Raw genomic sequence first — 132,253 nt, 5'->3', positions numbered from 1 at the left:
AACTAATGCAGTAGGATACCTTGCTTCTAATCCTACCATAGTGGACTGCGAATCCAATCCAATAAAAATCTAGAATTAAACTTCTAACAATGACCATAGGGTGGCACGGTGGCTCAGTGGTTAGCACTGCTGCCTCACAGCACCAGGGTCCCAGGTTCGATTCAGGCCTTGGTTTGTGTGGAGTTTGCACATTCTCCCCGTGTCTGTGTGGGTGTGCTCTGGTTTCCTCCCACAGTCCAAAAGATGTGCAGGTCATGTGAATTGGCCATGCTAAATTACCCATTGTATTAGGTGCATCAGTCAGAGGGAAAGGGATCTGGGTGGATTACTCTTCGGAGGGTCGGTGTGAATTGGTTGGGCCGAAGGGTCTGTTTCCACACTATAGGGAACCTAATTATAAAATAATTATCAGGAAAAGCCAATCTGGTTCACTCATAGAAGTGCACAGTACAACAAAGGTCTTTTGGCCTATACCAACAACTATATGCAACTATCTGCTCTAGACCCATAGCCTGAATATTATGACACTTCAAATGCTCGTCCAAATACTTTTTAAAGTTTGTGAGGTTTCCAGATATTCCCCCAAACTTTGAGTGAAAACATTTTTCCTCAAATCCCTTTAAACGGCAACTTTTCACTTTAAAAGTTTGCCCCTTGTTATTGACCTTTTGACCAACGGGAACAGCTTGTTTCTAGTGTCTCTGTCCTTGCCCCTCATAATCTAATACACCTCCATTAAGTAACATTTGCCCCACACAAGTACCAGGCAATGACCGTCTCAGAAAAAAACATAATCCATCCACCGTCCCTTAAAATTCCAAGGTGTTACCATCACTGAATCACCCACTACCAACATCCTGAGGGTAACCATTGACCAGAAAGTCAACTGGACTCACCACATTAACACAGTGGCTATAAACTTCAGGTCAGTAGTGAGTGGTGAGCAATTCACTTCCTGACTCCCCAGAGTCTGTCATCATGTCTCATAAAGTTGATTGAGTTTTTTGAGGTCCAACCAAAAAGATTAATGAGGACAGGCAGTAGACGTAGTCTTCATGGGCCTTAGACATGGTTCTGTATAGTAGAGTGATTAGTATAGATAGACTGCATGGAATTCAGGGAGATCTTGTCAATTGGATACAAAATTGGCTTGACGGTAGGTAACAAAACTGGTGGTGGAGAGTTGTTTGTCGGACTGGAAGCCTGTGACCAGTGGTCTTCCACAGGGATCGATGCAGAGTCCACTTTTGTTTGTTATTTTTTGAAACAAATTCGGAGGCATGGTTAGTAAATTTGCAGATGACCCCATAATTGTTGGTCATACAGTCAACAATGAAGAAGGTTATCTAAGATTACAGCGATCTTGATCAATTGGCCAATGGGCTGACTAGTGGTATGTAGAGTTTAATTTGGATAAAAGTGAGATATTGCATTTTGGTAAAACGAACAAGGGCAGGACTTATGTAGTTAATGGTAGGGCCCTGTGTAGTGTAGTAGAACATAGAAACTCAGTGGTTCAGGTACATAATACTTTGAAAGTTGTATCACAGGTAGCCAGGGTGGTTGAGAAGGCTTTAAGCACTTACCTTCAGAGCACGAAGTATAGGAGATGGGATGTCATATTGAGGCTAGGAGAAAGTGAGGAAGGCAGATGCTGGAGATTAGAGTCGAGAGTGTGGCACTGGAAAAGCACAGCAGGTCAGGCAGCATCCGAGAAGCAGGAGAATCGAATTAAAGTTTATGAGCAAATGCTGGAACATGGGATTTGATGTATTTAGGATATCCAATTGACATGGACGATTTGGTCTGAAGGGTCTGTTTCTGTGCAGTATGACTCTATGACTCTATCCACAAGGCACAAGTCAGGAGTGTGATGGAATACTCCCCACTTGCCTGAATGGGTGCAGCTCCAACAACACTCAAGAAGTTTAAAACCATCCAGGACAAAGTAACCCACTTCCTTGGCACTAAATCTACATGCATCCATTCTCTCCACTGCTCAGTAGTACCAGTGTGTACAATCTACAAGATGCACTGCACTCACCCAAGATTCTTAGATAGCACCTCCCAAACTCACAGCCACTTCCATCTAGAAGGCTAGGATAGCAGATACATGGAAATATCACCAGCTACAAGTTCCCCTCCAAGCCACTCACCTTGGAAATATATCACCATTATAGAGAATAGCAGTCTATGTGCATATCACAGGGGACAGTAGCCCTTCTGTACATTATAAAGTATAGACGTCCCTGTGTATATTGTAGAGAATAACAGTCCCAGTGTATATTATTGAGACTAACAGCCCTGTGTACATTATAGAGAATAGTAGTTGTTTGTATTTTATAGAGAATATCAGCTTTTTTGTACATTATGCAGAACAGCAATACTTATGTATATTGTAGAAAGTAGCAGTCCATGCGTGTACTATAGGGAATAGTAACTCTTATGTAAATTATGGAGAATAGGCATTCTGGTGTATATTGTAGAGGATAGCAATTCCTGTGTATATTATACAGAATAATAGTCCCTGTGTATATTATACTAACTAGCAGTCCCTGTGCATAATATAGGGAATAGTAATACTTGTGTATATTGTAGAGAATAGCAGTCTATGTGTATATCATGGAGAACAGTAGCCCTGTGAATATTATTATAAAGAGTAGTCCCTGTATATATTATTGGGAACAGCAGCCCTGTGTATAGTATAGAGAACAGTAACCACAATCTGTAAGACAATGAACAGCAGCCATTGAATATATTGATTTTTAACCTTTGTTCACAACAGAGAGGGAAACTGAAGGTGTGGATGCGCAGCATGATGACTCATTTTTCACTGTATTTTGTAACAAAATACACATGACAACAAGTAAATCAAGCAAAGAATTTGAATTTGCAATAACCAGGATATACACCAATTTTTAGAACAGCCACCTTGAGAGAGATTGCTGACCAAAGTACTCTCAATCTTGCTGATCGAGAGCTCTAGGAAATGGTGAGAGTTTCAACAGGAAGGAAATGAGACACCAAGTGTGGGGTCAGGCACGGAGTAAGGCTTGCTTACAGCTGTTGTTAGTTCCTGTAAGAGATGATCTAACAACACATCATTCATTTTGTGACTGTTGTTCTGTCATCTTAGTCTGAAGACAATGTCAAAAGCTGTCTGGAGATCACACAACACCAGGTTATAGTCAAACAGGTTTATTTGGGAGCACTAGATTTCAGAGCACTGCTTCTTCATTAAGTGGTTGTGGAGTTTAAGATCGTAAGACGTAGAATTTATAGCAAAAGTTTACAGTGTGATATAACTGAAATTATACATTGAAAAAGACCTGGATTGTTTGTTAACTCTCTCATCTTTTAGAACGATGATGTTGGTTTCAGTTCCTTCATATTGTAAATCCAAGAACCTTTTAAAAAGTTACATTCTCAAGTGAACTTTAACAATTGATGTCATGTCGGCCCAGATAATGCATTGAAGGTGTGAGCTGCCCTGTATGAGGCTGTCTGTACTCCAAATGTTCAGACTGATTCTGACCTAAAAAAGAGATTTACAGAATCTTACATGGATTCATGCAGTTTTTGAGCAAAATAAAATGCAATTCTGCAAGTACAAATGCACCCCATAAACTTATATGTGTGTGTGCACGCGTGCATGTGGGTGCGTGTGTACGGGGTTGTCGGGTAGGTGGTATGTGTGTCTGTGAGAGAGTGCACATTATGTGTATGTATGTGAGTGTAAAGCATTATAAGTCTGTGAGAGGGTGGGTGTGTGGGTGTGAGTTTGCGAGTGTATGTGTGAGCGTATTAGATTAGACTTACAGTGTGGAAACAGGCCCTTCGGCCCAACAAGTCCACACCGACCCGCCGAAGCGCAACCCACCCATACCCCTACATTTACCCCTTACCTAACACTACGGGCAATTTAGCTTGGCCAATTCACCTGACCCGCACATCTTTGGACTGTGGGAGGAAACCGGAGCACCCGGAGGAAACCCACGCAGACACGGGGAGAACGTGCAAACTCCACACAGTCAGTCGCCTGAGTCGGGAATTGAACCCGGGTCTACAGGCGCTGTGAGGCAGCAGTGCTAACCACTGTGCCACCGTGCCGCCCACAAATGAGAGAGCTTGTGTATGAAAGAGGGTCTGCGTGAGTGTATGGGTCTGTAGGAGTGTTTGTGTGTGTGTCTGTGTATGTGCGTGTGTCTGTCTGTTTGTCTGACTGTCTGTGTGTATCTGTGTATTGTTTTGCCTGAGTGTGTAATGCAGTGGGGTCACCTGTAGTGTGACATGAACCCAAAGTCCTGTTTGAGTCCATCCCCATGGGTATTGAAGTTGGCTTCTGCTCGGCCACTTTGCATCATTGCCTATTCCAAAGTCCGCCTTGGAAGATGGTCATCCAAAGGTCCGAAGGTGAATGTCCCGGACCGCTGAAGTGTTCTCCGATGGGGAAGGGACACTCCTGTCTGTCGATAGTTGTGTGGTATCCACTCATCTGTTGCCATAGCTTCTGCTCGGTCTCACTTATGTACCACGCCTCAGGGTACCCTTGCCTGAGTATGAGATAAACAACGTTGGCCGAGTCACATGAGTACCTGCCGTGTACATGGTGGGTGGTGTACCCCCGTGTAATGGTGGTAACCATGTCAACCCTCTGACATGTCTTGCTGCGTCTACCGTGACAAGATTGTATGGTGTTGTGCTGAAAGCTGGGCAGTTCGCTGCAAACAATTATCTGAGGTTTGGTGATTGTTTAAATGCCGAGAAGTGGGAGCATAGTGGAGGTCTTGGCGAGGTGCTCATCCTCATTGATAATGTGTTGCAGGCTGCAAAAAACATGGCAAATTGGAACCTTGGATTCATGTCACACTACAGGTGACCCCACTGCACTACATACAGACACACACACACACACACACACACACACACACACAGACATACGCACACAGACACTCCTAGAGTCACACACAGACGCAGGTATTCACATACACAGCACACACATAGACAGACACACACACACAGACACTCCTAGAGACACACACACACACTCCTACAGACCCATACACTCACTCAGATCCTCTCTCATACACAAGCTCTCTCTCATAGGCTCACACATACACTTGCACACTCACACCCACACACACACTCTCTCATAGGCTTACACCCCTTTACACTCACACACACACACACACTCTCTCACAGACATTCATACCCCTACCCCTGGCACCCTGTACACACACACCTACATGCACACACACACACACACACGCACATATATAAGTTGTGGGGCGAATTTGTACTTGCAGAATTACATTTTAGTTTGCTCAAAAATTACACAAATCTATGTAAGATTCTGTAAATCCCTTTTTTAGGAATAGAATCAGTCTGAACATGGGCACACAGACAGTCTCACACAGGGCACCTCACACCTTCAATGTATTACCTGGGCCGACATGGCACCTGGTGTTAAAGTTCACTTGAGAACACAACTTTTACAAAAGTTCTTGGATTTACCTATGAAAGAAGTGAAAGCAACCTGGTCATTCTAAAAGATGAGAGACTTAACAAACAATCCAGTTCTTTTTCAATATAAAGTTTCATTTACAACACACCTTACACCTTTGCTATAAATTCTGTGTCTTAAGATCTTAAACTCCACAACCACCCGATGAAGGAGCAGCGCTCCGAAAGCTAGTGCTTCCAAATAAACCTGTTGGACTATAACTTGGTGTTGTGTGATTTTTAACTTTGTACATCTCAGTCCAACACCGGCATCTCCAAATCATATCTGGAGATTGAATTTATCTAGCACCTTACATGCCTTCAGAATGTTGCAAAGTTCCTAGCAGCTAATGGAGTATTGTTAGCAACATAGTCACTAATTAATGCAGGAAACTAGGCTGTCAATTTGAGCACAGCAAGCTTCTACAAACAAAAAACAAGCTAATGATCAGATAACCTGTTTCATTTGGAGGCATAAATACTGGTTAGGATATCAGGGAGATTCCATCTGCAACTCTTTGAAATAGTGATATAGGATCTCTTACATTGTCAAATGGTACTCATGATTTGGAAATGCCGGTGTTGGACTGGGGTGTGCAAAGTTAAAAATCACACAAGACCAAGTTATAGTCCAACAGGTTTAATTGGAAGCACTAGCTTTCGGAGCGCTGCTCCTTCATCAGGTAGTTGTGGAAGACACAATTGTAATACACAGAATTTATTGTAAGAGTTTACAGTGTGATGTAACTGAAAATATACATTGAAAACTACCCTCATTGTTTGTTAAGTCTCTCATCTGTTAGAATGACCATGTTAGTTTCACTTCTTGCATATGTAAATCACAAAACATTTTTTAAAAGTTACGTTCTCAGGTTAACTTTTACAATTGGTGTCAGCCCAGATAATATGTTGGAGGTGTTAGCCCCCTGTGTACTGTTGTCTGTACCATAATGTTTAGACTGATTCTAACCAAAAAAAAATGGGTTAACAGAGTCTTACATGGATTCATGCAGTTTTTGAGCAAAGTACAATGTAACTCTGCAAGTACAAATTCACCCCACAATTGTGTGTGTGTGTGTGTGTGTGTGTGTGTGTGTGTGTGTGTGTGTGTAAAGGGGTCTAAGTCTGTGAGAGGATGCATGTGTATTATCGCTATACTATTAATCTAGAAGCACAACTACTGTTCCGAGAATCTGTGTTTGAATCTTGCAATGGCAGATGGTGGAACTTAGAACATAGAACATAGAACATAGAACAATACAGCACACAGAACAGGCCCTTCGGCCCACGATGTTGTGCCGAACATCTATCCTAGATTAAGCACCCATCCATGTACTTATCCAATTGCCGCTTAAAGGTCGCCAATGATTCTGACTCTATCCACTCCCACGGGCAGCGCATTCCATGCCCCCACCACTCTCTGGGTAAAGAACCCACCCCTGACATCTCCCCTATACCTTCCACCCTTCACCTTAAATTTATGTCCCCTTGTAACACTCTGTTGTACCCGGGGAAAATGTTTCTGACTGTCTACTCTATCTATTCCTCTGATCATCTTATAAACCTCTATCAAGTCACCCCTCATCCTTCGCAGTTCCAACGAGAAAAGGCCGAGAACTCTCAACCTATCCTCGTACGACCTATTCTCCATTCCAGGCAACATCCTGGTAAATCTTCTCTACACCCTCTCCAAAGCTTCCACATCTTTCCTAAAGTGAGGCGACCAGAACTGCACACAGTACTCCAAATGTGGCCTAACCAAAGTCCTGTACAGCTGCAACATCACTTCACGGCTCTTGAATTCAATCCCTCTGCTAATGAACGCTAATACACCAGAGGCCTTCTTACAAGCTCTATCCACCTGAGTGGCAACTTTCAAAGATCTATGTACATTAACCCCAAGATCCCTCTGTTCCTCCACCTGACTAAGAACCCTACCGTTAACCCTGTATTCCGCATTAAATTCAATAAAACTTAAATTCAATAAAATTTTGGAATTAAGAGTCTAGCGATGACCATAAAGCCATTGTCCTAAATATCAATCTGGTTCACTGATGTCCTTTAGGGAAGGAAATCCGTCATCCTTACCTGGTTTGGCCTTCATGAATCCAGATCCACAGCAATGTGGTTGACTCTCAACTGCCCTCTGAAATGGCCATGCGAGCCACTTGGTTGTGTCAGTCATTATGAAGTCACAACAAAGGAATGAAACCAGACGGACCACCTGGTACCAACCTAGGCACCGCTAAAGGCAACGGCAGAAACAGCCCTGTCGACCCGCAAAGTCCTCCTCATAACATCTGAGGCCTAGTGCCAACATTGGGAGAGCTGTCTCACAGAGTGGTCTCAACCACACTCATGGAATAACACCTTACAGACAATGTCCCAGACCCCCCCCCATCACCATCCCTGGATATGTCCTGTCCCACTGGCAGGACAGACCTAGCAGAGGTGGCAGCACAGTGGGATATAGTCAGGAGGGAGTTGGCCTGGGAGTCCTCAACATTGACTCTGGACTCCATGATGTTGCATGTGCAAGGAAACCTCCTGCTGATTGCCAAGTACCATCCTCCCGCAGCTGATGAATCAGTATTCCTCCTTGTTGAACAGCACTTGGAGGAAGCACTGAGAGTGACAAGGACACAAAATGTTCTCTGGGTGAGGGATTTCAATGTCCACCACCAAGAGTAGTTCAGCAGCAGAACTACGGGTCAGTCCTAAAGGACATAGCTGCTAGACTGGGTCTGGGGCAGGTGGTGAGGGAACCAATAAGAGGGAAAAACATATCTGACCTCACCCTTACCAGTCTGTCAGCTGCAGATGCACATGACCATGAAAATATTGGTAAGTGTGTGCTGAATGCCCAGTTGGATTTATTCATATTTAAGGGGTCCAATTTTGGTCTCGCAGCCCAGTGGAAATATTCTGTCCCTGTTGATTCAACTGAACAGCTTCAGAATATTAAAGACCTCGATTATGTCGGCACACAATCTGCACTTTTCTTAGAGAATCACAATAAGTGGTGTGGTCTGATCATGGTTTGTTGCAAACTGACCATGAGCATTCTTCTTCACTTGTTAATTTATTTTCTGTTACAGGATAAGGGCGTCACTGTTAGGGGCAGCATTGTTGCTCCACCCCTCATTGTCCATGAACTGAGTAGCTTTCACAGGCCATTTCACAAGCCAGTTAAGAGTCACCCATATTGCTTTGGGTCTGGAGTCCCACTTAAGCCAGGCCAGGAGAGGGTGGCAATTTCTTCCACTTAAAAGGATTAGTGAACCAGATGGGTTTTTACGAGTGCCAGCACTGAGACTAGTGTTCGGTTCCAGACTTATTTTCTCAGCTGAATTAGAATTCCACCAGCTGCCACAGCAGGATTTGAACCGACCGTCAACAAGACATCTTCCTCCTCAGGCGGCTAAGGAAATTCAGCATGTCCAGAGGACTCTCGACAACTTTACAGATGCACCATTGAAAGCATTCTATTTGGATACATCACGGCTTGGTACAGTAAAAAAAACTACAGAGAGTTGTGAACACAACCCAGTCCATCACATAAACCAACCTTCCATCCATTAACTCCATCTATACATCTTGCTGCCTCAGAAAGGCAGTCAACATCATCAAAGAACCACCCCCCGCACCCCCCTCCCTCACCGCAACCCCCGCCCCCCCCCCCCATCCCGGTTATAATCTCTTCCAACTCTTCCATCAGGCAGGAGGTACAGAAACTTAACCAAATGTACCAACAGATTCAAGACCAGCTTCTTCCCTACTGTTATTCGACTGCTGAATGGACCTCTCAAATTTCAAATCTAATCTTGATCTTGCTTGTTGTGCACCTTCTCTGTAGCAGTAACATTGTATTCCTTGCTCTGTTCTATCACCCTAAAGCACTTTGTATGGTAAAATCTGCCTGTACTGCACATAAAACAAAACCTTTCACTGTACTTAGGTATATGTGACAATAAAAAATCAAATCAAATCAAAAGGGCATTAGTCTAGGCAACTGGATTACTAGCCCAGGGATATTACCACTATGCCATAGCTGTCCCATCTGCTACTTCAATCACTACCCTTTCAGAATTGCCATTCTTTGGATATACTGGCCAGAGGGAGCAGCTGACTTGATTAGTGGTAGATCCACTGGCCTTCTAGCTAAGGGTTAATTGTCATTTTCAGATTCCAGGAGGAGATGGGTTCTCTTGCAGACTCTAAAAATCATCTTCATCTCTTCACAATCTCACTCGATCAGAGAGAGCACCCCGTCTCCAACATTGCACCCCCTCGCACTCCCCTCCCCAGTGCCGACCCTCCCACTGTCATCCCCACATTAAATTCCATGGGAAGTGGGGACAAATGTAAAACTGACCACTTGCCGCCTCTCTCCAGCTTTACACCATCAGCAACAACTAAGACCTTCCTCCCACACTTGCTCCAATATGTCCTCACAGCCAACAAAACTGGGATAGTCAGGGACATATGAGAGAGTGAGGACTGCAGATTGTGGAGATCAGAGTCGAGAATGTGGTGCTGGAAAAGCACAGCCAGTCAGGCAACACCTGAGGAGCAGAAGAGTTGACGTTTTGGGCATAAGCCCTTCATCAGGAATATTCAGGGACATGATGGGCTGAATGTCCATTTCCTATTCTATCAACGTACTTCAAGCCAGGAATTGGTCAATAAAAGGAAGGCAGAAAGTTATGAAGTGGCTTAACAGGTGGTAGCTAACTTTCCTCTGAATCAAAAGTGGATTCTACTCCAAATGTACAAGCACAAAATTCTAATTGAGACACAAACAGGATAGTACCGATGGAGTGCCACACTGTTGGGGTACCATCTCCCAGCATGACATGATCATCTGCTGAGGTCAAAAGAACCTGTGTCAGTTCACTGAGGTGCAAGGCATTCTCATTGCTGTCCTGACCAATATATTTCTCAATGACCCTTCAGTGAGTAATCTAACATCACATTGCTGCTTCTGAGAGCTTGCTGGGCACAAATGAGATACCCCATTATTCTAACATGACAACAGTGACCACATTTGATAAACAGTTGATTGTAAGCATTTTGAGGAAGCCAGCAAGTCTTTGCCCTACGGTTGTGGAAGACGTTATGTTAATGTGGGTCCTCTTTCTAAATAAAACAACAAACTGCTTTCAAGTGGCTCAGGTGGTTAACACTGCTGCCGCACAGCACCAGGGACCCAGGTTCGATCCCAACCTCGGGGCAACTGTCTGTGTGGAGTTTGCACATTCTCCACATGTCTGACTTCCCAAAGTGCAAAGATTGCAGGTTAGGGTGGATTGGCCATGCTAAATTGCCTATAGTGTCCAGGGATATGCAGGCAAGGTGGCTTAGCCATGGGTGATGCAGGGATAGGATGGGTTGGGTCTGGGGAGGATGCTCTGCAGAGGTTCAGTGTGGACTTTCTACATAGTGGGGATTCTATGAACCAGAAACAAAAACTAGAAATGACAGGAGAAACTGTAACAGTGAAGGAAGCCTCCAATTTCCAGCCAAACATAAATCTACCCACTCCTGCCTCAAAAATGTTCAGTGATCCCACCTTCATGGTTGCATCTGCAGAGAGAGAAACAGAGTTAACATTTTGAGTACAGTGTACTCTTCTTCTTCAAAAGAAGAGTCACTGGTCTTGAAACATTAGGTCTGCTTTGTCTCTCCACAGATGCGGCCAGATCTGCTGTGTTTCTCTAGCAATTTCTGTTTCAAGTCCTTTCTATGTTTGTTTTTCTTAGAATCAGGCAGGAAACTGTCCCAGAGCTTCTGAAGGTCACAGATAAAAGCACAACCAAAAAAGAAAGTACTCCAAAAACTTTGTGCAATATTTCCTTGTAACGTCTATTGAACAACAAGCAGTGAGTGATATTAAAACTGCTGAGATATTTGTTTAGGAAGCTTACATTTCAAAGCAGAGCACAAATATTGGGAAAGTTTGAAAGTAATTTACGGAAATGTGCTCTGGACACATGCCAGAGTGGTAACAGATGGAAAGTGTAACATTCAAGGTCGAGAGCACATCATCAAGCATTGGAGAAATAAATCTGCAAAGGAAGCACAATTTCAGGCCAATAGGGTAAGAAATGGGGTGAGGGACGGGGGAGGCAGGGAGTATTAGGGGATATCAGCCAGTGCTAAAGTAGAAATAATTTCATTGGGAAATTCTCGCGTGTGAGAGCAAGGTACCTTGAAGTGTTATTTGTCTATTTCTGAAACAAACGTCCATTATTCTGCAGCTTTTTATCTTATAATTATCAGGACACTTTGCAAGAATGTCAAAGTAAGCAGGGAACAGTATTTTCTCCTGTATGGATGGTAGGCAAGCTGAATCTTGTTGGTAAGCACATTACTATGGATAATGCACCAGTTAGATGACGGGTGATTGTTAATTGCCTTGCTTTGTTTAAATTTATAGATTAGATTCCCTACAGTGTGGAAACAGGCTCTTTGGTCCAACAAGTCCACACCAACCCTCCGAAGAGTAACCCACCCAGTCCCATTTCCCTCATGTACCTAACACTAAAGGCAATGGCTAGTTCGCCTGACCTGCATATCTTTGGACTGTGGGCAGAAACCCATGCAGACACAGAGAGAATGTCACCCAAGGCTGGAATCGAACCTGGGACTCTGGTGTTGTGAGGCAGCAGTGCTAACCACTGAGCCACCTGCAGGAAAATTGACTCTGATTGATCTCTGAGGAATGAACCAATGAATGGCTTTCATCCACATTGTTCACTTGAAAAGGGAAGAGTGCGCGTTCATGTTTTCTTGTGAGTGCAAATGATAAGCTTTAATATAATACATCGTATTTCAGCAATACTCAAGTTCCATATGACCAAAACAAGTATCTGTCAATTTCCAGAATTTGGAAGTAGGCATGTTTGAGCTGGAATTTTTAAAATTCACTCACATTTTGTGACCGTCACTGTCTGGACCAACATTTATTGCCTTTCCCTAGTTGCCCCTTGAGAAGGTGGTGGTGAGCTGCCTTCTTGAACCGCTGCTCTAGACCGAGTGCTGTAGGCAGACCCCAATACCCTTAGGCAGGGAGCTCCAGGATTTTTATACTGAAGGAAACTCTCAATAACCCTCAATTCCCAGCCAAACATGAATCTACCCACCATGCATCAAAAATATTCAATGACCCCCCCCGCCCACCCCCCACCACCCCACCACCACCACCACCCCACCACCACCACCACCCACCACCACCCCACCACCACCACCCCCCAAGGCAGAGAGTTCCAAAGTCACTCAACTGTCTGAGAGAAAAACAAATCTCATTGTCTCTGTCCTGGGAGGGTGACCCTTAATTACAAAACAGCACCCCCTGGTTCTCGGCTGACCCTCAAGAGGACCCATCCTTTCCACATCCACCTTGCAAAAATAATTCACCATCTTATACAATTCAATCAAGTCATATCACACTCTCAACTCCAATGGAAACAGCCCAATCTGTCCAAACTTTCCTCAACAGACAGCCCGTTAATTCCAAGTATCAATGCAGTAAACCTCCTCTGAACCAGCTCCAACATACTTACAACCTCCTTAAATAAGACCATAAGACATAGGAGTGGAAGTAAGGCCATTCGGCCCATCGAGTCCACTCTGCCATTCAATAATGGCTGATGGGCATTTCAACTCCACTTACCAGCGTTCTCCCCATAGCCCTTAATTCCTTGTGACATCAAGAATCTATCAATCTCTGCTTTGGAGATATTCAGCGTCCTGGCCTCCACTGCACTCTGCGGCAATGAATTCCACTATTCATTGTTCAGTATAAGGAGACTGAACTGCACACCGTATTTGAGATGTGGTCTCACCAATGTCGTGTATAACTAAAGGATAACAACCTCACCATCATGTTCAATTCCTCTTGTAATAAAGGACAAGGTTCCATTAATCTTATTAATCATTAGCTGAACTTGCAATCTATCTACTTGTCATTCATACAATGGAACATCAAGATCCCTCTACACAATCCCTCTACAAGATCCCTCATGGGCGGCACGGTGGCACAGTGGTTAGCACTGCTGCCTCACAGTGCCTGAGACCCGGGTTCATTTCCTGACTCAGTCGACAGACTGTGTGGAGTTTGCACGTTCTCCCCGCGTCTGCGTGGGTTTCCTCCGGGTGCTCCAGTTTCCTCCCACAGTCCAAAGATGTGCGGGTCAGGTGAATTGGCGATGCTAAATTGTCCATAGTGTTAGGTAAGGGGTAAATATAGGGGTATGGGTGGGTTTCGCTTCGGCGGGTCGGTGTGGACTTGTTGGGCCGAAGGGCCTGTTTCCACACTGTAAGTAATCTAATATAACAAATACAAAATATCATACATGCTGGAAATCTGAAACAAACAGAGAATGCTGAAGAAACACCGCAGGTCTAGCAACATGTGCGGAGAAAGGAACACAGAGATGTAGCTTTTTGTTTAATACATTTGTAGGATGAGGTCATCACTGGCTAGGCCAGCATTTATTGCCCAGAGGGCAGTTAAGAGACAACCACATGGCTGTGGGTCAGAACTAACATGTAGGCCAGACCTGGTAAGGATGGCAGTTTCCTTCCCCTGAAGGATATTAGTGAATCTGATGGGTTTGTTCAACAATCAGCAATGTTTTTATAGTTTTAATTAGCTTTTTAATGGATTCAAATTGCATCATTTGCTGCAGCAGGATTAGAACCTCAGTCCCCAGGTAAGCTGAGTGATAATACCACTAGGCCATCACCTACTCTGATGGTCGTAACAGCTTCAGGGCTGGGAACTAAACGTTAATAAGATACGAAATTAAATAGATGGCAAGATGTGATATAGGGTTGGAAGGCATAGAATCTGTGTGGGTCTGGTTGAGGTACTGCAAAGACAAAAAAAGAGACTGAAGAAAGCTCTGTTCAGCTCCTTGGAATAGTAGCCAGTATGTGGGACAGAAAATAAATCAAGTGATAGAACTGGCATGTAAGAAAGACAGTACTACAATAATCATGGGAGACTGGGAAATTTAGGTTCCAAGAAAAGGAATTCGTGGAATGTCGACAAGATGTTTTTTTTTGGAGCAGTTTATGTCATAGCCCACAAGGGAACAGGCAAATCTGGATTTGGTGACGTGTAATGAGGCTAGCTTGATTAAGGAGCTTAAGGTGAAGGAGTTCCTTGGGGCAGTGACTATAGAATTCACCCTACAGTTTCAGAGGGAGAAGCTGGAATCAGATGTAACTCAGTATTACAATTGAGTAAAAGTAACTACAAAGACATGAGGAAGTAACTGGCTGGAGTTGATCGGAAGGAAAGGCAGTGGAGCAGCAATGGCTGGAGTTTCTGGTGTTAATTTGGGAGACATAGCAGAAACTCATCCCAAGGAAGCAGAAACATGCTAAAGGGAAGATGAGACAATTATGACCGACAAGTGAAGTCAGGGACAACATAAAAGCAAAAAGAAAATATATGCATTGTGGTGAAGGAAGCCAGAGGACTGGGAAGCCTTTGAAGACCAGAAAAGACAACTAAAAATGCAATAAGGGAGGAGAAGATAAAATGTGAGAGTAAGCTAGATAGAAATAGAAAAGAAGATTGCAAGCTTTTTTTTTAGATATGGTCAGTTCTTCTATAACACAATGGTTGCATTCTTAGGCAACTCCGTGTTATCGAAATATCACACGTTAGGAACAGCGCTTAAAGTGTTAGCGATGTAATAGCATTGTAGTCAACATACGTTTTAAAAGTTCATGATGTAGAAATGGTCTCCCCAATTCGCCAATGGTGTTACAGTGGATTTGCACTGAAAGAATGTGTGTTATAGCCAAACAACACGTATTTAAAAGGTAAGAGGGAGACAAAAGTGGACATTGGACTGCTGGAAAATGATGCTGGTGAAGTAGTAATGGGGAATAAAGGAATGGCAGAGGAAATGAATAGGTACTTTGCATCAGTTTTCACAATGGAAGATACTAATAGCATACCAGACCTCCAAGGGAATAGGGACCAAAGATGGGTTTAGTAGAAATCACAAAATCACGCTGGGGAAGATGAAAGGTCTGACGGTTGATAAAATCAACAAGACTGAATAGATAACACCCCAGAGGTCTGAAGGAGAGTGTGGAGGAGATTGTGGAGGCAATGATGGTGATCTTCCTGAAATCATTGAAGTCTCAGAGGATGAGAAAATGGTTAACATAATACCCCTGCTTAAGAAGGAAGGGAGGTAGAAGACAGGAAACCATAGGCTGGTTAGCCTGGTTTCAGTCATTAGTAAGATTTTAGAGCTTATTATTAATGTTGAGATTGTAGAGTATTTAGAAGTGCATAGTAACATAGGGCAGAGTCAGCACAGCTTCATCAAGGGGAGGTCATGCCTGACAGATCTGTTAGAATTCTTTGAGGAGGTAACAAGCAAGTTAGACAAAGGAGAGCCAGTGGATGTGATCTATTTGGATTTCCAGAAGGCCTTTGACAAGGTGCCACACAGGAGGCTGCAAAATAAGGAAGAGCCCAATGTGTTAGGGGTAAGGTACTGGCATGTATACAGGATTGGCCGACTGGCAGAAGGCAGACAGTGAGGATAAAGGGGTCTGTTTCAGAATGGCAGCCAGTGACTGGTGGAGTTTCACTGGGGTCTGTGTTGACACCACAATTATTCATATTATCCATTAATGATCTGGGTGAAGGAGCTGAGGGTATTGTTGCTAGGTTTGCAGATGACACAAAGATAGGTGGGGGAATGGTAGTATTGAGGAAAGGAGGAGGATGCTGAAGAACTACAGCAGTGGTCAAAGAAGTGGTACATGAAATATAACGTGGGAATGTGCGAGTTATGCACTTTGATAGGAGGAATAGAGTCGTAGACTATTTTCTAAATGGGGAATGGCTTTGGAATCAGAAACACAGTGACTTATGAGTTTTAGCAGGATTCTCTTAATGTTGACGTGCAGATTCAATTGTCAGTTAGGAAGGCAAATGCAATGTTAGCACTCATTTCAAGAGGGCTAGAATAAAAGAACAGGGATGTGCTGCTGAGGTAATTTATAACTCTGGTCAGCTGTCATTTGTAATACTGTGAATGGATTTGTTCCTTCTGTCTAAGGAAGGATGTGTTGCGATTGAAGTGTTTTTGAGGATGTTTGTAAAAATGATCCTGGGGATGTAGGGCTTGTCATATGAAGCGCAGTTGAAGACTCTGCATCTGCACTCGATGGAATTTGGAAGGATATAGGGGGGACTTCACTGAAACTTACAGAATACCAAGATGCCTGGATAGAGTGGACATGGAGAAGGTGTTTCCATCAGTCAGAGAGATTAGCACCCGAGGGCACAGTCTCAGAGTGAAGGGATGACCCTTTAGAACTGAGATAAGGAGCAATTTCTTCAGCCAGAGGGTGATAAATATGTGCACCTCATTACCACAGGAGACTGTGGAGGTCAAGTTATTGAATGTCTTTAAGATAGAGATTGATAGGTTCTTTATTAGGAAGGGATTAAGAGTTAGGGAGAGGCTGAATAGACTGGGACTGCTATCCCTGGAGTGTTGGAGGCTGAGGGGTAACCTTATACAGGTTTATAAAATTATGAGCATGGATAGGATAAATAGCTAAAGTCTTTTCCCTGGGGTGGTGGAGTCCAGAAATAGAGGGCAGAGGTTTAGGGTGTGAGGGGAAAGATATAAAAGGGACCTAAAGGGCACCTTTTTCAAACAAAGGGTAGTGTGCATATGGAATGAGCTGATGGAGGAAGTGGTGGAGACTAGTGCAATTAAAACAGTTAAAAGGCATCTGGTGAGTATATGAATAGGAAAGGTTTAGAGGGATATGGGCCAAGTGCAGATAAGTGGGAATGGATTAATTTAGGATATCTAGTCAGCATGGACAAATTGGACTGAAGGGTCTGTTTCTGGACTGTACATCTCTATGACTCTCTGACTCTATTAGACAGGAGAATAGGGCTGAGAAGCATGTTCAAATGGCAGAGGAGAGCAGACTCAATGGGCTGAATGGCCTAATTCAGCTCTTATATCTTAAGGTCATATCGAGATTAGTGTGACTTGTCTTCAGAATATAGATTTCCCTGCAATGTAGTCATTCTCCACCTAACCACTTCACAGAATCACAGAAGTCTGACAGAGCAGCATTCCTGCACCAGCTCATCAAATGAGAATCGTGACTTAGTGCCAATCTCTTGCATTCTGCCCCCCCCCCAATCTCTGCACACCATTTCTATCCAAAGAACCATCCAATGCCCCTCCTGTATGTCTCAGTTAAACCTGCACCCACCACATTTCCAGGCAGTGCATTCCAGACACTAACTACTCGCTGGGTGAGAATTTTTTCACTCATATTGCCCTTGCTTCAATGGCACATCCCTTTAAATCTATGGCCTATCAGTTTTGTTCCTTTTATGAGCGGGAATAGCTTCTCCTTAACTACTCCAGCCAGCCTCCTTAGTGGTCAGCTGTCAGCAGGAGTAGACATTCGTGAATGTGGTGCCACTCAAGCGGGCTGCTTTGTCCTGGGTGGTGTCAAGCTTCTTGATTGTTGTTGGAACTGCTCCCATCCAGGCAAGTGGGGAGTTTTCCATCACACTCCTGACTTAGGCTTTGTAAATGATGGACTGGCTTTGGGGAGTCAGTGGGATGAATTATTTGCAGCTGGATTCCCAGGATATATACTCATAGCCAAACTTTTCACCCTAAGGACATTGACATTTTGGATCTTTGTTTATCAAAAGGATTCAATAAACTTTGTTTTTTTAAAAAATGTAAGGTTTCCCAGTGCTTAAATGAGATTGATCTAGTAAATTTGCAAAATCCAAGAACTATATACAGGACAGAGCTTCATTGAGATTTATGAAAATTCCTTTTGAAAATTCATTCTCAAGATGTGGGCATCACTGAGATTTGATTGCGATAAGTTGATTGAATTAAAAGTAGTGATGTATAATTTCCTAAACAACTTCAATGAATTGCAATTAATTTATTAATCATCTGCCTTGAATTTTCAAACTTCAGAGGGAGCCAGATTTTTCAATGATTAATGTTTGCAAAACATCGAGACACAAATGGACCGGGACCAGAGCCAAGTTTGACAATATAAAATTCTCATCATTATTTTCAAATTATCCATTCTTTCCTCTCTCCCTCTGATACTGTCCCAACTTTGATACAAAGGGGCTGAGGGCACAGCCTCAGAGTGAAGGGTTGATCCGTTAGAACTGAGATGAGGAGGAATTTATTTAGCTAGAGCATGGAGAATCTGTGGAACTCATTACCGCAGAGGGCTGTGGAGGCCAAGTCACAGTGTATTTAAGACAGAGATAGGTAAGTTCTTGATTAGTAAGGGGATCAAGGATTATTGGGAGAAGGCAGGAGAATGGGGTTGAGAAACATATCAGCCATGCTCGAATGGCAGAGCTGACTCATTGGGCTGAATGGCCTAATTCTGCTCCTGTACCTCATTGTCTAGCTGATTGGCCTTAAGGATCAAATACATCGAGCTGTTAAGAAACGGCTGTGTTGGTGTTGGTGTGGGCGGGTATGAGATCATAGATATTCACCACAATAAATAGAGTGTATTCTGCCCATTGCTTCTATACCAAACCTTTGGAAAAGATACATGTCTTCTACATGCCCATTTACCACCTTCCTGGGGGCAACTGAGATGATGGAGTGACAGGATATCAATGCTTCCCTCACTGATAAAGCCCATGAAGGAATAACAAATCCCTACCATGTTTGGTGAGGCACATTGCAGCATTAGTCAGCACAGATAGAAGCGTCATTATGAACCTTGAGAACAATTTGTCCTCAATCAATGAAGGCAGACTGAAGCCTAGAACAGTCTCAAGGCTAAGGGACTTCAGGGGGAGGCTCGAGAAGCTGGCATCATTCTCCTCAGATCAGAGGAAGTTAAAAAGAAATTTAGTGGAGATTTCACAAGGTTTTTAATATCAAATCACAAAGGGTTTGAATAAACCTACAGAAACTATTCCCGGAGGTTGAACGGCCAGTGACAATTAGGTGACTTGGAAAAGGAGCAGAGGGGAAGATGAGAAGACTGTTTTTTTCATTGATGAGATAGGCAAAGTTTTATGTGATGTATTCTCAACCTTCACATCGCAGGCAAGATGGCTACCCACTGTGCAAAAGTGAGGACTGGAGATGCTGGAGATCAGAGTCAAGAGTGGGGAGCTAGAAAAGCTGAGCAGGTCAGGCAGCATCCGAGGAGCAGGAGAATTGATGTTTCGGGCAAGAGTCCTTAATCAGCTACCCACTGTGATCCACTGAGGGCAGTAGGAGTAAGGCAGCGAGAGACAGAGCCCGCAAGAGTGAGGAGTGAGCTCACTGTTTCACTGGTGATAGCTGTGTGTCTCATGCTTTGTGTCTAATTAGTGGACAAACAAACTGTGATTGACCTTGAATTTTCATACTTCAGAGGGAGCCAGATTTTTCAATGATTAATATTTGCAAAACATCAAGACACAAACGGACCTGGACCAGAGTCAAACTCAAGGATCCAATATAAAATGATTTGGGGATGCCATTGTTGGACTGGGGTGTAAAAAGTTAAAAATCACACAACACCAGGTTATAGTCCAACAGGTTTAATTGGAAGCACTAGCTTTCGGAGCACTGCTCTTTCATCAGGTGGTTGTGGAGAATAAGATCGTAAGACACAGAATTTATAGCAAATGTTTACAGTGTGATGGAACTGAAATCATATATTGAAAAAGACCTGGATTGTTTGTTAAGTCTCTCATCTTTTAGAATGACCAGGTTGGTTTCAGTTCTTTCATACGTAAATCACAGAACTTTTTTCAAGTTACATTCTCAAGTGAATTTTAAAAATTTGTGTCATGTCAGCCCACATAACACATTGAAGGTGTGAGCTGCCCTGCGTGAGACTGTCTGTGACACAATGTTCAGACTGATTCTAATCTAAAAAAAGGGATTTACAGAATCTTACATGGATTCATGCAGTTTTTGAGCCAAATAAAATGTAATTCTGCAAGTACAAATTCACCCCAAAAACTTAAGTGTGTGTGTGTGTGCGTGTTCATGTGGGTGTGTGCGCATGGTGGGTGAGGACTTATGAGTGTCTGTGAGTGTGTGTGTGTATGTGATGTGAGTGTAAAAGGAGTATAAGTCTGTGACAGGGTGAGTCTGTGTGAGTATATGTGTGAGTATATGAGAGAGCTTGTATATGAGAAAGGGTCTGCGTGAGTGTATGGGTCTGCAGGAGTGTGCATGTTTCTGTAGGTGTGTGTGTGTGTAGGAGTGTGTTTATGTGTGTGTCTGTGAGTGTGTGTTTGTCTGAGTGTATAGTGCAGTGGGGTCACCTGTAATGTGACATGAACCCAAGGTCCTGGTTGAGGCCATTCCCATGGTTACCCAACTTGGTTATCAGCCTCTGCTCGGCCACTTTGCGTTGTTGCCTGTCCCGAAGTTCACCTTGGAGGACAGTTACCCAAAGGTCACGTGCACACACACATATAAGTTTGTGGGGTGAATTTGTACTTGCAGGATTATTTTGCTCAAAAACTGTATGAATCCATGTAAGATTCTGTTAATCTGTTTTTTAGATTAGCATCGGTCTGAACATTGTGGCACGGTCGGTCTCACACAGGGCACCTCACACCCTCAATGCATTATCTGGGCTGACTTGACACCAATTGTTAAAATTCACTTGAGAATGTAACTTTAAAAAGTTCTGGGATTTACTTATGAAAGAACTGAAACCAGCTTGCTCATTCTAAAAGATGAGAGACTTAACAAACAATCCAGGTCTTTTTCAATATATAATTTCAGTTACATCACACTAAACTTTTGCTATAAATCCTCTGTCTTCCGATTTTATACTCCACAACCATCTGATGGAGAAGCTAGTGCTTCCAAATAAACCTGTTAGACTAGAGCAAGATGAAATGGGTTTGAACCCCAACATGGTGAGTTGCTGTGACCTGGGATGCACTGCTTGAAAGGCCGTTGAAAGCAGATTCAAGAGAAACTTTCAAAAAGGAACTAGATAAAGATTGTATGACCTCAGCAAGTTGAGGGCATGAAGGGGATCTAGTTTGATAACTCATTCAAAGAGCCAGGACAGGCACATGGGCTGAATGGCCTCTTTCTGAGCTGATGTCACAAACAACAAAATAATGTTTTATTTTTCAGCTCCTCCTTCAAAACTTTACCTCCTCCGCACAGGTCAATGATTCAGTCCAACTATTCAATTAATTCCAATCCCTGCTTTAACCCCATAACCTCATTCAAGTTGACTTTTGGAAGTCTGACTGTGTCCTCACTTTGAGAATAAAATGTCAGAAATAAAAGAAAACACACACAAATAGCACATTGTTTAAAACTTATTTATTAAATTGCCTTATAAATGTTGTTGGATATAAGAAGTTAATAGTATTGTTTATACAAAAGATACAATTGGAATTAAATTTCACATTTTAGAAATGTTCACATGGTGATTTTGTTTTGTTCCTTGATCTTGTCTGCATTTAGGTTTGTAAGTCACAGTTTGTTTGCCCACTAGACTGGACACATGGCTAGCCACAACTGTCACCAGTGAAACTGTGAGTTCCCTCCCTCCCTCCCTCCTCACAGCTTCAGGCTCTCTATCTCTCTCCCTCTGGATCACAGAGGGTAGTTCTCTTGCCTATGAGGTGAAGGTCGAGAGTTTGAATCCAAGTCCAGCGTCTTGAGCACAAACTCCAGGTCCACACTCCCAGTGCTGGAGGTGCTGTCTTCTGGGTGAGACATTAGACTGAGCCCTCCCCCCGGTGGATCCCCACAGCCCTTACTTTGGAGTAAAGCAATGGGGTGTTCCCCAGGGTCCAGGCCATTATCAATCCCTCTAGCAACAGCTGATGATCTGGTCATTACAGAATTGCAGTTTATGAGACCTTGTTGCGTGCATATCAACTGTGGGGCTTCCTACATTTCAACAGCGATCTGGTCATTACAGGCATTGATGGGATCTTGCTGTGTGCAGTTTGGCTGCTGGGCTTTGTACATTCCAACAGTGACTGTGTTTTGAAAAGTCATTAATGGACTCTGAAGCATCCTGAGATTGTAAAGGCAGGTCTTTAGATTAGATTCCTTACAATGTGGAAACTGACCATTTGGCCCAACAAGTCCACGCAGTCCCTCCAAAGAGTATCCCACCCAGACCCATTCCCTTCTGGCTAATGCACCTAACACTGTGGGCAATTTAGCATAGCCAGTTCACCTGACCTGAACATCTTTGGACTGTGGGAGGAAACCCACACAGCCACATGGAGAACATGAAAACTCCACACAGACAGTTGCCCGAGGCTGGAATTGAACTGATGTCCATAGCACTATGAGGCAGCAGTGCTAACCATTAAGCCACTGTGTTGTCTTTCTTTCCTTAAGGATTACAAAATCAAGCTTATTCCCATGACTTGATTGCTAGCTTTTTTTTTAATGATTGGAACCCAAATGTTTTCTTATATCCCCAAGCCAGTTGCAGTTAGTATCAGTTCCTCATGAGTGAAAGATCTGTTTTCCATTTAAAATGTGTTTTGTACCAACGTCAGTTCCAGATCTTGCACAATTACCATGGGATATACCTCTCAATTACGAAGACATTAACTGGAACATTTCAATATCCTACACCAGCCATCCTAACTTGATCTCCCTCACAGAGTGTTGTCATTTCTGGAAATCTGCCACATGCCTGGTGTTAGCGCTCAGTATCACAGCTTAGAAGCAAAGAAACATCAAAAATAGGAGCAGGAGGAGGCCATTCGGCCCTTTCAGCCTGCTCTGCCATACAATAGGATCATGGCTGATCATCCAACTCAGTCCCCTGTTCCCACTTTCTCTACATTGCCAATAGCCCCAAGATCTATATCTAACATCTTTAGGAACATTCAATGTTGTAGCCTCAACTGCTTTCTGTGGCAGACAATTCCACAGGCTCCCCACTCTCTAACTCGCTGATGTCACAGCTGTGAAGCATCATGGGATAGTTAACTGGGTTAAAGGCGTTACAGGAATGCACGTTTTTGTTGCTGTAGAATAGTGCCTTAATCAGGCTGGTGCTGGTGAGGATCAGTCAGTATGTGCTTTTGTCTCTGCAAGTGAAGCAGCCTTTCTGCTTTTCAGTTTGAAGTTAAAACCTTTTGCAAAAGACTGACGGGCAAGCCTGAAAGAAGAAAAGACCTGTGTCTCAACCCTCCTTACACATCCTTGAAGAAGGTGTTGCAGCGCAGTGGGTGGTTTCCCTGCCTTTGAGCCAGACACGTGGAGCTCAAGTCCCACTCCAAGAGGCAATGGCCAAGGCAGATGAGTCCGTAACAAAATCAAACAGGTTCATTTTCAGTCTGTATAATGTGTCCAACGGCTGCCAATGGCAGGCTCTGAGAGTGATAGACACCGTGGGTCAGCTGTAATGGGTTTAGAGTGGCTGTGCCCTCTGGTTCCCATTCCCAGAGAAACAAACTACAGAATGTCAGCATGTGCTTCACTCGTGTCCATCCGATGTCGGAAATCTTCGAAGGATGCCTCTTGGTGCTTTGCAACCAATGAAGTACTCTTCATGACTAGTCACTGCCCGGTAGAGGCAGCACGATTTGGGCAGCCAATTTGCACACAGTAAGATCCCAAGAGCAGCAACATGAACAGTGACCAGATCATCAGCTTTCGGCGATGTTGGGTGAGGGACTGATATTGGCCAGGACACCGGCTGTGCTAGCGGGATGGGGGCCAAGGAGGGAGATCTCCTGGGATCTTCCTTCAAGTAGTGCCATAGGATCTCTTACATTCAATGGAGGCACAGGCGGGGCGGAGAGCTGATTAAATGTCTCATCTTAAAGACAGCTCATCTAACAGCAGTCCCTCAGTACTGACCCTGGGAGAAAGTGGGGACTGCAGATGCTGGAAATCAGAGTCTAGATTAGAGTGGTGCTGGAAAAGCAAAGCAGCATTTGTCAGAAACATTGATTTTCCTGCTCCCCGGATGCTGCCTGACCGGCTGTGTTTTTCCAGCACCACTCTAATCTAGACACTGACCCTGGATGTACCAATGTTGTGTTCAAGTCTTTGGATTGGGACTTGACCTCAGGACCATCAGACTCACAATCACGAGTTCTGTTCAGCTCTGTACAAATGTCAGCATTATTCTTTAAGTGAGTTGAAATCATTTTTAATCCACGTCCAGATTCAATCCTTGCTTTAATTATATCAGAGAAAAGAATGGGATATAGCATTTCTAGGAATTCATTTTCAGGGTTGAGCCTGTGATATTGTTCTCAATCTAGCAGTTTCCTGGAATTCCCTCCCTAACAGCACATCCCGTGGACTGTTGTGGTTGCAGAAGGCAGTTTGCCCCACCTTCTCTCAAGGGCAATCAGGAATGGCCATTAAAGGCTGGGCCCAGCCAACAGTACCTGCAACCCATGAAAGAATTTCACAAATCTGTTATGGCTCCAAATTCCTCAATAACAACAGTCTTTTTTTTCTCTCAAATGATTTTCAAGAATCAATTTAGTCTTATTGAGGGGATTGTATGGGGCTGAATTTCCCTGGGGTTGATGGGGGTGAGGTGCTCATTTGCACCCACTCTCTCCTAAAAAAAAGGAAGCCCGTTCCTCAGCTGTAACCCCTTTGCCAGAGGGAAACGGGCAGTGAGAGTGGGACTTCTGTCCCTTGATGGGAGGAAGAAGTCTCAGTCTCCATCAGTCAGTCACACAGAGTCACTCCGTAGCAATGGGCACCAGCAGAACTGCAAAGTCCGTCCTGGGATTTGAAAGGGTGAGGGGAGCAAGTGGGGAACAGGGATTGGGCAATCCGGGGACGGAGGCGGATGAGAGGACAGTGGGGAGGAGGGGGAGGTGGGGAGAGGACAGTGGTGGGGGGGGGGGGGGGTAGTGACATGATAGTGAGGAAGTGGGGGAGTGGTCAGTGGGGAGGTGGGGGAGGTGGTGACATGATAATGGGGAGGTGTGGGAGAGGACAGTGGGGAGTTGGGGCAAGAGGGAGAGGACAGTGGGGAGGTGGGCTAGGTGGTGACCTGATAGTGGGGAGGTGGGGGAGAGGAGAGTGGGGGGGGGTGGGGGAGAGGACAGGGGGAAGATTGAGGGCAGGGGCAGTAGAGGGGGGAATTTGATTTGGACATCAGATGCGCAGCAACAGAGGAGGGGGTTAATATCTCAAGGGTGTGGGATGGTTCAAAGGGCACTTCCTCTCCTCCAAAAAGGTATCTCTAGCACCCTGCCACCCCGATTTCCTTCTTGTACAGTTTGTGCTACAATAACTGTGCCCTGCCGCCCCCCCCCACCCTCCACTTTCAGGATGCATATGGCTAATCACAAATTCTCTGAAACTTAAAAACTGATTTCAACTCAATAAAGATTAAATTCTTGGGTATATTCACAGTTGAAGCATAAATGTGCAAAAATATATTTGTAAATAAATTTTATATGATTTTAAATCACTGTAATATATGAATTGACATTTTGATCAGCTCTAAAAAGCAACACATTCTACTCTACTGGGCCATTGAGATTGAGTCTCTGGCCATGTTCTCTATTTATAAAGTAATACAGGTTTTCAAAATTCTGTTTGAATCACAGTATTGAAACATAATGAAATCAGAGGGAAACATTTTAATGTGATACAATAATAGGAAGTAACAGTTCAGCAGAGCATCTGCTGAAAATGCAACAAGGCTCTTTGAGCATCAATCTCACCTTAATTCACATTTAGCCCAGTGATACCTTGAGTTCAAATTTTTCACCTTTCATTTGAGATCCCTCATTTTGTCCTGACTATCTCTGTGAGCTCATCAGGCTGCACAATCCATGTAAATCTCCATATCCTACCAATTCTGGCCACAGTTCGATTGATTGGCTCCCATGCTTTTCAGCTGCCAAGCCCTTAAAGATCTGGAATTCCCTCTCTATACCTCTCCACCTCTATCTTAAAGCATTCCTCTAAAACCTACGCTTTTGACCAAGCTTAGGATCACCTAACCCTGAGTGGCCCAGATTGAACATTTGTTTGATAATATTTGATTTGACAATATGCAAATCCTTCAGGACATTTCAACAATGCTCAAGGTGCTAAATCAATGCATGTTATTGCTGAAACCTAAGCCACAGCCTACAGAGATGCAGAGGGATCTGGGTGTCTTTGTGCATGCATGACAGAAGGTTAGTATGCAGGTACAGCAAGTAATCAGGAATGCTAACAGAATGCTGAGTCTACAGCTCCATGTTTCCATGGTTGCAGACACTGGTTTATGGGAACATATGAATTATGAACTGAAGCAGGCCATTCAGCCCCTCCAACCCACCCTGCCACTCAATAAGATCATGGCTGATTGGACTGTGGCTTCAACTCCATATCTGAGTCAACCTCGTCTTTCTCTAATCCCAAAAGATCTACTGAGTGCCTTGTAAGGGATAGACTGGTGAGTGGCACAAGGAGGATAAAATGGACAAAATGGGCACCGTTTCATACTGAGCCCTTTCCACTGATGACTGGGCATCCCTGCAACGCATGATGTCAAACAGTTTACAGAGCATTCCCGATATACCTCTGTACACATTGGTCAGTCAGCCAGGCTGATTAATGGAAACCTGAAAGAAACTGGAAGCAGATGAGGTGAGGCCAGAATTGTCGATTTTTCAGCCCAAGAGCAGGAGGGCAAAGCAATTCAGCCCCTTGAGCTTATTCCATCATTCCATTGGCCCCTGGCTCCCTTGAGCAGTTTAATCCACTCACTCAAATATAGAAGCATAAAACACTACTTTTGAGTAACTTTTGTAAAAGTAGAAATACGTAGAATCATAGAGTCATACAGCATGGAAACAGACCCTTTGGTCCAACCAGTCCATGCTAACCACATTCCTAAACTAAATTAGTCCCATTTGCCTGCATTTGGCCCATATCCTTCCAAACCATTCCTAATCATGTACGTAGTAAATGTTGTCACTGTATCAGCATCCATCACTTCCCCTGGCAGCTCATTCCACACACAAACCATTCTCTGTGTAAACAGATGTTACACTCCTGTCCTTTTAAAGGCTTTCTCCTCTCACTTAAAAATATGTCCCCTAGTTTTGAACTCTCCAACCCTAGGGACCACACCCTTGCAGTTCATGTTATCTCTGCCCTTCATGATTTTAAAAGTCTCTAACAGATCACCCCTCAACCTCCTACACTCCATTGAAAAGGTCTCAGCCTATCTAGCCTATTTTAATAATTCAAGCCTTCCATTCCCGGCAACATCACGGGAAACCTTTTCTGAACCCTCTCCAGTTTAATAATATCCTTCCTATAACGGGTGACCAGAACTGCACACTGTACTCCAGAAGAGGTCTCGCCAATGTCCAGTACAACCCCAACATTACGTCCCGTCTCCTATACTCAAAAATCTGAGCAACGAAGGCAAGTGTGCTAACTAACTTCTTAACCACTCGTCTACCATGTGATGCAAATTCCAAAGGATTATTTTCCTGAACCCTTATGTCTCTCTGTTCTACAACACCTGAGCAGATACATGTCACAGAGAGGTAGATCATTAGCAGATGGGTATGACTGAGCATAAGGCTAAGTAAAAACACAGAGAGTTACATGTAATACTCTTGGGGAATACAACTAATTGTTCTGTTCAGTATTGTACTGCATTCCTTCCATTTAAGGTAACGCTATTATCTAAAGGCAATCGTAGCTTATAATGCCATTGAAATAATTCACAGAAGTAGGGAGACACTGACCTAGGCTAACATTGATATCCCTCAGCAAACTGGTGATGAGGTGCCACCTTGAACTGAATGGCTTGCTTGGCTATTTCAGAGGGCAGTTATGAGTCAACCCCATTGCTGTGGGTCTGGACTCACATATAGGCCAGACCGGGTAAGGACGGCAGATTGCCTTCACCTGAAGGACATTAGTGAACCGGGTGGGTTTACACAACAATCGATGGATAATTTCATGGTCACTGTTGCTGAGACTTGCTTCCAATTCCAGAACGTATTCACTGATTTTCTATTTCACCACCTGCCGTAGTGGGATTTGAATCATGTCTCCACTGCATCCGTCTGGGTCTCTGCACCACTAGCCCAGTGACATTGTCATCTCCCCCATATTGAAGGTCCCCGTTCACATGTAAGAAAAGAATTCACTCAAAGGCCAAAAGAGGATTTGCGATAGGGGCATTAGATGATCAAGCAGAGAAAAAAAACTTCAGCTAACTGAACACAGGAACAAGAGGATGCTCCCTCTCCTGAGAGAGAGTACAAAGACATGTAATAGTAAAATAAACACTTCTGTCACAGATTGGTCCACACATCTGATCAACAGTAGGTGACCAAGGGCAGGAAAGATCCAGGAGGCTTCCCAGAGAAAGAGCAGTGTACACAGGAGTGAAAATCGATAAAAAAGGGAAGACCAGCATCAGAGGCAATGCATTGTCTCTCCCTGCGTCCTGTGTCGAGGTCAGACGTGAATGAGAAATAGATAACGCCCTTACCACTTCCCCTCCAGTCCATGTCTCAAGCTTTGGATTCAAGCTGAAATTTGGTTTCACACTCATGTTCCATCAGATTTTTTCTCTCTTCCCCAACTCTCGGATCTGTTGTAGTCATCTTGGCTTGTTGCTCCCTTCTTAAAGACTCTTTCTTTAAGAAGTAATAGGCCATCAGGAAAAGGAGAAAGGCACTGCATTGAAACAGCATTTGCAGCCCGATATACCTGAGCAAAAAGAGAAGGTACAAAGCTGAATATTTTTATCGTTTGATGACCCAGGGTCCTGCTCACAAAGGGAATAGTCATATGACAATACTGACTGTTGTGGCTCTGTTCGCCGAGCTGGAAGTTTTTGTTGCAAACGTTTTGTCTCCTGGCTAGGCGACATCATCAGTGCTTTGGAGCCTCCTGCGAAGCGCTTCTTTGGTGTTTCTTCCGGTATTTATAGTGGTCTGTCCTTGCCGCTTCCGGTTGTCAGTTTCAGCTGTCCGCTGTAGTGGTTGGTATATAGGGTCCAGGTCGATGTGTTTGTTGATGGAGTTTGTGGATGAATGCCATGCCTCCAGGAATTCCCTGGCTGTTCTCTGTCTGGCTTGCCCTATGATAGTGGTGTTGTCCCAGTCGAATTCATGTTGCTTGTTGTCTGTGTGTGTGGCTACTAGGGATAGCTGGTCGTGTCGTTTCGTGGCTAGTTGACGTTCATGTATGCAGATTGTTAGCTGTCTTCCTGTTTGTCCTATCCAAAAGGGCCACAACACACTGCAGTACACCAGAACTGCAAAAAGAAGAAGAGGAACACCTATGCAAGGTATTCGCCAAAAACGGATACCCACGCAACTTCATCAACAGATGCCTAAGAGACAGACCACGGAACGAGGACATGCCACAACCCAAAGGACTAGCCACACTACCATACATCAGGAGCGTTTCTGAACTGAGAGCCAGACCACTGCGTCCCTTAGGACTCATAACGGCACACAAACCAACAGCCACGCTCAGACAACAACTCACTAGAACGAAGGACCCGATACCCAACATGAGCAAAACTAATGTAGTGTACAAAATACCATGCAAGGACTGCACAAAACACTATATAGGACAAACGGGAAGACAGCTAACAATCCGCATACATGAACATCAACTAGCCACGAAACGACACGACCAGCTATCCCTAGTAGCCACACACACAGACAACAAGCAACATGAATTCGACTGGGACAACACCACTATCATAGGGCAAGCCAGACAGAGAACAGCCAGGGAATTCCTGGAGGCATGGCATTCATCCACAAACTCCATCAACAAACACATCGACCTGGACCCAATATACCAACCACTACAGCGGACAGCTGAAACTGACAACTGGAAGCGGCAAGGACAGACCACTATAAATACCGGAAGAAACATCAAAGAAGCGCTTCGCAGGAGGCTCCAAAGCACTGATGATGTCGCCTAGCCAGGGGACGAAACGTTTGCAACAAAAACTTCCAGCTCGGCGAACAGAACCACAACAACGAGCACCCGAGCTACAAATCTTCGCACAAACCTTGAAGACAATACTAAGTTTTGATGGAAAAATGACAAACTTTTCCCAATTTTCATCACTCATTCATCAGGATAATTTGCAAGAATACCAATTCAAAAGGGAAATCAACATTTATACTGCATAAGAGGAGACTGCTGATCCATTTGTAAGCGGACTTGCAAGTGATTAGTAGAGACATTTTTCTGGAGAAGTCACCAGTTAGTGATAACTGACAGCTAACTACAAGGTTTTCCGTTTATTTATATTCTTGTAAGTTGTCCTGAGGGTGCTAAATGAAAAAAATTGACAAAATGTTTATTTTTTTCCAGAAAGTTAAACAAAATTAATTAACCATTCCCTTCATTTTTTCTCTTTTTTTCTGATCCTTATGTATCTGATTATTTTCCCCATTTTCACTTTTTCTGTTTGATTCCAAAATGTAAGGCATTTTTTTCCTTTTATGGAATATATCTGTCACTGGATTGTTCTTTAGGATGTGGGCATCCTTAGAAAAAGCCAAATTTGTTTCCCAACTCTAATTTCCCCTTGAGCTGACTAGCTTGCTCAGCCATTGCAGAGAGCAATTAAGAGTCAACCGCATTGCTGCAGGTCTGGAGTCACATGTAGGTCAGACCAGGTAAGGATGGCAGATTTCCTTCCCTAAAGGGCATTAGAGAACATTACCAACAATGGTTATGTGCTCACCATCAATGAGACCAGTTTTCAAATCCAGGTTTATCAATGGAATTCAATTTTGTATCCGTTATGGTTTGAACCCATGACTCCAGAGCAGTAAGCTGGACCTCTAAATCAATCCAATGACTTTATTACCAAACCACCATCTGTCACTTATCACTGAACACTGGAATGAAAAGTGTTGGAAATAATGAAAATTGCATATTTATTATTTCCATTCTATTATTGAACCCTTGCCCCTACAAAGGAAGGCAATGATGAGCTGCCTTCTTGAAACATGCATTTCAATAGGCAGACTCACAACATTACTGGGAAGGGAGTTCCAGATTTGATGACCCAGCGAAACTGAAGAAACAGGAATATATTTCTGAGTCAGGATAGTGACTGGCTTAGAGGGGAACTTGCACTGATCTCACGTATTGGCTGCTACATTTCCTCTGGGTGACCTGCTGCGCTTTTCCGGCAACACATTTTCAACTCTGATATCAGCCTGACCACAGTCATTGGTAAGGTTTTAGAGTCCACTGTTGAGAGTGAGATTGTGGACTACTTAGAAGTGCATGATAAAATAGGGCTGCGTTAACATGGCTTCATCAAGGGAAGATCTTGTCTGACAAATCTGTTAGACCTTTTTGAAGAGGTAATGTGCAAGTTAGATAAAGGAGAGTCAGTGGATGTGATCTAGTTGGACTTCAAGAAGGCCTTTGACAAGGTGCCGCACAGGAGGCTGTTAAATCAGATAAGAGCCCACGGTGTTAGGAACAAGGTACTGGCATGGATGCAGGATTGGCTGACTGGCAGAAGGCAGAGTGTGGGGATAAAGGGGTCTTCTTCAGGATGGCAGCTGGTGACTAGTGGAGTTTCACAGGGGTCAGTGTTGGGACCATAATTATTCACGTTATACATTAACAATCTGGACAAAGGAACTGAGGGCATTGTTGCTAAGTTTGCAGTTGACAGAAAGATACGTGGAGGGACAGGTAGTGTTCAGGAAGTGAGAAGGCTAGGAGAATGGGCAAGGAAGTGGCAGATGGAATACCATGTGAAAAAGTGCAAGCTTATGCACTACCGTTGGAAGAGTAGAGGCAGAGACTATTTTCTAAATAGAGAAAGACTTTGGAAATCTGTAGCACAAAGGGACTTGGGAGCTCAAGTTCAGGATTCTCTTAAGGTAAATGTGGGGTTCAGTCGTCAGTTAGGAAGGCAAAAGCAATGTTAGCGTTCATTTCAATAGGGCTAGAATACAAGAGCAGAAATATACTACTGAGGCTGTGTAAGGCTCTCGTTAGACTGCATTTGGAACATTGCGAGCAGTTTTGATTCCTGTATTTAAGGAAGAATGTGTTGTCCTTGGAGGGGGGGGTGTGTGTCCAGAGGTGGTTCACCAGAATGATCTCAAGAATGAAGGACTTGTCATTGGAGGATCAATTGAGGACTCTGGGTCTGTACTTGATGGAGTTCAGAAGATTGAGGAGGGAGACTTGTTAAAATGTACAGAATACTGAAAGGCCTGGATAGAGTGGGCTTGGAGAAAGTGTTTCCACCATCAGGAGAGACTAGGACCCAAGGGCCCAACCTCAGGCTGAAGGGATGACTCTTCAGAACTGAGATAAGAAGGAATTTTTTTTCAGCCAAAGAGGGGTGAATCTGTGGAACTCATTTTTCCGTAGATCTATGAAGGCCAAACCGTTGAGTGTATTCAGTGGGGATGAAGGGCAGAAGTGGCATTGAGAATCATATCAGCCATGACTGAATGGCAGAGCAGAATCAAGGGGCTGAATGCCATATTCCTGTTCGTATATCTTATGGTCACATGATGCAGGTCGTGGCTTTAGAAAGTGTAGTCAAACCAGTCTTAATAAATGTCTTGTCAATGGAAAGGTTATGTCACAGCAGTGAGCATACCTGACCCGGAAGAGGTCGAGGTTATAGTATCTGCAGGCTGCCTTTTTGCTGCATTTCGTTTCCCAGTGGATGCAGGTGGTGTCAATTGCACTTCCATACAGGACTGGCCCTGGCAACCAAGCTATGGAAGAAAATCACAATGAGAACATACGTAATGTGGTTCATAATACTCTGAGTGTCCTAGACACATTCAAGCAACATTGACAATGGTGCTACATTCACATTCCTCCAACTGCCCCATGTATACTCTACCCCCATCACCGACTCTACTCACCCATTTAATCCCCATCCCACAGCCCCGTGTACACTCTCCCCATCACTAACCCTACCCACCCATTTAGACACTCATTTCATGTGAAATTCTCTTCCTCAGTGTGTAGTGGGAGTGGGTTTTTAAATTTATTCAGGGCTGAGTTAGATCCATGTTTGACTGTCAAGGGAGTCAAGGGTCGCGGAGGGTGGATAGATAGGAATGTAGAGTTGAAGCCACAAATGATCTGTGATACTATCATGGGGTAGGAATCACTGGTAGGGCTGGATGGCCTACTGCTGATCCAATGTTCCTTTGTTCCATTTAGTCTTCTCTAATGAGCCATTTGAAAAGAAGACTTTTCCACTCAGTGAGTAGTTAGGGTTTGGAATGCACTGCCTAAATGTGGTGGGAGCCAGTTCAATTGAGACATTCAAGAGGGACATTGGATGGTTATTTGGATGGAAATGATAATGTAGGCATATAGGAGCAAGGTAAAAGGTTGGTTCTGGGTAACCAATGCAGATACAATGAGCTGAATGACCTCTCTCTGTGCCATTACAATTCAGTGATCTGTGATATAAAAAATGAACCTTATTGGATATTCACACCAAATTGTGAAGTTGACTTTCATTAAGTTAGACAAGAGAGAAATCAGGAAACACCTCTCAACAGAAAGGGCAAATGGAAATATTCAACCTAATTCGCTATGAGTTTGGTGTCAATTAGTAAACTTCAAGATTGGGATTGATAGACTTTTATTTTTGTTGGGGTAAGGGTTTCAAGGAATGTGCAGCAACAGTGTGAAACTAGAACTGAACCACATATTGCAGAGCAGGATTGAGGGGCTGAATGGCCTCCTCTAGTTGCCATTGAAACATGTAAGATTCTTACAGAGCCTGGCAGGCTAAATACTGAGAGGTCACTTCTTCCAGGGGAGGAATCTCAAACGATGGATCTCTCACTGACCTTTAACATGGAGTTAGATCAAGGTAACTTTGTACTTACCCAGAACTCGGAACAGCATGAATTGAATCCCAATTGCCAAAGATTTATCTTCAGGCTTCACTGACCTGAAATCAACAAATGAAAAAGCATTTACAAAGGACAAGAGAAGGCAGAGGTGTAGTGAGAATCTCACTGGCAATTCAGACCTTCAGGCTAATGTTCTCGGAACTTTTATTTTTCTTTATTCCTTCACAGGATGTGGGCATCACTGACAAACCAACATTCATTGCCCATCCTTAATTGCCCAGAGAGTAGTTAAGAATCAACCACATTGCTGTGGGTCTGGAGTCACATGTTGGCCAGACCAGGTAAGGATGGCAGATTCCTTCCCTAAAGGATATTAGTGATCCAGATGGGTTTTTCATGGCAATCGACCATGGGTTCATGTTTATCATTAGACTCTTAATTCCAGATTTCTATTGAATTCAAATTCCACCATCTGCCACAGTGGGATTCAGACCCAGGTCCCCAGAACATCACTTGGGTCTCTGGACTAAAAGTCCAGCGATAATACCACTAGACCATCATCTCCCATGGGTTTGAATTCATTAAAAATCTGGAAGTGAAAGTTAGTTTAATGACACCCAAGTAAATGTTGTTGATTTTTTTGTTGTAAAAATCCATCTGGTCCATTTTAGGGAAGGAAATCTGCCATCATTTCCTGGTTTGACCTACATGTGACCCCAAACCCATAGCAACCTGTCACTTCTTGACTATTTCTGGGCAATCCAGTGATGGGCAATATATCCAGTGATGCCCACATCCAATGAACAAAACAAAAAGCAGTGTTATTATTCTTTTAAATGCATATAAGAAATGTTTCGGTCCAAGGCTGTGCTGCTGTATATTGAGTTTGTCCAGTCAGATCATTTATAAAATTATATGGACTATGCAGCAAAGAGTGGGTCCATATTGCTCCAACTAAATGATACTAGATCCCACATTAGCCTCCTCCTATTGTACTGGCTGAGCCTTTCAGTTGATCAGAATTCCTAACCTGCTTAGTTCAGTTTGCCAGTTTATCTCATGGCTGAGTGATGCCAATGGCTTGGGTTCAGCTCCCACCACTAGTTGAGGTTACTATGAAGGTCTCTTCTTCTTAACCTCTCCTCATGCCTAACGAGAGAGCAGCCCTATGATCTGGTAGGACTATGGTGACTTCACTGATACTCCCAAAAATCCTATCCTTGGTCTTTGTCTCTTTCACTTCTGCATGGTGAACCTCAACAACATCATCCAAGTTAGCTTGACCTCTCCACCATCGCTTGAAGAAATGTCTTCACCCAGAGAGCTGGTAGAAACCTCTGCCACAGGTAGTGGTTGACATCAAAATGTTGCACATTTTCAAGAAGGAGATAGACATAGTTCTTAGATCTAAAGGGGTCATAGGGTGTGGGGGAGGAAGCAGGAATAGGGGACTGAGTTGGTTGGTTGGCCATGATCACATTGAATGACGGAGATGGCTTGAAGGGCTGAATGGCCTACCCCTGTTGCTATTCTCTATTTTCTCTCACAACTTCATCAGTGTAAATTGCCAGACTGATACCAAGTGGATTGGATAAACAGGAAATTTCTCCTATTAATTATTGGTAGATTAAAGCCACAGTCCTTAGACCCTGCCACAAACTCTTTCTGGAGACAGATGCGGTCTGTATTCCCTAGTATTTAGAAGAGTATGAGGTGATTTGATTGAAACATATAAATCCTGAGGAGGTCTTGACAGGGTTGATTAGAGGCGATGCTTCCCCTTGTGGGAGAATCTAGAATGAGAGGTTACTGTTTCAAACTCAGGGACCTCCTTTTAAGACCGAGAATTTCTTCTCACAGAGGATCATCAGCCTTTCTCTGCAGGAAACGTGGTGGGATGACAGTCTTTTTTAATACAGCGATGTATAGGTTCTTGAGAAGCAAGGCAGTGAAAGGCAGTGAAAGTGGGGTTAGTCTTGAACATGGAGTAGCCAGATCAATTGAAGCAAGCTTGAAGCATTGATTTTCCTCACCTCCTACTCATATGTGAGACAATTCAAACAATCCTGAAAATGTGTTGCTGGAAAAGTGCAGCAGGTCAGGCAGCATCCAAGGAACAGGAGATTCGATGTTTCGGGCATAAGCCCTTCTTCAGGAACGACTTATGCCCGAAATGTCGAATCTCCTGTCCCTTAGATGCTGCCTGACCTGCTGCGCTTTTCCAGCAACACATTTTCAGCTCTGATCTCCAGCATCTGCAGACCTCACTTTCTCCTCCAATTCAAACAATCCCTCTTCCTGGCATATGTCTGAAACTAAATGAGATTGTTTCCCATCTTGGTGTCACATTTGAGATAGGATCATAGAATCCCTACGCTGCAGAAAGAAGCCATTCATCCCATCAAATCTACAAATACTCCAAACAACATCCCACCCAGACCCTGCATTTCCCATGGCTAACCCATCTAACCTGTACATCCCTGGACACAATGGGGAATCTAGTATGGCCAATCCATCTAATCTGTTCATCTTTGGACTATGGGAGGAAAACCACACAAACATGAGTGTAATGGTTAGAATGATGTCAACCAGGTGAGTGCACGGTGGCACAGTGGTTAGCACTGCTGCCTCACAGCGCCAGAGACCTGGGTTCAATTCCCACCTCAGGCGACTGTCTGTGTGGATTTTGCACATTCTCCCTGTGTCTGCGTGGGTTTCCTCCGGGTGCTCCGGTTTCCTCCCACTGTCCAAAGATGTGCAGTTCAGGTGAATTGGCCATGCTAAATTGCCCGTAGTGTTAGGTGAAGGGGCAAATGTAGGGGAATGGGTCTGGGTGGGTGCGCTTCAATGTGGACTTGTTGGGCCAAAGGGCCTGTTGCCACACTGTTAGTAATCTAATCTAATCAGGTGGATCTCATAGAATATGAGTTCCCTGATTGGGACTGTTAACCTGGTCCAATCAGGGAGCCCTGGCTGACAGGTATAAAGAGGAGTGTCCGTTCTCTGTACTGGCTGGCTCTGAGCCAGCTGGATTAGTGCCAGGTACTTACACGTGCAAATAGAGGGTAACTTGGTGATGGATTACCGACATTCATGGAGTTATTTCAATGTGGAGAACATGCTAACTCCATACAGTCACCCAAGATTGGAATCAAACCCAGGCCCTGGCACTGTGAGGCAGCAGAGAGCCACTATTCCATGTTGACATAGCCTATGCCATTGCTAAAACTGCCTATTTATGCCATCAAGAATATCTTCTAACCCAGTCCCTGCCTCAGCAACTTTTGCTGCTGAACCCTTTCTTAATGCCTTCTTTATCCCCAGATCTGGCTCTTCCAATGCATTTTAAGCCAGCCTCCTGCTCTTGATAAGCTCAAACTCATCCTAAACTCTGCTGCTCATGTCCTTTTTCACACCTAGTCCTGTTCCCCTACAGCCCAACCCCACTTACTGATCTAAACTAGCTTCTGGTAGATAGCACCTCAACTTTAAAAGTTTTATCATCCTTTTCAAATCCTTCTGTGGCCTCTTCCCTCCCTGACTCTGCAACCTCTTCCATTTCCATTTAAGGGCGGCACGGTGGCACAGTGGTTAGCACTGCTGCCTCACAGCGCCTGTAGGCCCGGGTTCAATTCCCGACTCAGGCGACTGACTGTGTGGAGTTTGCACGTTCTCCCCGTGTCTGCGTGGGTTTCCTCCGGGTGCTCCGGTTTCCTCCCACAGTCACAAAGATGTGCGGGTCAGGTGAATTGGCCAAGCTAAATTGCCCGTAGTGTTAGGTAAGGGGTAAATGTATGGGTGGGTTGCGCTTCGGCGGGTCAGTGTGGACTTGTTGGGCCGAAGGGCCTGTTTCCACACTGTAAGTCTAATCTAATCTAATTTCCAGAACCCTGCAAGATCTCTGTGTTTCTCTAATTCCTCCCAATGGACACTCAATTCCTGGGCAAAAGTTGAAATACAGTTCAATGAATATGCAGTTAAGTTTTTGGAGAAGCCAAGCACAGAAGATAGGAGGAGATGTAGTCCATTGGCCCCTCGAACCTGCTCCACCATTCAATAAAAACACGTCTCACCTGTTAGTGTTTTGAATCCATATTCCCATCTACTCTCTATAACTCTCTGTTCCAGGATCAATCCATCTCCACCATAAAAGCATTCAATGATCTTCACCCCCATTGCCTTCTAAGGCAGAGAGGTCGAAAGTTGCCTCATGTTGCTGTGCCCTCAGTAATGAGATAAGAGGTACTCTGCTGGAAGTTCGGAACCAAAGCAACCAGATCATCTGTACAATCATCAGTTCTTGTGTTGGTAATGAAACCGGATCCAAAGAAACTCCATGAGGTCTGGTCTGAAATTTTCTGTCAAATAGGTGCACCCACACTGAAACACTTGCCCCCAGAGACACTGCTAACGCGTGCGATGATGCTGTGGCTTTAAGAGGTCATCTTATCCTGTTTCCTTTTAAGAGAGGCTTTAAGGCAGAGGTACTGAGCAGTAAACAGCTTGTGAAGCCTTGGGTTTTTTTCTTAAAGTTGGAACAATAGAAGCAGCCTGGCTGGGTGTGGCCACCTCTCACAGACCAGGATTTCTAGTTTGTTTTAGTTTTTAGGGTTAGATTTAGGCACTAGCTATCATGGGCTTGAAGAAGTAGAAGTTATTTTTCCTTCTCGATTTCAGCCAATGCTGGGTGTTCTCTTCTGAAGTGATGGATCGCCTGTGAGACAAAGCCTGTTTTGCCTTTTTGCCAATGGGTTTGTTTATGGGATGTTACTATATTGGAACAGTTAATTGGTAATGGTTACTGTATCTAGTATTCTGTTAAGTTTTCCAGTGGAGTTAAGCCATTCTAGACTCCTTCCATATCCGCCACAAGTTCACCTGTACCTCCACACACATCATCTATTGCATCCGCTGCACCCGATGTGGCCTCCTCTATATTGGTGAGACAGGCCGCTTACTTGCGGAACGCTTCAGAGAACACCTTAAGGTGGCACGGTGGCACAGTGGTTAGCACTGTTGCCTCACAGCGCCAGAGACCTGGGTTCAATTCCCACCTCAGGTGACTGTCTGTGTGGAGTTTGCACGTTCTCCCCGTGTCTGTGTGGGTTTCCTCCGGGTGCTCCGGTTTCCTCCCACAGTCCAAAGATGTGTGGGTCAGGTGAATTGGCCATGCTAGGTAAGGGGTAAATCTAGGGGTATGGGTGGGTTGTGCTTCGGCGGGTCGGTGTGGACTTGTTGGGCCAAAGGGCCTGTTTCCACACAGTAAGTAATCTAATCTAAACACCTCCGGGCCGCCCGAACCAACCAACCCAATCACCCCGTGGCTCAACACTTTAACTCTCCCTCCCACTCCACCGAGGACATGCAGGTCCTTGGACTCCTCCACCGGCAGAACACAACAACACGACAGCTGGAGGAGGAGCGCCTCATCTTCCGCCTGGGAACCCTCCAACCACAAGGTATGAATTCAGATTTCTCCAGTTTCCTCATTTCCCCTCCCCCCACCTTGTATCAGTCGGTTCCCTCAACTCAGCACCGCCCTCCTAACCTGCAATCCTCTTCCTGACCTCTCCGCCCCCACCCCACTCCGGCCTATCACCCTCACCTTGACCTCCTTCCACCTATCCCACCTCCATCGCCCCTCCCCCTAGTCCCTCCTCCCTACCTTTTATCTTAGCCTGCTTGGCTCTCTCTCTCTTATTCCTGATGAAGGGCTTATGCTCGAAACGTCGAATTCTCTATTCCTGAGATGCTGTCTGGCCTGCTGTGCTTTGACCAGCAACACATTTGCAGCTGTGATCTCCAGCATCTGCAGACCTCATTTTTTACTCCTCTTTCTTCGGTTGCATTTTAACTATAGTGTTTAAATAAATTGCATTTTTGCTTCACGTCGGGTTGTTTGACCAGCCGTATTTCATTTGGAATACGGCATTGTACACTTACTTGTAAAAATAAGAAAAAAGTTGGCATCTCGGCTATTATCTTAAAATATTTTAAAGGGGTCTGATCTCATAGAGTCATAGAGATGTACAACATGGAAGCAGACCCTTCAGTCCATGCCAATCAGATATCCCAACCCAATCTAGTCCCACCTGCCAGCATGTGGCCCATATTCCTCCAAACTCTTCCTATTCATATACCCCTGGTCCATAACACGGGGCAGTGGAGAGGAAAGCAATGGAAAGGAGCTGTTCACTTAGTGAGACAGTGCAGACATGAAGGGCCGAATGGCCTATTTCTATTCCACAACAATTCTGTCGTTCTGAAACTGCAAATGTAAAATCCCCCAACTTCTGCACAAGCTCAAACATAAACGGGCCCAATTAAGTTTGACCAGCTTGGCTTGAAATTCCTAAAATCAAGAACAAAAAGAGCTAAATAATGGAAGTAACTTACCTCAGGACCAAGATGAAAGAAGGTGTTTGGCAAAATGTAGCTACAAAACCAGCCAAGGTCAGGAAGATCATAAAAGGCAGGAGGAGCTTGTAGCACCCATTGCCACAGGAGCCAGGCTTCACCAGGGTTTGAGCCGACACACAGGAACAATTGGCATAATTCTTTGAAGAGAGAAAGACACACAAAGAGGCAAATTAATTTCTCACAGGGGTTCCTTTAGCGAGTTCATTTACAGGATGTGGGTATTACTAAGTGACTGTCTCAGAGGGTAACATTCTCACTCTGAATCACAAGGCTTTGGGTTATTTTATTCGTTCACAGAAATGCGGGTGCTCCGGTTTCCTCCCACAGTCCAAAGATGTGTGGGTCAGGTGAATTGGCCATGCTAAATTGCCCGTAGTGTTAGGTAAGGGGTAAATGTAGGGGTAGGGGTATGGGTGGGTTGCGCTTTGGCGGGTCGGTGTGGACTTGTTGGGCCGAAGGGCCTGTTTCCACACTGTAAGTAATCTCATCTAATCTAATCTAATCTAATTAAATGTGGGCATCATTGCCTAGGCCACAATTGATTGTGTATCCCTAATTACCCATAGGGCAGTTAAGCATCAACCTCGTTGCTGGGGATCTGGGGGTGCGGGGGGCCAAATCAGGTAAGGATGGCAGATTTCTTTCCATAAAAGGCCTGGGTTTTACACCAATTGGCAGTGGTCACCGTTAGATTAGCTTTTTACTCCAGCTTTTCATTGAATTGAAATGTCATCATCTGCCATAAGACCACAAGGCATAGGAGCATAAGTAGGCCATTTGGCCCATCAAGTCTGCTCTGCCATTCAAAGAGATCATGGCTGGTCTGATAATCCTCAACTCCACTTTTCCCCTTAGCCCTTCATTCCCTACCTGATTAAAAACGTGTCTGAATCAGTCTAAGTGATCCAGCCTCGACAGCCCTCTGCAGTAAAGAATTGCTCAGATTCACAATCCTTTGAGAGAAGAAATTCCTCTGCATCTCTGTCTTAATCTAATTCGCCTTTACTCTGAGACTATACCTGCTGGTCCTCAACTCTCCCATGAGGGAAACATCCTGTCATTTCAGTCTAAGATGAAGGGGAATTTCTTCTCTAAGAGAGTGAGAATCTTTGGAACTCTTTGTTACAGAGAGCTGTGGGGACAGAGTCCTTTTGTATATTTAAGGCTGAGTCAGATAGATTCTTGGTCTGTCGTGGAATCAAATGTTAATGCAGGAAAGTGGTCATGAATGTTGGATCTACCATCATCCTATTGAGCGGTGGGTCAGGCTTGAGGGGCCAAATGGCCTCCTTCCATTCCTATTTCCTTTGTATGCCTTGTTTTGAAATTATGTCTCCTGGTCTTCAACACCTTCCTGGTGGGATCTGAAGCTTAGTTCTTACAACATTATTGTGTGCAGTTTTGGTCGCCATACTATAGGAAGGATGTGGAGGCACTGGAATGGGTGCAGAGGAGGTTTACCAGGATGTTGCCTGGCATGGTAGGAAGATCGTATGAGGAAAGGCTGAGGCACTTGGGGCTGTTTTCATTGGAGAAAAGAAGGTTTAGGGTTGACTTGATTGAGGTGTATAAGATAATTAGGGGTTTAGATAGGACAGATGTTAGGGGGAGATTCTTTACTCAGCGAGTCGTGAGTTCATGGAATGCCCTGCCAGTAGCAGTGGTGGACTCTCCCTCTTTATGGGCATTTAAACGGGCATTGGATAGGCATATGGAGGATAGTGGGCTAGTGTTGGTTAGGTGGGCTTGGATCGGCGCAACATCGAGGGCCGAAGGGCCTGTACTGCGCTGTATTTTTCAATGTTCTATGTTTTAACATTAATCTATGTCTCTGCATTACTAGACCAGTGACATTGTCATCTTGCCCCATAATCATTATACCATTCACCTGGGGTTCCTGATTACCACCCAGTGGCATTACCACAGCACCAACATCTTTTCCATCAAGTCCCACTCCAGAATTTGAGCACAGAGATCAAAGCTGACCGAAGGTTTTGGATGTGATATTAAAACAAGGCCACATCTCTCTGCTTAGCTGGATTTTAAGATGTTGTTGCACCATTCGAACAAAATCAGGAGACTTATCCCCTGTGCTCCAGCCAATATTGACCCTTCAATCAATATTTAGGATAAAATCATCGAGTTATTACTACATTGGTATTTGTGGGACAAATTAGCAGCCTTGTTTCCTGGGTTATAACAGTGACTACACAAGGCAATAGTGTAGTGGTATTACTACTGAACTGTTAATTCAGTGATACAAGTAATGATCTGGGAACCTGAGTTCAAGTCCCACCATGGCAGATAGTGGAATTTGAATTTAATTTAAAAGTCTAATGATGAGTTGATAGTGGTTAAAAGCCCATCTTGTTCACTAATGTTCTTTAAGGGGGGAAACCACCATCTTTGCATAATCTGGCCTACATGCGACTCTAGACCCACAGCAATTCGGATGACTCAACTGCCCTCTGGGCAATTAGGGATGGGCAATAAATGCTGGCTTAGCCAGGGATGCCCTCTTCCAGTGAATGAATTAAAAACAATACGCCACTGCTGTAAGTACAAACAATTAGAAGCAGGAGTAGGCCATTCAGCCCCTCGATCCTGCTCTGCCATTCAATATGATCACAGCTGCTCTCTTCTCAGTCTTAACTTCATAACCCTTTAACCCAATACTAAGTAGAAATCTATTTCCTCCTTAAATTTACTCAGTGTCTCAGCATCCACCGCACTCTGCAGCAGTGAATTCCATAGACTCATGACCCTTTGAGAGAAGTAGTTCCTCCTCAGCTTTGCCTTCCCTTATCCAAAAACTAGGAACCGTAAAGGACTTTGAGACTTTCGATGGCCATATGAAAACGCTACATAAATATAAGGTTTTCTTTTCTTTCACTGGCAAGTTCAGCATTTGTAATCCACCCTCATAGAATAGAATCCCCATAGTGTGGAAACAGACCACATGGCCCAACAAGCCCACACCAACCCTCTGAAGAGTAACCCACCCAGACCCATTCCCCTATCCTACTACTGCACATTTCCCCCTGACTAATTCACCCAACCTACATCTCCCTGAACAGTACGGGCAATTCAGCATAGCCAATTAACCTGACCTGTAGATCATTGGACAGTGGGAGGAAACCATGCAGACACAGGGACAATATGCAAACGCCACACAGGCAGTCATCCAAGGCGGGGAGTGAATCTGGGTCCCTGCTGCTGTGAGGCAGCAGTGCTAACCACTGAGACACTGTGCTGCTCGTTACAGCCTACAAGGTTCTTCTTAAACAGTGGCTGACTCAGCTGGAATTATCTGCTCCATCTGCTCTGATTGATGTTCCACTGGCACCCCCAAGCACTGTACTGAGGGAGTGTCGCATGGTCAGAAATGCTGGCCTTCAGATGAAACATTAGGCAAAGTCCACATCCACCTCTAAGGTAATTGTCTAAGATCCCACTGCAGTACAGCAAAGAAGGTCCCATGGGGTTTCCCTGGTGGCCCTGCTTATATTCATTTATTCCTTGGATGGCATGGTGACTCAGTGGTTAAGACTGCTGCCTCACAGCGCCAGGAACCTGACTTCGATCCCATCCTCGGACGACTGTCTATGTGGAGTTTGCCTGTGTTTGGGTGCTCTGGATTCCTTCCACTGTCCAAATATGTGCAGGCTAAGTGGGTTAGCTATGGGAAATGCAAGGTTGCAGGGATACGGTTTGGGCCTGGGTGGGGTGCTTTTTGGAGGGTCAGTGTGAACTGAATGGCCTGCTTCTACACTATAGGGCTTCTATTCTTGATTCTTAGTTAATGTAAAGAACAAAAGAGATTATCTGGTAAGACCACATTACCGTAAGTGGGAGCTTTCTGTCCACCAATTGATTGCTGTGTTTCCTATGTTACCATAGTGACCACATTTCAAAAATACTTCACTGGCTGTAAAGGATTTTGGAACAGCTGAAGTTTTGAAAGGTGCTACAGAAATGCAAATCTTTATGTCATAGAGTCATAGAGATGTACAGCATGGAAATAGACCCTTCGGTCTAACACGTCCATGCCGACCAGATATCCCAACCCAATCTCATCCCACCTGCCAGCACCCGGCCCATATCCCTTCAAACCCTTCCTTTTCATATACCCATCCAAATGCCTCTTAAATGCTGCAATTGTACCAGCCTCCATCACTTCCTCTGGCAGCTCATTCCTTACACGTACCACCCTCTGTATGAAAAAGTTTTAAGGTCACCCCTCAGCCCTTTATCAGCATTGAATCTACCAGTTGCGAACTCAGCACTGGCCAGGGATATTTTCTGTTATAATAAGTTGACTCAGATGATTATTATATTTTGTGTTTGCTGTTGCTGGGCCTCTCTATAATCAAACTGTGCAAGATCTGACAGGTTTGGTGAAACTATGCAAAGGAAAGGTGTGTGGGATAGCTAAACCAGTCCACCCACACTGTGTTACAACACAGAAGGTATGCAGGTATGTTAACCCATTATACTGCTTCTCTTCTAGAAACTAGTAATTAAAAAGAGGCACTTACACGGGATGTGATTATCATAGAATCCCTACAGTATGAAAGCTGGCCATTCAGCCCATTAAGTCCACACTAACCCTCCGAATAATATATCATGCAGACCCACCCCATTACTCTATCCCCATAACTGAGCATTTCCTATGGCTAACCCACCTAGTCTGCACATCGCTGGACACTATGGGCAATTTAGCATGGCCAACCCACCTATCTGCACATCTTTGGACTGTGGAAGGAAACCCATGCAGACACGTGAGGATGTGCATACTCCATACAGTCACTCGAGGATGGAACTAAACCCAGGTCCCTGGCACTTTGAGGCAGTAGTGTTAACCACTGAGCCACTGTGCCACCCCATTACCAATGGCAAAGCCAGAATCTGTCGCCCGTCTTAATTGCTCTTGAATAGACAGGCTTGCTGAGCTATTTCAGAGGGTGATTAAGGGTCAATCATGTTTCTGTGGGTCTGGCTTTGAACATAGCACATTACAGCACAGTATAGGCCCTTCAGTCTTCGATGTTGCGCCAACCTGTGGAACCAATCTGACTATCTAACCTACACTAGGAGAAAGTGAGGACTGCAGATGCTGGAGATCAGAGGTGAAAAATGTGTTGCTGGAAAAGGGCTTTTCCAGCAACACATCTAACCTACAATATTCCATTTTCATCCCAATGTCTATCCAATGACCATTTAAATGCCCTGAAATTTGGCGAGTCTACTACTGTTGCAGGCAGGGCGTTCTACACCCCAACTACACTCTGAGTAAAGAAACTATCTCTGACATCTGTCCTCTTTCTATCACCCCTCAATTTAAAGCTATGTCCCCTCGTGCTAGCCATCACCATCCGAGGAAGGTGCAGGCAAGACCAGGGAAGGGACTGAAGATTCCCTTCCCTCGGGTACAGTTCCAGGAATGAAAAATCTCAGTGCTGAGGAGAGATTGAAGAAGTCAGGAGTGTCCTCCTGGGAGAGAAAATGGTTGGGAGAGATTTGGTAGAGGTTTTCAAACTCATGAGTGAGAGTAGATAGGGAGAAGTTTTTCCCACTTGTAAAAGGATCAAGAATGAGATGGTATATATTTAAATTAATTTGCAAAACAAGCAAAGGTGAGGTGAGAAAAAACATTTTTGCTCAGCGAGTAGTTAGGGTCTGGAATGTGCTGCCTGGAAATGTGGGGGAGGCAGGTTCAACTGAGGCATTCAATAGGGGCGCTGGATGGTTATTTAGATAGAAGTAGTGTGCAAGGGATATGGGGAGAAAGGCAGGAAAATGGCACTGGGTAACAGAACCAATGCAGGCATGATGGGCTGAATGGCCTCCCTTTGTGCATTGGCAATTGTGTGATTTTGAAAAGGGCATTAGCCAGATGGGTTTGTACAACAGATGGCATGGTCACCAATCCTGAGAGGAGCTTTCAATTCCAGATTTATTTATGCGGAATTCAAATCCCCTCAGCTGCTTTGGTGCTGACCCTGTTCCCATGACATTAACCCTGTTCCTGTGACATTAGACCATAAGACATAGGAGCAGAAATTAGGCCATTCAGCCCATCGAGTCTGCTCCAGCAATCAATCATGGCTGATGAATTTCTCAAGCCCATTCTCCTGCTTTCTCCTTGTAACCATTAATCCCCTTGATTCTCAAGAACTTATCTATCTCTGTCTTAAATATCCACAATGATCCGGCCTCCACAGCTTTTTGTGGCAGTGAGTTCCACAGATTCCCCACTCTCTGGCTGAAGAAGTTTCTCCTTATCTCCATTCTAAAAGGTCTTCCCTTTACTCTAAGGCTGTGCCCTCAGGTCCGAGACTCTCCTACCAATGGAATACCTTCCCAACATCTACTCTGTCCAGGCCATTCAGTATCCTTTAAGTTTCAAGGAGATGCCCCCTCATCCTTCTAAACTCTATCGAGTATAGACCCAGGATCCTCAACTGTTCCCCATATGTTAAGCTTTTCGTTCCTGGAATCATTCTCTGAACATACTCCAGGGTCAATACATCCTTCCTGAGAAATGGGCCAATACTGCGCACAATACTCCAAATGTGGTTTGACATTTGAATACCACCACACCAATTTGGTAAGGGACAGTACTCTCATCATTGATAGTGTACCTCCTGATCACTATCTTTGTCAATAATTTCAGGACAATACACAGTGATAATGCCACTGGACTAGAAATGTTTCATGGTTTGGAAGTGCACATTTCAAAATCTATGACTTATTTGCAGTTAATTTGCTAAATTAGTTGCATACGATATTTAAATTGGATTTTTTTGGGCAGCTTTCAACCCTGATCAAATGATGATTGCCGCATCTTTTGGCTCTCTCAAGTTTTATTATCTCCGAACATGTGTTGTTTTTCATTTCAGTGATAAACTGTCAATGAAATATGTAACCCCAGCACAGATTCAGAGAATATTCTGGAGCACTGGCCCTGAATTACTGAGCCAGGGAAAACAGCAAGAATGGCTTTTGAGGATTGATTGCAATGGCAGTAAATGGGGATAGGTGATGGGGAATCTCTTCAATTGACTGCAATTATAGAGGACATTGGTGAGACCACACCTGAAGTAATGAGTGCAGTTTGGTCTCGTTGTCGGAGGAAGCATGTTTTGGCGATAGAGGGAGTGCAACGAAGGTTTACCAGACTGATTCCTGGTGGCAGGACTGATGTCTGAGGAGAGGTTGAATCGGTTAGGATTGTATTCATTGACGTTTAGAAAAATGAGGTGGGGTCCCATGGAAATCTATAAAATTCTGACAGGACTAGACAGGTTAGATAGAGGAAGGATATTTCCGATGGTGGGGACATCCTGACCGGGATCATAGTTCAAGGATAAGGGGTAAACGTTTAGGACTGAGATGAGGAGAAATGTCTTCACTCAGAGAGTGGGAAGCCTGGGGAATTCTCTGCCACAGGATGTAATTGAGAGTGAAACATTGAATGTTTTTAAGAAGGGATTAGATAAAGTTCTTGTGGCTAAAGGGATCAAGGGATACAGGGGGAGGGTGGAATTAGGAAAGTGAGCTTGTTGATCATATTGAATGGTGGAGCAAACTTGAGGGGCTGAGTGGCCTATTGTATTCTATGTTTATATATTTCCACATTTTGGAGAGTCACTGTTCATTTTAGCTCATAGCAGATTGGTTCACTGCAGTTCATGGGCAAGGTACATCAAACTAGCTACCATTTTACAAGACTACTATTATTTTTTCACTCTTGGGATGTTGGCATTGCTGGCTGGGCCAGCATTATTGCCCATCCCTAGTTGCCCTTGAGAAGGTGGGGGTGAGCTGCCTTCTTGAACTGCTGCAGTCCATGTGCTGTAGGTAGACCCAAAATGCCCTGGGGAAGGAATTTCAGAATTTTGACCCAGCCGCAGTGATGGCTTGGCTATATATTTCCAAGGATGGTGTGTGGCTTGGAGGGGAAATTGCAGGGGGTTGTGTTCCTGTGTAACTGCTGCCCTTGTCCTTCTACATGGAGGTGGGTTTGGAAGATGCACTCTCATGGAACTTCACTATCACAAGTCCCTTTCCTATCCTATCTACTGTGATAAGTCCCTCACCCTCTCCCCTATACCAGCCCTGACATCATTGTGACAAATCTCTTCTACTCTGGTTGTCCCTCAACAATCATAGGTACCCTCCCCCATGCTTGCAGGTCAGAGGTCACCAAAAGTTTCAAGCATCTAAAGGGGGTTACTGCTTTTGATTATTTTCCAGACAGTGTTGATAAAACTCTGCTTTCCCCATTTTGCACTTGGTTCTGAAAATGGTCTCACTTTAATTGTGAGAGACTGTGACAGCTGAGCTGCCGAACATGGCAATCTCAACGGACATTGATCAAGCAACAAGTGGGAGGACAGAAAAATGGTGAAGCTCTAAGCGAGGGAATGAAAACAGGAAACCAATCTCCCAAATAAAGCAAAAATCATGCACTTGTCAGTTACTCATTTGTCCACTTTGTTGAGGTTCCGCAAACTCCAAGCATGGATGCCTTTGCTTATCTTCATGTGTTGTTTTAAAATGATTGCATTTATACTTTCATATTGTCAAAGCTTTGCGAATTGCATCACAGCCAATCGATTACTATTATCCATTACTGACTGGATGGCATTGTCATACCTGACTCAAATTCCCTGGATGTGTGCAATTCCAACAGCATTCAAGAAGCACAACATCATCCAGAACAAAGCAGCCAGATTAAGAGACAATCTAACCACCCCTTGAGATTCAATGGTGTTACCATCACTGAATCCCCCACTGTCAAATTTCTGGGTGCTGCCATTGACTAGAAATTTAACTGGACTCACTACATAAACACACTGGCTACAAGAACAGGTCGGAGGCTAGGAATCCTACAGCAAGTAACTCACAACCTAACTCCCTGAAGTCTTTCCACAAGGCACAAGTCAGAAGTGTGATGGAATACTCACCACTTGCCTGCATTGAGTGCAGCTCCAACATCACTTGAGAAGTTTGACACTATCCAAGACAAAGTAGCCGCTTGATTGGCACTACATCCAGTAGTCCCATTCCTTCACCACCAATGCTCAGTAGCAGTCATGTGGACTATCTACAAAATGCACTGAAGAAATTTACCAAAGATCCCCAGACAGCACCTTCTAAACCCACCACCAGTTCCATCTTGAATGACAAGGGCAGCAGATATATGGAAAAACCACCACGTGCAAGTTCCCTCCAAACCACTCAGTATCCTGACTTGGAAATATACCACCGTTCCTTCCGTGTTGCTGGGTCAAAATCCTGGAATTCCCTCCCTGAGGGCATTGTGGGTCTACCTACAGCACATGAGCTGCAGTGGTTCAGGGAGGCAACTTACCCTCACCTTCTCAAGGGGCAACCAGAACAGTCAATAAATGCTGGGCCTAGCCAGGGACACCCATGTCTCAAGAGTGAATAACAAATATGGTAATAGTGAGCGTCACTTTGAGATTTGAACTGATAATCTGGGCTGACAATTCTATGCAGCTCCAGTCACTGAAGCATTAACATGTTACACCTTCGCAACTACAGAAGAAGACAGAACCTGTTTTCTGAGACATCTTTCACAATCTTTAGGTGCCCCAAAGCACAATCCAGCCATTCAATAATTATTTCAAATACAATTGTAGGAAATGAGGAAGTCAATATATATACAGCAAGCTCCCACGAAGAGCAACACACCAATGACCTGTCACGCTAGCGAAGGAATAAATATTGGGGAGAACTCCCCTGCTTTTCTTCTAATCCTATCCTGTAATCTTTCCAAATTCCATAATGGTTTAATATCACATTCAAAAAAAATATACACCTCCAACAGAGCAGACCCCCTCCTCAAAACTACACAACTTTCCTGAGACTATTTTGGGAGCACCATTGATGTCCTTATTTAAGGAAACAAGTAGTTTCAGGAAAGTTCATAAGATTAGATTACTTACAGTGTGGAAACAGGCCCTTCGGCCCAATAAGTCCACACCGACCCACCAAAGCGCAACCCACCCATACCCCTACATTTACCCCTTACCTAACACTGCGGGCAATTTAGCATGGCCAATTCACCTGACCTACACATCTTTGAACTGTGGGAGGAAACCGGAGCACCCGGAGGAAACCCACGCAGACACGGGGAGAACGTGCAAACTCCACACAGTCAGTCGCCTGAATCGGGAATTGAACCCAGGTCTCAGGCGCTGTGAGACAGCAGTGCTAACCACTGTGCCACCGTGCCACCCACAAAGTGATGGCAGAGATTTTGTAATAAAGAAGAGTGACGTAGGATGGGTCTGGATCAAAGATACTAAGAGTGACTCTTGAGGGGGTTTGACAGGGTAGATGTTGAGAATAGATTAGAATGGTGCTGAAAAAGCACAGCAGGTCAGGCAGCATCTGAGGAGCAGCAAAATTGACGTTTTGGGCAAAGCCCTTGTGAGAATATGTTTCCCCATGTGGGAGGCTAGGGGATGAAAACAGAAAACGCTAGAAAAAACTCAGCAGGTCTGGCAGCATCTGTGGAGAGAGAAAAAATTCAAACCTTCCTTTATTTAGTCACAAGAAATGGGCATTGTTGGTTAGGTCAATAGTTAGTGACTTAGTCATAGAGTTGTACAACACAGAAACAGGCCCTTCAGTCCAAATCATCCTTGCCAACCAGATATCCTAAATTAATCTAGTCCCATTTGCCAGCATTTGGTCCATATCTCTCTAAACCTTCCCATTCGTATACCCATCCACATAGGTTTTAAATGTTGTCTCAGCCTTCACCACTTCTTCTAGCAGCTCATTCCAAACATACACCACCTTCTGCATGAAACATTTGCCCTTTAGATCCCTTTAATATCTTCCATCTCTCACCTTATACCTATACCCTTTAGTTTTGGATTCCCCTACCCCATGAAAAAAGATTAGATTTTTTTTTTAGATTAGACTTACAGTGTGGAAACAGGCCCTTCGGCCCAACAAGTCCACACCGACCCGCCGAAGCGCAACCCGCCCATACCCCTACATTTACCCCTTACCTAACACTACGGGCAATTTAGCTTGGCCAATTCACCTGACCTGCACATCTTTGGACTGTGGGAGGAAACCAGAGCACCCGGAGGAAACCCACGCAGACACGGGGAGAACGTGCAAACTCCACACAGTCAGTCACCTGAGTCGGGAATTGAACCCGGGTCTACAGGTGCTGTGAGGCAGCAGTGCTAACCACTGTGCCACCGTGCCGCCCACTGATCTTGGCTATTCAGCCTATCTATACCCCGGATGATTTTATAACCCTCTACAAGGTCACCCCTCAGCCTCTGATATGCAAGGGAAAATAACCCCAGCTTATTCAGCTACTCCCTATAGCTCAAACCTCCCCAACCCTGGCAACATCCTTGTGAGTCTTTTCTGAAACCTTTCAAGTTTAGGAGACTGAATTGATGCAGCATTCCAAAAATGGCCTATTTATTGCTCATCTCAAATCGCTCTTGAGATGGGGCTTATGAGTCTGTAGGATTCTCGATCTCAGACAGAAATGGAGGCATTAAATATTTGTAATGCTGAGGTGGATGGATGAAACCAGAACAGAAATTGCTGGAGAAACTCAGCTGTTTCTGGGCCTGAAACATTAACACTGTTTCTCTCTCCACAGAAGCTGCCAGACCTGCTGAGTTTCTCCAGCAATTTCTTTTCTTTTCAGATTTTGCAGCACTTTGCTTTTGAGGTCAATAAATTCTTGATAAATGAGGGAATCAAAGGGGTCAGACAGGAAAGTGGAGCTCAGGCCACAATCTAATCAGTCAATTTGGGTGAAGTTCACAGCACAGAAGCAGATAAATATATTGTTTTAAGTAGGACCTACAGAAAGTCTGCAGTAGTGAGTAGAGTGGATTCTTTCTTGATTATATGTTTTTTTTGAGATATGTCTCTTGATTAAATTTAAAATATAAGACACAACTATTAATTTAACCTGGGGCAGTGTTTTGTAGAGGAATAAGATGATGTTATTTACTGGGTCTGTAGATTGTGAAGGAGCAAAAATGGCCTTTAGTAGAGTGATATGCGCTTCTTGTCAGATGTGGGAGTTTAAAGGGAGTTTAAGCGTTACTGCAGACTATATCTACCATAAATGCTGTTAGTTGCGAATTTTATCAGATCAAATGGATCGGTTGGACAGACAGTTAGAAGCAATGAGTAATTTGCAACAGCAACAGTGTGTGATGGATGGCAGTTATCGGAAGGGGTGAAAGTCTCAGATATAGTCACATAGATGGGTTAACTCCAGGAAGGGTAAGAGAGGTAGGCAGCTAGTGCAGGAGCCTTCTGTGCCTATACCCATTTCAAACAAGTATGCTGTTTTTGGAAAATGTATGGGGTGATGGATTCTCAGGGGAACGTAGCAAGAACAGCCAAGTTTCTGGTATTGAGGTGTGCAATTCTGATCTCCTTCCTATTGGAAAGATGTTGTGAAACTTGAAAGGGTTCAGAAAAGATTTACAAGGATGTTGCCAGGGTTGGAGGATTTGAGCTACAGGGAGAGGCTGAACAGGCTAGGGCTGTTTTCCCTGGAGCGTCAGAGGCTGGGGGGGTGACCTTATAGAGGTTTACAAAATTATGAGGGGCATGGATAGAATAAATAGACAAAGTCTTTTCCCTGGGGTGGGGGAGTCCAGAACTAGAGGGCATAGGTTTAAGGTGAGAGGGGGAAGATATAAAAGGGATTTAAGGGCCAACGTTTTCATGCAGAGGGTGGTGCGTGTATGGAATGAGCTGCCAGAGGCAATTGGATGGGTATATGAATAGGAAGGGTTTGGAGGGATATGGGCCGGGTGCTGGCCGGGAATGGGTTGGGATATCTGGTCGGCATGGACAGGTTGGACCGAAGGGTCTGTTTCCATATTGTACATCACTATGACTCTATGATCACATTGAATGGTACAGCAGGCATAAGGAGCCAAATGGCCTGCTCTAGCTTCATTGGCAGATAGAAACAGAGAATAGAAATAAAGAGATTATTTTCCAAATGGCAGGCAGTGACTAGTACCACAGGGATCAGAACTAGCTCTTCACAGTACCTCAGCTATTCACAATACATATTAATAATGATTTGGATGAAGGAACTAAATGTGAAATCTCCAAATCTGCAGACAACACAAAGTTGGGTGGGAAGATGAGGCATGAGCAGGATGTAGACATGTTTCAGTGTGATTTAGAGTCTGGGTAACTTGGCAAATGCATGGTAGATGCAGCATAATTTGGATAAATATCAGATTATCCAATTTGATTTGATTTGATTTAATGTTGCCACGTGTACTGAGATACAGCGAAAAATGTTGTTTTGTGTGCTCTACAGCCAGACCATACAAAGTACATCAGGATAACAGAACAGAGTGTAGAATACAGTGTTACATGAAGGAGAATTATTATCTGAATAATGTGTACAACAAGAAACGTACAACAAGACCTGGGTGTCCTTGTGCACCAGCCACTGAAAGTAGACATTGCAGGTACAGCAGGCGGTGAAGAAGGTAAATGGTATGTTGGCCTTCAGAGTGAGAGGATTCGTGTACAGGAGCAGGGATGTGCTGCTGCAGTTGCACAGTGCCTTGGTGAGATCACATCTGGAATATTAGGTGCAGTTTTGGTCTCCTTTTCTGAAGAAAGATGTTCTGGCAATGGAGGGAGGCAGTAAAATGTTCACCAAATTAGTTCCTGGGATGGCAGGACCGACACATGAGAGGATTCCATTCGCCGTAGTTCAAAAGAATGAGGGGGATCATGTAGAACTATATAAAATTCTAACAGGACTAGACAGGGTAGACACAGGAAGGATGTTAACGTTGGCTGGGGAGTCATCAGAAAACCAGAGGGTCACAGTCTAAGGATACAGGGTAAACCATTTAGGACTGAGATGAGGAAAAATATTTTCACCCAGAAAGTGGAGAGCCTGTGGAATTCTTTACCACAGAAAGCATTTGACGCTAAAGCATTGAATGTTTTCAAGAAGGAGTTAGATATAGTTCATAGGCTAAAATGGCGGAAAATCAGGAACAGGCTATTGACTTGGATGATAATAATGAATGGTCAGTAGATCAAAGGGCTGAATGGCCTATTAGCTATCTTTTTATGTATATGTGCTGAGCAGACTAGAATATGTGCTAACATCTCTGGAGTGAGATTCAAACCCCCAACCTTTAGATAAGTGCACTGCCACTGAGCCACAGGGTCAACTCGCCATCAATTACAGCATCAGAGCTCAGGCATCAGAGCTCAGAACCATCTCAACCAAACTTACCATAACTTTTCCATCAGTTTCGAAGGAGGCAGACATGCAGCCCGCGTGGCACGGAGACACAAATTCGACGCCATCTGTTGTACAAACTGGATTGTAGGCCTGATCCTTACAGGAGCACCCTCGATTACAGCTCAGTTCCAAGCCGGATGTCCTGGACAGTGATGACAGAAGAAGTTTTAAGACAATGTAACTCCAATTCCCCTGGATCTCAATATTTTTGTGAAGGGAACACATTTTTGCCAACTGTCCCAGGGTCAGGAAAGGCATTGACTTCGATACAGAATCAATCGGTGGATTTACTGGATGGCAACAGCATAGAAGGAGGGCATTCAGGCTGACCTGTCAAAGCTGGCTCTCCAAAAGAGAACGTTATCTTATACTCCCCCATGAGCTCATATCTTCTTCTTTTTCAGCTAATAATCCAATTCCTTTGTCAGTGCTTCAACCTGCCTCCCCCACACTCTCAGACAGTACATTCCAGACCCTAACCCCTTGAGTGAACCTGCCCCTCCCCCACACTCGCAGACAGTACACTCCAGACCCTAACACCTCGAGTAAATCTGCCTCCCCCATACTCTCAGATAGTACACTCCAGACCCTAACACCTCAAGTGAGCCTGCCTCTCCCCGCACTCTCAGACATTACATCCCAATCCCTAACCCTTCAATTGAACCTGCCTCCCTCACACTCTCAGACCGTACACTCCAGACCCAGAGATGTGAGGACTGCAGATGCTGGAAAACCAGAGTCAATAAAGTGTGGAGCTGGATAAAGCGCAGCAGGTCAGGCAGCATCAGAGGAGCAAGAGAGTTGACATTTCAGGTCAGGACCCTTCATCAAGATGAATGGTCCCAACCTGAAACATCGACTGTTCTGCTCCTTTGTCGCTTTAGCCAGCTCTATGCTTTATCGATTCCCACATTCCAGACCCGAGCAAGTCACTCCTTGAAATGGTTCCTTCTCATGTCCCCATTGCTTCTTTGGCCAATCACCTTCAATTAGTGCCCCCTGGCTCTTGATCCTTGCACCATTGGGTATAGGCTTCTTCCCATCAGCTCCATCCAGGCCCCTCATGTTTTTTGAAAGCCTTCTTTCAATCCTCCTTCTATATCAATGGAACTGCTACACCTAGCAACTTTCCAACCCTGAACAATGATGCTGTCACTGGGCCGAAATTCTGGGAAGTTCCCAAAACGGCTGAGCCAGCAGCACAGTTTGAGTCACCTTGCCAGCGAAACCTATGTCCAGTGAAAGACCAAAATTTTAAAAAAACACTCCTCATTTTCACTGTGCCAATAACAACAGAGACAGGCATTAGTCAGCAAAACATTCAGGGTCACCTTTAGGAATATCTCAGTGTGGAGTGTGCATTTACCTATTCAAGGTACCCTGGTTGTCGTTTATTCCAGCAACTACCTGCGTTGAACAGCCGAGGAACAAGAGTGGCGTAGTCGCACAGATAGAGGCAAAGATGGCGGCAAAGCACATGATGGCTGAGCCCCTGAGACTCAATTGGAACCTCCTCATGATGGCCCCACCTATTAGGATTCCGAGAACTGCTCCAGGGACATGGATGCTTCCTTGAAACAGAGGAAATGGAAGAGTTAAAAATGGAAGAACCAAAACTGATTGACACCAGGTCAAGTGACTGCACCAATGCAAACATTAGGTTAGTATTGGGGTCCAGCATTACAAATGAGAGCCTCAAACAGGATGGAGGTAGGAACTCAATTTGAGTCCAAACTGTAATCACAGGGACTACAGCAGCCGATTTGTGCACAGCCACACGGCCTCTGCTCATCACAGAATGGGATCTCGTATTGCCCCATGACAGGACAGATGGGGCCAACAGTCACCCTGCTGCAGGAAGGGTGTTATTAAACTGGTCAGGGTGTAATAAAAAAATTTACAACCTTACCAAAACTGCAGGGTTTGAGTTATAAGGAGAGGCTGAACAGGCTGGGACTGTTTTCCCTAGATTGTAGGATGCTGAGGGGTGACCTCACAGAGGTTTATAAAATTGTGAGGGGCATGGATAGGGTGAACAGACAAGGTCTTTTCCCTGGGGTGGGGAGTCTAAAAATTGAGGGCATAAGTTTAAGGTGGGAGGAGAAAGATATAAAAGGGACCTGAGGGGTAACATTTTCACACAGAGGGTGGTGCATGTATGGAATGAGCTGCCAGAGGAAGTGGTGGAGGCCCGTACAATTACAACATTTAAAAGGCATCTGGATGGGTATATGAGTAGGAAGGGTTTGAAGGGATACTGGCCAAATATTGGCAATTGGGACTAGTTCTGTTTTGGAAACCTGGTCTGCTTGTACGAGTTGGGCCGAAGGGTCTGTTTCCATGCTGTTTGACTCTAGGGACCTTTGTACCTAAGATTGTGCCGGAAGAAGCCTCTTATACACTTTTCACTATACTCATCGGAGTACATTTGACAATAAAGCTAATTCTAATTCTAATTTTAATTCTATGCTTCTGCCGAATATCTCACATGAAATCAAGGCACCCGTGTCAGAGCAGCACTCCACCGGAACTGGCACCATCAATGTCAGCTTGAAGGTAAAGGGGCAGCAATGGCCTAGTGGTATTACTACTGGACTATTAACCCAGATAATGATTGGAGGATGTGGGTTCAAACCCTTTAGCGACTGATGTTGGAATTTGAATTGAAGCAACAAAAGATCAAGCTGAAATTAAGAATCTAATGATGACCGTGGAGCCACTGTTGATTGTTAGAAAACCAACTTGGTTCATTAATGTCATTTAGGGAAAGGAATTTGCCATTCGGAATTAATTATTGTGCAATTGTGACTTCAGGGCTGGAAAATGATAGGCCAAAGGGCCTTTTTCTGTGCAATGGATGTCTATGAGTCTATCGTTAACTCAGTCTGGATTATAATCCAGACCTACAGCAATTTGATTGACTCCTAACTGTCTAGCTATATGTTCAGTTACAACAATCACTCCAAAGTCTACCTCTAGTACATGGACTACAGTGGTTGAAGAAAGCAGCTCACCATCACCTTCTCGAGGGCAACTTGGGACAGCAGTAGCTGGATTAACCAGTGACATCCATGCCCCATGAATGAATAGAAAATGTTTTTAAAATTGTTCATATCTCTAGACTGGGGCTTGAAGCCCCACCTTATTGAAACTGTTGACACCTGGAGTTGGGAGATTCCTGGACGTGAATTCTGGATCAGTGGTGCTGGAAGAGCACAGCAGTTCAGGCAGCATCCAAGGAGCAGGGAAATCGACGTTTCGGGCAAAAGCCCTTCATCAGGAATAAAGGCAGAGAGCCTGAAGGGTGGAGAGATAAGTGAGAGGAGGGTGGGGGTGGGGAGAAAGTAGCATAGAGTACAATAAGTGAGTGGGGGAGGGGATGAAGGTGATAGGTCAGGGAGGAGGGTGGAGTGGACAGGTGGAGAAGAAGATAGGCAGGTAGGACAGCCATGGGGACAGTGCTGAGCTGGAAGTTTGGAACTAGGGTGAGGTGGGTGAAGGAGAAATGAGTAAACTGTTGAAGTCCACATTGATGCCCTGGGGTTGAAGTGTTCCGAGGCGGAAGATGAGGCGTTCTTCCTCCAGGCGTCTAGTAGTAAGGGAGCGGCGGTGAAGGAGGCCCAGGACCTCCATGTCCTCGGCAGAGTGGGAGGGGGAGTTGAAATGTTGGGCCACAGGGCGGTGTGGTTGATTGGCGTGGGTGTCCCGGAGATGTTCCCTAAAGCACTCTGCTAAGAGGCGCCCAGTCTCCCCAATGTAGAGGAGACCGCATCATGAGAACAGATACAATAAATTACATTGGTGGATGAGCAGATAAAACTTTGATGGATGTGAAAGGCTCCTTTAGGGCCTTGGATGGAGGTGAGGGAGGAGGTGTGGGTGCAGGTTTGCAATTTCTGCGGTGGCAGGGGAAGGTGCCAGGACGGGAGGGTGGGTTGAACGGGGGCGTGGACCTGACCAGGTAGTCACGGAGGGAACGGTCTTTGCGGAAGGCAGAAAGGGGTGGGGAGGGAAATATATCCCTAGTGGTGAGGTCTGTTTGGAGATGGTGGAAATGTCTCCGGGTGATTTGGTTTATGCGAAGGTTGGTAGGGTGGAAGGTGAGCACCAGGGGCATTCTGTCCTTGTTACGGTTGGAGGGGTGGGGTTTGAGGGCGGAGGTGCGGGATGTGGATGAGATGCGTTGGAGGGCATCTTTAATCACGTGGGAAGGGAAATTGCGGTCTCTAAAGAAGGAGGCCATCTGATGTGTTCAGTGGTGGAACTGGTCCTCCTGGGAGCAGATACAGTGGAGGCGGAGGAATTGGGAATACGGGATGGCATTTTTGCAAGAGATAGGGTGAGAAGAGGTGTAATCCAGGTAGCTGTGGCAGTCGGTGGGTTTGTAAAAAATGTCAGTGTCAAGTCAGTCATCATTAATGGAGATGGAGAGGTCTAGGAAGGGGAGGGAGGTGTCAGAGATGGTCCGGGTAAATTTAAGGTCAGAGTGGAATGTCTTGGTGAAGTTGATGAATTGCTCAACCTCCTCACGAGAGCATGGGGTGGCGCCAATGCAGTCATCAATGTAGCGGAGGAAGAGGTGGGGAGTGGTGCTGGTGTAATTATGGAAGATCGACTGTTCTACGTAGCCAACAAAGAGACAGGCATAGCTGGGGCCTATACGTGTGCCCATGGCTACCCCTTTGGTTTGGAGGAAGTGAGAGGATTCGAAGGAGAAATTGTTAAGGGTGAGGACCAGTTTGGCCAAACAAATGAGAGTGTCGGTGGAAGGGTACTGTTGGGGACGTCGGGAGAGGAAGAAATGGAGGGCTTGGAGGTCCTGGTCATGGCGGATGGAGGTGTAGAGGGATTGGATATCCATGGTGAAGACGAGGCTTTGGGGGTCGGGGAAACGGAAGTCTTGGAGGAGGTGAAGGGCATGGGTGGTGTCTCAAACGTATGTGGGGAGTTCCTGGACTGGGGGGGAATAGGACAGCGTCGAGGTAGGTAGAAATGCATTCAGTGGGGCAGGAGCATGCTGAGAAAATGGGTCGGCAAGGGTGGTCAGGCTTGTGAATCTTGGGAAGGAGGTAGAACTGGGCAGTGCGGGGTTCCCGGACTATGAGGTTGGAAGCTGTGGGTGGGAGATCTCCTGCGGTGATGAGGTTCTGTATGGTCTGGGAGATGATGGTTTGGTGATGGGGAGTGGGGTCATGGTCGAGGGGGCTGTGGGAAGAGATATCCTCAAGTTGGCAAGATTCCTGGACGTGAACATTCATGCCATTCAAATGCCAGGCTATGACCAAATCCAAACAAGTGACAATCTAAGCACTGCTACCTGACACTCAGTGGTGTTACCATCACTGAATCCCCACTACCAACATCCTAGGAGTTACTATTGTCCAGAAACTTGACTGGATTCACTACACAGCCACAATGGCTACAACAGGTCAGAGTCTGGGGATCCTGTAGCAAGTAACTCACCTCCTGACTCCCCAAAGCCCTGTCCACCATCTACAAGGCAGAAGTCAGGAGTGTGATGGAATACTCCCCACTTGTCCTGGATTGGTGCAGCTCCAGCAACACTCAAGAAGCTTGATACCATCCATGACAAAGTAATCCAGTTGATTGGCACCACATCCAAAAGCATCCACTCCCTCCACCACTAGTAGCAGCAGAGTGTACCAAACATCCTTTGACACTTTCCAAACCCATGACCATTTCCATCTAGAAGGACAAGGGCAGTAGGTGCATGGGAACACTACCCCATGCAACTCACTCACCATCCTGAACTGGAAATATATTGCCGTTCCTTCCCTGTCGCTGGGTCAAAATCCTGGAATTCCCTCCCCAAGGGCATTGGGGGTCAATCTACAGCACATGGACTGCAGGTTCAAGAAGGCAGCTCACCCTTATCTTCTCACGGGGCAAGTGGAGACAGGCAAGCCAGTGATGCCCATGTCCCTTAATTGATTTTTTTAATAAAATGAATTATCCTGGTCTCAATTTGATTCAATCCTTGGGAGGTTTGCTTGACAATTAAGGGCAGTTCTAATTTCCCATTCCTGAATAAACGATGAGATTGAGTGAGTCAGTGGGGTGGAGGCCATCTGGTGTTTGTAAAAGCATTGCGCCCATCCCTTTGTACCGCACCATCCTTGCCAACATTGGAACATCCGAAAACCAGAGATTGATCGCAACTGAACTTCAGCAAGATTCGGTGTTTTACTCAAGTTTCTCACCAATCAGTAAATTTGCAAACGAGGCCGTCACAGTGAACTGTTGCTCCAGAAATTTGCCAATGAAGACGGTTAATCCGGACATCAGAGCTGACATACAGACCTGAGCTAACACAACGAGGAGGTAAACTGAGCTCCTCAAAGTCCTCAGTAAGATACACGGAAAACCTGAGGGAGAAAAACAATACACAGAACAATCAGCAAAAGTATGAGGGGACACATTTTGGGAGGATTAACAAAGCAAGAGGATTGTTGAATGATAACCACCTTAGGAAGCATGTTGGTGTGCATATCTGTAAATCCTTGAAGGTAACAGGACAGGGAGATGAGCTGGTTAAGAGGCCTATGGGATACTTGTCTTTATTAATCAAGGAATTGGGTATGAGAGTAGGGAGGTTATGATGGGGCTGTCTATAATGTTTCTGAGGCCACAGGTGGAGCACAGTGTACAGTTCTGGTTCCCGCACTATAGGAAGGATGTGATTGCAATGGAGAGGGTGCAGAGGAGATTCACCAGGATGCTGCCTGGGATGGAGCATTTCAGCCAGGAAGACAGACCATGCAGATTCTGGAATAGTTGATTAAAAATTATCTATACAAACAAGAAAGGGGATTCTTGTGACACAGTGGTAGTCGCCCTACCTCTAAGCTAGGAGACCCAGGTTAAAATCTCAATTGCTCCAGACATGTGTCATAACATCTCTAAACAAGATAAATCAAATTACCTATAAACAAGGAAAGGGACTCCTGTGCTACAGTGGTAGTGCCCCTACCTTTGTGCCAGAAGGCCCACGATCAGGTCCCAATTGTCCCAGCATTGTGTCATAGTTGACCTGTACAGCCGGTTGATTTAAATAACTACAGAAGTCACACTAAGCATTAACAAACATCCTGGACGGTCACATATGGAGCATTGTGCGGACTTTAGGAGGAAAGTCTGGGTTCCCCAGAGGAGCTTTATCAGCAGAACTCCCTCTGCTCTGATGTTCAGTGCACACTGACGGTGACCACTGACTTCCATTTCTGGAAGCTCTGAAGGCCCGTACAGTCATAGAGTCACAGAGATGTATAGCACGGAAACAGACCCTTCAGTCTAACCCGTCCATGCCGACCAGATATCCCAACCCAATCTAGTCCCACCTGCCAGCACCCGGCCCATATCCCTCCAAACCCTTCCTATTCATATACCCATCCAAATGCCTCTTAAATATTGCAATTGTACCAGCCTCCTCTGGCAGCTCATTCCACACACACACCATCCTCTGCATGAAAAAGTTGCTCCTTTTATATCTTATCCCTCTCACCCTACACCAATGCCCTCTAGTTCAGGACTCCCCCACCTCAGGGAAAAGATCTTGTCTATTTATCCTATCCATGCCCCTCATGATTTTATAAGCCTCAATAAGGTCACCCCTCAGATTCTGACACTCCAGGGAAAACAGCTCTAACCTGTTCAGCCTCTCCCTGTAGCTCAAATCCTCTAATCCTAACAACATCCTTGTAAATCTTTTCTGAACCCTTTCAAGTTTCACAACATCTTTCCGATAGGAAGGAGACCAGAATTGCACACAATATTCCAAAAGTGGCCTAACCAATGTCCTGTACAGCCACAACATGACCTCCCAACTCCTGTATTCAATACTCTGACCAATAAAGGAAAGCATACCAAACGCCTTCTTCACTATCCTATCTACCTGCGACTCTCAAGGAGCTATGAACCTACACTCCAAGAACCCTTTGTTCACCAACACTCCCTAGGACCTTACCATTAAGTGTATAAGACCTGCTAGGATTTGCTTTTCCAAAATGCAACACCATAACAAAGTCTATCACCCACTCCTCAGCCCATTGGCCCTTCTGGTCAAGATCCAGTTGTAATCTGATGTAACCTTCTTCGCTGTCCACTACACCTCCAATTTTGGTGTCATCTGTAAACTTACTAACTGTGCCTCTTATGTTAAAATCCAAATCATTTATATAAATGATGAAATGTAGTGGATCCAGCACTGATCCTTGTGGCACTCCACTGGTCACAGCCTCCAGTCTGAAAAATAATATCTGCCACCACCCTCTATCTTCTACCTTCGAGCCTGTTATGTATCCAAATGGCTAGTTCCCCTTGTATTCCATGAGATCTAACCTTGCTAACCAGTCTCTCATGGGGAACCTTGTCAAACACCTTACTGAAGTCCACACAGTTCAAGTCTACTGCTCTGCCCTTAATCTTCTTTGTTACTTCTTTAGTCAATACAAAAATTAGAGGGAATGCAGTTTATCAGGATGATACTCAAAGTGATGGACTTCAATTAAACACAAGGGAATATTCCAGGTTGAATTTAAGAAGGCAGATCACCATCACCTTCTCAAGCGTGAATATGCATGGGAAATAAATGCGGGCCCAGCAAGCAACACGCATATCCTCAGAATGCATTGTGAAATAAAAATTAACAACCTTGTCAACAACAAAGATAAGGGAAGGCGATGGCTGTGTGGCATTATCAGTGTACTATTAATCCAGAGAGCCAGGTAATGTTCTGGGGACCTGGGTTTGAATCCTGGCAAGGAAAATGGTGGAATTTGAATTCAATAAAAAGTTGGAATTAAGAATCCAATCTAATTGGGCAGCATGATGGCTCAGTGGTTAGCACTGCTGCCTCACAGCGCCAGGGACCCTTGAGTGACCATATGTGTGGAGTTTGCATGTTCTCCCAGTGTCAACACAGGTTTCCTTCAGATGCTCAGGTTTCCTCCCACAATGCAAAAATGTGCAGTTTAGGTGGACAAGCCAACTAAATTGCCCATCGTGTTTAGGGATGTGCAGGCTAGGTGGAGAAGCCATGGGAAATGCTGGGTTATAGGGATTTGGGGGTGGGGGGTGGATCTGTGTAAGATACTCTTTGCAAGTTTGGTGTGGACTTGATGGGCCAAATGGCATGTTTCCACACTGTGGAAAGTCTATGAATCTAAAATTGATCATGAATTAATTGTCAGGAAAAATCCATCTGGTTCACCATTGTCCTTTTGAGAAGGGAATTGCCATCTTCACCTGGTCTGGCCTGTATGTGACTGCAGACCCACAGCAATGTGGCTGCCCTCTGGACTATTAGCAATGGGCAATAAATGCTGGCCTGGTCAGAGTGGGCACACAGATCAGTGAGTCGAAAAGTCTCTTTGGGAATATGCAAGTTTACAATCCCATCCCCATCATACTAGCACAATGTGCTTAGAAACCTACTCTTAATAAATTGGAGTAATGATAGGCCTTGTGTTCCATCCTCTTGCTTGGATTTTAATTCATTCAGCTTTTTATCTGTGTTGATTTCTCCTTCGGGATCCCGGGAGCCCTGGGGTAAAGAAAGAGACAATGAGATTCACACGATGGACACTTCCAACCCTGAAATTACTTCCATTTAGAAGGACAAGTGCAGCAGGTAAAAGTTGGGAGCAATGAACTGTCCATGTGTCAATTGTTGTAAAAGCCCATCTGGTTCACTAATGTCCTTTAGGGAAGGACTTACCTGAAAATGTGTTGCTGGAAAAACACAGCAGGTCAGGCAGCATCCAAGGAACAGGAAATTCGACGTTTCGGGCATAAGCCCTTCATCAGGAATGGTTTCATCATTCCTGATGAAGGGCTTATGCCCGAAACGTCGAATTTCCTGTTCCTTGGATGCTGCCTGACCTGCTGTGCTTTTCCAGCAACACATTTTCAGCTCTGATACTCCCGCATCTGCAGTCCTCACTTTCTCCCATGGGAAGGACTTACTCAGTCTAGTCTTCATGTCACTCCAGACCCATAGCAATGTGGTTGACTCTTAACTGCAATGGGCAATAAAGACCCAGCCAGCAACAGCTACGTCAAGTTTTCAAACAAAATGAAAATATGGAAATGTGGCTCAGTATCAGTGTTGTTTAATAATCGGTCACTATGAAGTGCCTTGCGGGGATTTTGTTAGAGTGTTATAAAAAGAGCTGTTTGAAAAGCACAGTCACTTGCGGTAACACTAAAGTCCAACCAGCTGTAAGAACTCCACTGTTGTGGTTAACAATTAATTTTCTGCAGAATCTGTAAGAACAAAGTGGAGCTGGATTCCAGCCATATAACCGGCCCTGTATGATACAACTTATAACCATCAAGATAATTTAAATAAGATGCCACATAAAATGATATGAAAGGAGATAGTAACCCCTGGTACTGAGGTTAACTAACAGGGAGCAGAGAACAAGGATAAATGGGTCATCCTCAGGTTGGAGAAAGTGAGGACTGCAGATGCTGGAGATCAGAGCTGAAAATGTGTTGCTGGAAAAACACAGCAGGTCAGGCAGCATCCAAGGAACAGGAGAATCGACGCTTCTTCTTCAGAAGGCCTTATGTCCGAAACGTCGATTCTCCTGTTCCTTGGATGCTGCCTAATCTGCTGTGCTTTTCCAGCAACACATTTTCAGCTCATCCTCAGGTTGGTAAACTATGAGCAATGGGTGCCACCAGGATCAGTGCTATTGAACTATCAGTCCCAAGGCCCTGGGTTCGATCCCACCCTCGGGCGACTGTCTGTGTGGAGTTTGCACATTATCCCCGTGTCTGTGTGGGTTTCCTCTGGATGCTTCGGTTTCCTCCAAAGATGTGCAGGTTAGGTGAACTGGCCATGCTGAATTACCCATAGGTTAGGTGTATTAGTCAGAACCCCGTGCAGTAAGTATTTCTATGGATTTACAACCTACAGAAAGAGGAACCTTCTCCTATGACAGAATACATTTTGAAACTAAATATAGAGTAATGGGGAATGATTGGGTGTGGTACTCTTTGGAAGGTCGGTGTGGACTTATTGGGCCGAAGGGCCTGGTTACACACTGTAGAGATTTTATGATGCTATGAACTAGATAAATGGACAGGGTATGCTGTCAACAAGTTTGCTTTTGATATAAATATGGGCTGGAAAGGAAATTTTCTAAAGGACTTTTAATGTCTGCAAAGCAATATAGATTTATTACGAGAGACAGAAGTTTGGCAGGTGGAGTACAATGTGAGTCATTTATGGTTATCTAACTTGGCAGAAAGAATAGAAAAACAAAATATGAATAAAATGGAGAGAGTGTGGAGGAGTCAGAGATATGGAGGGAACTGGGTGTCCTTTTGCACAAATTACAAATGTTAACAAGCAAGAGGAAGAAATATGAAGTGTTGATTTTTGTTCCAAAGCAGTTGGAGCATAAAATAGGAATGTCTCAGGACCAGGAGTAGGCCATTCAGCCCTTCAAGCCTGCTCTGCCCTTCGATAAGATTATGGCTGATCTGTGGCCTAACTCCATATACTTGCCTTTGGCCTATATCCCTTGATACCTTTGATTAAGTGGAGGACAATGTAGAAGGGGATTCACTCCCTGGAGTTTAGAAGAGTTAAAGGTGATTTATTGAAAAATAAACAAGCCATAGGAGCAGAAATAGGCCATTCAGCCCATCGAGTCTGCTCCACCATTCAGTGAGCTCATGATTGATCTGATAATCCTCAATTCCACTTTCCTGCCTTTTCCTCTCATCCGTCGATTCCCTTCCTGATTAAAAATCTGTCTCAGCCATGGTTACATTTAACAGCACAGTCTCGGCAACCCCGTGCAGTAAGTATTTCTATGGATTTACAACCTACAGAAAGAGGAACCTTCTCCTATGACAGAATACATTTTGAAACTAAAACAGGTTCAAGGGGCTGAATGGCCTCCTGTATAATGTCCCATGATCTTCCAAGTTGGAAACTCCGACAATGGACTTACCTCTTTGGGCATCTCTTTTGGGAAAAAGAAATATGGGATAGAGACCATGCCAACAAAACTAGCAGCCATGAGGAACCCCAACCACCAGGCTCCCACCCAGCGAGGGTCTTCAAACTCCAGATCAATATCAGCTGTAACAGAGGGGAAAGAAAATCCAAATAAGTACCCAGGCAAGATGAGAACGTATAAATCAGAACACAAGAACCCAACTGCATGGCCAAAGATCAGCTAATAAATATGAGATCCTGGGTCACGAACAGCACTATATAAATGAAACTTGGGGAGATAATGTTTCCCCAGAAGTATAGTGTATGGCCCAATTGGCAAGTGATACAGAGAGCCAGGCTATTGCTCTGGGGTCCAAGGATTCAAATTCTACCACAGCTGCCAGGGGAAATTAAATGGATGCAGTGTAGGATTGAGAGCAACCAATTCTTAAAGGTCATAGAGTCATAGAGATGTACAGCATGGAAACAGACCATTCAGTCCAACTTGTCCATGCCAACCAGATATCTCAACCCAATCTAGTCCCACCTGCCGGCACCCAACCCATATCCCTCCAAACCCTTCCTATTCATATACCCATCCAGATGCCTTTTAAATGTTGTAATTGTACCAGCCTCCACCACATCCTCTGGCAGCTCATTCCCATACATGTACCACCCTCTGCGTGAAAAAGTTGCCCCTTAGGTCTATAACCCAATGATTGCATTCTTGTGTAACCTGGCATTATAGAAAAATCATGCTTTAGAAACCGCATTTAAGAGTTGCCGGTGTAATCGTGTCACGTCCAACACATTCTAAAAGTTTGCGTTTTAGAAACAGTGTCCCCAGTTCCTCAACTGCGTTACAGCAAATTTGCATTAACGAAATGCATGTTGTAGCATAACAACCTGTAGCTGTAGGAGCAGGCCATTCAGCCCCATTCCAGCCTGTCCCATCCTTCAATAAAATTACAGCTGATCTCATTTGTGCCTCAACTTTATATCCCAGCTTGCCACCTGAATGAGTCTCAGAGATGATGACTTTGAGTCTACCGTTGCTTGTTGTAACAGCCCGTCTGTTTTATTAATCTCCTTTAGGGAAGGAATTTTGCCAAATTTACCATATGGGACTCCAGACCCACTGCAATGTGGCTGTCTCTTACTGTCTGGGTAATCAGGGATGGGCTATAAATGCTGACCCAGCCCACAACACTCTCACCATTCAACCTGCTCCCTTTCGAAAGCCTTTATGAAGACCTGTCCTGGCAGATCCATGATTCCTAATGAAGGGCTTTTGCCCGAAATGTCAATTGTCCTGCTCCTCAGAGGCTGCCTGACCTGCACCACACTCTCAGCTCTGATCTCCAGCATCTGGAGTCCTCACTTTCACCAAGACCCATTATTATAGCCTATACCTGATCCACCCAATCTTTTCTTTCTATCTTGATTCTATATTTACTCCTTGTTCAGTCTCTCCCGACTTACACGCTTATGTTTCTCACACCGTCATACCTGACTGAAACATGAACTGTTTCGTTCTCCACAGACGCTGCCATACCTGTTGAATTTCTCTCGCACTTTTGGGTTTTATTCCAGTTCCAAGTATTCCACAGTATTTTGCTTTTGTGCCAATCTGAATCAGTTATTTTACACTGACCATAAAAAACAGGAACAGGAGCAAGCCATTCAGCCCCTCCAGCCTGCTCCACCATTCAATAGGTTCATGGCTGATCTAACTTTCCTCACATCCACTTTCCTGCCCTTTCTCCTAAAACTCTTGATTCCCCGACTGATAGAACTTTCTCTACCTCAGCCTTAAATATACCCAAGGACTCTGCCCCCACAGCTCTCTGTGACAAGGAGTTCAAAAACTCTCAGCCCTCTGAGAGGAGAAATTCCTCCCATCTCAGTCTGAAATTGGTGCCCCTTTATTCAGAGACTGTGCCCTCTGGTCCTAGACCCTCCCATGAGGGGAAACATCCTCTCAGCATTGACCCCGTCAAACCTCTTAAGAAGGAGAAAGTGAGGACTGCAGATGCCGGAGATCAGAGCTGAAAAATGTGTTGCTGGAAAAGCGCAGCAGGTCAGGCAGCATCCAAGGAACAAGAGAATCGACGTTTCAGCCATAAGCCCTTCTTCAGGAATAAAGAAGGGCTTATGCCTGAAATGTTGATTCTGCTGTTCCTTGGATGCTGCCTAACCTGCTGCGCTTTTCCAGCAACACAAACCCCTTAAGAATCCTGTAAGTTTCAATTAGATCACCTCTCATTTTTCTAGACTCCAGGGAGTAGAGTTCCCACCAGAGTCTGTCTCATGCACTCACCAGCTGACAGTTTATCAATGTCAACGTAGAGACGGAGAACACCAGATCCTAAAACGAAGCCGAATGCTGGTCCCAGGACACTAACTGCAAACAAAATTCCTATAGGAAGAAAGAGAGCAGTCAGGGAATGAAATTCCTTAGCATTCGACAAAAAGACCACAGACTCAAAACAGAAATTGCTGGAAAAGCTCAGCAAATCTGGCAGCATCTGTGGAGAAAAATCACAAGTTGTAAAGTCACAGAGTCATACAGCATGGAAACAGACCCTTCAGCCCAACTAGTCCATGCTGAACATAATCCCAAACTAAAGTAATCCACCTGTCTGCTCTTGGCCCATATCCCTTCAAACCTTTCCTCTTCATGTATCTATCCAAATGTCTTAAATACTATAACTGTATCTGCATCCATTATTTCCTCAGGAGGTTCATTCCACATGTGAACCACCCTCTGTGTAAGAAATTTGCCTCTTATGCCTTTTTAAAATCTCTCTCCTCTCACCTTAAAAACTGCCCCCCTAGTTTTGAAATCCCCATTCTAAGGAAGAGACAACCACCATTAACTCTACCCATACCTCTCATTATTTTATAAACTTCTATCAGATTACCTCTCAACTGCCTACACTCCAGTAAAAAAAATGTCCCAGCCTTTATAACTCAAACCTTCCATACCCAGCAACATCCCGATAAATCTCTTCTGAACCCTCTCCAGCTTAATAATATCCTTCCTATAACAGGGAGACCAGAACTGGATACAGTATTTCACAAGAGGCCTCACCAATGTCATGTACCACCTCAACATGATATCCCAACACCAATATTCAAAGAACTGAGCAATAAAGGCAACCCTTTTTAATTACCCTGTCTATATATGATGCAAAATTTAAAGAATTTTGTACTTGCACCCCTAGGTCCCTCTGTTCTACAACACTAGCCAAATCCCCACCAATAATTGTATAAGTCCTACCCTTGTTTGTTGTACCAAAACGTAATACAAGCATTTTCTCCCACTTTCTACCCTCTCCACATAATTGCCTAATTGTCCCCTGAAAGCCTTGATTGAATCTGCATCTCCCCCACTCTCAGGTAGTGTACTCCAAACTCTAACCACTCACTATGTGAGGATATGTTCTCTCACGTCACTGTTGCTGCTTTTGCCAATCATCTTAGAAGTGTGACCTCCGGTTCTCCATCCTTTCATCAATGGGAAAGATTTCTCCACATTTAATCTGTCTAGACCCGTCATAACTTTGAACACATTGATCAAGTCTCCTCTGGAGCTTCCCTTCTCCTAGGGCAACTCCTGGCTTTTCCTTTCTATGTAACTGAAGTCCTCATAGTCTGCTAAGTCCCATCTGCACTTAAAAAGGGATAAATGTACTCGAAACTGAACCATAATCCATGTGAGTATTTCAGATTGTTGGCATTATGAAATAAAAAGACAGCCGAATGTATAAGAGACGCATCATGTTTTCCATTTCATGTGTACACAGGGTTAAAAAGCAAACTTCAAACCTGGTCAGTAGTCTGAGATCCTAGCATGTGGACTAGTTTGCTCTGAAGGCTACAGCTCTGAGACCATTAAACACCCTTGCATTGCAGGTAAAGAAAGAAATCAATTAACTCTGAGTGCTAGAAATCAACTAGCTAGCAAGTCAGTCAAAACTGAACCTGGCAACAGAAGAAGACCCTTGCTCTGTGCGCTGCCAGCAAGCCACTGTCAAAATCAAACAGGAGAAAAGGGTTTCAACAAAGCTAAAAATCCTAAAACTAACAGTCAACAAACTGCCATTGACTCTTCATGAACAATTCAAAGTGACTGACCTGTATCTTTTAAATATGATCTTCCAAAGATTCATACATAGTTGTAGAGTCATACAGCGGAAACAGATACTTTGGTCCAACCACTCCATGCCAGCTATAATCCCAAACTAAACTAGTCCCACCTGCCTGAACTTGACCCATTTCCCTCCAAACCTTTCCTATTCATGTGCTTGTCTAAATGACTTTTAAATGTTGTAAATGTACCTTCATCCACCACTTTCTCTGGGAGTTCCTTCCACATACAAACTACTCTCTATGTAAAAAAATTGGCCCTCATGTCTTTTTAAAATATTTCTCCTCTCACCGTTAAAAGATGCCCCCTAGTCTTGAAATTCCACATTGTAGGGAAAATACAGCTGCCATTCACCTTATCTAACCTCCCATTAGTTTATAAACCTCTAAACGGTCACCTCTCAACCTCCTATGCTCCAGTGAAAAAAGTCCAGTCGATCCAGCCTCTCCTTATAGCTCAAGCTCTCCATTCCTAGCAACATCTTGATAAATCTGTTCTGAACCCTCTCCATCTTAATATCCACCCTATAACAGGGTAACCAGAATGGACTCGTCCTCCAGAACAGGCCTCACCAACATCAACATGAAGTCCCAACTCCTGTACATGTAATCCCCACTGTTCGAAAGTGCGCAGCACGCCACTTCGCTTTCAGGCCTACATTAGTATCTGTTTTAGCTAAGCAAAAGAAATCTGAAGAGGATTTTTGCTTTTACGAGAAAAGGCGAAAAGCTAAAGTAAGGTTCAGTGTTTGTTTTGCAGCAAGCTGTTATAGAGGGAGCACGCACCTCAAGCAATGAGAATGGCTCTGCCAAACGCCTTCCTGGGAAGTATTAACCCTCTTCCTCTCTCTCCTACACCCCAGTCTCCTGTAAATTCCACCACCCCAATCTCCAACAACTCAGCCTAACATACCATCATCATCACCATCACCTCTCACCTTCCAGTGTGCTTTCTGTCTTCCCAATTCTGGTGAGTGAAACTACACTGTACACACATTATTTGTACATTATATAGGCTATGTATTTATCATAGCATTCCTGTTTTTACTATATGTTAGTGTTAGTTTAGGTTCTGGTTGTTAGTTGGTATGATTTGGTAGGTTAAGTTTTGGGTCTGGAAACTTTTCCCATATAAATTAATGGTAAATGCTTCTTTGCTTTACCCCACTTCGGCTTACGAAAGGTTTCGTAGGAATGCTCCACGTTCGGCAAGCGGTAGATACCGGTGTTCACAGGTACATGTTCAGAGCGAAAGCTTACTCAGCTTACCGAGATACAAGGGTGAGTTCCTATTGCTGGCAAAATCATCAACATACGAGATCCCAAACGGCTGAATGGGAACACCTCCGATTCCCAGCAGTAACTGCCCAACTATTAGCAGTGAAAGCATGTCGTAGCCACCGCTGCTTTCCTGCACACTGCAAATCTCACTGTTTAAATTCTGGTCCTGAGGCGTCAAGTGGCAGATATCAGAGACATTATTAACATTATCTGAGGGAATAAAACAAAGGTTATTTTGAATTAAATTAGTGACTTTGTCTTAAATACCTCTATTAATATAACAAAAGATCTTTAGGCAGTTCATAGGAATGTTGTGACATATTAAAATATCAGCAGCAGGAGTAGGCCTTTGGGCCTTAGAACCTGCACCTCTATGCAGCAATGTGATCATGGCTGATCATCGAACTCAGTCCCCTGCTCTCACTTTTCCTTCATAGCCTTTGATCTCTAAAATCTAGATCTATATTGTACCCTATCAAGGCCTTAAGTCCTTTCTAAAGAATTTGACATTAAAATCCAGATGAGGCCTAAGCAGTGATTTCTGAAGTTTTCCTTGCGATTTCCTTATCTTGCTGACTCAGTGGTCATGTTGGCATGCATACCAGCACAAATATTTTCACCACAATGGGTTTACACAAGCCATGGCAACCAGGTGTGTCTGAAGGAGATAGCATTTTGTCATTGCGTGTATTCACTCATGGGATGTGGATGTCTCTGGCTGGCCCAGTATTTATTTCCGGTTCCTAGTTGCCCCTTGAGAAGGTGGGGGATGAGTTGCCTCTTGAACCGCTGGAGTCCACTTGCTGTAGGTAAACCCACAATGGGAGGGAGATGCAGGATCTTGACCCAACAATACTGAAGGAACAGTGACTTACTTCCAAGTCAGGATGGTGAGTGGCTTGGAGGGGAACTTGCAGGGGGTGGTTTGTGACCATGTATCTGCTGCCCTTGTCCTTCTAGATGGTGGTGCTCATGGCATTGGAAGGTGCTGCTGCTGTCAGGAAAAAGCTGAAGCCAGGCGAAAACAGCTAAAGGAATGCACGGCCCCACCCACCCCCTGTTCCAAATGTAACAGAACCTGTGGAAGCCACATCGGTCTGTACAGCCATCTATGGACTCACCCTGAGAGTGACTAGATTCCCTACAGTGCGGAAACAGGCCCTTTGACCCAACAAGTCCATACCGACCCTCTGAAGAGTGGTACACCCAGACCCATTTGCCTACTAATGCACCTATCACTAACAGACAATTTAGTATGGCCAATTCACCTGACCCACACATCTTTGGACTGTGGGAGGAAACCCATGCAGACACAGGGAGAATGTACAAACTCCACGCAGATGCCTGAGGCTGGAATCGAACCCAGCTCCTTGGCACTGCGAGGCAGCAGTGCTAACCACTGAGCCACTGTACTGCCCAGTGGAAGAGAGTTGTCCTTGTCTGTGAAGGACCACTAATGAAGATGATGTTGGAAGCTACTGTCTAAGGAGACTTGGTGAGTTGCTATAGATGGTATACACTGCTGCGATTAAGCATAAATGGTGGACAGAAGGAATATTTAAATCTAAATTCAAAAGCCTACCCTTACATTTTGCATCATATTTTCCCATCAACTTCCACCAAGGGAGTCCTTTAGTTGAAAAGTAATCTGGAGAAACTGCCCATTAAGTGTTTAGACATAAGAACTCCTTAGACATATAAAGCCACTTTCAAGGTGGGAAATACTCACTTGTGGTGGTGCGATCGTATGTATATTTTTCCATGATGAAGTGGGGCAAGGCCATAGTGAATGCAGCAACACTAACGAGGATACCCCCGCAGCCAATCAGACGGGGGCGATGAACCCGACTGCCAAAGTAACTGACAAACACAATAAACACAGCGCTTCCGATCTGAAATGACAACATTAGGACCTCATAATGAAGAGTAAAGGGGTTCAAGACCCACCAAAGCAGTTGGATGATTTTAAGTTCAATTAATTTATAAATCTAGAATTAAAACACTGGACTCATCAACAATGATCATTTATAGCAATGAAACTATTCTTGTTGTACAATCCCATCACTAATGTCCTTTAGGGAAGGAAATTTGTCATCCTTATCTGGTTGGCCTACATGTGACTTGAGACCCACAGCAACGTGGTTAATTCTTAACTGCCCTCTGGGCAATTGGGGATGAGGAATAAATGCTGAAATTATCCAATTGCAACCATTGTTGATTGTATGAAGAACACATCTGGCTCACTAATGCCCACTAGGTGCTGTCCTCACCTAGTCTGGCCTACATATGACTCCAGACTCACAGCAACATGATTATCTCTTAACTACCCGCTGAAATGTCCAAGAAAACCATTCCATTGTGAGGGGTTTCCCACCATCTGTGCAGGGGTAATTAAGGATGAGTATTAAGGTCTGTCTTAAGGACACTGGTATCCCTAGAATGAATGAGAAAGCCCCTGGCTGATTCAATGGTAACTTTCAAGATATGTTGGGGGGAAGGGGTGTGTGTTTCTTTATGTGATGCTGTCCATCCCTAATTGCCCAGAACCAGGAAATATAGTCTCAGAGGAGATGGAGTGAAATTACTTCACTCAGACGGTTATGGATTCTTTAGTTACTGTGTTTATTCAAGGTTCATTGGATTTTTCTTAGGAATTAAAAATAAGGGGATTGGATGAGAGTGGTGTTGAGCTGGACTCATGATCCAGTTAAAGTAGTCTCAAGGGGCAGAATGGCCAACTCCAGCTCTTACACTCCAATAGTTCTCTAATGTTGCACACTTACCTCATTCAAAGAGGACAGCATTCCCGAGGTCTGGCTGGAAAGTCCGAATCGTTTCTCAATGGTTGAGACAATGCTTTTCAGATACCCCGATACCAGGAGTTGGGAGAGCTGTAACAGTCCGTGACATAGCACAAAAAACTATGGAGGAAGACAGAACAGAAGGTTCAATGCGAATTAGATCCAGTACCGAATGTGGCTCTCTCTCCCAGAATCCCTCAGGCCCCAACTGGCTCCACTCCCCTCCTCAAGGAGCTCCCTGTGGCATGCTTCAACCTTCAGGACCTCTGACCACACCATGCTCATTCCAGAGTTATCAATCCTTCTGGAATTATCAATTACCCCTGGAATGTTCAATTTTTCAGGAAGGAGTTTGGAGAAGATTTACATGGAAAAATTATAGGAGTGGCAAGGTAGCTCAGTGGTTAGCAGTGTTGCCTCACAGCCACAGGGACCCGGGTTCAAGTCCAGCCTCAGGCAACTGTGTGTGTGGAGTTTGCACGTTCTCCCCATGTCTGTGTGGGTTTTCTCTGGATGCTCCACATTCCAAAGATGTGCAGGTTAGGTGGATTGGCCATGGTAAATTGTCTGTACTGTCCAAGGGTGAGCAGGCTAGGTAGATTAGCCATGGAGAATACAGGGACAGGGTAAGGGGTAGTGGGTCTGGATGGGATGCTTTTGGAGGATCAGTGTGGATGCAATGGGCTGAATGGCCTGCTTCAAGACTGTAGGGATTCAATGAATGGTTGTCTTATAAGGAATGGGAGGATAGTCTGAGTTTGTATCTACTGGGGTTTAGAAGAGTAAGAGGGGACTTGATTGAAACAAATGAGACCCTATAGGATATAGGTTTGCTCGCTGAGCTGAAACATTTACTTTCAGACTTTTGTCACCATACTAGGAAACATCTTTAGAGAGAGGGAGAGGCAAGTGGTTATACATAGCTTGAGGGGCACCACTCTCATGGGGCAAGGGTGAGGAGGGGAGGAGGAATCACCACAACCAATATGGGATATTGACCTCACACTGTTGGCGTTATTTTAGCTACCTAATGAACTGAACCAACCAAACCCCAAAGGAGAATTCTTTAGGGTAATTTAAAAAAAAGGTTCTCTTCTTAAATGTCCCCACTCAATAATTCGGTTTATTAATTGTACTCATTGGAACCCCATCAGAACACAGTGGCGGTATATAAGTCCCTATTATGTAACTCACTAAGAGGTTTGATGCTCCAATTTGGGATTTATCCATTCATTTGTTCAATGCAGCTCTTTCCCAACTTTCACAAACCATAAAAACCAAAACATGAAACACAAAGGGGTAACCTGGAGTTCATTGTCAGAAAACCAGGGCTGATGGTTTAGATGATCACATTTATGGCCAACCTTTTGTAATTCTAGCCCAGCACATTAGCAGAAAGATGATAGTCTAGTGGTAATAGCATTGGACTAGCAATCTAGAACCTCAGGTTAGTGTGACTTGGGTACAAATCAGGTCATAGCAGATGGTTAAGTTTGAATTCAATAAAACATTTAGAATTAAAAATTTAGTCAGATTGCCATAAAAATCTACCTGGTTCACTAATGGACATCTGCCATTAGTAACTTCAGACCCACTGCAATGTGGTTGACTCTGGGCAACTAGGGATGGGCAATAATGCTGACTTAGTCAGCGATGCCTATATCCCATGAATGTATGAGGAAACTTGCATCTATATAGGATCTTTTATGTCAGGATAATCAAATACAGTTTGGTGCATTAGGATTAGTGGACAAAATGGTGCCTTCGAGGAAACAGAAAGGTTTAGGATTGGAATTCCAGAGCTTGTGGTGAAGGCAGCTGAAGACAAACAAAAAAGGCTCGAATTGGAGGATTGAGGAGGCCCTGGAGGGTTTGGGGAAGAAGGAGTTTACTCAAAAGGAATGGATTTGAAAATAAATGAGACTTCTGAAACAGAGGCTTTGCCTGGAGCCAATGTAGATCAGTGAGCACAGAGGGAGAATAGGAATTGGTAAGGATTGGCATATAAGCAGAATTCTAAATAAGCTCAAGTAGGAAACAGGTATAGACGCATGAAAGAATAATATCCTACGACTCCCACACTGACCTTTATACTGTGAAACGGGTTAATGGCACATCTTCTGGGCTGTTCCTCAGTGTGACTGGGCTTTGATGCAGTTGTCGGAGGCCCAGTCATCCCCATCTTCAAGGTCAGGTATCTCTGCTCCGGGAGAAAGCCATACAATTTCGGTTAGGGTGCTTGAGCTCCTGTCACTTGATTGCAACCACCAGCCAGCTTTACCAGTGGTAGAAGGTGCATTATAAGCAGAAGTTATTTCAACGGCTTCAGAATTAGATCCATAGTGTGCACGTTACACATTTCAATCAAACCCAGTCCTGTAATATGACAAATATCAACACATACGTCCATTTGTCTAATAATCAAGGAAAAGCAATCAGCGCAGAGGGAGACATTTAGATGTTTGAACCTTTAAAACCATTCAATCCATCCTGGCTCACTTACATAGCTGCTACTGTTAACAAAGCACCAAAATGCCTCCATTTCCTCAGGAGGCTAAGGAAATTCAGCATGTCAATTTTTATCAATTTTTATAGATGCAACATAGAAAGCATTCTATGTGATGCACGTTGGCTTGGTATGGCAACTGCTCTGCCCAGGACTGTAAGAAACTACATAGAGCTATGAAACTACATAGAGCCCAATCCATCACACAAACCAATCTTTCATCCACTGACTCCATTTATACTTCTTGCTGCCTTGGAAAGACAACGAACATGATCAAAGACCGCTCCCACCCCGGTCATAACCTCTTCCAACCTCTTCCATCAGGTAGAAGGTACAAACTCTAAATCACACGCACCAACAGATTCAAGAACAGCTTCTTCCTCACTGTTATTAGACTTTTGAAGGGACCTCTCAACTTTTAAATTTAAACGTTGTTGTCATCTTTGTGCACCATCTCTGTAGTCCATATTATACTCTTCACTTTGGTCTATTGCCCTGATGAACTTTGTATGGTCTGACCTGCCCATGATGTACGCAAAACAAAACTCATCACTGTCCTGAGGTACATGTGACAATAATATATCAAATCAAAGTAATAGGATTGTAGCGAACAGATATTTCAAACCCATGGATATCTGGTTCCATACCCCTACATAGCCTTATTTAACACAAATCCATCAATCTCAGTTTTTGCAATTTTCAATTGAGTCCTCTTACCCCATCCCACTCAGTCTGGAGCTCTCTGGAGACAGGGACAAGGAATGGTCCAGATTTTCACACCCCTCCTTTGTGTGAAGACGTGATTTCTGATAAAGCCCCCCTTAACTGCCTGGTCCTCATTCTCAAGTTACATGCTCCACCAGAAGAAATAGTTACCCTGCAGCAAAAGTCTTTAAATCTGGAATTGAAAGCTCATCTCAGTCACGGTGAGCTATCATCAATTGCCTTAGTAAATGTCACCAATGCCCCTTCAGGAAAGGAAATCTGCCATTCTTACCTGGTCTGGTCTACATGTGACTCTGGAACATGATTGACTCTTAACTGCCCTCTGAAATGACTCAGTAAACCACATTACTCAAGGGGCAATTAGGGGGATAAATGCTAGCCTTGCCTACAGTGCCCACATCCCCATGAAAAGATAAACAAAAAAAAATCAGGTTCTGGGAACATTTTCCTTCACAAAGAAGATCAATTGTTAAAATTACACAGGAAAAGTTTACAGATATCAGTTTCAGGTTAATAACCACACTCTTTCATTATGTCAAAACACAGTGTTGTAAGAGATTTTATCATCAGAAGCATAATTATCCTTTTGTATGAATGAATGAATTTGGTGCTCACTAACTTGTGACTATGAAGGATTGCTGTTTTTCAGCTTACGTCACTGTACAATGATCAGCTCTGGACACTACACCTCAAGGACTGTGTTTAGGCTTCAGGGAAGGTGCAGTGCAGGGAAATCAGAATAATACAATCGGTTGAATTATAAGGACAACTTGCATTGCATTCCTTGGGTATAAAAGGAGATCCAATCAAACATTTTAAGACAATTAAATTATTTGAGAGGGTAAGTAGAGAAATGCATCCCTTTGATGCCGGGACTGTGGGCAGAGGATATGCACTCTTACCTCCAGAGTCCTCCAAAATCAGAAGACGATGCTCCATACAGCACTGGCATTCAGATTGGAATGTATAGACCCTCAGATGGATATACATGGATGCATACATACAGCTCAGGGAGATCACTGGTTAAGACTAAGGGTTGTCGGGGAGATGTGCTATCAGGTGAGAAACCCAGAAGCGGTGGAATTTTCACTGTCAGCGTTGGGAATTTCGTTTGTGCTTGTGTCCCACCTGGTCTATGAGGAGCCCTGGGAAGACACTTGGCTTTCCTTGAAACTGCTCTTGCTTTTCTTCTAAATGCCTAAGGATCCTGGCTGTCCCAGGCCTGAACCTGTCAAACAAGTTAAATCAGAGGCTTTGTGCGTCACAAACTGAATGTCTGCCCATTAATTGTCTAGCGTCACCTCAGTAATTCCCAGAAAATGACACATTGGAGTCATCCTCTGTAACTTCAGACAAAGAGGTAGTAGTTGGGATAGTTTTCTACACAGAAGAGAAAGCTGAGGAGACCTGGTTCAAATATTAACAAAGAAACACAAAAGATAGGAGCAGAAATAGGCCATTCGGCCCCTTAAGCCTACTTAACTGTTCAATGTGATCATGGTTGATAACCGAACTGAATACCCTGATCCCTTTTCCCCCACCCCACCAAATCCCTTGATCCCTTTAGCCATAAGAACGATATTTCTTGGCCTCAGCCACTTTCTGTAGTACTGAATTCCACAGGCTCACCTCTCTCTGGGTGAAGGAATTTTCTCTCATCTCACTCTAAAAAGGTTTACCCTTAATCTACTAACCCTGATTCTGGATCCCCCCACCATTGGGAACATTCTTCCCTATCACTCTAACCTGTCTAATCCTGTTAGAATTTTATGGGTTTCTATGAGGTTTTCCCTCATTCTTCTAAACTCCGGTGAATACAGTCCTAACCGACTCAATCTCTCCTCAATCCTTCCAGTTCAGGAATCACCTTTGCTGCACTCCCTCCATAGCAAGAATAACTTTCCTCAGACAAGAAGACCAAAACTGAACTCAGGATTCCAGGTGTGGACTCATCATTGCCCTGTACAATTGCAGCACAACATCCCCATTCCTGTACTTGAATCTTCTCGTTACGAAGACCATCATATCCCATTTGCCTTCCTCACTACCTGCTGCCCCTGCATTGCTTACTTTCGGTGATTGGTGTACAAGGACACCCAGGTCTCCTTGAACATTCCCCTCTCTCAATTTACAGCCATTCGAGTAATTACTTGCTGGCCTATTTTTGTTACCCAGGTGGTTAACCTCACGTTTATCCACATTATACTGCATCTGCCATGCATTTGCTCACTCACTCAGCCTGTCCAAATCACACTGCAACATCTCTGCATTCTCTGCACCCAGCTTTACGTCATCTGTGAATTTGGAGATTTCACATTTAGTTCCTTCATCCAAGTCATTAATACATATTGTGACTAGCTGGAGTCCTCGTATCCCATTAGTCACTGCCTATCATTCATAAAAGGGTTATTTTATTCCTACTCTGTTTCCTGTCTACCCACCAGCTTTCCATCCATCTCACTATATTGCCTCCAATTCCATGCACTTTAATTTTACATTTTAATCTCTTATGTGGGATTTTGTCACAAGCCTTCTGTAAGTCTAAATAAATGACATCCACTGGCTCACCTGATCAACTCTCCTTGTTACATCATTGAAGAATTCCAGTAGGTTTTCAAAATCAGGGTAGATAGGCAGAAACTGCACCATTCACAAAACAATCAAGAACTTGAGGGCACTGATTTAATCAGTGAAAGAGATTTGAAGAATAGTAGAGTAAAGCTCCCTCTATACCGTTCCCATCAAACATTCCCAGGATAAGGACAGTACAGGGTTAGATATAGAGTAAAGCGACCACTACATTGTCCCACATCAAACACTCCCAGGACAGGGAAAGCACGGGGTTAGATACAGAGTAAAGCTCCTTCTACACTGTTCCCGTCAAACATTCTCAGGACAGGGACTGCACAGGGTTAGATACAGAGTAAAGCTTCCTCTAAACTGTTCCCATCAAACACTCCCAGGATGGGGCCAGCACCGGGTTAAATACAGAGTAAAGCTTCTTCTATACTGTTCACATCAAACACTCCTAGGACAGGGACTGCATGGGGTTAGATGCAGAGTAATTGACCAAAGTGACTTGAGGAAATCCTTTCTCACATAGTGAGTGATTGGGATCAGGAATGCACTGGCTGAGAGTGTGGTAAAGGCAAAATCAGTTGACAATACAGTATGTGCATGGCTCATTTGGAGAGCTGGTGCAGATATGAAGGGCTAAATGGCTGTCATCATGCCTTAATGGTTCTGGGACTCTGTTTCCCTGATGTACAATGGAATGTTTCCCCCTTTAACCATTCCATTGGAACAGTGCAGAAAGGGAACTGCACCTCTCTGGTCGACATCGAGGACCAAAGGGCCTGTACTGTGCTGTAATATTCTATGGTTTGTGCATTGTACCATAAGACTGTAAGAAATAGGAAGACAAGTAGGCCATTTGGCCCCTCCAGCCTTCCTAACCATTCAACAGGATCATGGCTGACCCAACATTTCTCTAGTCTATTTTCCTGCCCTTTCCCTGTAACCCTCGATTCCCTGACTGATCAAGAATTTATTGATTTCAGCCGTAAATATGCACAAGGGCTCTGCCCCTACAGCTCTCTGTGACAAGGAGTTTCCAAAGACTCTCAACCCTCTGAGAGAAGGAATTCCTCCTCATCTCAGTCTGAAATTGGTGTCCCCTTATTGAGGGGAAACATCCAAGCAGCATTGAGACTGAACATCCACAGATCTCCTTTGTACAGAATTCCAAAGATTCACAAGCCTTTGACTGATGACATTTCTCCTCATTACAGTCTTACATATTGAGTCACTTGTGGTATACCATCATAGATTCCCGACAGATGGGGAATCAGGCCATTTGGACCATCGGGTCCACATCAACCCTCCGACAAGCATCCCACCCAGTCCCACCCCTTACTCTATCCTTGTAAAACCCCACACTTCCTGAGGCTAATCCATCTGGCCTGCACATCGCTGATCACAATGGACAATTTAGCATGGCCAATCCACCTAACCTGCACATCCTTTGACTGAGGGAGGAAACCGGAGCACCTGGAGGAAAACCACCCACTCAGGAAGAATGTGCGAACTACACACAGACACTTGCCTAAGGTTGGAATTGAACCATGTCCCTGGCACTTTGAGGCAGCAGTGCTAACCACTGAGCTTTGTGCCACCTCTAGATTCCTCAATCCAGAGAAACTTTGCCTCAGCATCAACCTTATTAAGCCCCTTCAGAATTTGAGTTCCTTGGATTTTTAGAAAGAATTTGATCAGGTCCCACACATCTTAATAAGATAAACAGTCCTTGGTTTGAACATAGTACATTGGTGATGGATTGGTTCACTAACTGAAAGCAAAACGTTGGGATAAATGGGCATTTTGCAGATGGTAACCCATAACTAATGGCATGCCACAGGGATCACTGCTTGGGCCACGATTATTTACAGTATATATTGATGACTTGGAATGAGGAAAGTGTATGTACTGTCATCAAGTTTGTAGGTGACACTAAAATAAGTGGAAAGGGAAGTGTTGAACAAGAATCTGCAGAGGCATTACAGTCAGGTTAAGAGAATGGGTAAAATATTGGCAAATGGAATTTCACGTGGGGAATTTGAGGTTATGAACTTTGGCAGGAAGAGTAGAGAACCTGAATACTACTTAAATGGACAAAGAAAGCAACCACACAGCGGAATGTGGCAGTCCCTGTGCATAAATCGCAAAAGGCTCGCATTCAAGCTCCATGGGTAATAGGGAAAGCAAACAGAACGGTCAAAGGGCATGGAGTATAAAAGGCAGGAAGGCTTTGTCAAAACTACACAAAGCTGAAAATGTGTTGCTGGTTAAAGCACAGCAGGTTAGGCAGCATCCAAGGAACAGGAAATTCGACGTTTCGGGCATAAGCCCTTCATCAGGAATCTACACAAGGCACCAGTCAGACCACAGCAGGAATACTGTGAACAGTTTTGGGTCCCTTATCTAAGGAAAGATATAGTGGTGTTGGAGACAGTCCAGAAAGGGTTCACTCTGCTGATCCTGGGGATGAAGGGACTGTCTTGTGGGGAGAGGTTGAGTAGATTGGGCCTGAACGTATTGGAATATGGGAGGAAGTGAGGACTGCTGATGCTGGAATCAGAGTCAAAGAGTGTGGTGCTGGAAAAGCACGGCCGGTGAGGCAGCATCCGAGGAGCAGGAGAATTGACATTTCAAGCATAAGCTCTTCATCAGGAATTGGGAGAGAGGGCCAAGGGGGCTGAGAGATTAATGGGAGGGGGTGGGGCTGGGGGAAAGGTAGCTGGAAGCGCGATAGGTGGATGAAGGTAGAGATGATGGTGATATGTCTGAGAGGAGAGTGGAGCAGATAGGTGGAAAGGAAGATGGACAGGTAGGACAGTTCAAGAGGGCGGTGCCAGGTTGGAGGGTTGGATATGGGATAAGGTGGGGGGAGGGGAAACAGCTCCCCTGGGCCACCTCTTCATTCCTGATTAAGAGCTTATGCTCAAAACATCAACTCTTCTGTTCCTCGGATGCTGCCTGACTGACTGTGTTTTTCCAGCACCACACTCTTCAACTCTTATTGGAATATAGATGGTTGAGAAATGGTATCAATACCTACAACATGCTGAGTGTCTGCAATAGGTTGTTTCCCGTTGTGGAAGAGTCTAAGACCAGAGAGCATAATCTTAGAATAAGGGACAACATATTTCAGACAGACTTGGAGAGGAATTTTTTCTCTCAGAGGATAGTCAATCTGTGGAATTCCTTACCACAAAGGGCTGTCGAGACTGGGTCATTAAGAACATTCATTGCTGAGACAGACATATTTTTAATCAGGAAGGAAATCAAGGATTATGGAGAAAAGCCATGATCTCATTAACTGGTGGAGCAGAATTGATGAACTGAATGGCCTACTTCTGCTGTAATGTCTTACGGTCTTTTCCAATTACACCAACTTTAACTCTGAAGGCCTCATCAACTCAATCCTCCCTCTACACTGTCCCCATCAAATACTCCCAGGACATGGACAGCATAGGGTTAGATACAGAATAAAGTTCTCTCTATATTCCCCCCCCCCCCACCATCAAACTCTCCCAGGACATGGACAGTATAGGGTTAGATACAGAATAAAGCTCCCTCTTTCCTTCCCCACCCACTCCCCTCACCCCATCAAACACTCCCAGGACAGGAACTGTACAGGGTTAGATACAGAATAAAGATCCCTCTATACTTTCCCCCCATCAAACATTCCCAGGACAGGGACAGTACAGGGATGGCTACAGAGTAAAGTTACCTCTACACTGTCCCCATCAAACGTTCCCACGACAGGGGCAGTACAGGGTTAGATACAGAGTAAAGCTCATTGCTCTAAGGTCAATTTCAAGGCAGTTATTACATTGTAAACTTTCCTTAACTCCACCCTGCTGAGTCGATTAGTATTGCTATAGTAACATTATGAACAGCAAACAAATCCATTCACAATAGTGTCACGAATGGATTAAAATACATACAAGACCGTAAGACATGGGAACTGAAATAGGCCATTCAGCCCAATGAATTTGCTCCATTACTCAATCACATCATGAGTGAACCGGTTGTACTGAACTCCAGTTTTCTGGAGTCTATTTTAAAGGCAAGAGCATTGATAAAGTGGCATTTCCCCAGTCATGGTGGACTTGAGTCATTACTAACTGAATAACCTCTCTGCCCTTTTTGTTTCAGTCTCTTCTTTCTTGGAGGTTTGTGAGTACATTTGGGAGGGTTTTGGATACCTGGATAATTGGGGCTCATTCTGAGATAGGTGGGACCTCTACAAATAGGAGAGTCTACACCTGAACCACAGGGGTACCAATATCTGGGGAGGGCGGGGGGGATATTTGCTTATGCTCTTCGGGAGGATTTAAACTAATTCAGCAGGGAGATGGGAACCTAAATTGTACTTCCAGGGTCGAGGAGGTTGAGAGTAGTGAGTTCAGAAATGAGGTTTCAAGGTTGCAAGAGTTCACCGGCAAGCAGGAAGGTGTTTTGAAGTGTGTCTCCTTCAATGCCAGGAGCATCCAGAATAAGGTGGATGAACTTGCAGCATGGGTTGGTACCTGGGACTTCGATGATGTGGCCATTTCGGAGACATGGATAGAAGAGGGACAGCAATGGCTGTTGCAGGATTTAGATGTTTCAGGAAGGACGGAGAAGATGGTAAAATATGAGGAGCTTATTCAAGGAACAGCTACTGTGTATACCTACCAGGCAGGGAGGAAGTGGTCGAGTGAGGGAGCAGTGTTTTACTAAAAACATGAGGAGGCATTGTTAGTCAAGGACAGTATTATAGAAAGGACTTTCGAGGACTCGTCGACTGAAGTAGTGTGGGCTCAGATTAGAAACTGGAGAGGTCAGCCTTTTGGGAGTTCCTATAACCCTCCGAATAGTTCCAGAGCTGTAGAGGAAAAGATAACAAAGATAATTCTAGATAGGAGCAAGAGTAACAGGATAGTTGTTATGAGAATCTTTAACTTTCCAAATATTGACTGGAAATACTATAGTTTGATTACGTTAGATGGGTCAGTTTTTGTCCAATGTGTGCGGGAGAGTTTCCTGACACAATATGTAGACAAGCCAACAAGGGGCGAGGCCACATTAGATTTTGTACTGGGTGATGAACCCGGCCAGGTGTTAGATTTGGAGGTAGGTGGGCACTTTGGTAATAGTGACCATAATTCATTTATGTTTACTTTAGCGATGGAAAGGGATAGGTATATAAAGTTATTGCTGGGGGAAAGGCAATTATGATGCATTTAGGCAAGATTTAGGATGCATAGGATGGGAAAGGAAACTGCAGTGGATTGGCACAATTGAAAGGTGGAGCTTATTCAAGGAACAGCCACTGTGTATACCTACCAGGCAGGGAGGAAGTGGTCAAGTGAGGGAGCAGTGGTTTACTAAAAAAGTTGAACCTCTTGTCAAGAGGAAGAAGAAGGCTTGTGTTAGGATGAGACGTGAAGGCTCAGTTAGGGTGCTTGAGAATTACAAGTTAGCCAGGAAAGACCTAAAGAGAGAGCTAAGAAGAACCAGGAGGGGACAAGAGCAGTCGTTGGCAGACGGGATCAAGAAAAACCCTAAAGCTTCCTATAGGTATATCAGGAATAAAAGAATGACTAGAGAAAGATTAGGGCCAATCAAGGATAGTAGTGGGAAGTTGTGCGTGGAGTCCGAGGAGATAGGGGAAGCGCTACATGAATATTTTTGTTAGTATTCACACTGGAAAAAAACAATGTTGTCAAGAAGAATACTGAGTTACAGGCTACTAGTCTGGATGGGATTGAGGTTCTCAAGGAGGAGTTGTTAGCAATTCTGGAGAGTGTGAAAGTAGATAAGTCTCCTCAGCTGTATGGGATTTATCAAAGCATTCTCTGGGAAGCCAGGGAAGAGATTGCAGAGTCATAGAGATGTACAGCACAGAAACAGACCCTTCAGTCCAACTTGTTCATGCTGACCAGATATCCCAACCTAATCTAGTCCCACCTGCCAGCACCCAGCCCATATCCCTCCAAACCCTTCTTATTCATATACCCATCCAAATGCCTCTTAAATGTCGCAATTGTACCAACCTCCACCACATCCTCTGGCAGCTCATTCCATACACGCACCACCCTCTGTGTGAAATAGTTGCCCCTTAGGTCTCTTTTATATCTTTCCCCTCTCACCCTAAACATAGACAAGGCCTTTTCCCTATTTACCCTATCCATGCCCCTCATGATTTTATAAACCTCTATGAGGTCACCCCTCAGCCATCGACGCTCCAGGGAAAACAGCTCCAGCCTGTTCAGCCTCTCCATGTAGCTCAAATCCTCCAACCCTGGCAACATCCTTGTAAATCTTTTCTGAATCCTTTCAAGTTTCATAACATCCTTCTGATAGGAAGGAGACCAGAATTGCACACAATATTCCAAAAGTGGCCTAACCAATGTCCTGTACAGCCACAACATGATCTCCCAACTCCTATACTCAATGCACTGACCAATAAAGCAAAGCGTATCAGATACCTTCTTCACTATCCTACCTACCTGCGACTCTACTTTCAAAGAGCTATGAACCTGCACTCCAAGATCTCTTTGTTCAGCAGCACTCCCGAAGATCTTACCATTAAGTGTATAAGTCCTGCTAAGATTTGCTTTCCCAAAACTCGCATTTATCTAAATTTAACTCCATTTGTCACTCCTCAGCCCATTGGCCCGTCTGGTATTTTAGATGTTGGAGGTGACTTCCTCGAATTCCAGGAGCAGCAATTACTGTTTTACATGCTGCTGCATTGTTTTGGAACTTTGAAAAAAAGGCGTGTGGAAGCATTGGAAAGGATTCAGAGGAGATTTACTAGGATGTTGCCTGGTGTGGAGTGAAGGAATTATGAGAAAAGGCTGAGGGACTTGAGGCTGTTTTTGTGAGAGAAAAGAAGGTTGAGAGGTGACTTAATTGAGACGTATAAGATACTCAGAGGGTGAGATAGGGTGGACACTGAGAGCATTTTTCCTTGGATGGTGATGGCTAGCACGAGGGGACATAGCTTTAAAATGATAGATATAGGTTAGATATCAGAAGTAGTTTCTTTATTCAGAGAGTAGTAAGGACATGGAATGCATTGCCTGCAACAGTGGTAGACTTGCCAACTCTAAGGGCATTTAAATAGTCATTGGATAAACATCTGGATGAAAATGGAATAGTGTAGGTTAGATGGACTTCAGATTGGTTCCACAGTCGATGCAACATCAAGGGCTGAAGGACCTGTGCTGTGCTGTAATTTCTATGTTCTATGTTTGTACTCTCCCATATCAAAGAGTGTTTGAGATTAAACCACAAGCAGGGGTAACATTACAACAGGTGTAGAACATCGAACATAGAAAAATACAGCACAGTACAGGCCCTTTGGCCCTCGATGTTGCACCGATCCAAGCCCACCTAACCTACACTAGCCCACTATCCTCCATATGCCTATCCAATGCCCGTATAAATGCCCATAAAGAGGGAGAGTCCACCACTGCTACTGGAAGGGCATTCCATGAACTCACGACTCGCTGAGTAAAGAGTCTACCCCTAACATCTGTCCTATACCTACCACCCCTTAATTTAAAGCTATGCCCCCTCATAATAGCTGACTCCATACGTGGAAAAAGGTTCTCATGGTCAACCCTATCTAAACCCCTAATCAACTTGTACACCTCTATCAAGTCATCCCTAAACCTTCTTTTCTCCAATGAAAACAGCTCCAAGTGCCTCAGCCTTTCCTCATACGATTTTCCTACCATGCCAGGCAACATCCTGATAAACCTCCTCTGCACCCGTTCCAGTGCCTCCACATCCTTCCCATAGTATGGCGACCAAAACTGCACACAATACTCCAGATGCGGCCGCAGCAGAGTCTTATACAACTGCAACATGACCTCAGGACTCCGGAACTCAATGCCTCTACCAATAAAAGCCAGTACGCCATATGCCTTCTTCACAGCACTATTTACCTGGGTGGCAACTTTCAGAGATCTGTGTACATGGACACCAAGATCCCTCTGCTCATCCACACTACCATGTATCTGACCATTAGCCCAGTACCTCATCTTCTTGTTACTCTTACCAAAGTGAATCACTTCACACTTAGCTACATTGAACTCCACTACTTCATGTAGTGAAGTACCTTACAACATCAGAGTCTGCAGACAGATGGAGTGGGGGAAATACACTCCCACTGCTTTCAAAAAGGGGAAAAATAAAATTTATAGCTTATAGACAGGGGGTGAGAACAGGCCGAGAGATTTATTCTAAAACTCCATTTGTCTGTAACAATAGGCAGCAATAAATTCCACGTCTGCACTCAAGAAATGATTTACAAAATGGAACTAGCTCCCACAGGGTGTGTTTGAGCTAAAAACAAGTTGATTTGCATCTAAGGGAAATCTAGATACACTCAGGATGGAGACAAGTTTAGAAGTGCTCATTGCTGAGCTAAATTAAGACAATTTGGGTTGGGGAAAGAGGATTTTGTGTGTAGTATAAGCTAATGGCTCTGATAGCGTTAATATCAAATTTGTAACATTTTCACGCAACCTGATATCACACAATCGGATGTTAGTCTGGCACAAGGAATAAAATAAACAAACAACTTACAGATGCTGGAAATCTGAACAAAAAGCAGAAATTGCTAGTGAAACTCAGCAGGTCTGGCAGCTCCTGTGGAGTGAGAAACAGAGTAAACATTTCGGGTCTAGTGACCCCTCTTCAGGATTGGGCTCAAAACATTAACTCTGTTTCTCTCTCCACAGATGCTGCCAGACCTGCAGAATTTCTCCAGCAATTTCTTTTTTCATTTCAGTCTTGTACAAGGTCCTGTTGGAAATAGGTATGAAATACCTCGCTGCTGATAGTTGTAATTGCACCTAATCAGTTAATCTTAGCTGTATTTATTTCTAATGTGCAATAAACAACACCTTGTTATGTAAGACAAGTGCCTTTTTCTCTTAAGCCTTGATAGTGGGCTATCCTCTACCGCTGATAATTACATACATACAAAGAAGGAAGAACAATACAGCACAGGAACAGGCCCAAGGCCCTCCATGACTGCACTGACATGTTTTGCCCTTCCATATTAAAGCTGTCTTCGCTTACAGGATCTGTATCCCTCTATTCCTTTCCTATAGATATATTCATCTAGGTGCTTCTCAAATGCTGCAATTGTGTCAGCTTCCACCATCTCCTCTGGTAGCATTTCTTAGGCACTCACCACCCTTTGTGTGACAAACTCGCCTCGCACATTCCTTTTAAACTCACCCCCCTGCACCTTGAACCTTTGTCTCCTAGTAATTGACCTCTCTACCCTCATATCTCTGAAAGTTGCCACCCAGGTAAATAGTGCTGTGAAGAAGGCATATGGCGTACTGGGCTTTATTGGTAGAGGAATTGAGTTCCGGAGTCCTGAGATAATGTTGCAGTTGTATAAGACTCTGGTGCGGCCTCATCTGGAGTATTGTGTGCAGTTTTGGTCGCCATACTATAGGAAGGATGTGGAGGCATTGGAACGGGCGCAGAGGAGGTTTACCAGGATGTTGCCTGGCATGGTAGGAAGATCGTATGAGGAAAGGCTGAGGCACTTGGGGCTGTTCTCATTGGAGAAAAGAAGGTTTAGGGGAGATTTGATAGAGGTGTACAAGATGATTAGGAGTTTAGATAGGGTTGACAGTAAGAACCTTTTTCCGCTAATGGAGTCAGCTGTTACTAGGGGACACAGCTTTAAACTAAGGGGAGGTTGGTATAGGACAGATGTTAGGGGTAGATTCTTTACTCAGCGGGTTGTGAGTTCATGGAATGCCCTGCCAGTAGCAGTGGTGGACTCTCCCTCTTTATGGTCATTTAAGCAGACATTGGATAAGCATATGGAGGTTATTGGGCTAGTGTAGGTTAGGTAGGCTTCGGTCAGCGCAACATCGAGGGCCGAAGGGCCTGTACTGCGTTGTATTTTTCTATGTTCTATGTTCTATGTTCATACTTTGCCATAGCCCTCTAGACTTGATGGAAAACAACTACCTAGCGCCAAAAGCCACCAGTGAGTGGTAACCAGAAGATACAACAGTGCAGGTATAAACACTGGCTTGGATGGACTGGCACATTTATATTTTGTAAATGCTGCGTAATATTCCAAGCATGAGTCGTAACTGCTTTGACCATGTTCTTTGTACATGCCGAGGTGGAGACATATGGTTAATCTTATGTTGTTGACTTACACGCAGCAAAGGACTGGGGCCAACATTGTAAAGAATGCAGAAGTGAGATTAATAAATCAGCCCGAGTGCTACAGACAGTAAATAATTTCAATCTTTTTAGACAAACAATTAACCGACAATTTTGAACCCAAATAAAAGCATGTCACTCATGCCAAGTAATAATTTGAACAGCCAGACAAGTTCAGAGGTTCACATTTGTTTTAGTTTGAAGTCATTGGGATGCAGTGCAAAAGGCTATTTTAAAGCAGAGGCCATTCGGAGTCACCTACATACTCAGCTCTTCATTAGAGTGCAACTCCAACACCATCCCATTGGCCAGCCTTTGTTCCATTTCCCTCAGCACTCTTAACCAAAACAAAATCTCTGTCATTCTCAGAGTTTGGACTTTTCACTGGCTCCCCATCCCAGCCAGACAATCTCATGTGAATTGGGGAAGTTCAGATTGGAAATAGCTTCAAGACTGTGAGTAGGAAAGGTTTTGTGGGGTTGTGTGTAAAGAGCAGTGGAGGGTTGGTGTGGGAGGGGTGGAGGTGGTGGTGGGTAGAGAGCAATGCCACCCTCCCCCCACCCCCCCACACCCCCACCCCCCCCAATCACTCGGGGAGCCTGCGCACACAATCAGAGGTGCATTCAGACCCCGTTCAGAAGCTGCTCCTATACATGGTCCTCAGATGTCAAAGCAGTAGGTATGAAGGTCAAGAGGAGTGGAATTAATGGCGTTGTTCTATCAAAAAAAGGTAGCTCTGAAAGGATGGGTAGAATGGCCCCTTACCGTTTGTGTGAAACTCCAATTCCCCAATTCACTCCTAATTGGCTTGGCTTAATTTAGAATACTATGACCTAATGGAATCTTGCTCTGTACTTGCCCAGCAGAGGAAATAACTTTCCTGGGCTCCAAATCATTCCTTAGTCAGCAACTTCCAAGTCAACAATTATTTCCATCATGAAGGACCAAGGCAACAGACACATGGAATACCACCCCCAGCAAGATCCCCTCCAAGTTGCACATCATCTGACTTGGAAATATATCACTGTCCCTTCACTATCACTGGGTCAAAATCCTGGAATTCCCTCCGTAAGATATTGTGGGTCTACCTACAGCACGTGGACTGCAGCAGTTCAATAAAGGCAACTCACCCCCACCTTCTCAAGGGGCAACTAGGAATGGGCAAGAAATGCTGGGCCCAGCCAGTGACACTCAGATTAGGAATGAATAAAGAAAAGGCATCAGAAGTGTAATTTTTTTGGGTGGGTTTCATGGAGTGCTTTTCTCTGCTAACCCTGGTAACTTTTCTCATGCTATCATCCCAAATCAATCTCTTTAACCATCGTACTCATATGGCACCACACCTTGTCATTATGCCCCACTTGCCACAGCCAGATGTTCGCTACCAGTCCCACAGATGCCCTGCAAGGCTCATTTTATTTGCCCTGGATGTATCGGACACAGGAGAGTATTCAGCACCGGGCACTGCTGTTGGGAAATCCTGAAGGGTTCTGTTGGGTGAGCGGGTGAGCGGGTGGCGGGAGGCTGGAAGGGGGAACATGCAGTCACTACCCATGGAGCATGCCCTGAGATGTTGGTTACCAGTGGATGTGTGGAGGAGCTAGCAGTCAGTTGTAGCTACCACGTTGGAAATCAGTGCCATTTAGTTTCTATGCAGTAGGCAGGAGAATGAAAAACTGTAGATGAATGAAGTGAGATAATGTAAGAAGGAGGGTGTTAATGTATGCTAATGGATACAGAGAGAGAACTCTGCTGAAAATGTGTTGCTGGAAAAGCACAGCAAGTCAGGCAGCATCCAAGGAGCAGGATATTTGACTTTTCGGGCATGAGCCCTTCTTCAGGAATGAGGAGAGTGTGCCAAGCAGGTTAAGATAAAAGGTAGGGAGGAGGGACTTGGGGGAGGGGCGTTGGAAATGCAATAGTTGGAAGGAGGTTAAGGTGAGGGTGATAGGCCGGAGTGGAGGTGGGGGCGGGGAGGTCAGGAAGAAGATTGCAGGTTAGGAAGGTGGTGCTGAATTCGAGGGTTGGGACTGAGACAAGGTGGGGGGAGGGGAAATGAGGAAACTGGAGAAATCTGAGTTCATCCCTTGCGGTTGGAGGGTTCCTAGGCAGAAGTTTAGGCGCTCTTCGTCCAGCCGTCGTGTTGTTACGGTCTGGCGATGGAGGAGTCCAAGGACCTGCATGTCCTTGGTGGAGTGGGAGGAGGAGTTAAAGTGTTGAGCCACGGGGTGGTTGGGTTGGTTGGTCCGGGTGTCCCAGAGGTGTTCTCTGAAACGTTCCGCAAGTAGGCGGCCTGTCTCTCCAATATAGAGGAGGCCACATTGGGTGCAGCGGATGCAGTAAATGATGTGTGTGGAGGTGCAGGTGAATTTGTGGCGGATATGGAAGGATCCCTTGGGGCCTTGGAAGGAAGTGAGGGGGGAGGTGTGGGCACAAGTTTTACATTTCTTGCGGTTGCAGGGGAAGGTGTCGGGAGTGGAGATTGGGTTGGTGGGGCGTGTGGACCTGACGAGGGAGTCATGGAGGGAGTGGTCTTTTCAGAACGCTGATAGGGGAGGGGAGGGAAATATATCCCTGGTGGTGAGGTCTGTTTGGAGGTGGCGGAAATGACGACGGATTATATGATGTATATGGAGGTTGTTGGGGTGGTAGGTGGGAACCAGTGGGGTTCTGTCCTGGTGGCGATTGGAGGGGCGGGACTCAAGGGCGGAGGAGCGGGAAGTAGAGGAGATGCGATGGAGAGCATCGTCGATCATGTCTGAGGGGAAATTGTGGACTTTGAAGAAGGAGGCCATCTGGGTTGTTCGGTATTGGAACTGGTCCTCCTAGGAGCAGATGCGGCGGAGATACCTGAGATACCTCAATCAATTCACATCTCATTCTTCTAAAAACCAGCAGATACAAACCTACGCTGTCCAATCTTTCCATGGAAGACAACCTGCCCATTCCAGGTCTGAGTCTGGTAAACCTTCTCTGAATCACTTCCAATGCTTTTACATGATTTCCTAAACAAGGAGACAGTCTGTATATGGTACTCAGATGCAGTTTCACCAACTTCCTATATAACAAAAGCATAACCTCTTAATTCCACTTAAATGAACAATTTAAGGGAATTCTATTGACTTTCCTAATTACTTGCTAAACCTGCAGACTAACCTTTTGTGATTCATGCACTAGTATGACCAGATCCCCTGCATCTCAGAGCCCTGAGGACCATCATAGCTTGGTTCCAGTATTATGGGTCTGTCAACTCATTGCAGCATGTATTGACTGTCTGCAAGAACAGCAGCTAAGCTCCCTCTCTCATCCTTTTCCCATTTGCTCCAGTGGCACTGTCAGACTGTGTGGACTATTTTATTCATTCATGGGGCGTGGGCATCATTGGCCAAGTCAGCATTTATTGCCTTTCCCTACTTGGCGATGAGAAGGCACTGATGTGCTACCTTCTCAAACCCTGCAGTTATTTGGTTAAGCTAAAATCTACAATGCCTTGAGGGTTGGAATTCTAGGAATTTGTCCCAGTGACACTGAAGGAACAGTGATATAGTTCCAAGTCAGGATGGTGAGTGGCTTGGAGGGGAACTTATATGGGGTGGTGTTACCATTTATGTGCTGCCCTCTTAGATGGAAGTGGTCAAGGGTTTGGAAGGTGCTGTCTAAGCATTTTGGTGAATTTCTGTAGCTCATCACAAAGATGGTACACACTGCTGCTACTGAGTGTCGGTGGTGGAAGGACTGGATGTTTGTGGTGCCAATCAAGCGGGGGCTGCTTTGTCCTGGATGGTATCAAGCTTCTTGAGTGTTGTTGGAGCTGCACCCATCCAGGCAAGTGGGGAGTACTGCATCACACTCCTGACTTGTGCCTTGTAGATAGTGGACAGGCTTTGAGGAGTCAGAGATGTAAGTAAGGCATTTGCTGACTCCACAAAATTCCTAACCACTTCAATGATTAAAAGGATAGTTTATTGTTGTCATGTGTGCCAAGATACAGTGAAAAGTGTGGTTTTGCATACTAGTAAAAAGTGAGGTCTGCAGATGCTGGAGATCAGAGCTGAAAATGTGTTGCTGGTTAAAGCACAGCAGGTCAGGCAGCATCCAAGGAACAGGAAATTCGACGTTTCGGGCCAGAGCCCTTCATCAGGAATTGCATACTATACAGGCAAATTGTACCATACAATGTGCATCAGGGTAACAGAACAGAGTGCAGAATGCTGTGTTACTGCCACTCTTCTTCCTGAAGTCAATGACCAGCTCCTTCATTTTACTGACATTGTTGGTTTTTCACCAGCCAATAAGCACTCAATCTCTTTCCTGGTCATGAGTGTATAAGGAGTATAGTAGGGTTGAGAACGCAGCCTTGCGGGGCACTGGTATTGAGCATTATGGTGGAGGAGATGCTGTTGCCTACTCTTACTGACTGTAGTCTTTGGGTTTGGAAGTTGAGAATCCAGTTACAGAGGGCAGAGCCACGATCTAGGTCTTGGAGGATAGAGTCAAAGAATCATAGATTCATAAAGATGTACAGCATGGAAACAGATCCTTCGGTCCAACTTGTCCATGTGAACCAGATATCCCAACCTAATCTAGTCACACCTGCCAGCACCTGGCCCATATCCCTCTAAACCCTTCCTCTTCATACACCCATCCAGATGCCTTTTAAATGCTGTGATTGCGCCAACCTCCACCACTTCCTCTGGCAGCTCATTCCATACATGCACAACCCTCTGCGTGAAAAATTTGCCCCTTAGGTCCCTTTTATATCTTTCCCCTCTCACCCTAAACCTATACCCTCTAGTTCTGGATTCTCTCACCCCGGGGAAAAGACCTTGTTTATTTATCCTATCTGTGCACCCCATGATTTTATCTACCTCTATGAGGTCACCCCTCAGCCTCCAATGCTCCAGGAAAAACAGCCCCAGCCTGTTCAGCCTCTCCCTGTAGCTCAGATCCTCCAACCCTGGCAACATTCTTGTATATGTTTTTTGAACCCTTTCAAGTTTCACAACATCTTTCCGATAAGAAGGAGACCAGAATTTCACACAATATTCCAACAGTGGCCTAACCAATGTCCTGTACAGTCACAACATGACCTCACAACTCCTGTACTCAATACTCTGACCAATAAAGGAAAGCATACCAAATGCCTTCTTCACTATCCTATCTACCTGCGACTCCACTTTCAAGGAGTTATGACCTTGCACTCCAAGGTCTCTTTGTTCAGCAACACTCCCTAGGACCTTACCATTAAGTGTATATGGGTTTGTTTGGAATTATGGTGTTGAAAGTGGAACTGTAGTCAATAAGTAGGAGCCTTACATAGGTATCCTTGTTATCCAGATCTTCCAGGAGAGGTTGTAGGGCCAGAATGATACGAACATTCATTTTGTCAATTATGTTTAATCTGTGACCATCGGCTTTTCATCCATCCACCAATAGTGGGAACATTTTAACATCAAAAATAGCAGTAGACTTCGAGTCTGTTTCAATACAATCACAGCTGATCATCCAATGCAATCCGTTGTTCCCAACTTCTCCCCATACCCTCTGATTCTTGGTCCTAAGAATTAGATCTACATCTTTGTTGCAAAAGGAGCAAGGAGCAAAAGTGAGAGAATAAACGTTTTCACACGGTGAGTAGTTGGGGTCTGGAATGCACCGCCTGGAAATATGGGGGGGAGAAGTTCAATTGAAGCTTTCAAGAGGGGCACTGGATGAAAATGGTCTGCAGGGATATGGGGGATTGGTAGGAGTTTGGTACTATCAAACAAGTACAGGCACAATGGGCTGAGTGGCCTCTCCCTGCACCATAATATTGCCGGGATTCTGTGAACTCCACTTTTCAGTCTCCGTCCTATACATTTGACGAGGTTTCTCTCTCTACAGCTGTTACCAGACCTGCTGAATTTTTCCAATAATCTGTTTTTCTATCACCAGAACAACATTAACTTTAGCCCGTGGCTACTGTTGACGTCAAATATTTCCCACCTTTCTAGACAACACATGTTTTGTCCTGTACTGACAGAAGTACAGCCTCCAGGCAGCCTGCAATCTACTCTAACCTAGCCTGCAATCTGAAGCAGCCCAAGACTGCAGAGGATCTCTCACCCTCCCTGAAATATTGCTTCTTTCTCTCTCCCCCAACCTTCACAAACTTTTGTATGCTCCTTATAACCATGGACTGGAGCCATATCTTCTGCAATCACTATCCACCATCTGTTCAAGGATAATTAGAGACAGGCAGCAGATGTCAAATGAAAGCTATACCATCCAACTGGGACAATAATATTGGGCTAGTGTAGTTCATATTCCATAAGACCAAGAGATTTGGGAGCTGAATTAGGTCATTCAGACCATCAAGTCTGATTGGCTATTCAATCGTGGTTGACATGTTTCTCAACCCCATTCTCTTGTCTTTTCCCTTGATGCCCTTACCAATCAAGAATCTATTTCTGTCTTAAATACACTCAATGATTTACCCTCTGCAGCCCTCAAAAACTCTAATTCCAACATCTGTTGTATTGGGAATTGACCCCAGGTCCCCAGAACATTACCTGGGTCTCTGGATTACAAGCCCAGGAACAACATAGCCAAGCCACTGCCCATTCCAGATGCCTAGTCCCTGTAGCTAAGGCTATGCCCCAGACTTAGAGCCAACATGTAACCCAGCCTTATTTCAGTCATGAAGAAGATGAACAGGCCAATCAGCCCTTCAATCCTGTACTGTTATTTCAGTGGATCATGACCAATTTTCATAACTCTGAGCTTTCCAAATTTCCTGCAAATACCATGCTACTTTTTGTCTAAAAGAAATCTATCAGCCTCAGGGCAGAACAGAAATTTCTGGAAATACACCACAGGTCAGGTAGGGTCATGATGAAGCATTAACCCGTGTCTTTAAGGAAAGAAATCTGCCATCCTTACTTGGTCTGGCCTATGTGTGACTCAAGGCCCACAGTGATGTGGGTGATTCTAAGCTGCCAAGTACATGAGCTGAAAATGTGTTGCTGGAAAAGCGCAGCAAGTCAGGCAGCATCCAAGGAACAGGAAATTCGACGTTTCGGGCATAAGCCCTTCATCAGCCCGAAACATCGAATTTCCTGTTCCTTGGATGCTGCCTGACCTGCTGCGCTTTTCCAGCAACACATTTTCAGCTCTGATCTCCAGCATCTGCAGTCCTCACTTTCTCCTGCCAAGTACATGAGCCAAGCAGACCACTCAGTACAAGGGTATTTGGGAAAGGGCAATCAGTGCAGGCAATGCCTAATTCTTATGAAAAGATATATAAGAAAGAACTATAAGGGACATTTTTTATTATTCACTCACAGGATGTAGGCGTTACTAGGTGGGCCAGTATTTATTGCTCTGTCCCTAGATACCTTTGAGGAGATGGTGATGAGTTGCCTTCTTGAGCCACTGCAGTCCACATCCACTAACAAGGCCTGGGGTGGGTAAGAGTTTGTAAGCCTAATACTGTTCAGCAATTGGAGGAGAGAGTATTAAACTGCTTGGCTCCTCCCACCCCCTATCCCACCACCACAGCCCTGAAATGAAATCCTAGTGGCCAGGGAGATTGGAGGAGTGGAGAGGTGGGGAGGGAGATTTAGGGGAGACAGGCCTGAGAGATCAGAAAGTTTTTCATCTTGATCTTTCCTTACCATCACTATGAACAATCCTGCCTGGTATACCTTCGCTTATAAAAACAATTGAAGGGAATACAGACAAATGGCTTCAAGTCTGGATGTGTGTTTACTTGCTGAGCTGGAAGGTTCGTGTTCAGATGTTTCATCACCATATTAGGTAACATCATCAGTGAGCCTCAGGATGAAGCATTGGTGGCATGGCCCGCTTTCTATTCATGTGTTTAGGTTTCCTTGAGTTGGTGTTGTCATTTCCTGGAGTGGCATCATTTCCTGTTCCTTTTCTCAGGGGTGGTAAATGGGATCCAAGTCGATGTGTTTGTTGATAGAGTTCCGGTTGGAACGCCATGCTTCTCGGAATTCAAGTCGCAGGCCAGGCTTGAGGGGCTAAATTCTTCCCCCACACCCACCCCACACACTTCCTAACATTTCAAATAAGTTTAACACCTTAAACTTTAATTTTCTGACTCAAGCCAACTTTATGCCACTTGTTTTCCCCATTTAGCTTTTAAGCCCTTGTTCCAAATAAAAGGTTCCATTTTGGTATCTGATTAACCAGCAAATTTTATAGGAATGGGCCATTCAGCCCCCTGTTCCATCATTCAATGAGAGCGTGGTTAATCTGTAGCTTAACTCCATGTACCTGCCTTCACCCAATATTAATTAACGGATTTGCTTAACAAAAGCATATCAATTTCAGATTTAAAATTCACAAATGACTCAACACCCACTGTTGTAACTGCCACGTTTGACAATCAATTCTTCTGCATTTGATGATCTGGTTACTGATCTATGCTCACAGTGCTTGATTGGGTATGCCTGAGCATGGATTCAGAGAAAAGGAAACAAACTGTGCAGAGACCTGGGAACAAGAAAGACAGTGTGGAGCAGACAATGTAAAGCATTGTGAATCAAGTCTATTACAGACGGAGAGAAAAGTATTATGTGGGCCTAGCTCAGATATATAGGTGTACAACAGGAACCATTGACGGTTCTTCTAATACAAGTAATAGATAGAATAGAATAATAGAAAGAGGCTATTTGGCCCATTGAACCTCCGACCCTATCCCCATATTTTCCTTAACTAACCTACATAGCAATTTTTTTAAGCATGTCCAATCCAACTAACCTGCATAAGAAACGAGAGCACTTGGAGGAAATCTACGCAGACACGGGGAAAATATGCAAACTCCGCACAGACTGTCACCTAAGGGTAGAATCAAACCCAGATCCCTGGTGCTATGAGAAAGCAACACAAACTATTGAGCCATAGTCTTGCTGATCGTTTGGATTTTGCTTAGCGAAAAAATGGATTCAGAAAACAGGGTGATCACGAGATCAAAGTGCTTTCCAATCCCTGGATTATTATTCACCTTGTTATGCCTTAAGTCCAAACATGTTAAGACAGCATATGGTGTTTTGACTTTCATTAACAGGGGGATTGAGTTTAAGAGTCGTAAAATCTTGTTGCAGCTCTATAAAACTTTGGTTAGACCGCACTTGGAATACTGCGTCCAGTTCTGGTCGCCCTATTATAGGAAAGATGTGGATGCTTTAGAGAGGGTTCAGAGGATGTTTACCAGAATGCTGCCTGGACTGGAGGGCTTATCTTATGAAGAGAGGTTGACTGAGCTCGGACGTTTTTCATTGGAGAAAAGGAGGAGGAGAGGGGACCTAATTGAGGTATACAAGATAATGAAAGGCATAGATAGAGTCGATAGCCAGAGACTATTTCCCAGGGCAGAAATGACTAACACGAGGGGTCACAGTCTTAAGCTGATTGGGGGATAGTATAGAGGGGATGTCAGAGGTGGGTTCTTTACACAGAGAGTTGTGAGAGCATGGAGTGTATTGCCAGCAGCAGTTGTGGAGGCAGGGTCATTGGGGATATTTAAGAGACTCCTGGACATGCATATGGTCACAGAAATTTGAGGGTGCATACATGAGGATCAGTGGTCGGCACAACATCGTGGGCTGAAGGGCCTGTTCTGTGCTGTACTGTTCTATGTTCTATATACTATGTGTCTGTACTCATATTCACAGAGTGAATTGTGATCACATTATTAACCCCTTGACTCCCTTAATAAATCTATTTGTATGTTTACTCCATTCTTAAGAATAGACCTGATGTTCTTGCCTATCTGATGTATTGGATATTGAAAATCATCTCCCTTACTTTTAATAAGGAGAATGGAAAGATTTGCATCTCTCTAGTACCCGACATGACCACTGGTTGTCCTGTAGAACTTTAGAGGATTTTTGCTGGGTGCTTTTAGAAGGATAGCCACTGTAAGACTCTAGTAAGTGGGCGGCAGGGTGGCACAGCAGTTAGCATTGCTGCCTCACAGCACCAGAGACCCAGGTTCAATTCCCGCCTCAGGCAACTGTCTGTGTGGAGTTTGCACATTCTCTCCAAGTTTGTGCGGATTTCCTCCGAGTGCTCCGGTTTCCTCCCACAGTCCAAAAATGTGCTAAATTGCCCATAGCGTTAGGTTAGGGGAATGGGTCTGGATGGGTTGCTCTTCGGAGGGTCAGTGTGGACTTGTTGGGCTGAAGGGCCTGTTTCCACACTGTAAGTAATCTAATCTAATCTAATGTCTGAAACTTGGGCAGACATTAGTAACACCATTGGTCTAATAATCCGAGGTAACTCTCCGAGAAATATGAGTTCAAGTCCTGTTGTTGGAATTTGATTTCAATTCATAAATCTAGAATACAGAACTAGTCCTGACCATGAAGCTAATGTCATCTGGCTCACATTCAGGGAAGGAAATCTGTGGTCCATGTCCTACCCGGCATACACGTGACTCCACACTCACAGCAATTGACTCTTATCAATCCTCAAAAAAGATCCTAGCAAGTCACTCAGTTCAGGGGTAACAAATGCTGACCTTGCTGGTGATGCCCACATCTCAGGAACAAATTTAAAAATTCAACCAGTGCACACAGTAAGATCCCACACAACAGATAAATGACAGATAAACGACGTTCTGATGTTGACCGACGCATGAATTAAGGCCCAAAGCATGAGAGATAACCTCCCCTCTCTTTTCTGAAATAGTGTGACGGGAGGCTTTATGTCTGCATTTGAGGGCAGGCGCAGCTTAAGACCTCATGTGAAAGATGGCACCTCCAACAGTGCAACACACAACCACTCACTTCAAACCACTTCACGCCCACTCCCTCCAGCACTGCCAGGGAGCGCCTCCACATCTCCAGCTGCATGGCCTACCGGCCTTTAAGTATTCACCATTCAGGCTGCTAATCCTCCCGGGGCTGAGTCTTCAGAGACTTGTCCCCTCATATCTTTGTAGAGTGAAGCCAACCGTTCCATGTTCAAGCATCATCTCTCTTCAGTATTTGTACACAATCAGCACCGATCACTTCAATTCACAGAATATCCTACATTACAGCACCCACATTATCAAACCAGGTTCCAGACCCGCTCCACCAATACCCCAGACTATTGTTCTAACTAGCTGTAGAACAATATAGCACGTAATGTCACCATTTGACACATCTAGTTTCTGCCAATTACTTCAGAGATCAACATTGGTCTGTCCCATTTCCCACACTTGTTCTGACATAACTTTCCAATTGAGAATTTATCCAGTTTCCCTTTTTTGAAGGCTGGTATTAAATCTATATCAATCACCCAATCAGGCAATCGAGTTGAAATCCGAATAATCCATTCTGGTGTTCAAACTAATTTTAATTTACCTCTTCAATGTTCTAAGTGCCAGATTGAATCTGCGGCAAACTCCGGTGTTGATTAAGCTCCCGTACACTGCTGCTGTCTGTTCTGTTTTCTCCACTCCCACTGCTGTCATTTGTAAATTCCTTTTGTATCCATTCCAACAGCCAAGTCAACACAATTAGTTCATTCAAACACACAAGCGAGAGTGAGGACTGCAGATACTGGAGATTAGAGCCAAGAGTGTGGTGCTGGAAAAGCATAGCCAGCATCTGAGGAGCAGGAAAATCGACGTTTCCTGATGAAGGGCTTTTGCCCGAAATGTTGATTTTCCTGCTCCTCAGATGCTGCCTGACCTGCTGCGCTTTTCCAGTACCACACTCTTTGCTCATTCAAACACACAGAGTACTTACAAGGCAGCCAATCAAACCAGATCCATTCATTCAATAATCTTCCCCTCTAATTAAAAGTTTGCTAATTCACCTCACCATTTGCAAAAGTAAATTTCTCACCCAAGATAACAGAGGCCCCAGATAAACCGTTACCCCGTGCTCAAAGAGCTGCTGAACTCTGAACTCCCCACTCAGGCCAGTTAAGAACCAAGGCATCCTCATTGCAACAAATCCATGTAATTCAACACTTGTTCCAAACCTAACCCCTGGCTGACTGAATGAGTAAGGCAGGTGAAGATTTATTGTGTCTATTGTTAGAAGTGGTTTTGAAATTGGGCAGCACTTGTTGAACAGTCCCGACTGAGGTCATGGCAACACTAATGACCAATGTAACATAATCAGTCAAGCCAGTTCTGGTTGCCCTGTTAGAAGAAGGATATTATGAAGCTGGGGAGGATTCAGAAGAGATTTACCAGGATGTAGCCGGGTATGGAAGGTTCGAGTTATAAAGAAAAGCTGGACAGTGTCGCAGAGTCATAGAATTTTACAGTATCGAAATAGACCCTTCAGTCCAACTTGTCCATGCCGACTAGATACCCTAAATTAATCTAGTCGCATTTGGCAGCATTTGGCCCATTTCCTTCTGAACCCTTCCTATTTATATACTCATCCAGATGCCTTTTAAATGTTGTAGCTGTAACAGTCTCATTCTCTGGCAGCTCAGTCCGTACACCCATCACTCTCTGCGTGAAAAAGTTGCCCTTTATGTCCCTTTTAAAGCTTTCTCCTCTTACTTTAAACCGACACCCTCTAGTTTTGGACTCCCCCACCCTGGCAAAAGAACTTAGCTATTCACCCTACCCGTGACCCTTTTGATTTTATAAACCACTATAAGGTCACCTCTCAGTCTCCAACACTCCAGAGAAAATAGCCCCAGCCTATTCAGCTTCTCCCTATAGCACAATCCCTCCAACACTGGCAACGTCCTTATAAATCTTTTCTGAACACTTTCAAGTTTCACAACATCTTTCCAAGAACAGGGAGGCTAGAATTGCATGCAGTATTCCAAAAGTGGCCTAATCAATGTCCTGTATCACCACAACATAGGCTGGGACCTTTTTTTACTGCAGTGTAGCAGGTTAAGAGGCAACTTTATAGAAGTTTATAAAGTAATGAGGGGTACAGATAGAGTTAATGAAAGTTGTCTTTTCCCGATAGTGGGAGATTTCAAAATGAGGGGGCACATTTTTAAGGTGAGAGGAGAGAGATTTTAAAAAGGCACGAGGGGCAACTTTTTACACAGAGGGTGGTTCACGTGTGGAATGAACTTCCTGAGGAAGTGGTGGATGTGGGTACAATTACAACATTTAAAAGACATTTTGATCAGTACATGAATAGGAAAGGTTTGGAGGGATATGGGCCAGGAGCAGGCAGGTGGGACTAGTCTAGATTGGAGATTATGTTCAACCTGAACTGGTTGGACCGAAGGGTCTGTTTCCATGCCACATGACTCCATGACCCATAATGTGGCTCATTTAGGGTCCCTAGAAGGGTTAGGCATTCAAATGGGCAGTCCACTGTTACCAAATAAACATGATAAAGCATTGCACATTTTTTGGATTAGCTCACAATTCTGTGTGACTCTCACTACTTCAACAAAGAAGCGTCCTTTTCTCTCGTGCAGTGAAGCTTGTGATCATTTGAAATTTAGTATTCTTGCAGAGTGTCCTGATGGATGCTGGACAAAAGGCTTCAGCAACAAATATCTCTTTTCAACAATATTCAAGATTTCTTCCAATTAAGTTTGTGAATAGCATCTTTGGGAAGTTTTGATGGAGAAGGGAAGAGAAAGATTTAAACCCCTTAGGAGTAAAATCTGAAATAAGTGCAGATGCTGTAAATCAGAAACAAAAGGAGAGGTTGCTGGAAAAGCTCAGCAGGTCTGGCAGTATCAGTGGTGACCTTCCTCAGAACTGGAGTATTGGCCATTAGGAATATTAGTCATGGTTCAGTGGGTAGAACTTTGTAGTTCAAAGTATGCCATCTACAAAATGCACTTCGGGGACTCCCCCAAGCTCCTTGAATAGGACCGTCCAAACCCATGACCACTTCCATCCAGAAGGGCAAGGGCTGCAGACACATGGGAACACCACCCCCTGCAAGTTCCCCTCCAGGTTACTCACCATCCTGACATAGAAACATATTCCTTCAGTATTGCTGGGTCAAACTCCTGGAATTCCTTCCCCAAGGACATCATGGGTCTACCCCCAGCACATGGACTCCAGCTGTTCAAGCTGTTCCATCTTCTCAAGGGGCAACTAGGAATAGACAATACATATCCGCCCAACCAGAGTCACTCATGTGTTAAGAACAAATATTTAGAAGATGATGTGACCCTTCAAATCCTGTGGTGTGGAAAAGCACAGCTGGTCAGGCAGCATCTGAGGAGCAGGAGGGTTGACGTTTTGAGCATGAGCTCTTCATCAGGAATGAGGGGGGACCCAAGGGGATTGAGTAGTAAATGGGAGAGGACTGGGGCTGGGAGAAGGTAGCTGGGAATGTGATAGGTAGATGAAGGTGGGGGTGATGGTCAGAAAGGAGGGTGGAGTGGATAGGTGGGAAGAGAGATGGACAGGTGGGAGAAGTTCAAGAGGGTGGTGCCAAGTTGGAGGGTTGGATCTGGGATAAGGTGGGGGCAGGGGAAGTGAGGAAACTGGTGAAATCAACATTAATCCCATCTGGTTGGAAGATCCCAAGGCAGAAGATGACACATTTTCCCTCCAGACATCGGGTGGCAAGTGTTTGGCAGTGGAGAAGGCCAAGATCTTGCATGTCTTCGGCGGAGTGAGAGAGGGTGTTAGGTGTTGAACAGCATACGTCCTTTGCAGCTCTGGGAGAGTGTGGACATGAGCTGGGGGCAGGGATGACTGCAGGGAGAGTCGATGGCGGCACATGGCTTCAAGCGTGGGAGCAGAGGATCCAGAGGGAGAACTGTTTCTGGAGATTTTGGATTTGCTGGAGGTAATTGCCTGGAGGCTTTGGACAAATCCCAGATCCAACCCCCTCACTTGGCACTGCCCTCTTGAAGTGTCCCAACTGTCCATCTCCCTTCCACCTATCTGCTCCACCCACCTTCTCTCCCACCTTCATCTACCTATCACATTTCCAGCTATCTGCACCCCCAGCCCCATCCCCCTCTCTCAGCCCCCTTGGGTCCCCCTTATTCCTGATGAACGGCTTATGCTTGAAACGTCGATTCTCCTGCCCCTCGGATGCTGCCTGACCGGCTGTACTTTTCCTGCACCACACTCTTCGACTCTGATCTCCAGCATCTGCAGTCCTCACTTTCTCCCTTCAAAATGTCAATACACGGATCTAACAGAGTCTACATCATACTGGATGTGGTGCAGAGTGAGAGAGATTGCGTGGCACTCTATGGAATAGAAATTTCTCCAGCTCATACCTATATCGGTATCATGTGAAACCTGTAAGATATTTTTAATCCTCCTTGAATATCTGAAAATCACCGAAATCTTTGCTACTAGAGGGCAGGGAGAGGAAACAGACTTCAAACTCATCCCAGGAAGAAGAGGGACAGAATGTCAATCTGCCGACATTGTTTAGAACCCACTGAGCCAGCTGAGTAAACTAGCCCTCTACAAGACAATAAAGTGAACCAAACTAAACAGCTTTTCCGTTAATTATTTATTTTATACCTCCGATCCAGGATGTCACCGCTGACATTTGTCAGATGGACAGAGTACAGTGTAAAAGACAGGATGTCTTTCTGTTTGAGAATCATGGAACTATATGACTCTTGCAAGGGGGACCTTTTATTAAACTAAGACTGGATCAGTTCCAGTGCTGCCTGCCAAATGTTACTGAGAAGGTTTTAACAAGAAATAAATCTAATGCTTTGGAAAATTCCAAAGGCCGCTGTATTTATATCCCGCCGAATAGTTTTTTTTCTTCTGAGCACTGCACCAACCCATATATAACATTTTACTGAGCACAAAACAGGCCATTCAGCCCCAAACTGGTTTGTTCTAGTATTTATGCTCCAACTAAGTTTCCTCTCACCTTACTCTCATCGAAATCCATCTGGTTAACCTTCTATTCCTTTCCCCCTCGTGGTTTTTTTATTAAAAATTAGCTTCCCCTTAAATGCATCAATACACTTTACCGCAACGGCTAGTTTTGGGGTCATGATGTGGAGGTGCTGGTGTGCTACCGAGGGGGAACAAGGTCAGAAGTCACACACTTCCAGGTTACAGCTGGACAGGTTTATTTGGAATCACAAGCTTTCGGAGCGCTGCCCCATCGCCAAGTGACGAGGGAATGCAGCAGTCAATATTCACACAAATAGCAATAGTGTGATAGGAAGATCTGTTTTGATAATATTGGTGAGGGGATTTATTAAAGATAGTGGATCAGCCAGCAATGCCCACATCCCATGAAAAGATCAGGAGCCGTTAAAGAAAGAAATCTAGATTCCTTTAGCAGAGACGATGACAGATCAAGTTGGCGTCTCCTTGAATGGTCCCTCCCAGACCCCCCCCAGAAACAGATGAAACTAATGATGGTAAATGAAATCAATGAGTGAAGGGGAACTACCTCAGAGGGTAGCTGTACCATCCGCATATGAATCAGACAATATCAGAGCTACATTGAGACAACGGTCTTTAGTCACCTTGGTTTTGAAGGGATAGTGAGGGCAGTGGTGGGGCAGCTGTGTCTGCAGCTTCCTCTGGGCTCGAAGTAGTGGCTCAGTGGGAAATACTGTTACCTCCATTGAGAGGTCGTAGGCTCAAGCCCAACTGTGGAGACAGCAGCATGAGAATTCCAGCAGACTGTCCCAACGCAGTACCGAGGGAGGGCCACACTGTTAGCAGTGTGTTTGTTTTCATTAAAGTCGACCTGCCTGCCCTCTCACCTGGATACTAACAACCACATGGCACTACTCCAGAAGGGGGGGGTCCTGCCCACTGTCTTTATTAAATGTCCTCATCAATACAGTATTATTAAAACAGTTTGTCCAGTCAATATCACGTTGCTATTTGTGTGAACATTGGTTACCGCATTTCCACTTCACCTGACAAAGAGGCAATGCTCCAAAAGCTTGAGGCTTCAATTAAACCTGTTGGACTATAAGCTGGTGTCATGTGATTGTGGAAGTGAAATTGCTTTTCACAAGTTCAGTTTTTCCCATCAGATTATTTGTGACAATCGCAAAAATTTGTAAAAGTGAACCACAAGGAGGGTGTCAGGCTGAGGGCTCAGCTTGACAATTTTAATAGACTAGGTACAGAAAAACAACATCCATTTGGTGGAGAGACAGGAACTAAAGATTTACTTCAATTGCCAAAATAAAATCAAGGTGGGGGGAGGTAAGACGCAGGCAGCTGTTGTGATCTGGAATGTGCTGGCTGAAAGGGAGCTGATTCAACCAGGAACTTTCAAAAGGGAATTGGAGAACAGCTCAAAAGTAAAGCAGCATGGTGGCTCAGTGGTTAGTGCCACTACCTCACAGTGCCAGGGAACCAGGTTCAATTCCATCCTCAGGTCTGTGTGGAGTTTGCACATTCTCCCTGTGTCTGCATGGGTTCCCTTTGAGTGCTCTGGTTTTCTTCCACAGTGTGAAGATATATGGGTCAGTCGTCAGAAATGCAGAGTCACGGGGATGAGGTGGGGTCTGAATGGGATGCTCTTTAGAGGATTGATGTGAAGTCAATAGGCCGAATAGCCTGTTTCTACACTGTCCGGATTCTGAAGTAGCAAACCACAGGACCATGGCAACCGTGAGAGGAAATTCCTTCCAACTAAATATCAGGAAGTGTAAAAAAATTTGATCCTGGCTACAAACTCATTTTCCCAGCCACAGAATGCACCGCACAATAACATACAGTCAGTTGTGTGTGCAGGGGATCCAATTCTTTGTAACACTGCTGCTACAGCCGACGCTCAGCTGAGTGAAATTCAGTCAATACACATCTGTGGCAACGCCCAAAGTGCTCCCACCCAGTCCCAAAACAATCACACCTCTGATCCTGATGCACTACTGAGCATAAAACAGTAGCAGGCGAGGGTAATTCAGCTTTTCACGCCTGCTCCAGCATTCAATAGACTGAGCTAACTATAACCTCAACTCCACAACCCCACTTGCCCCTGGAAACCTCTCACCACACACCCTCACCACCCCCATCCTTAATCAGAATCTATCCACCGCCATCCATAAAAATATTCAAGGATATGGGTACAGTTACAACATTTAAAAGACATTTGGATAAGTACATGAACAGGAAACATTTGGAGGGATATGGGCCAAGCACAGGCCGATGGGACTAGTTTAGTTTGGGATTATGTTTGGCATGGACTGGTTGGACCAAAGGTTCAGTTTCCATGCTTTTTGACTCTATGACTCTGCTTCCACCATCTTTTCAGGGAGATAGTTCCAAGGTTTATGACCCTCTGAAAGAATAAAATTTGGCATTGTTTCTGTTTTAAATGGGAGTCCCTTGATTTTTAAGTAGAAATCCCCTAATTATAGATTCTCCAATGAGGTGAAACATTGTTTCCCGATCTACCCCATCAAGACCCTTTGGGATCTTATCTGATTGTGAACATATCCATCTGACCCTCCATGCCTCTGCTACTACAGAATCAACCATTCCAACACTCTCCTGTATGGTCTTCCACAGTACACCCCTTTGTAAATGTCAGCTCTTCCAAAAATATCCACCCTCTATCGCATACCCTTATTACCCAAAAACCACTCACCAAATTGGTTCCAAGCCTCAATTTTAAGATTCTTATCTTTGCTTTCAGTTCACTCCATGGGCTCAACACTCTCCACCTCTGTAACTTTATCCAAACCTACATCCGTCTCAGGTCATTGCCCTCCTCCAGTTCTGGGCCGCTCCATTGTTGGCAGCCATGCTTTCCATCGCCTTTGTCCCAAGCTGCCATCCTTACCCAGTCTGACCTACACGTAACTCCAGTCCCACAGCAATGTGGTCAACGCTTAGCTCCCCTCTGAGATGACCGAGCAAACCACTCAGTTTAAGGTCAATTAGGATGGGTGACAGGTACTGGCCCCACCAACAACACCCACATCCCATGTGAAGATCAGGAGCCGTTAAAGAAAGGAAGCAGAGACGATGGCAGATCAAGTTGGCGTCTCCACCAGTGGTCCCTCCCAGACCCCCCCAGAAACAGATGAAACTAATGATTGTAAATAAAATCAAGGAATGAAGGGGAACTACCTCAGAGGATGGCTACACCATCTGCATATGAATCAGTCAACATCAGAGCTGCATTGAGACAATGGTCTTTAGTCATCTCGGTTTTGAAAGGGTAGTGAGGGTGGGGGTGGGGCAGCTGTGTCTGCAGCTCCCTCTGGGCTTGAAGTAGTGGCTCAGTGGGAAATACTGTTACCTCCTATTGAGAGGTTATAGGCTCAAGCCCAACTGTGGAGACAGCAGCATGAGAATTCCAGCTGACTGTCCCTATAAATCCCCTCACCGGTATTATTAAAATAGATTGTTCAGTCAATTGTTGCTATTTGTCTGAACATTGATTGTTGCTTTTTCTGCATTACAGTATTTACTTCACTGGCTGAAGTATTTTGGAATGTCCTAAGTCATAAAATCATAGCATCGTACAGACCCTTCAGTCCAACTCTTCCATGCTGACCAGATATCCAACATTAATCTAGTCCCATTTGCCAGCATTTGGCCCATATCCCTCCAAACCCTTCCTGTTCATGTACCCATCCAGATGCCTTTTAAATGTCATCATTGTACCAGCCTCCAACACTTCCTCTGGCAGCTAATTCCATACACGCGCCACCCTCTGCATGAAAGATTTGCCTGTTAGATCATTTTTAAATCTTTCCCCTCTCACCTTAAATCTATGCCCTCTAGTTTTGAACTTTCCGAACCTGGGAAAAAGACCTTGTCTAGTCAGGCAGGTGGAAGTGAATACTGCAGATGCTGGAGATTAGAGTCAAGATTAGAGTGGTGCTGAAAAAACACAGCAGGTCAGGCAGCATCCGAGGAGCAGGGAAATCGATGTTTGTTGCTTGACCTGCTGTGCTTTTCCATGAGCACTCTTAATCTTGACCCTTGTCTGTTCACCCCATCCATAGCCTTCATGATTTTACAAACCTCATCAGCCTCCGATGCTCCAGGGAAAACAGCCCCAGCCTGTTCAGTCTCTCCCTATTGCTCAAACCCTCTAACCCTGGCAACATCCTTGTAAATCTTTACTATGCCCTTTCAAGTTTAACAGCATCTTTTCTGTCGCAGGAAGACCAGAATTGAATGGAGTATTCCAAAAGTGGCCAAGTTTGTAATGGCCAGGATAGGGGTAGATGGTGGCACGGGGTGGCGTCACTAGGCTGGTATTCTAAAGGGCTTTTGCCTGAAACGTCGATTTCGCTGCACTTTGGATGCTGCCTGAACTGCTGTGCTCTTCCAGCACCACTGATCCAGAATCTGGTTTCCAGCATCTGCAGTCATTGTTTTTACCTGGTATTCTAAAGGTCCTAGCTCACATCAGGGGATTCAAATCCTGCCAAGACAATTCCTAAATTGTCATCAGTAATGATGGCTATGAAACCATCTTCAAATGTCGCAAAATCCATCTGGTTCACCAACAAAGACAGAAATTGCTGGATAAACTCAGCAGGTCTGATAGCCTCTGTGCAGAGAAAGCAGAGTCGATGTTTTGGATCCAGTGAACCTTCTTGCAAACAGATGGCCATTCACTATTGCCCTTGAAGTGGATAAAGTCACCATGGACCCAGAGGTTGCTCTCTCATGAGAGAGAGTTGTCAGGCGGTGGTTGAACCTGATGGTCACCACACCTCATTTGAGGAGAGAGGTTATGAAGGACAGTCCAGCTGGTGCAGGAATTGCACCCTCACTACTGACATCAATCTGGATCACAAAGCAGCCAGTCAGCCAATTGAGCTCACAAAGACCCAGTGAGTGTTCAACCAAGGTACAGTACAACTTCGATTATCCAAACGAGGTAGGCAGGGAGCATTCTGTTCGGATAACCGATTGTTTGGATAATTAGTTGTTTAGACAGTTGATTGTTTGGATAACAGACAATGTTTTTATGGAACCTTGAGCTCTCGCTCAGATAATCTGAAATTCGGATACTTGACATTTGGATAACCGAGGTTGTTCTGTACTGTCTGTCCATTCTGTGGACAGTAGTTTTGCAAATTACATGCTCGCTAATGAACTCTCCATGACAACAGCTCTACCAATTAAAGCTCATTTGCCGACCAATCAACATCTTCTTCTTGTGTAGGATAAACCTATGTTCCATTTGAGATGTTATATTATTGCAATTCCCGTCCTGAAATATTAACACGACTTCTCTCCCCACAGATACCGTCTGCTCTGTTGAGTAACTTTTTAATTCACTCATGGATTGTGGTTATCACTGACTGGGTAAATCTCCAGATCTGTGGCAAGAACGTTAAATAACAAGCAAACTAACCCTTTGTGCGCTTAAGCATCTGTTTCCGCTGCACAGCAGTACACACTTCTTTTTTATTCATGGGGCATTACTGCCGCTGGCTGAGCCAATACTTATTGCCTGTCCCTAGTTGCCCCTTGAGAAGGTGGGGGTGAGCTGCCTTCTTGAACCGCTGCAGTCAATGTGCTGTAGGTAGACCCACAATGTCCCTTAGGGAAGGAATTCCAGGATTGTGATCCAGCAGCAGTGAAGAAATGCCGATATATTTCTAAGGCAGGATGGTGAGTGGCTTGGAGGGGAATTTGCAGGGGGTGGAGGGTGTTCTAGGTCTTTTTAATTGGCCTAACCTCTGAGATCACGTGGCAACTGTTCCATAGAAGAGCAAGGGAGTTCTCCCTATTGCCTGAGTCAATATTTATCCCACAACCAAGCACACCACAAGTAGTTTTGATGGTCGTTTTAAAATTGTTATTTATGGAAACTTCATGCACGCAAACTACTTGCTGGATTTTTATGCTTACATCAGTGGTGCTGTCAGGAGCTAGCATTAGCTGAGCTAGTGTAAAACTTTGTAAAATTAGTAGGATGCGAAATAAGAGGATTTGGCAAACTTTTAAAATGACAGGGTATAGACCAATGATGTCCTCAATGTGCTAGAAATTAGCAACTACATAACATTTAGTTATAAATACAAACCTGACGGTATGAAGGACATAGTAAACACCAATTTATTTTTCCTCAACTAACTTTTTCTCGTATTCAGCATTTAAACAGGAATGTGGAAAAGAAAGAGGCTATTGAGTTCCTTAAGCCTGTTCCACCATTCAATAAGATCATGACTGGACTATTATCATAACACAAAAACATTGAAAATAGGAACAGGAATAGGCCATTCAGCCTTCAAGCCTGCTTCTCACCTTTGAGATTTGGTACTCTTGCAATTTTGATCAGATGACTACAGGATGGAAAGCTTTAACACCATCTTTCTCATTTTTAGTCCACCCACCCGGTCCTAGACTGCCCAGCCAGTGGAAATATTTCTTTTCGATCGACTTTGTCAATATTGTTTAAATTCTTGAAAAATTCAAGCCAATTAAACTTCAAGTTTCCAGAGCATCCAAAACCTTCCCCCGTCCCAACCCTCCAAGATCCTTTTGTCATTTCCAATTCTGACCTCTTGCTCACCTTTGATCTTCATCACGCCACCAATGGCAACCATGCATTTAGCTGCCTGAGTCCCTTATTTTTGATGCAGAGCTTATGCTTGAAATGGCAACTCTCCTGCTCCTCAGGTAACTAGCCGTGCTTTTCAAGCACCATATTTTTGAACTCCCAAACCCAAGTCTCCAAGCTTTGGGATTCTGTCTCTGAATTGTCTCACACCCTTGCGATCTTCCTTTAAGATGCCCTTTAAAACCTAACTCCTTGGCCAACTTATTGCTCACAGGACTTGTGATCTCCTTAAAGAACTCGGTGTCCAATTTTGGTTGCATCTTCTCCTGTGAACTGCAACGTTTAAGATGCCATAGAAATGCAAGATGCTGCTAAGACTTAGTTTCCTCCATTTTTTTCAATAACTCTATTGGTCTTGAGCACAGCAACTTTGCATTACAGGGCAGCACAGTGGTTAGCACTGCAGTCTCACAGGGCCAGGGACCTGGGTTCGATCCCAACCTCGGGCAACTGTCTGTGTGGAGTTTGCACATTCTCCCAGTGTCTGTTTGGGTTTCCTCTGGGTGTTCCAGTTTCCTCCCACAATCCAAAGATGTGCAGGTCAGGTGGATTGGCCATGGTAAATTGCCCGTAGTGTTAGGTGCATTAGTCAGAGGAAATTGAGTCTGGGTGGGTTACTCTTTGGAGGGTCGGTGTGGACCTGTTGGGCCGAATGGCCTGTTTCCACACTGTAGGGAATCTAATCAGAACAGCTCTTAGTTTCCATTCGACAGCATTCCTCAAGACTTCGATGTGGGCAATGAGTTCAGGTTGAGGTGTTGAAGGCCGTAAGATTAGATTAGATTACTTACAGTATGGAAACAGGCCCTTCGGCCCAACAAGTCCACACCAACCCGCCAAAGCGTAACCCACCCATACCCCTACATTTACCCCTTGTCTAAGACTACGGGCAATTTAGCATGGCCAATTCACCTGACCCACACATCTTTGGACTGTGGGAGGAAACCGGAGCACCCGGAGTTATGGAACACCCTGGAGAACACTGCAGAGCAGATGAAGAAGGAATCTTTCCCACAACATTAAGCGACATTTTGTTTTGACTACAATAGTTCATTGCGAATGACTGCAGTGATAATTGTGTCAACCAGAAGAACAGATTTTCATGAGTGAGGATGGTCAGGTTGACTGGATTGCCCGACAATGTGCCAGCATAAGTTGGATGGGCTAAATGGCCTCTTCTGGTGCCCTAATGACTGCACTTGGCATAGTTGAGCAAAACCGTTATGGGCTCAAGTGCAACCCAGAGGTTTGAGCATAAAAACAGGTTGGGACTGTCTACTCTCTGGAGTTTAGAAGAATGAGAGGTGATCTCATGGAAACATCCAGGATTCTTAACAGGCTTGAGTGGGTCAATGTTGAGAGGATGTCTCTCTTCATGGGAGAGTCTAGCACCAGAGGGCATGGTCTCAGAATAAAGGGGCACCAATTTCAGACTGAAATGGGGAGGAATTTCTTCTCTCAGAGAGTTGAGTGTCTTTGGAACTCTTGCCACAGAGAGCTGCGGGGGTAGAGTCCTTGGGTATATTTAAGGCTGAGATAGATTTTTGATCAATTAAGGGTTACAGGGAAAGAGCAAGAAGGTGAATGTCCAATCAGCCATGAACCTATTGAGCGGCAGAGCAGGGTGATGGGCTGAATGGCCCACTCCCGTTTCTATTTGGTATAGATGTACGGTCTTACAATCTGGGCTGACAGACCCAGGGTATTACCAAGAGTGTGCAACATTGTCATCTGCTTACCAGATGTGACATCAAACCGTCTCCTTACTTATGTGAGGAAGAGCAGAGAAATCACTCCCTGTTATCCTGGGAAATATTCCTCCCTCAACCAACATCATGAGAAACACATTATCTTGTCTTTATTTCTTTACTGCTTGTGGGATTTTACTCAAGTCGACTGCAAGGATTTCCACGTCACTGCAGTGACAAAGCTTCATTGTCTGGAACGTGCACTGGGTCATCCTGAAATAGCGGAACTGCATGTTACAGTAATGATTCTTTGGAAGCATTTGTCTCCTCTTTATCATGAATGTGGCATGATGTTTCTCTATGAATAAAATTACATGCCTGTGCGTGTAAAAAACATGCTCTATCAAATTAAATAACAGCATAAGAAGTTGGAGCATGAGTAGACCATTGATTTGATGCAATCAGGACTGAACTTATCCCCAAACTCAACTCCAATTTCCTGCCAGCTCTCTATAGCCCTTAATCATTACTGATTTAAAATCTGTCCATCTCCTCCTTAAAGTTATTCAATGCTCTGGCATCCACCACGCTCTGGGGGAGTGAATTCCACAGATGCATGACCCTTTGAGGGGAGCAATTTCTCATCTCTGTTTTAAATCTGCCACCCTTTATCCTATGAGCTCTCATTCCAGATTGCCCCTCAAGGATAAACTACATTTACTTTGTCAAACCCCTTTAGCACCTAATACACTCCTCTCATTCTTTTAAACTTCAGCGAGCACAGGCCAAGGCTGCTCAGTCCCCCTCAGCGGTAGAGATAAATGTGTTTGACCCAAAGTGGTGCCCAAACTGTTGGACCACTGCAGGGAGCATGAGAAAAAGTGAGGTGCTTATCTTTAATGCTGAGGACGTGAAATGAAAACAAAATACATTTGCCAATTTTGTCTTGCCTCACCGTGGGCGGCACGGTGGCACAGTGGTTAGCACTGCTGCCTCACAGCGCCTGTAGACCTGGGTTCAATTCCCGCCTCAGGCGACTGACTGTGTGGAGTTTGCACGTTCTCCCCGTGTCTGCGTGGGTTTCCTCCGGGTGCTCCGGTTTCCTCCCACAGTCACAAAGATGTGCGGGTCAGGTGAATTGGCCATAGTGTTAGGTAAGGGGTAAATGTAGGGGTATGGGTGGGTTGTGCTTTGGCGGGTCGGTGTGGACTTGTTGGGCCGAAGGGCTTGTTTCCCCACTGTAAGTAATCTAATCTAATCATTGGGACAATTCGCAAGGGTAGCAAATCAAGAGGGAAACCAGTGCTTCTTCTTCACGAGCAGAGAGTGTCGATCGGTTGGCAAAAGGATTCTGACTGGCAGAGCTACTGGAGAATGCGCCCAGAAACACTGATTGACAGATAATTGCCAGGTTTTGTTTCACAAAGCAAGTCTGGGATATTCTGAGCTTGCCATTCTCCTACCTTCTTCACAGAACCTTGCACATTATTACTTTTCAGAGAACAATCCCAATCTCTTTGAAAGACTTGAGTGAACCTCCCTCCCTCAGACTCTCGGACAGTACATTCCAGACCCCAACCACTTGCTGGGTGAAAAGTTTTTTTCCTTGTGTCTTCATTGCTCCTTTAATACTTTGTCTTAAACCTCTGCATCCTCATTCTCCACCTTGTACCTTTCCATGTCAGCTCTGTCACAATTTTGAGCACTTCCATCAAGTCTCCCTTTCTCCTTTCTCTTCTCCAAGAAAAAAACACCTTCAAAACACCTGAGTTAAATCTCTGGTTCTGTACATGTAAGTCCACTCCTCACCATCTCCATGCTCTTTGTTTCATAAAGGTTTTGATATTCTGAATTAGAAGCAATGTTTTAACTAAAACCAAACCTTTTGTTTGTAAATGGTTAACACAACCTGGTTCCTATAGCCTGTAGCAGCGACAGTCTCAGTCATACAATTTAGGAAACCTTTGTTTGTGTGTCATTTGTGATTAGTTCGGGAAATGCAAAAGTGATGCTGCAGCAATATTCCTGCTCCTTGACTTGAACCCTGTGTAGAAACACTGACAGCAAATCCCCAGTGTGGGACTTTCAATCTCGAGTCATGTCACAAAGGTACAACACGCAACAACAACTCATATTCTTCCAGCGCCTTTTAACATGAATGAAAAATCCCAAAAGTGCATTAGGTGAGTTATTATCAAACAAACTTTTGACACTGAGTCACATAAGGATAGCCAAAGAAGGACCTCCAAATTGTAGTCACTGCCAAGAAATGTGCACAGCAAGGTCCCACTAACGCCAGTGTGATAATGTCTCATCTGCTGAGTAGAGTCATGAACAAGGGATCAAAATGCCAAATTACTTACAGACACCACAGGAATTTGGAAAGACAACTTTTCTTTTTCAACAGAGGTTGCATGCCAAGCTCAAAGATCTCTATTGCAAGTGGAATGGAGGGTAAAAGTAGAGAAGTTTTCCTACAACTGTACAGGACATTGGCAAGCCCACACTTGGAGTCCTGTGCACAATTTCAGTCACATTACCTTAGAGAACACTGGAGCCTGGGTCACTGAATCTATTCAAGGCTAAGTTAGATTGTCCAGTGACGACTCCTGCTAATTTGTGTGCATCTGTGTGTGTGTGTGTGTATGTCTGTGTATCTTTCTGTGTGTGTATCCATGTGTGCCAGTCTTGAGTGGGATTCAACCCATAACCTTCTGATTTAGCAGCAAGATTGATGCCAAGTGAGTTACATCAATCAAGGTAGATGTGGCAGATTTCCAACACTACCAGACCACTGGTGAATGATTTGTATCTTAACAATGAGGACTGTTAAAGACAGGCAGGGAAGTGCACATCAGGCTACAGTTCTGATCTGCCACTGAATGGGGAGGGGAGTCAGGATCAATGGGCCTAATGATCTCGCCCAGCTTCTTTAGATTACTTACAATGTGGAAACAGGTCCTTCAGCCCAACAAGTCCACACCAACCCACAGAAGAGCAACCCACCCAGACCCATTCCCCTACATTTACCCCTTCACCTAACACTACGGGCAATTTAGCCTGGCCAATTCACCTAACCTGAGCATTTTTGGATTGTGGGAGGAAACCGGAGGAAACCCGGTGGAAACCCACACAGACACGGGGAGAATGTGCAAACTCCACACAGAGTCACCTAAGGCGGGAATTGAACCCGGGTCTCTGGCGCTGTGAGGCATGCCGCCCATCTATTTCTCTCATTCTTATAAAGATCTGCCAGAGCATGGGGAAAATTCACCTACTCTTCTGCAAGGTGGTGCCAGGGATCCAATTATTTATATCAAACTGCAAGGGCAGATGGGTTTAACATTCCAACAAAGGATAGTATCTTCAGGAGAATCACAGAATCGCTACAGTGCAGAAACAGGCTAATCAACCCATTACGTCAACATCAATCCTCTAAAGAGCATTCCACCGCAAACCAGACCCCTTACCTTATCCCCATACTTCCCATGGCTAACCCACCAAGCTTACATATCTCTAGACACTATGGACAATAATTAGCATGGCCAATCCCTCGTAACTGCAGATCTTTGGACTGTGGGAGGAAACCGGTGCACCTGAAGGAAACCCACACGAATGTGGGGAGAATGTGCAATCTCCATGCAGGCAATCTCCCCCTCCCCCCTCCCATTTCTCTCTCCATCCCGGAGGCTCCCTGCCTTCATTCCTGATGAAGGGCTTTTGCCCAAAGCGTCGATTTTCCTGCTCCTCGGATGCTGCCTGACCAGCTGTGCTTTTCCAGCACCACTCTAATCTACACTCTGATTTCCAGCATCAGCAGTCCTCACTTTGGCCATGTGATAACAAGGCCTGCTGTGTGGGATTGGGGTAAAGCCTCCAGCCCTAAAGTTATTGAACTCGGTACTGAGTTCAGAAGGCCGTAGAGGTCCCAACTGGAAAGTGAAGCGTTGTTCTTCCAGCTTGTGCTGAGCTGCACTGGAGCACTACAGCAAGCCTGAAACAGAGATGTTGGCCAGGGAACACAGTGGTGTGTTTACATGTCAGATAACATAGAACATAGAACAATACAGCACAGAACAGGCCCTTCGGCCCATGATGTTGTGCCGATCATTTGTCCTAGATTAAGCACCTATCCATGTACCTATCCAAATGCCGCTTAATGGTCACCAATGATTCTGATAATTGGAAGCTTTTTTGTGGGCGTAATGTAGGAGTTCAGCAAAGCTGTCACCCAGTCTACACTTCGTTTCCCCAATGTAGAGGTAACCACATTGTGAGCAGTAGACTAGATTGCGGGAAGTGCAGGTAAATTGCTGGAAGGTCAATTCACCTGGAAGGTACGTACGGGCCATTGGATACTGAGGAGGGAAGAAGTAAAAGGGTAGGTGTTACACATTCTGCGGTTGGAGGGGAAGGTGCCGTGGGGCTGTGAGGATGTTGAGAGTGAAGGACCAGATGAACAAAGAACTTGAAGGTGGGCTATCAGTGTTCACTCAGCTCTAGACAAAGGAAATCATTCATCATCAATGCATTGTGATAAATTGATTGCCAGTGCTGTGCCTCATTACCTCATAATGGAAATTCTGGTGAGTGAGCTGAAGCTCCGCTATTAGCTTAACTCATCCAGTGGGGTCAGCCCTCAACAGCTAGGCTGGCGACAGAAAGGGAGCCAAACTCAGTTGAATGGCAGGCGTGACTGAGCAGCTACAGATGAGCTACAGCGGATGAGAAAGGATGGTACGGGGCAGAAAATTATGACATCCCGTGACAGTAGCCCTCTTGGCTAAGACAGTGACTAGCAACATCAGCGGCAGTCACTACATAAATGCAGGTCTAGTTTCCTTATAAATAAATCAGGAGCTCTACTCTTGTACAATGTTACCCTTCTCCAAAGAGAATGGGGTTCTGAAGAAAAGTCAAATTTGACTCTAAACATTAACTCAGCTTTCCCTCTGCAGATGCTGCTGACCTGGAGAGTTTCTCCAGAATTCTGATGGAAATTGGATTTAACTTTAGTACTTGGGAGTCCCATATCTCAGGAAGGATGTACTGGTCCTGCAGCATGTTCAGAGAAGGTTCACGAGAATGGTCTCTGGAATGAAAAGCTTAACAAATGAAGAATGTTTGAGGACTCTGGGTCTATACTGGATGGAGTTTAGAAGGCGGAGGGGGAATATTATTAAAACTTACAGAAGAGTGAGTGGCCTGGATGTTAGGAAGATGTTTCCATTGGTGGGAGAGACTAGGACCTGAGGGCACAGCCGTAGAGTATTTGGAAGACCTTTTGGAAAGGAGATAAGGAGTAACTTCTTCAGCCAGAGATTGGGGAATCTATGGAATTCATCACCACAGAAGGCTGTGGAGGCCAGGTCACTGAGTATATTTAAGATTGAGACAAATAGGTTCTTGATTGTCAAGGGGATCAAAGGTTATGAGGAAAAAGCGGGAGAATGGGGATGAGAAACTTATCAGCCATGATTGAATGGCTGAGCAGGCTTGATGGGCTGAATGGCCTAATTTCTGTTCCTATAGTTTATGGTCTTATGGGAGTCACAGCTTGGGCTCTGGAATAGTCTCAAAAGCTATGAAAATGTGACTTTTCCACCAACAGATAAGTCAATTAGAGCTCATTTCTTTTTAAAAGTTTGTTATCTAAGTTTTTGAAAACAAGGAGCCAGCAAAGTTTTGAAAACAAGTCTCCAGCGAATTGATTGGCATTTCCTGCATAATTTGCACCTGATAAAATCTATCAAACGAGAAAACCTTCCTTCCTCCCAACACTGGCAAGTTTCTTTTTAAGAACTTAATAGTTATTCACATACCAAATTCTGACTTCAGGGTTAGACCCTGACAAAATAGAGCGGGGGGGGAGCTTGCCAGAATCCTGTTGGACAATTTGCAAGTATTACTTGTGAGAGAGGGGAACAGTATAATGCAAACTAACCTCACTGTGGAATTTGACAAGCTCAAATTCTCTGACTTGAGCTCAGAGCAAAGTTTGCACTCGTCTAAAAGAAAGCGAAAGAATTCTATATTTTATCAAAGTAAAGCGTTCACACGGATCGAGCAACTCCTCTCTTTCTCTCCCTCTGCAACCCCCACCTCGGTTCCTAAGACTTTATGAAAACTTTCATTCAGTTATAAAGAACTTTTACTCACAGTTTCCTGTCGACTTTCCCCGGGAAACCTTTTCGTGTGTGTTGCAGTCGACAAGAAGCTGCCGGGTTTGTTGCTAATCTTTTGGAGGAGGGTCAGGATGCGTTAGGGAAACTCATCCATTCAGAAACATGAAACAGAAATAAACACACACAGTGGTTTTCGTCCCTGTGAGGATCGTTCCATGGATATTAATCAATTTGGAACATAACTTCGTGCAGTATTCATTCGACTGTAGAAAGGAGTTTCAGTTTGGGATTGTGCAGTGCGGGAAGCCAATCGGCCCGACAGAGCTGTGCTAGCCCTCTGATGTAGACTGTTTTGGTTGTTATTTTCCTTGCATTTATTGCCCATCCTTACTTTCCCTGCAAAAGTGGTGCGGAGCTGCTTAGTTGTCCTTGGGTTGTGGGGACACCTGGAGGGAATTTGAAGATTTAGGAAGGGAATTTGAAGATTTTGATTAGCTACACTTATAGAATGGCTGGAACATAGTCCCAAATCAGGATGTTGTAACTTGGAAGAGGACTGGCAGGGGGAATTGTTCTCATGTTTTGTTTTGATTTGATTTATGATTGTCACATGAACATAGGTACAGTGAAAGAATTTTGTTTTGGTGCAGTACAGGTAGATCATACCATACAAAGTGCGTGAGGGTAATAAAACAGTGAGGAATACAATGTTACGGCTGCTGAGAAGGTGCACAGAGAGTGAGATCAACATTAAATTTGAAATTTGAGAGGTCCATTCAGGAGTCTAATAACAGGGGAGAAGAAGCTGTTCTTGAATCTGTTTTACACGTGTATACAAACTTTTATATCTTCTGTCTGATGGAAGATGGAGTATAACCAGGATGGGAGGGGTTTTCAATTTTGTATCTGCTGCTTTTTGTCTCTCTGGGTGGTAGAGGTTGCTGGTTTGGAAAGTGCTGTTGTAGGAGGCTTCCAAATTGCTGCACTGCATCCTGTCACAGTTAGGCAGGATGGCGAATGCACCTGATCTCTGATTGGGAGGATTGCAGAGATCCCAGAGGGATGTGGACTTAGGGAGGTTACAGAGGCAGGGATAGATGAGACCATGGAGGGATTTGGAAGCCAAGCTAAGACTGCTCATGGTGAGCGCAAGCGAAATTTAACATTATCTTCACAAGTCAACTTTGTAAACCCTGTTCTCATCCAAATGAATGTTTAACCTTATGTTTCCAATTTCGATAATCATGAAGGAAATATGCTGCCCAAATTGGTTACTGCACAAGTCTTGCTGTTTCGCAGAGGATATTACAATCATTTTATTGGTCCAGACAGCTGTTTCTTATGTAAGTTATAAAATTAATATAACCAGCTAATACATAAGAACAGAAATAGACCACTCAGCCCCTTGAACTTGCTCCACCACTCACAGAGTCATAGAGATGTACAGCATGGAAACAGACCATTCAGTCTCACTCATTCATGCCGACCAGATATCCTAAATTCTAAACCCTTCCTCTCCATATTAGAATCCAGATACCTATAAAATGTTGTAATTGTACCAGCCTCCACCACTTCCTCTGGCAGCTCATCCCATACACGCATCACCCTCTGTGTGGAAACGTTGCCCCTTAGGTCTCTTTTATATCTTTCCCCTCTCACTTTAAACCTATGCCCTCTAGTTTTGGACTCTCCTATTCGGGGAAAAATACCTTGTCTATTCACCCGAGCCTTGCCCCTCATGATTTTATAAACCTCTATAAGGTCACTGACCTCATCCTCTGATGCTCCAGGGAAATGTGTCCCGGCCCAGTTAACCTCTCCTTATAGCTCAAACCCTCCAACTCTGGCAACACCCTTATAAATCTTTTCTGCATTCTTTCAAATGAATGCTTAATCCTAGTTTCCAAGCTCACTACCATGAATGAACTGTTGTGCCCAGATTGTTTATTATTCAAGTTTCACTGTTCTCCAGAGGATATTCCCATCATTTTATTGATCCAGACAGATTTATCTTATGTAATTTATAGAGTTAATATGACCAGCTAATACCTAAGAGCTGTAGTAGACCATTCATCTGCTTGAACTTGCTCCACACTCAATGCTCATGGCTGATCTTCAGCCTTCCTAACTAGTCCATTGAGTCTCCATAAGACCATAGAAGCACAAATAGGCCATTCAGTCCATCGCTGAAAATGTGTTGCTGGAAAAGCACAGCAGGTCAGGCAGCATCCAAGGAACAGGAGATTCGACGTTTCAGGCATAAGCCCTTCTTCAGGATTCTCCTGTTCCTTGGATGCTGCCTGACCTGCTGCGCTTTTCCAGCAACACATTTTCAGCTCTGATCTCCAGCATCTGCAGACCTCACTTTCTCCATTCAGTCCATCGGGTTTGCTCTGCCATTCAACGAGATCCAGCCTTATCTACACTTTCCCAAACAATTCCTGTATCCTTTCATTCGCTTAGATCCCAAACATCTATTGGACTCAGCCTTGAGTGTCTTTATTTAAGAAAGAACACAAGTGCATTAGAAGCAGGTTAGAGAAGGCTTACCAGACTAATACCTGGAATAGGTGGGTTGTCTTATGAAAAAATGTTGGACTTGTATCAATTGGAGTTTCAAAGAATAAGATGTGATTTGGAGTCATAGGGATGTACAGCATGGAAACAGACACTTTGGTCCAACTCATTGACTCTGACCAGATATCCATCACTTCCTCTGGCAGCTCATTCCATCCACACACTGACGGAATCAGGATCTAAAGTGGTTGAACTCGATGTTAAGTCCTGAAGGCTGCAGGGTCCCCAAGCAGAATATGAGGTGCTGTTCTTCCAACTTGCCAGCTGAACTTCGTCAGAGCACTGCAGCAAGCCTGTGACAGAGACGTTGGCCAGGGAACGTGTGGGGTGTTAAAGTGGCAGGCAACTGGAAGCTCAGGATCATTTTTGTGTACAGAACATAAGTGTTCTACAAAGTGATCACCCAATCTGTGTTTCATCTCCCTTGTGTAGAGGAGACCACATTGAGCGCAGTACATGAGATTGAATGAAGTGCAGGTAAAGTGCTGCTTCACCTGGAAGGTGTGACTGGGGCCTTGGATACTGAGGAAGGGGGGAGTAAATGGGCTGCTGTTAGACCTTTGTTAATTGCATAGGAAGGTGCCTCGGAAGTGCAGGAATATGTTGGGAATGGAGGAAGGGAGGACCAGAGTGTCCTTGAGGGAATGGTTTATGTAGAAGGTTGACAAGGGAGGGGAGGGGAGGGGACTATGTGTCTGGTTAGGGTATCCTGGTGGCAGAAATAGTGACTTTACAATCCTTTGGATGTGGAGGCTGATGGGATGGTAGGTGAGAACTGGGGGATCCTACCATTGTTGGAGGAGGAAAGGGAAGTGTTCCCCAGCCAATACCTCTGTCTCAGGCCTGTAGCAGTGCTCCAGTGAACCTCAGCCCAAGCTTAAAGAACATTTTCTTGTTCAAAAAAGAGGCTCATTTTCCACTTGGGGATCCTACAGCCTCTAGGCTGTAGCTTTAGAGTTTGGTCAATGGCTTTAGAGTTTAGTCAATAGCTTTAGAGTTTGATTCCATTCATTCATGTTTTTTTACCCAATCCCACACACAATCCTGTTAGGATGAGTTACTTTTACCACAGCTACCCATTCTCAGTTATTATCACATTATATAGGCTGCATTCAGTACAACTCACCCATTTCGTCCTGCTCTTAGTTCTTATTATCACTTATACAGCTTTTCTTCTGTCCAGGCCTGCTATCCATAATCTCCTTGCTACCTATCACTTTCACATCTTTCTCTTTCTCTCACTCTCTCTCTCTCTGTACTCCCTCTCCGAGGAGAAAGTGAGGTCTGCAGATGCTGGAGATCAGAGCTGAAAATGTGTTGCTGGAAAAGCGCAGCAGGTCAGGCAGCATCCAAGGAACAGGAGATTTGACGTTTTGGGCATAAGCCCTTCTCCATTCCTGAAGAAGGGCTTATGCCCGAAACGTCGAATCTCCTGTTCCTTGGATGCTGCCTGACCTGCTGCGCTTTTCCAGCAATACATTTTCAGCTCTGTACTCCCTCTCCCCCAGATTCATCTTTGACATAAATACCACATTTTCCTAGTTGCTAACAATGCTGATAAAGAGTCACTCACCTGAAACGTTAACTCTGCTTTCTTCCCACAGGCCTGCTGAGTTTCTTCAGCAATTTCAGTTTTTGTTTCAAATCTGCAGTTCTTTATTTTATTACAGGGATATGGAGAGGATGGTTCCCTTTCTGGGAGGGTCTAGTGGTCACTGTTTCAACACCAATGGTCACCCATTTACAACAGGATGAGGAGAATTTTTTTTCTTTTTCTCAGAGATGGCCTTGAGTCTTTGGAGAACCCTCTTTATCAGAAGCTAGTGACACAGGAAGCAAAATCCTTGACTATTTTTAAAGCAGAGGAAGGTAGATTCTTGATAAACAGACGGGTGGAAGATTATCCAGATGGGCGGGAACATGCAGTAGAACAAAGATCAAAGAACATTACAGTGCAGGAACAGGCCCTTTGGCCCTCCAAGCCTGCACTGATCCATATTCTCTATCTAGATCTGCTATTTTCTAAGGATCTGTATCCCTTTGTTCCCTGTCCATTCATGTATTTGTCCACATGCATCTTAAATGACGCTATCATTCCCACCCCTACCACCTCCGCTGGCAACACATTCCAGGCACCCACCAACCTCTACGTGAAGAACTTTCCACATATATATCCTTAAACTTTTCCCCTCAGATCAGTCACAATCTTATTAAAGGGATGGAGAAGGCTTGAGGGGCCGAGTGGCCTACTCCTGCTGCTCGTTCCTATGTTGGTCAGCAACAAATCCTCTGAGTCAACACTCCAAGTCTCAAATGGCCCCTCTCCTGCTTTGAAGTCAATCCTTACACTGTCTATTGTGTGATAGCCTGCTTGGAACTCCTTCAACAAAATCGTATTAACCAATCTGTTCAGACAAGTGATTACAGGTGGGACTTGACACTGTTCCTCCTTGTCCAAGAGCAAGGATACTGCCAAACAAGCCCCTGATTCTGTTCGCCTCCAGTTGAGGTGAGAAGCTTAACATAAAATGAGGACATGGGTTTACCAACAGAGAGCAGCTAAAAACTGATTGCATTCTGAATAATGACCTCCAGACATGGCAGACATGGTTTAGATTCCGAAAGGACTGTTTCCATGCTGTGAATCTATATGACGCTGAAGATATTACTCGAAACTAGCCACATCCTGGCCCCTCTACTGGCCACACAGTTAAACAGACTGGGGAACTGTAGAGTGACCATAGCTAACTTAGTTAAAAATCACGCAACACCAGGTTATAGTCCAACAGGTTTAATTGGAAGCATACTAGCTTTCGGAACGACGCTCCTTCATCAGGTGATTGTTGATTTCCAAATCATAGCTAACTTATGCTGCATTACCGTATGCTGAACCCAAGCTAGGAAAAGGTCACTCAGATACAGTGCACATATCGAATTAATATTTAAGGAATCAACAATATTAATGAAAGATAGATAGATAGATAGGTAGATAGATAGAGAGATAATGAGAGATAAAACAGTGATAGATAGATAGTTAGATAGATAGTTAAGCAAACAGACAGATAGATAGATAGATAGGTGGATAGGTGAATAGGTAGATAGATAGATAGATAGATAGATAGATAGATAGATAGTTAAGCAAACAGACAGACAGACATAGATGGATAGACAGACAGACAGACAGATAGGTAGATAGATAGGTAGGTAAAAACAAGGACTGCAGATGCTGGAAACCAGATTCTAGATTAAAGTGGTGCTGGAAAAGCACAGCAGTTCAGGCAGCATCCAAGGAGCAGGAAAATCGACATTTCGGGCAAAAGCCCTCTATTCCTGATGAAGGGCTTTTGCCCGAAATGTCGATTTTCCTGCTTCTCGGATGCCGCCTGAACTGCTGTGCTTTTCCAACACCACTCTAATCTAGATAGTTAGGGAGGTAGATAGATAGACAGACAGAGAGATGGACAGACAGATAGATAGGTAGATTGATAGATAGATAGGTAAATGGATAGATAGATAGATAGATAGATAGATAGATAGATAGATAGACAGACAGACAAATAGATAGGAGATAGATAGATCGATAGATAGATAGATAGATAAGCAAACAGACAGATAGATAGGCAGATAGATAGATAGTTAAGCAAACAGACAGATAGATAGATAGAGAGAGAGATAGATAAATAGATAGACAGACAGACAGACAGACCCCAACAGACAGGCAGTCAGATAGACAGGCAGACAGATAGATAGATATACAGACAGATACATAGATAGATAGATAGACAGACAGACTGACTGATTGATTGATTGATTGATCGAATGATCGATAGACAGATGGATAGATAGACACGTTGATTGATAGACGGATAGGTAGACAGTCAGATAGATAGATAGACAGATATACAGACAGACTGATGGATAGACAGACAGATAGATTGATTGATTGATCGAAAGATAGATAGACAGACAGATGGATAGATAGATAGATTGATAGATATACAGACAGACAGATGGATAGACAGACAGATAGATTGATTGATTGATTGGTCAATAGATAGATAGACAGATAGACAGACAGATGGATAGATAGATAGATAGATAGATAGATAGATAGATAGATAGATAGATAGATAGAAAGAACAAAAGAAAGAAAGAAAGAAAGGGTGGGATTTGTTCCAGAAGAGTTTATCAAAATAGTTTTTTCATTACCAACAAACACCCTGCCCCATGCCCCTGCTGTTGCCACTGAGTAACAACACTGATTGTAACAGTTTGAGATGTCAATTCACCACAACCTTCATCAGGGGAACCTGAGGTGGGCAACAAAACCTGGCCCAACCAGTCACACCCACATCCCATGAAAAATTAATAAAATGTACATCCTTGCAACTGTGATTTTCCAATATAACTGAAAGCAAATGATACTTTTATAACCCAACTGCACAAATCTAGAATGTCAACTAAACAATCTCAATTCCCATCTTTGATGGTTGTATGATCTTTCTTTTTAATTATTCCATGGGGGTGTTGCTGGGAAGGCCAACATTTTTTGCCCATTCCTAACTGCGCTTGTGTTTGAGTTATAACTGTCATCTGGGTAATCAGGGGGAGACAGTAAATGCTGGCTGAGACAATGATGCCGTTGTCCAGTGTATGAATAATAAAAATAGTGCTGTCCCTCAGGGGCTTCATTGGCAAGATAAAGTGTTCCCTGCAAAATGCACAGTGAGAACAAGCAGCTCTAAATCTCTGCCAACTCTCTCCAACCCCCCACATTTCTCAGTCTCTGAATGATCAGACAGTTTGTTTATCACTTAGGATCAGTGGAGTTGGATGTTCCTCCAATTGGGTATTGGGAAGAAAGAAGTCATAACTTTCAGTTCCCAGCATGAGCTCAATTATCTCCCACTCACAGAGAGTCAGAGAGTCATAGTCAACACAGAAAAAGGCCCTTTGGTCCATGTCATCCATGTCAGCCAAATATCTGAAATTAATCTAATTCCATTTGCCAGCATTTGGCCCATTTCCCTCCAACCCCTTCTTATTCATATACCCATTCAGATGTCTTTTAAATGTTGTAATTGTACTAGCCTCCACCAGTTCCTCTGGCAGCACATTCCATACACACGTCACCTTCTACCTGACAAAGTTGCCCCTTAAGTCCTTTTTAAATCTTTCCCCTCTCACCTTAAATCTATGCTCTCTAATTTTGGACTCCCACAATATAGGGAAACCCCACCCAGATGGCCTCCTATTTCAAGGACCGTAATTTCCCCTCTCACGTGGTCAACAATGCCCTCCACCACATCTCTTCCACTTCCTGCATCCCCGCCTTTGAACTCCACACCTCTCAGTGTCACAAGAATACAGCCCCTGGGGCCCCGCCCTTCCATCCCACTAATCTTCAGATACAACACATCGTCCTCTGCCATTTCCGCCACTTACAGTCAGACCTCACATCAGAGATATATTTCCCTTCCTACCCCTAACAGCATTGTGCAGAGACCACTCCCTCCGCCACTCTCTTGTTAGGTCCACACCCCCCAACAACCCACCTTCCACACCTGGCACCTTCCCTTGCCACCACAAGAGGTGTAAAACCTGTGCCCACATCTCCCCAGCACATCCATCAAATGTCCTAAAGGATCCCTCCACACCTAGCAGAGACTTTCCTGCACATCCAAACACCTCATTTACTGTGTCCTTTGCTCTCAATGTGGTCTCCTCTCCATTGGGGAGACAGGACGCCAACTCGCAATACATTTCAAGGAGCATCTCTGGAACACATGCACCAAACAACCTTATCACCCTGTGGCTGACCACTTCAACTCCCCCTCCCATTCACCCAAGGACATGCAAGTCCTGGGCCTCCTCCATCGCCAAATCCAAGCCATCCAATGCCTGGAAGAAGGACGCTTCATCTTCCGCCTTGGGACCCCCAACCACATGGCATCAATGTTGATTTCATCAGCTTCCTCATCTCCCCTCCCCCCACCTCATCCCAGATCAAACCCTCTAACATGGCACAACCCTCTTGAACCATCCTGCCTTTCCATCTTCCTTCCCACCTATCCATCCTCCCCCCCAACCTATCACTATCATCTCCAATCTTCTTCAACCTATGACCTTCCCAGATACTTTCTCCCAACCCCAACCCCACCCTCCTATTTATCTCTCAGTCCCCTTCTCCCCCCACATTCCTGATGAAGGGCTTATGCCCGAAATGTCGATTCTCCTGCTCGTCGGATGCTGCCTGACCTGCTGTGCTTTTCGAGTGCCACACTTTCCAACCCAGGGAAAACCTTAGCTATTTTTCATATCCATGCCCCTCAAGATTTTATAAACCTGTATAAAGTCATACTCTCAGCCTCCAATGCTCTAGGGAAAACGACCTCAGCCTATTCAGCCTCTCCTTATACCTCAAGACCTCCTTCCTGGGAACATCCTTATAAACCTTTTCTGAACCTTTTCAAGCTTCACGACATCCTTCCAATAGGAAAGAGACCAGAATTGCACACAATATTCCAAAAGTGGCCTAACCAATGTCCTGTACAGCTGCAATCTGACCTCCCAATTCCTATACTCAACGCAATGACCAATAAACTCAACTTTCCTGATGAAGGGCTCTGGCCCGAAACGTCGAATTTCCTGTTCCTTGGATGCTGCCTAACCTGCTGTGCTTTAACCAGCAACACATTTTCAGCTCTGATCTCCAGCATCTGCAGACCTCACTTTTTACTCAATAAACTCAACACTCAAGGTCACAGGTTAAGTGTGGCTATTAGATCTTTTCATCTGCTCTCCTGATGACTTCCGAGGAAGTGTCTCTCAAGCCGAAGCATTAACTCTGATTTCTCTCCACAGATGCTGCTGAGCTTTTCCAGCAATATCTGTTTTTAACCCTGGTGAATGTCTCCTACTTGACCTCCCACCTCACCCCTCCCTGCCATAACTCCCACCTCCTCAAAGCTCAGGTGGATCTATATATAATCCAGACAGTGTCGAGAGTGTGTTGCTGGGAAAGCCCAGCAGGTCAGGGCATCCGAGAAGCCAGAGAGTCAACATTTCAGGCATAAGCCTTTCATCAGGAATCCTGTTCCTCAGATTCACCTGCTCCTCGGATACTGCCTGACCTGCTGTGCTTTCCCAGAAACACACTCTCGACTCTGATCTCCAGCATCTGCAGTCTTCACTTTCTCATAGCCCAGACAATGCCTTACAGCAGGGTGTCTCAAAGTGAGGCATCGCGAGCTGAGAGCTTGGGGTCACAGGCTCTAAAGCAGCAAGGAGCTCTAACTGGACTTACAGCCAACTGAACTTACTGAACTTTCAGTTCATCGGATGTTTTTTGAATTGCTGACGTTACCTAAACAACACAATCTTGAAGACCGGCTCCTCCAATGGTGAAAATGGAGGCTTTTGAAAAAAACCCAAAACATCTCCCCTTACCTCTCAACTCTCTCTACTCCACCTCCACTGTTATTCTTAAAAGGTCTGGAGATTAGAAGTATGGCAGAGGGGGGCAGGATCTGATTGAAACATACAGAATACTGAGAGGCCTGGCTAGAGTGGATGTGGAGAAGATGTTTTCATCAGTAGGAGAGACTAGGACCCAAGGGCCCGGCCTCAGGGTGAAGGGATGACCCTTTTGAACTGAAAGGAAGAGGAATTTCTTCAGCCAGAGGGTGGGGAATCTGTGAAACTCATTGCTGCAGAGGGCTGTGGAGGCCAAGTCACTGAGTGTATTTAAGACAAAGATTGGCAAGGGGATCAAGGATTACAGGGAGAAGGCAGAAGAACAGGGTTGAGAAACGTATCAGTCATGACCAAATGGCAGAGCAGATTTGATGGGCCAAATAGACTAAATACTGCTCCTTTGTCTTTTTTTCACTCATGGGATGTGGGCATTACTGGTTAGCTAGCATTTATTGCCCATAATTGACCCTTGAGAAGGTGGGGTTGAGAGCTGCCTTCTTGAACCACTGCAGTCCACATGCTGTAGGTCAACCCACAATGCCCTGAGGGAGAATTCCAGGATTTTGACCCAGTGACAGTGAAGGAACGGCAATACATTTGCATGTCAGGATGGTGAGTGGCTTGGAGG

At 44.6% G+C, this 132,253-nt stretch overlaps 1 protein-coding gene across 1 annotated transcript; it reads right to left on the bottom strand.

Annotated features, from left to right (window-relative positions):
• Nucleotides 1–21,857: 21,857 nt before the first annotated feature.
• LOC132816568 (solute carrier organic anion transporter family member 2B1-like) lies at nucleotides 21,858–121,706 on the bottom strand. The gene is made up of 15 exons (XM_060826335.1): nucleotides 121,607–121,706; nucleotides 77,401–77,514; nucleotides 75,297–75,434; nucleotides 74,243–74,405; nucleotides 72,502–72,723; nucleotides 69,401–69,499; nucleotides 67,094–67,224; nucleotides 64,560–64,668; nucleotides 61,328–61,492; nucleotides 56,473–56,677; nucleotides 55,098–55,248; nucleotides 40,760–40,920; nucleotides 34,397–34,461; nucleotides 33,139–33,259; nucleotides 21,858–29,237 (listed from the first exon to the last, which is right to left on the bottom strand). The coding sequence occupies exons 2-15, from the start codon at nucleotides 77,494–77,496 to the stop codon at nucleotides 29,039–29,041; spliced, it is 2,025 nt and encodes a 674-aa protein (XP_060682318.1). The 5' UTR covers nucleotides 77,497–77,514; nucleotides 121,607–121,706; the 3' UTR covers nucleotides 21,858–29,038.
• Nucleotides 121,707–132,253: the final 10,547 nt, after the last annotated feature.

Source organism: Hemiscyllium ocellatum, chromosome 6 (genome assembly GCF_020745735.1).
Source record: "Hemiscyllium ocellatum isolate sHemOce1 chromosome 6, sHemOce1.pat.X.cur, whole genome shotgun sequence".
In the NCBI taxonomy this organism is placed as follows: domain Eukaryota; kingdom Metazoa; phylum Chordata; class Chondrichthyes; order Orectolobiformes; family Hemiscylliidae; genus Hemiscyllium; species Hemiscyllium ocellatum.
The sequence above is the reverse complement of the archived record's forward strand: the minus strand, read 5'-3'. Positions and strand labels throughout refer to the sequence as shown.

Excerpts from the sequence above, each read along its gene's own strand:
- LOC132816568 (XM_060826335.1), bottom strand. The coding sequence starts at position 77,496 with ATGGGGATGACTGGGCCTCCGACAACTGCATCAAAGCCCAGTCACACT. Across the intron at positions 74,406-75,296 it reads TGCTGTCCTCTTTGAATGAG|ATCGGAAGCGCTGTGTTTAT; the intron begins GTAAGTGTGCAA and ends TTGTCATTTCAG. Across the intron at positions 72,724-74,242 it reads ATACGATCGCACCACCACAA|ATAATGTTAATAATGTCTCT; the intron begins GTGAGTATTTCC and ends TTATTCCCTCAG.